At 35.3% G+C, this 144,179-nt stretch overlaps 1 pseudogene; it reads right to left on the bottom strand.

Moving 5' to 3' along the window:
- Positions 1-65,965: 65,965 nt before the first annotated feature.
- On the bottom strand, positions 65,966-125,734 carry LOC117028250 (hepatitis A virus cellular receptor 1 homolog; annotated as a pseudogene).
- Between the last annotated feature and the right edge of the window lie 18,445 nt (positions 125,735-144,179).

The raw sequence follows: 144,179 nt of genomic DNA, 5'->3' as shown, positions 1-144,179 counted from the left end.
ATTACTTACATTAATAACTACATACAGCGTCCGATGGGTAACAGATTTATTGGGGTTTTTACTTCGTGAGGTGTATAAATGCCTAATCACTGTGTTGTTTTGTACACCTGAAAATAGTAAAACAAAACAAAACAATTACAAATGTGGGGCTGGACTTAGTCCTAAAAATAGCAGGTGAGTTGAGTTGCCTGCAATACCTTGGAAGACTTCTCTGGGATGTCGACCTCCATACCAGTTGACCTAGTTCTTTTTTGACAGTTTGGACAATTTCTTTAGTAGAGAAGTTACTTTTTTTTTTTTTAATATGGGGATAACATGGAGTCAAGTGGGCATTTCTGTGAGCACCTCTGTTCCACCACCACCCCCCAACACACACACACACTTCTGCTCCTCCATAGAACCTAATATCTCCTACACTGAAGCTCTGATAGTGAAATCGGCTCCTTTTTCAGCTGCAGCCCTGTGTATTTATTTTCCAGCTTATGGCTGCTTCATCAGTCATTGCTCCTCCATCTGCTTTCCATCTTCCAGAAACTTGGTGAAATTGCTTGAGAACTGATAGTCTTCCTCTCTTATTCTTGAGTGTTTGGGTTTGTAACTTTTAAAATATGCTTTCACTCATTTCAGTGCAAGTTTGAGAAAGGAGAGGAATCAAATCAAATGACTATGTGTAGGTCTCTAGCATGCTGTAAAGACATATTCATTCATTCATTCATTCATTCATTCATTCAAAACATGTACTTGGCATGCCTGCCATGTGCCACATGGTTTCCAAAAATAAAATAGCCTTCAATTGATCTTACAAAAGTTCCTGTTTTCATGGAGCTTATAGATAGAGAATTAGAAAGCTCGCTCTGTAGTGAATTGAGTCGAAATGGAGTGGCCACACTCTTACTGAGAAAAATAAAGGAGACCCAGGCAGGATTGATCCCAGGCAATGAAGTCTTGACTCTGTTCCAAAGATGCAGCCTGAACAGACTCACCCTCTCTCTCTGTCACCATCTTAGAAAGCAGCATTCATCCTGTCCCAAGGGCCCAAATTACACCCCTACATAGACATGTGCTTCCTCTTCTTCCTTTTATCTCAAGCACTTCTTTTAGGTGCACCTCTTGTGGAAACGTAGTGCTGAATTTGTGTCTCCAGCCAACCTGAATTTTTTTTTCTCAAAGGGTAATTAACTTTTCATTTGTTGTTATAAATGATACATTAATCTTAGTTGTCACAACTTCTTTTAGAGCTACATTTTTCTATTTTTAGTACTTCTTTTTTTGTCCTTTGTGACACAGGGTATGTTTTCTTCAGTGATTTGGGAGTTACATGTTCTATTTATAATTCTATTAGTGGTTACCTTCAGATTTTAAATATGAGTTAAATATTATATTTGTAATTCTAGTAATGGTTATCTTTCAGTTTTTTAAACTTATATCTGATATAACATTTCTCTTGTTCAAAGTGAAAAAACACACCGCCAATGTCTGAATTGTAATTTTACAAAATTAATAGTTTACCATGTTTTTCTAGTCCCCTGACCTACTTCTAAGCCTTTGTCTATATAGAACCAGATGCCATATTCATTTTTAATTTCTTAGTTTGAGTCATGCTAAGCAACTAGATTGGAAGAGTAAGTGGTGAAAGTACTGTTTTATTGTAGTAAACTAATGTGACTTCCTTTGCACTATAAATCTTTTAGCATATAACATATCAGGACATGGCAATATCTGAGTTATCGCTTTCTTTTAAAAAGATAAGAGAAACCTTAAGGGTTAAGCATATGTCTTAGTCATATTTCCTCTTTGGAACTAAAATTTAATATCAGAAGAAATATTTTTGTACAATTTTTAAGCATGCCTCTGCAGTACTGCAGAGCCAAATATTGTTAGTGTTTGAAAAACATTCTATAAAGAAAATTAACTTGAAATTTTGGTTTCACATTTTAAACCAAGTGAAAGGGCTTTAAAGATAAGTAGTTGTATTAAAGCAACAGCAAAAAAGGTGAACAGCTTTAGGCAAAAATCTAATGATAATAATACAGGTAGTTTGCATCTCCCTCACCTTTGAAACTTGTTTTATTCATTGCTACTGTTTCTTTAAAATGAGTATTAATGAAGCTTTTGCCATATTCTGACAAGGGCGAAAGAGTTAAATAATTTTCCTTGCTACCCACTTTATGTGTATATCTGAGTAGCAGCTCCACTACAGGGAGATGTGTGGAGGTAGAGAAATATCAAACTAAGCTTTTGCTCTCTGTGGATAATAAAAATTACCCACTTTCTCACAGATGTCAAATCTGGCAGATTTCCATAGAAAATTTGGATTGAATGTCAACTACCCAAATTATTTTAGTGTCTGCTGAAGTGTGTGCTTGGCAGGGATTTCAGCAGGAAAATAGGAAGTGGGTTTGAAAACATTAATAATATCTGAATACAACTTTTTAAGCTGATTGTTCCGTAGATGAACCAAAGCATACATTGTCCCTGCAAATCAGAGCCCTCCAAGAAGTCCAGGTGGACACATTGTTAATGTTTCCAATATAGAAGTTGAGACAAGAGCTTATTTTAGGAGCAGGATTTGCTGTCATGGGTAGATCTTGGCCTCCGCCTTGAATAGTTTCGATTGGATAATTAACAACTAAACATAGCATACATGACATAAATACCATGTAGGCAATGAAGGTACTTAGGTTTTATTAGCTATAAATCATTTGTAGAAAGATAGATTTGTTCAAAAGTAGACTGAGGTTTGGTTAGAAGAGCCGAGTTCCAATACTGACACTGACATTCAGAAGGCTCCATCTTTGTAGCCCTTAGTTTCCTCATCTGTAAATCAAAGGAGATGGATTGTATCATCTTTAGGGATACTCTCAGCATATCTTTGAACTATGTTGATGAGGAAAAAATGAAATAACTCAATATTGGATAAATGTAGTTGGTTTGTTTCCCATTAGAAGAAACAAAGCTTCTTTGCTTGAGGAAGAAATTAAAACTGTATGTAGTATGTCAAATAACATAAAATGAATTCCGAGCCGATATGTAGTATCAAGAGGCTACCTTAATCATCACATACATTTAAATTACTGTAAATATATCTATCATTATTCATCACAAGTAGTCATCTTTCCTCTTCCAAATCCTACTCTGTTTCCCCGAAAATAAGACCTAGCCAGACAATCTGCTCTAAGGCATCTTTGGAGCAAAAATTAATATAAGACCTGGTATTATATTATATTATATTATATTATATTATATTATATTATATTATATTATATTATATTATAAAGACCGGATCTTATATTATAGTAAAATAAGACTGGGTCTTATATTAATTTTTGCTCCAAAACATGCATTAGAGCTGATTGTCTGACTAGGTCTTATTTTTGGGGAAACACAGTATGTCTTTGTGAAATTTATTCATTCATGCAATATTTGATTGGCTACCAACTATGTTTCAGACATTGTGTTAAATGCTAGGTAGTGAAGAAAAAAGACAAAAACCAACCTGCCTTCATGAAGTTAACAAATTACAGGGGCAGACAAATGATGACAAAACCAATACAAACAATGTATCCTATGTCAGATAATGATAGATGGAGGAAAAAGAGACTGTTAAGGGCACAGTGAGCCCTCAAGGAGGAAATAGTCCGTTCTACATGGGAGGTCAGGAAAGAATTCATGCCAAATCTGTTCATACTCCAAATTGCATCATAGCTTACTCTTAGTACTTTTCATCTTTGCTGATGCTCAGGTTAAAGAGAACTGTTGTATGGCTTTAAATAGGTAAGGAATGGCATAAATATACGATGGAGGATTCTTCTTCAGTTTTTGCGGGACAACGTAAGTAAAAGGAAGCAACTGTTTACTAGGTACACACTCTGTGCCAGGTGCTGTACTAGGCACTTTGTACAGGTGGTCTTATATTGTTCTCCCCAGAGTGCCACATGAGCCTCCCGGTCCTGGTTTTAGAGCTGATAAAGCTTTACACTCTAAGAGGTAAAAAGGTTGTCCTCACTTACAGAGTGAATAAACAGTTGAACCAAGATTCAAAGTCAAGACTTCTCCCTAACTGCCATGTGTACGTCCTTATTTTCACATGTCCATGGTTACATCATTAAATGGGTACTTGGAAATATTATGAGATAAAGGTAAAAGTGGAGGTAACACATAGGATTATAGACTCTCGGGACTGGAATTGCCTGTAATAAAGTTTCCACTTAACTTGGGAGGCTTGACTTAAAATTTTTCAGACAAGTCTTAATAATAACAATTAGCATATGCCAAGTACTGAGTACCTTACCCAACTCTCTCTCTCTTCCTCCCTCTCTCCCTCCCTCTATCCCTCCATTCCTCCCTCCATCCCTCCCTCCCTCCTAATTCTGGAGTGGATACTGTTATTACCCTTATATAAAGTGCCCTCCTATTTAATCCTCACAAGTCTGTGAAGAAGATTTTATTGCCTTCAGTTAGGAGATGGAGCTCTCATTTTTAGTAATCATGGGATTCATTTCAGTATCTAAAAACCCACGCAGTTGAAAAATGTCCTTTTTAGCATCGTATCTAAGATACATCTTCTCCACTATCATGAAAATGCATGCTCTTCTCCCTCTACTGACACAGGATAAAGTTATTCTTTTCTTTGTATATTATTATAGGATATACTTATAGATGGCTAAAGTCTTCATTGAGAGGAAGACATTGAGGTTTTTTTTTTTTTTTTTTTTTGGCATTGTCCTATTTTTTCCTAAATCAAGACTCATTACATATCCTGCCATCTGGGTCTTCCTGTTGCTTCCCTCAGTCATTCTTCTGTTTCTGATTTCTTTATATGATTATCGAAGATGTCTCTGAAATACCATATTTGAGATATGGTAGATACTGATTTTCTTAAAAATGTTGTAGATATTAATATCTGTCATAAATAAGGTATAAAAATTTTCAATTGTATTTTATATCTATGGATATATAACTTGAAAAATTTTCACAGTATAAGCTCAGCTGAAAGTCTACCGTTTTACCATCGCACAGTCAATAATTTTAGTGTGTATAACAATTTATTATGTTCAATCAATACTTTTATTTTAAGGGTTTATTTTTCTCAACTTCATTTTTACAAATAATTATGAAAAATTGTTATGTGATGAGATGAAGTAACTTTTCTAATCTAAGGTTATACAATCACATGACTTCTAGAACTGGGATTATCTTGTGTTTTAATCAGGGAAACAATATATCCAAATTCTACTATTTGCCCACATTGGTATCTTAGATGTTTATTAATTTGTGATTTGTATTTTAAGGAGAAAGGAAGAAATAAATATTTGCATTGTCAGATGTGAGAATATGAGGCTTTAGAAAGACTAAATAATTTTTCCAGGTATAAAAGGTACTAACTAAAATCAATAAGTAACCCTTATGGATTTTTTTCTGAGGAGGTAGGCATTGTATTAAGTCTTTTACGTGTATTAATTCATTGAGAGGTCACAATAGCCTTATAAGCTAGATTTTGTTAATATTACCATTGTATGCCCATGAAACTGAGGCACAGGGAAGTTAGGTAACATGCCTAAAGAAAGATAACTACTAAATGTAGATAAGATTATCTAGATAATTTGGCTTCACCATCTGGGCTTCTAACTCCTATGCAATATGTTTGTTAAAATAAGAGAAGATATAGAGTTTTTAAATGGTGATTTTAAAAACACGTAGAATTTAGGAACTGCTAATATATGTAATACAGTATTGCAAAAACTTCTCTTTGTTAAAAAATGAATAAATGTCACAACTACCTATATAATTACCCATGCAAAATAGTTCTTCCTTACACTTAGTTATGAATAGGAAAACTGACATACATAGTTGTTAAAGAAGAATTTCAAGGTCAAATAAGAGATAGAGATAGTTTGACAGAACTCTAATGACACAGAGGATAACTTATCTTGAAATCAATTTAATCTATTTATCCATCTCTCCTACCAGTCAATTTATGGAAATGTTGGAATCTTGATTTTACACACAGGAAAGTAGAGCACTATGAATGTGACTAGGATTTTTCTAAAGAAAAGATTTAATGAATTAATATCATGAATAATGCTTAATTAGTAATTGCTACGTTTCGAACCAATTTCAAGCAAAACATTTGAAGTAAAATGTGAGGAAATATACGACTCAAGTCCGCAAGTATTGTTTGCTTCCTACTTTAAGCGTAGATTCTGAGGAACTGACAGCATAGGACTGTCCTGTTCACTTCTGTTTTAACTAAGTGTTCTTCTAGTCTTAAGGTCCTCATCCTTCCTTTATAAGTAAAAATCCTTAATGCACTTATTTCATGGCAGCCATTATTTATACATAATTGTATATTACATTTATTTGATAACTGAGGCATTCTTCTGTCTGTTAATTGAACATTTTCCCCATAGTTATTTTGCACTCTTCATCAAAAAATTATCTCAAGTTATTCTCCAGGAACTTAGCTAAGGAAAGTAAAACTCCCTTTCTTTTTAATTTTTTTTTCACTTTTCCTCCCATCTGAAGTATAAATAAGCTTTATTTATCCCCCCTTCCCAAACAATCCCTTCCCTACTACCTCTCCTTACCAGGAACCAGCTATTATCTGAGCTCATGACCTTTTACCCTCTCTTTAACATTTCAAGAGACCATTTACATGTTTCCAGTATTTAAAACTGTAATGAAGCACCCCAAATTGAATAGCAACTAGAATGAGCATCTTTCTTTTCCTCATAAACATTTAAAATGTAGCAGTGATTTTTAATTATTTGGAACGTTCACTTTAATACGTATATTAACATTTAAAACATGATGTAAAATAAAGAGATTAATATTATGAAAAATCTGCATTATTTTAATTATGTTTTATGTTAAACGGTATGTTGAAGTTACAAATAAAGTTTTAGAGTGTTTATGCTAGAAAATGAATATGATTTGTGTCTGGAGTTTTGAATCTTCTATCACTACTTTGTCATTAACTAATTTACTTCTATCACTACTTTGTCATTAGCTAATTTAATAATATAGTATCTCCATCCTAAAAATAAATCCCTTTATCTGTTTGTTTTACATTACAATCTCTCTAAACCGTTTTGAGAATGAATGAAATAATTCACATTACAAAAAGTAACACATTTATTTGTTTTATACCGGGGAATTTGAACCTCTTATTCCCCTTTACTTCTCCCCGTTTTAATTTTTCAGTTACAGTCATAGGGATTTAATGTATAGCATGGGGAATATAGTCTAGTATTGTGATAGCATGCTATGGTGTAAGATGGTTGCTGGACTTGTGGTGATCACTTCTTTAGGTATATAAATGTTGAATAACTATAGTATACATCTGAAACTAATATATAGTATGTTGGCTATATTTCAATAAAAAATCTTTTAAAAAAAGTAACACATTTATTTTAATGGTGAATAATCATTTGGAGGGCTTATTAAAACAGTTTAATGGGCTGACACCCATTGTTTCTGAATCCGTAAGTTTGTGTGAGGCCTGTGACTGTGTGTATCTAACAAGTTTGCAGATGATACTGACGCTGCTGGGCCAGAGACCACTCTTTGAGAAGCACTTGCCTTATAAAAGTGAATGAGATTTAAGAGAAAAAAAAAATACCTCAGTGACAGTAGTAACACATGTTTTATGTTTGAATAGGGGAATGGGCTTGAGTTTGAATTTGTGTGACTCTTTGGAGGTAATGACTAGAAATTATAACAGAAACGACATTTGGAGGTTATGATATAAGCTACTGTTGTACACTGCCCCAATCCACACAGCCTCCTCATCCTTTTGTATGTGTTTGGTTTCTTCCCACAAGCAAAAAGTTTACTATGCAATGCAGAATTGCATTAACAGGGGTTTCTTTTTTGCAGGTAGGCTTTTTTTCCCCCTTCTTCCACTTTTAACTTGTTATCAAAGGTATAACACAAAGAAAATGTGAGACAATTCAGTATAATCTCTGTGAGAAACTTCAGCTCACTGAGACAACAACATAACAGTTTCAGACTCTTTACAGGAGAGAAAATTTAGGTCAGCCTTAAAGAAGAATCTGTACAAGAATGGATAATTGGACACACACATACATGTGCAAGCACATACACAATTTTTCTTTCAAAGATGCCATCATTTCCATTACCTCCATTCATACTACCTCTCATTAAAATAAACATTGTTCATTGGCAATAGTAGTTAGCACAGAGTTTACTATCTTGGTTAGTTCTTATGCTTTTCAAATGCCTGTCTCCATTATAACTTGTCATAAGTAACATCAAAAATAGCACCTTAAGCAAGTACTTAAGTATACTTCACTAATAAGGGTAATGCATGACAAGTAATGAGAAACAAACATATGTACACCTAATTTAAATTTACCACCAGTGTGGCATAGGTTACTATCTGGATATTTTCATCTTATGAATGGGATTCCTAAAAGGCCATGATCAAATATATAACTAATAAACAGCCTTAGAAATTGAATGATGAATTTGATCTCACTGCTGTTTAGTTGACAGATGGGAATCAAACAGACATAAACTCTGTACTTCCAATTTATTGCTGGGAAGGGAAATTGTGTGCCCAAAATGCCATAAGACAGGTTGTTCTTCCAGCATTTATAGTCTGGTGGGAAGGAGAAAATAAAGGTCCTGTAGTCTTTCAAAAAAGACAGTTTTAATCCATTTTCAACATAATATTTCAGACTTCCATTTTGGATGAGAATTAGAGTATATCAGGGCCAATTTCTGAATGTTTCGAAGTTCATTCACATACTATAACATTTTTTTTCAAATATGTTTTAATTCAAGTTTGAATTAAATGAAAGATTCTTTACCCAACCTACTGCAGGTACTCAGTAAATATTCTATTTACAGTAACCCTAAATATGCTTCCTTGAAATGTTAAAATTTGTTCATAAGTATGTATTTTGGTTTTCCTATAGTCTAGCTAGATGTCTCAAATAATTGTTTGTTCTATTATGTCAAGTCAACACTATAAAACTAAGATAATCTCTAGTATGATATAGATATGAAATGAGCATGAGATATTCATGGACTTGAAATTTTAAAAGTATGTATATAGAGGCTTATTATCCAGATTTACTGTATTATATTCTTTAGCTCTTACGTCGTAAGCCTTTAAACACTTTAATGTGAAAAAAGTTATAATTTTGTGAAGATAGCAATTTTTCATGTGTCTCTTTAATTGAAATTATTTAATGTTTAATCTTCAAATTGCGTGCAAGTATAATTAGTAAAAATTCTATTAATATGATTACCCACTTGAAATTTTTCTGCTCAAACATTGGAGTAGCAATATCTTCAGTATGTGGAATTTTATTAATTAACAAAGAAATGTATTGATTCACAAACATTGGTTCTGCATCTATCATGAATGGATATCAGATCTAAGTTTTTATACATTTTTTAATCCATGGATAAATTAGCTTTGCAAGAAGTGAATCTGTCTGACATTCTGGCTATCCCATTAACTCTGGCTAATATTCTCACATAAACAGGTCTGCTAACAAGGAGACAGAGAAAGGGAATATGATTGATTTAGTCCAACACAGATAGGGAAAAAAAAAGGCAAAACTCACATCTTATAGATGGTACAATGAACAGAAATTTTAGAATTTGAAGAATGTGGTATTAGATTGGTCATAGACAAAAGTTTCATGACTTCATAATGAATTTGGTTAGTTGTGCAGTTCAATTATGCCTAAGTTTGTGCAAGGGGAAATTGAATCTGTTGATGTTGTCCAGAGAAAGAGTTAAAACTAAGAGCAAGGATAATAGATTAAGACTTTGCTCTAAAGAATAGAAATAGATATTGGAGAAATCTGGTGAAGGAGAACAGCCAATTCAGTGTGAAATTATTGAAAGTATAAATAGATGAAGTTAACAAGAGTTCAAGATTAAAGATTTGAATATATGAACTATAAAGGAAAAATAATAAAGAGAAAAACTATTAAAGCTAGTTGTTTGGAAAAATTAGGTAGAAACCTTTTATAAAACAAATTTTAGCTTGATTGTATGGAAACCAAAAGAGCCAAAATGGGGATCAAGGGAAGGGGATCCTTGCCTATTGAAGTAATGATTGTTCTTCCTTTGGGGCTTTTGTGCAACTTGTGTAATTTTTTTCCAAGTATTTTCTATATAGTTACATGCTCATCTCAGAGTTTTATTATTATGATATGTACTGAGATTGCAAAGTAAAGGGAAGCCTATACCTGCATACAAGTTTAGCAGTCTAATCAAAAGGTAAACAAAACCACAGGAGTGATGTCAAGAACATGGCAGAATAAGACATTCCTTGTCATATCCCTCCCTCAACAACCGTTTGGCATTCACCATGGACCAAGTGCCTTTGTGGGAGCTGTGGGGTGCAATACCACACTCTAGGGGAACTGGGAGCAGTCTCATCTCTCCGTGCATCTGGTATTAGGCATATAGACCTCAGTCCCAGCTGTGGACCCTGTGGTGGCCCATGAACTATCTCCAGCCCCTCTCGGCTGTAGCCTGGGAATCCCTGGAGAACACTGTCTCATAGTCATCCACATGAGAGAGCTTTTGGTGTAGGTCCAGAAAAGGACTTCCAGCATATCACTGGAGCAAAAAATATACAAGTTTGAACACATTGGAGAGGAGCACTGTATCATGAGCTGCGTGACTCAGTGGTGGGAAGCGTCTGGGAGAGCAGCAGATAGAACTCTAGGTGGACATGAGAGGACACAAATCTTTAACTGTAATATGGACTACATCAGGAAACTTGTCCACAAACTACTGGAGACTCCTTGCCTGCAATCTCTCCAGATGTCCCATGGGGACCCCCAATGCTTTGTGTTCCTTACCCACAGCCCCTCCACCCAATGGCTGGGTCCTGTGTACACTATTGACTGGTGTCAAAAGTGAGTTTTGGCTGAAAGTTAGTGAACACACATGGAAAGTCATCCAAACCTTTGGGCCATGGAGAGACCACAAACTTGAGCTTTAGCACTACCCTTGAGAAAGTAAAAGGGAAGCCATCAGCACCTGGCCTAGTATGTTACAGGATCAAGAGAGGGCATACAAGTTTCAGAATTCTGCACAAGAGGGAGCAAGAAACATGGAGCAGACATATGCATAAAAGGCCTGAGAAAGGCTCAGAATCACTAGCGGTTTGATGGGAGGTATTTTTCTCCCAAAGTCATTCAGTAAAGACTGGAAGAGTTGACTGCTAGTTCAAATGAGAAGAAAGCAATGAAAAACTTCAGGGAACATGAAAAATCAAGGAAACATGACCTCACCAAAGGATCACAATAATCTTCCAGTAACTGATCCCAAAGACATGGAGATCTGCAATTTACCCAATAAAGAAATCAAAATAGCTGTTTTGAAGAAGCTCACTGAGCTACAAGAAAAAAAAGAAAGGCATTTCAATGAAATCAGGAAAACAATACATGGACAAAATGAGAAGTTTAACAAAGAGATAGAAATAATTTTTTAAAATTTTAGAAAGTCTGGATAAATGAAATGGAAAAAAAGTGCAATGGAGAGCATAAACAGCAGAATGGATAAAGCAAAAGAAAGAATCTCTGAATTAGAAGACAGGAACTTTGGAATTGTCCAGCCAGATGAGAACAAAATAAAAAGAATGAAAAGGCTTAAGAAAGCCTACATAATCTATAAAATACCATCAAAATAAACAATCTGTGAATTGTTGGTATTCCAAAAAGAGAACAGAGGTACAGATGGGGCAGAAAGCTTATTTAAAGAAGTAATCTGAGAACTCCCCAAATTTGGGAAGAGAGTCGGATACCCAACTTCTTGAAGCTCACAGGTCATTAAACTCAAAGAGGCTTTTTTTTCTAAGACATATACTAAAACTGTCAAAAATCAAAGACAGAGAGATTATCTTAAAAGCAACAAGAGACAAGAAACTTGTAACTTATAAGGGAACCTCCATAAAGGCTGTGAGCGGATTTCTCATAAAGGCCAGGAGAGAGTAGGATAGAATATTCAATGTACTGACAGTAAAGCACTGCCAATTAAGAGTACTTTATCCAGTAAAGTTGTTTTTCAGAAATAAAAAAGACATACAGATTTTTTCAGACAAACAAAAGCTGAAGAAGTTCATCACCAGTACACTTATCTTAGAAGAAATGCCAAAATAAAAGGACATGAAAACAAAAAAATATACAACACACTGGTAAAGATAAGCACATAGTCAAAATCAGATTACTTTTATACTGTAATATGCTGGTATGTTAATAACTCTAGTATGAAGACAAAGGACAAAAGTATTTAAAATAATTATACCTACAGTAATGTTATTGAATTCCCAATTTTAAAAAGAGGTAAATTGTAGAGGGGTAAAAGGGTACCATTTTTTTATGTGATCAAAGTTAAATTTTTATCAGCATAAATTAGACTATTATAGCTATCAGATGTTTTATGTAAGCTTCATGGTAACCACAAATTAAAACCCTACAGTAGATTGACAAAAAACAAAAGATAAGGGAATCAAAGCAATCAAAGCATACGGCTATGGGAAATCTCAGTCCACAAAGGAAGTCAGAACGAGAGAGAGAAAGGAGTAAAGGAAATAAAAAATGGCCAGAATACAATTAATAAGATGGCATTAGTAACTCCTCACCTATCATAATTACTCTTAATATAAATGGATTAAATTCTCCAATTAGAAGATATGGAGTAGCTGGAAGGATTAAAAAAACACAAAACCCAATTACATGCTGCCTACAGAGACTCATTTCCGCTTTAAGAACACATATAAGATCTAAAGGATGGGATGAAAAAGATATTCTATGAGAGTGGAAACCAAAAGAGAGCAGAAGTAACAATGCTTTTATCAGATGAAATAGAATTTTAGCCAAATATTTAACAAGAGGGCCATTTTATAATGATAAAGTGTCCATTCATCAAGAGAATATAACAATTGTCTCTCTCTCTCTCTCTCTCTCTCTCTCTCTCAATCAATCAATAAGGAAACATTGTACTTAAACTCTACCTTAGACCATATATATATATATGCATATATATAAAATATTTCATCTAACAGCAGCAAAATACACATCTTTCTCAAATATACACAGACAATACACGAAATCTTGTGATAGATTGCACCAAAAAAAAAATCTCAGCAAATTTAAATTGAAATCACATCAAGTATCTTATAGTCCCAGGGTTTTAAAACTAGAAATCAATAACAGGAGGAAAACTGCAAAATTCACAAATATGTGGAATTAAACAACATCTTTTAAAACAACTAATTGGTCAAAGAAAAAAATCAAACGGAAAATTAAAAAAAACTCTTGAAACAAATGAAAATGGAAACAAACATAACAAAAGTACTGGGATGTAGCAAAAACAGTTTGAAGAAGAAAGTTTATTGTGATAAATGCCTACATTAAGAAAAAAGAAAGATCTCAAATAAACAACCTAACTTTATACCTCAAGGAACTAGGAAAAAAACACAAAAAACAACCTAAGCCCAAAGTTAGCAGAAGGAAGAAAATTACAAAGATCAGGTTAGAAATAAATGAAATAAAGACCAGAAAAGAAATAGAAAGACCAACGAAACTACTAGTTAATTTTTTGAAAAGATAACAAAATTTACAAATCTTTAGCTAGACTAACCAAGAAAAAAAGGGAGAAGACTCAAATAAAATCAGAAAGAAAAAGAGACATTACAACTGATACCAAGAAACACAAAGCTTCCTAAAAGACTACTATAAACTATTATGTGCCAACAAATTGATTAACCCAGAAGAAATGGATAAATTCTTAGAAACATACAACTTACCAGACAATCATAATGAAATAGAAAAGGAGGGTGGAAGGACCCAAATGACTTGGTAAAGTCAAAGAGGTGTTGTCAGCATTACTAAATGCGAGACCTTCATGGATAGTTCCTTGAAATAGAGATTTTGTGAGAAGGAGAGCACAGGAGTTGAAGGTTTTGGAGGTGTAGAAGTCCGGCAGCAGTGGAATAAATGCTCTTGGTATTTTTCTGGTTTTAGGTGAAGATACTTCGGGGCCAGGTGGTTAAGGAATGGAAATGAAGATCTTAAATGATGAGACCAAGAAAGCTTTAATGTTTATTGTTCAATATATGTCGCAGTAGTGCTGACAAGGGTTTAGAAAACTGTTTCTTATTATTGAGATAATGATTATCCTGTTTCATTCTGGACACATAGTCAAAGTTCGTGTTTGTTTTATAGTGATAACATTTATGTTCAAAATTCCAAGTCTTCAAAATAAGTTTCAAATAACTGAAGCTTTTCATTCAATGCAAACCATTAGGATGGAAAAGTTCTTAAAATGTGTTACAAATTACTTCCTTAAAATAATATACAGAATATATTTTATTGTTGACACTCATTGTTAAATACAACTGTCAGTTAAGGGTATTTTCCTGGAGTGAGAGAAAAGATTCTCAGCTCTTTCTCCATCTCTTTTATTATTGGAGCTCCTCCATGATACATTGAAATTCTATGATTTTAGAGAGCTATGGTTTGCTCTTGGTCATTTTAACAGTTTGATTTCTCCCTGGTTCCCCAGAATTAGACGTTGGGAAGTGATGACCCCTGGGTTAAAGGTTACAGTAATTTTAAAAACAAAAACTTATAAAAAGTTTTCTGTTTGTTTTTTTGTCTTGTATTAGGACCAAATTATCCCATTTCCTACCAGTTTCTTGCTTATGCACTAGAAGGGATTTTTACAAGTGGACATCTTATTTTGCTTTCAGAAAAAAAAAAAAAAAGTGAAGACTATCCTACCTAATAAGGAATGCTTTTCAAAGCAAGCCTGTTTTTAATTTAAAATTTTAAAATTTCTCTTAAAAATATGTTTTGAAATGATACATATAATCTAAATATTGTTGACACAATTCTATTTACTTTTCCCCACATACATGCTAAAAGATATTGAAGCTTGTGAATTTCTGGGTACTAATTTGTATTTCTGCAGATTTTTTTCTTCTTTCCTCCTTGCATACCCAAAAGAGGGCCAGAATAGGGAATTCCACTTTTGATAAGTGAGTTGAAAGAGTGTTGAAACTTTTGCCCCTTGTATGGGAAATTGACAATCTTTGAAAAAAATTCGCTTATGGCAGATCATTAAGATTGATTGTGCCGATGTCAGAAAGGGGCAAATGCATGTATGCGTTTCATTAGGTAAAGTTTCATGTGGGTCCAGAGATGACAATTCCTCAGGACCTTTGGTTGGTAGGTATGACTGGGTGGCGCCAAGACAGATCCTCCACCCCTCCCACCCCACCCCACTCACTCCAAAGGTAGAGCAAAAGATTAAATCACTTTTAAATCATCTTGAGAGAATTTTGCTTCCTGGCACTTCCTTCACATGTTAGGACTCCAGTGATTTTCGTTCCCTAATTACCAACCTAGAGAATACCACAAGTTATACAGGTGACTGTCCCTGGCATAGCTGTGCCTGCAGAGGCTACAAAGCTTTCGAGGTGACGCAGGCGGCTGCACAGTTGTCTGAACACCAGTAGGCCTCGAGTGATGTGAGACAGAAGCCTGTGGCTAAAGATCCTGCGCTTTGAAGGCAGGTTCAAAAAGAGTCACATGCCTTCGTGTTCTGAAGGCTGAGTTAGATGAACAGATATTTGGCACTTTCAAGATTTCTTTGTGGGACTTAAAGTTGTAACTTTCATTAGTGCCCAAGGCCTTCAGAATAAAGAAGACCCCATGCTGGAAAGGTGCAGCAAGGATGGTTTTTATCTGAACTAGTTTCCCCTTTCTATTTGAAGCTAGAGGAAATTAGTGAAGCTGTCTCAATGATTTGCTGAACGATAATTATTAAAAAAGAAACTTTCACATTTTATTTTGATTTTTCTACTCTTGATTCTAATAATGAAAGTTATCATAAAGCCAGTAAAGGATGAGGGGGCATCCAGTTGGTCACAACCTATATGTATATTAATTTGAAACTTTGAAGAAGGGTGTCTTTACGCATGTATTTTTACATAGTAATGAAAATTATTAAGATATGACTTTCTAAAGATGGTAAACTCATGTTTTCTAAAACTACTAATACTCAAAATATTGAATGAAGAGCCTGTGTTTTTTCTTTTTTTTGCTTTTTTAGTAGCTTAATCTTTTTAATTTACATTCTTTTAACTAAATAACATGTACTAGATGTTAATTGCAAAGAGTTTTAAACTTTAGTAAAGGTGTATGAACAAGAAGAGAAAATAGAAAACACAGTCTTACCTCAATTCAGCTATTTTGTAGCTGTTTGTCTATAGAGAGCTAGAAATGCAAGTGTAATTTAACTAGATCTACTTAACACAAACGATGTGTTAAAATAAAAGGAAGATTGAAGAGATCCTTGTAGAAGTGAAGAAGGAAGACAAATGCAAGATAGCGGTTTGGGGCCATAAACAGGCAATTCATATTATGTGATTTCAAGGAGGTTACTTTATGTTAAAGTTTTGTTCCTTGCTAAAATGTTTTCTTAGATCATTATTAATCCACTAATTAATTTGTTAATTAATTAACGTTTATTGGATATTTATTGTGGACCAAGTACTGTTCTTGACACTGAGGATGCATTAACAAGCAAGACCAAGAGCTTAAAGCTAGTAGAGTGATGCAGTCATGTTAGCATCCAACAATAAAGAAAACTTACTATGTTCCGGGCACAGTTCTAGGTTCTGAGGTGAGCATATAGTAATGTACAAAGCAGATTAAAAAAAAAAAAAAAAGTCCCTGCCTTCATGGGGAATGACAGATAATGCCATTAATAAAACAAGAAACAGCAAACGGAAACATGTCTGGGGTGCTTAAGAAAGAGCAAGTAGACCCATGTGCCTGGAGCAGCGCGCATGAAGGAGTGAATAAATAGTAGGACATGAGGTCAGAGAGTAATTGAGTCTCATTGAGGCCTTCTGGGACATTCTAAGGACTTTGCCTTTGACTCTGAATGAGATGTGAAGCCTTGGTAGGGTTTGCAACAGAGAGAATTAAATAATGGTTTAAAAGGATTATTCTGTCTGCAGTGTGGAGAGACACAGTCTTTGGTAAAGGATGGAAGCAGAGAGGCCAGTTGGGAGGCTACTGCGGTAAGCCCGACAAGAGACTGTGATGGATTAGATCAGAATGGTAGCAGAGGAGGTGGTTAGAAGTGGTGAAAACCTTGATTTAGGATAGTTTAAAGATCCAGTCCACAAGATTTGTTGACCGGTTGAATATGGGGTAAGTGAAAAAGAGAAATTCCAGATGAGTTGAGGATTTTGACATGAGTAACTGGAAGCGGCCATGTTTACTTACTGAGATTTAGAGTAGAGCAGGTTTACGGATAAAGCATAGATCAGTTTTGAACATAAGTTTGCAATTCCTATTAATATCCAAGTAGAAATATTGAACAGAATTGTGGGGTGGAAACATAAATCTGAGAGTCATCAGCAAGAAAGTGAGCATGGACAAAAATGGAGTGTGAATATAGATACAAGGAGTAAATCCTAAAGCACAAATAAATGCAATAAATTGTCATATAATGGAAATGTATGCAGAGTAGTAGTTCTCTGGGACCTGCCAACCCAGGAAAAGAGATTTAGATTTTATTGCAAATATTATGGGAAACTCTTGAGCATTTTGGGGATGGAGGGATATATGATCATGAGCCTAAAGGACAAGTTGAGATTAAAAATTGAGCAGAAACCTCAGAAAGTGTTTGTACCTATTACTTACATCCTTTATGTTGTGATTTAAATCCAACTCCCATCCATATATTCCCATGTATCCAGCATCAGTGGGACTTGAAAAATAATTAGTTATAATCTCAATGTAAATAGAAAAGTTATTTTTCATTCTTTAAATAAACCAAAGTCCTTAATTTCTTTTCTCCAGTACCAATTTCTTTGAGCTTAATTTATATAGAATTTTTTAAACCACTTGTTTTGAAGGGAATTTCATAAAATTCTTTAAGTTCTACATACTTTTCTGTGAGTGGAACAGTGATAATTTATGACCTTCATACCCTGCTAAATATTTGCCTGGTAGCAAGCATGTAGTTTTGTTGTTTTATGTATGTTAAAAGGTCTTCTCAGACATCATAGTCCCAATCACAGTGTTAATCGTTATAAAAAAGGGAGGCAGGTAGTCACTTCAGGAACAAAGGAAGGCGCTGATTTGGGGATTCTATAAGAGGCCTAGGGTCTGAAAAGAACCTCCTCAGTCTTTAGACAGAATTAAATGATGTCAAGAATTAAAACCCTCTGGCTGCCCATCATCAACATTGTTACTAACAACCTGACCCTCAAAAAATTCCAATCAATTTACATAAAATGGTTAAAATTATTATTCTCTGGTGATAGTGGACTTAATTATGTTTATTTTGCCCAGATACATCAGGCTTGAGCTAAAACTGGAAATTTTGTGTGTGTAATACTGTGTTCCGTCCCGCAGCAGGGTCTAGTTACGACCCCCATAATAGAGGCCTCGCAATGTCCTGGGCCTCACCTTGCCTTGACCTATAGCTTAGCTATACGTCATCCCCCTGCCACTTGAGCTCAGAATGTCCCCTATCCCAGTTCTCTGCTTTACAAAATTACCCTGAAACTCATTAATAGGCTTAGAAAGATTGATTACAATCTTTATGGTCTAGCATTCTTTCCAGGCTACTCCCATCATTGTTCCTGGGGTGCCATGCCACTGGAGAGCCACGTTGCCAGAGGGAAGGCTCCATACAGACCCCTGGAACCGTCCTGTAGCCTCTGGAAGAATACTGAGGTTTTCCCTTAAGTATCCTAAGCCATTCTGGGAATGTTAAGGCAGCTTTTGGAGGTGTTAACACGCTGCCTTCTCAGACCACAGGTGCTCTGACAATAAGCGCTTATCCTATAGCCCAACTCCTGTGTCAGTCTATTGGCTGATTGGTGCAGGCAGCAGGAGCCCTGGAATAGATGGCCCTCCAGTTTCAGTCCCACGTGCAAACTTTGGTTATTTTTTTCGAAAATTAGCTCAATAAACTTGGCACATAGTAAGTGTTCGAGAAAAAGTTCATGAAACACAGTAGTGGATATCGGCTCTTCCAGAAACATTTTAAAATTTGGAAGTATGTTCTTTTCAAAGAAAAAATTAAAAAAAAAAAAACATAAAACGGAGGGAAGAAAAAGAAAACAAAACACTGAAAGTCCTTTATAGCTCAAATACTTAACTTAAGCTATTAATGAATGTTGTCTGTTTCCTTGGCATATTACTTGACAGGATTGAGTTACTTGCACATGGAATTAACTCCTTGCATTGTTAAAACTCTTTTTTACTCCTCTAATTCTCTGTATCCAATGGACTTCTCCTTCCGGTTACTATGTTATCATTTTCCCTCCAAATAGATTCAGTTTGACCAGTGTTATAGATGTCATTAAATGAAATGTATCACAGGGTTAAGAGGCATTATACAATGGGTTCGTGTAGAAAAGTGTGTGTGTGTGTATTTGTGTGTGCTGGACACAAATATCCTGGGGCTAGGAATTGCTTGAATTGAGGAAGTTGATTTACATGTTCAAGAAACATTTTTTTCAAGGTGTTAATACTTACAAGAAAGCTTTTAAATATAAATGTAAAAGTGTACGTATCACTGAGTGGATGCTTCTTGGAGTGATGACATGGTTTAGGAGCAAGCTCATAGACAGTAATAAATAACGCATGTAACGTTCATGTTTTACAAAGCCTTTTACCGATGATAACTATATTATCTTTGTTATTCATGGATAGATATTGTTTACCTATGATTTGCCCCTTGAGAAACCAAAGTAACACAAATAGAGATTACCCTTCTCAACCCTATTAGGAAAAAGGCAGAATATAAATAAATCTATTAAATTAAAACCACTTATGACATGTAAAGCCATTTTTTAGCAATATAAATGGCCTTTAAACATCCTCGCTTGGATCTAATGGAAAGTCATCACTTGATCTGTTTAAACACCACTTCCCTAAGCTCAAAAGCTTGAGAGTTATCATATAATATTTGACTTAGTATTTCATATCTAGTAATCAGATAGGGAAATGTTGCAGTGGATTAAAAATACCTGCTTTGACAAGCATATCAAAAAGATCATATCTTTCCAGCTCAAGCACTGGAACTAGTACTGATAGGGCATGTTAAAAACTTTTCGTTCTCTAAATTACTAGTTGTAAACATAAGTGTAAGGATTAATCTTTATCTTATTTGTATCGCTTTTCCTAATGTGTGTGTGTGCTTTTTTTTTTTACTACTTGTATTTATATCTTTTCTGCTACTTCGTAAAATAGACTTTTGTTTCTACTTGCTGTATTTTCTTATGCTGTATATTTACCAGAAGAAAGGAAAGGAAGGAATATTTTCAAATATCTATTCAAGGTAAAAATGAAAATTCTCCTTGTGAAATTTGGTCTTAATTTGTAACTGTTTTATGACTGTCAATAACTGGTATTTTAAACAGCATTTTGTCTAAAGTTTTTTGTGGTTTTTTTTTGAAGAAAGAGCAGTTTAAATAAGAGCTAACTAGTTTTGATAAAATCAACTTTAAAATCTAAGGTGTAATTAAGTAATGGAAAATAGAGAATAATAACATACTTTTTAGCAAACTACATTTCTGTGGAAAGTGTTTATATTATTTATTAACATAGAGAATTAGTCTTAACCTGCTAGAAAGAAGAGAAAATACAACACCTTTCAAAGATGCAAATTGACAATTAACGAAACAATAGAATTCTACGCCTTCCTTTGCCAGAGGTGCAAATTGATAATCAGACTCTGCTGAAAAAGCTGGTTGTTTCTATTTAAAAGTTATTTTGAGATGAAGGCTCCCCAAGGAAGAAGAAAATAAGAATTTGACCATTTTTGTTAAGTAGAACATACAATCTATAATGATATCATTATTCTACTGCTCTCTGTAGTTTATATTTGAAAAATCACAGCCAAAAGGGTGGGGAATGTGTGAATTCAGTTTCTCTATGTATTTAACAGCACCGCTTTCACATTGATTGCTGATTTCATTCCCTGTTCTAACCGTTTTCTTGTAGAGTATTAAATGTTATGGGAGCTGGACGTGAAGGATCTAATAATACCTGTGTCTCTGTAGGGCTATATTGTGCTATGTATATGTTTGTGAGTTTCTATAATGGTGGTTTCTCCATGTATTTGGCACTCAATTGTCCATAGGTAGATATTTCAGTTTCTCTGATTTTCGGTTTCATTTGTTTTATTGGCTTCTCTGTAGTTGTTGACCTGACCATCCATTTGTTTACTTTGCCATTGGAAGTTTCTGGCTGTATTGAAAATTTATTTATTTTTTGATTTCTTAATTCAGTAGTTACCCTGCAGTCAGTCTGCATTTATTGAGTGTTACTTGGTACCCAGTATTGTACTCAGTGTTGTAAAATCGAAGATGATAGAGAAATAGTCTAGTAGTGCTCTAAGCTCAAAAGAGAGTGATGTTTGAAGCAGCAGCTCCTCCCTCCCGCCCTCTCTTCTTCCGTCAAGAACAGTTATTGAGCATCTAGCTACACAGTAGTAAACAAGAAAGACACCTTCCCTGCCAGATTCTACTTCCTTTACTTGGTCTATTTATTACTCAATATTTATTGAGACACTTTCTGTGTACACAAGCATAAAAAATACATGCAAATATACAAATAAAAAAAATGCATGATCTGTGTCCTCAAGGAGTGTAATCTGTTGGCTAAATCCCTGAACCTTCCTAAGGTTCAGTTTCCTCACTAGTAAATAGGAAAAATAAAACCTCTGTCCAAGGACACTGGGGGATGATGGTGGAGATGATGTGTATGAAAGGTCTTGCAGTTTGTACTTAATTGAATTCTGTTCTAGGAGAGTAGTATACTTTGAATTATACAATTTTAGAAAAGAGAGCAGCTTAAGTCAAGGAAGAGGTCAGTTATGTCATACAATAAATATTCTATTTTATTAACATTCATAGTTTTGGCTTTTCCCATAGCCTCCGGAATACTGTGATGTAATAATATTTTACTCAGGGAAATACTTGAAATGTGCATTGAGTTTTGGAGGTAGTAACTAGTGGGGAGGTGGTGTAGTTTGGTGTTCTCAGATCTGGGCTTTGGAGTCAGAAAGACCTGGTTTGAGTCTTTCACTACATACTTGGGCGGTCTCTTTAAACTACGGCTTCTTCATGTGAAATGGAGATGATGAAACGTGTTTCAAAAAATTGGTTGTGAAGGTTGCTGTAGCATAAATAGAGGTGACATTAAGATAATTTATAAAGTGTCTGGTACCAGGTCAGCCCACAGTAAATGAAATCTACCGTTAGTATTATCAACTTAATTACCAGGTAGAGAAGAATCCTAACTGACTACCCAGCATTTGTATCCCAACGAACAAAGCTTCATTATTTTGCCCTTGCTCTCCTTCTGAAGTGTGGCCATCAAGTGAGAAATCAAACTTGAGTGAAAGCTAGAAAGGTCGTGACCTTGTGGTGTGGAATTAAACTGAGGCAATACAAGATTCTCAATAGAGCTGTGATTCATGAACAATTAGCTCTTGTACAAATACGAGTATAGCAATACCTGCACCATTTGGGAATTGTAGAACTCAGGACATCATCCCATAGGCTTACCAAAGGTCCAGTATACATTTACAAAATGAAGTTGGGAACAAAGAAGAAATGAAATTCCAATGTGTGATTAAGGTAATGAGAAAGTTGCTGTTTAGCTCTTTGTCATTCATTTGTTCATTCATTCATTCAGTTACTGTGGATTTGCAGAAAATTATACAGCCTTATATGAATGTCAGTAAACTATCACTTCAAAATTACTTTGAATAAATTGTTTTGATGCCTATCTTCTCATTGGTAAATATATGACTATATTTATGTTTGTCTTTCCAGACAAACACCACAAGTCTTTTGTTTCCTTTGTAAATATACGTAGCCAGTACTTGGTGAACTGAACGTAAGTTTCAATAAATATTGATCGCCATCCAAAATTATTTTGATGCAACACTACAGACTATTGCCCTGTGGTGTTTATGCCTATAAGAGGAGTACTTGCCAACCAAGAGCTTCCAAGTATGGCAGTTCCCTGAGGAGTGGTCTTATCAAGCTGAATCCCTGAGCAAATTGAACAGCATTTTGCAGTTACTGCCATCTTTAATCAGTCTTGAAATCTTTGGGAGCTGAGCTTTGGCCTTTGGCAGAAGATGAAGGACATAATATAATTTGGTGGAGGTAACACAGGCTGCCCAGTATACCTAGCTGTTTTCTCTTCTTAGAGTTGTTGTCTTTTTCTGAGTCTAGGAACTGGAATGAAAATAGGGCACCTTGCTGACATTTGTTCACATTAAAAGGTAAGAGTGGAAGATTGGCTACTGTCCCTCACCCACCTTCCCATTCAGGATCTGTCTCCAAAAAGTTTTTTTTTTTTTCCCTTTCCCTTCCCTTCCTTGGTCTCAGCTATCCTAAATGTGAGGAGAAAGTGGTCTACTCTTGGAGTCCCCTGAAGTTTCCAGAGTACTGCTCCTTTCAGCATTACTTAGCTTTTTCCCTGCTGGCAGTGAGTTCTCTTCATGGGCTCTATCTAGGTACAACAAACATTTGTCTTCTCCACAAGCAAAGCCATAAAAGTGATTGCACTTCCTTATGGTTGGTTATCAGGCAATCTAAAGAAATGTTTCTTCTGTGAGATTAGCCAAGACTCTCTCGGCTCAACTTGTGAGGTGTGATTTTATACTCCAAATAATAGTCTGTGCATAATCCCAAGCCACATCTTCAGTGGAAGAATCCTATGTTAAGGGGCAATGCCCCTTTATCCTTTCAGAGTCACTTTGCTACTGGGATTCTAAAATCACTACAAGCTTTAAACTGCTGGGCCAAGCCCCATCTTCTTATCTGTAGGATCTGAGGTGGTGGTGCAGACATCACCCAGTCTGTGCCTGGCTCCGTGGCTCCTCAGAGGTTAGCAGCAAATGCCAACTTCCCCCACCCTCCCGATCTTTTGCCAACCCTGAATTCCAGCTTCAGGAGACTTCTCCATGGGCGTGGGATTCAGTCAGGCAATGCCCTAAGTAGAGCACGGTACTCAGTGCTCACCTGCCAAAACCTGTTCTAATTAGGTCAGATCTATACTTTCTGATTCTAAAGTTCCTTGGGCAGAACCCATCCCTTTCCAAGAAGAGTTCTGGATTTTTGTTTTTATTTTGTCTTGTTTTACTTTTTTAAGAAATTTGGAATCTGAGGGAGAGATCTTAAAATAGATATTTCCTTACCTCTCCCTCTCCTAGGTTTTCTCCTGGGAATTGCAGAAAAGGTTAATCTCTTCAGCCAAATCTAACAAGGCTGCCTCATCCTCCCTCCCTTCAACCAGTCACCTTTTATCTGCATATGGAATTTTAAACAGAATTCATTTTCATCACAAGCTACTGATATTTCAGAAATGATATATGACCCCCTCATCTCTGCATACCAAGTGTCCAACAGAATCACAATCACTGTCACAAAACATACTGGGTTCAGTTCTAAGGATTGACATCTTTCTTTGTTACAGTTATGCATGCTCAAGGGTTTTTAGCAGTCCCTGAAGAGGCCACCATGCATACAGTGAATAAACATCAGAATACAATCTCATGTGTTTGAGTAATATCATTTCCTTTATTTTCTACTATGCAACCTAATTATCAACATCATTATCTTGTAATTACATAATTAGTCATAATAACGTAGTATTGACTCTCAGGCCACCATTTTACCAGACTGGTGGAAAAATCTAACATCATTTATTCTTACGTCTTCTGAACTCATCCCTTTGATTTTATTGTCAAAATTCTTCAATCATCTTCTTCAGGACCAACGTATTAATTAGGGTGGAAGATGACCCCAAGTTATTCAGTTATCTTTATGTGTAGTAGCAAGACTTCTGAGGACCTGACATAAGCCAGGGGTATTAGGAATGGAAGGTAAGAGGTTGACTAACAATCAATAATGATGGCTAGGCTGATTGCAAGGTGTGAGGCGGTTGACGGGGGAGGGAAGTGAGGGAGGATGAAGGTCTAGATTACCCAATTTCTGTCTTGGGGCACTGAATCAATAATGGTACTGATAATAAATAGAAGGGATATGAGAGCAGAGCAGATTTGAGAGGAGAGGTCATAAGTAAATTGGGAGACATGCTAAGTTTGCTGTTCTTATTAACATTTGAATAGACATATTGGAAACGTGGGTCAGGAGAGAGATTTGAGCCAAAACTAGACAGTATGTAGAGAGCCTGGCCAAAGAGACATGTCTACAAAAACCAGTGCTGTGGGATGTGCTCTCCTTTCTATCCCAGCAGCTACCATCCTCTTTCAGACCATGTTCCTGTTGAACTGCTCACCCTTCCTCTAGTAATCTAGCACTCAGCTCATCTTACGTCTGCCAAACATTTAAAGTTGAACAATGTGGGGGCGGGGGGCCGTGACCCCACGCAGTCAAAAATCCACATAATAACTTTTGACTCCCCAGAAACTTAACTTTCTATCTGTGGATTCCACTAACTGCAGATTGAAAACAGCTGATTTTCATCCCTGGGTCCATGGTTGGGAATGTGGGACCCCACCCTCCATACAAAGAGCTAACTGAATTTATTGAAGAAGAAAACCCACCTATGAGTGGACCTGTGCAGGTCGAACCCTTGTTGTTCAAGGGTCAACTAGATTTCTGAATCCTAACTCTGCAGATACTGTTCTTTTACTGAGAAATCTTCTGTGGCTCCTCTTCGTTTAATTTATTTCAAGCTCTTTGGTTTGGAATTCATGCTTCTCTCTGCTCAAACCCCATTTTCCACTTCAGCTTCATTTTTCAGGCTTCCTCTACCAGTCATATCCTTAGTCTAAAACCAAGACCATTTGCAGTTTCTTTAACAAGACTCTGTATATACTTGCCTATCTCCATGCTTTCCTTCTTTGTTCGTGCTGTCCCTTTCACATGGAGTTCTCTTTACTCCAAAATATACCTGTCAAAAACCTTATTTCTTTACTCTTCCCTATATGATATGTTACTTTTCTTCTCCGAGCTCCTGCACTTAGTAATGGCTTTTAAAAAGGCATATATTAAATTCTGACATTTTATTTTTTTGCTGGAATATGCCAGAGATTCATGGAGTCTCCATATATTAGAATTGGAAAGAACTGTAGAGCTCCATTAGTTCAGTAATCTCAACATTATGTTTTAGTAGAACACAATTGAATACTGACAGCCCCCAATTAAAAAAAAAAAGTTAATCCATAGATTTTTCTGAGTTTTAAGTTTACCTTTTGAGGTAGGCAGCCTTTAACATGACTCCTCCCATGATCTTCACTTCCTGCCATTCACGCCTTCCTGTAATTCCCCCTCCCACCCCTTGCCCTTGCTTATGGGCTGGAGTTATTGGCTTCCAAATAACAAATACAATACAGCAGAAGATGGGATATCCCTTATTTACTTACATGGGATATTAGCAGTGCTGAAAGCACAGTCATTTAATACAAATACTGAGGAACATTTCACATTTTCTTGGACTATCGGCATTACATCTGGAATTCCTATGTTATAGTATTTATAACTCAGGTACTCTTCCGTACATAAAGTTTTCAATATTTGAAGAAAAGCTAGCCTGAATATGACCTATTTTTTCAGACACTGTAGTATATAAATGGAGACCCTCACCCTGGTAATTAATAAGACTTTTGCTCATATCAGGAGCAGAATATTTTACTTGACATTCTTCTGTGGGCAAATAGATATGTGTTTTTTGACTTTCTATGAGAATCACATGTAACTTCCTATTTACCCCGTATACTCTATACTATTAATATAGCATACTGCAGTTAACATTAACTTGGGTAAGACATATCAGCCACTTCACAGAATATATGAATTATATTTGATGTGTATAGATTTCACATATTTGTGGTGATATTAAAAAAATTGCGTGTGGCTACAAAATTTGCATGGGAATTATACTTTATACCCTTTCTTTTCTTTGGTATATATTTATGTTGTGCTCTTTTTTTTTTTTTTTTTTTTGGTGCCTTTTGTCTAATAACATTGGGTATAAAAACTGCTTCTTTTGTAAGGCTTGTCTTATATTATGTATGCTCTTTCCTGAGGCCCTGTGGTTCATAATGAATCTTGGTATACTATGTATATTTGGTGCAATTTATGGAGTGTGTATTGTTTTTAGAAAATTAGGTTTTTGTTGTTATTACTGTTGTTGTTTTACCCCCCATAACTAATGTGAAGTCAGCAATTTTATTTTCCTTACTCTGAGTGCTGTTGTCATCAGCTGTCCCTATATAATGGCTTCTGATATGTCCCATTGTGACACATTGGACCCTGTCCCTAGTTAATCACTTATTTTAGGAGACTGATTCTGGGCAACAATGATTATATTCTCTCATCACTTTCAGTGTTAAAATCCTTGGCAGTTCATTTTTCTCTACCGTTTTCTGTGAGCTGCAACTTGAACACCCAGCCACATTACAACTCTCAGCAGAGTTAGCAATGCCTCTTTTCTGATTATCCTGAGGGAATTGTCTTAACCACGCCAAAGACTTGGGACTTTGTAATGCTTAGAAAAATTTTCAAGTCCTATATGACCCTCCCTATGTAAACTATTTTAGAACCTGCTTTTTCCAGGTTTTTTAAAGAAAAGAAGCAGCATCTTGAAGCTCTTTGAAAACATTTTCTAAGTCCTTACTTACAGAGTGCCTCTAGTACAAATTACAGTGAAAAGTGTTTGTATAAAACTGTTCCCTATGGGCCTTTGCAGATAGATTCAGTGGTCTAAGAAATCAAGATAATCATGAAAAATCTAAATGATGCTAAATTCGCATAAGCATACACATGTTATTTTTTTATATCTTCTTTTAATCAAAGAATACCTTATGGAGATACATATGTAGGAATGTGTGTGTATGTGTGTGTATGAGAGAGAGAGAGAGAGAGAGAGAGAGAGAGAGAGAGAGAGAGAGAGAGAGAGAGAGAAGAGGTGGGTGTGAATGAGAATATATACATACAATATAGAAATACCTTAGGGGATATTTTTTGACTTCTCTGAAACCTCTTGCATCTGGATGGAGAAAAGATGAGAACTTTCTACCTGTTAGGTTTTAATATTTTATTTTTGCATGAAATAACAAAGAGAAACTTAGAGAGAAAAATCTATTATGCTGAAGTTATTAAGACTTTATAAAGACCTTATGAATGTGTATTTATGTATGTAAATATGAATAACTGTATGTATATAATTGGTAGCAAAACTACTCTTGCTTCTTGTTTTATCAAAAGTGAGCCAGTTGATATATATTACCTAAAGAACAGCACTGAGGAAAACATTTTTCATGTGTTAAAATCAGCTTTGATCATAGTCATTTTATCCCTGATACCTGCATTGCTTATTGACTTCCTATAGCCAGAGACAGAAAAATACATCTTTCTTCATTTTTCACCCAGGACAGCACAAGTGTACATTTGTCCTCTCACACTGGTTTAAAAAAATGACAAGAAGAAAAACTTCTGAAATAAATGTGTTTTGGTCAGAACCATAGATTGTTAGAAACTCTAATAAGAGACTGAAGAGTTCAGAATGTTTTTCTTGCTTTGCTTTATATCATTATTTTATTAATTAGCTAATTGTTCTAGCTAGGGGGAAACTTTTTGCAAAGTTACATTTTGGTCCCTGCCCTTTTACTTAATCGTGGAGATGGGGAATGTGCATAATTAATGCTTATCATAAGATATCATAAGTTATTTTCATGGTTATATATAATATATCATAAGATACACTCATCATTATCATAAGGTATAACTACTAAGATTGAGGCTTTCCGTGAATAATCCAGGCACTCAAGACAAGGCATTTTGGGCAACTTTTTAAGGCAACTGTTATGGCATTTCAGTATGAAGTGGAATAGGTCTCAAAGAATTAAATTGACATTTGAAGTAGAATACTTTTTTCAATAACTAATATTGGCATTACAGTGTCAGGATCTGTAGTGACTTCATGTATTCAGTTGGGGGCAAATTGAGAAGCAGAGCTTGCAGACTCCTTGCCCCTGGGTCTCCACATGGCGGAAGGTGATGGCAGCTGCTGGCTCACTTCAGGAAGCACTAAGTCAGCCTTAGGGTACTTCATGCTAAGTTTTGTTACTCCTAAGATATTGTAGTGGCAGTGGTGGGAGAGAGACATTTTCTGCAGCACTATGCAAGGGTCATTTGAAAGACGGAATTCAGCATTCTAGATAAATGCAGGTTAAATTTCAATTAATGTACACATACATGAAATACGAGCTGAGCCAAGATGGTATAGCAGAAAGACGTTTTAAAATGTGCCTGATCCCCCAGCATTAAAACCCTAACGCTGGGTGCTCATAACTTGTGACATGCAGACTGTCAGTTACCCAGGGATTTGGGGCTATCAAAATAGACAAAAAGTATGAAAGTTGAAGAAAGATTATATAGTTTTGGAAGAACTATTACTGGATGGCTTCCTGGAAGAAAGAAGTTGTAAGGAGAGATTAACAGAAGGAATAAAAAGACTCTTGGTTCATAGACTGAAATCCTTTATGCTATAGGATCTTTACCACAATTTCAGTGGTCTGGTTTACTGCTCAGTGGATATGTTGCTTAGGGAATGTTGGTCTTGTTGCAAGGATAATGTCCTATTTGAGTCCAAAATAGCTCACACATCTCTCTTGTGTTTAGTAATAAATTGCCACTAACCATCAGGTAAAAGTTCATTTTACAAGATTCCAGATGGTGCATTTAACACCATTTTTAAGGCTTCCTGTAACTAGCTAACGTGTATAGTTAATGCAGATATATCTGAATTGCAGTATACTTTAATTCTTACATGTATGGTCTCCCCTCCATTTTTTCCTCAGGTTTTTTTCTCTTTCTGGCATTTTTTTTTCTTCTATTTTTCTGAACCCAAAAGTTACCACTGGCAGGATTTCAGTCTCAGATTTCTGTCAACCTTTAAAGATACAGCATTGTGTCTTTTGAAAAGTTATCTTAAAATAAGTTTTAAATTCTTGACAACAGCAGTGTTTTATTTGGTATCGGGTAGTCTCTAAATTCCAGCATTGTTTCTTTCTCATTGAAGTTCATAAGGAAACATTTGTATTTCTGTTTGTTCTTTTAGGGAAATGCCTCTAGAATTTTATTTACCTTTGAGATTTTCTTGGGAAAATGAAGGGTTGTTATTCCCTCTTTAGTCTTAGCAAAGTAAATACCATGTAGAAAGCAGGGTTAGGGGGTCCCAAAATCAAGGGTAGACAATGGTGGTATGCATCCAATCAGAGGAGACATTGTTGCCACTAAAAATAAACCTTTGCTTGATGCAGGCTTTGGAAGCACTTAGTTGACATACAGGGAAACAATGACATTCACTAGGGATAAATTAATTTTTTTCTTTCTGAAATTAATTTATTAAATGAATTCATATCCATGGGCCAGTGGGAAGGCATGTCAGGAAAATCAAAAGTGCTACCACATAAGCTGTCTAATATTTATTTATGTTGAATTTATATAGACCCTTTCTCTGGAGATTTGAAGATACTGTGCAGAAAATTCTAAAAATTTAAAACAATACACAATAAATTGTAAACTGTGAACTCCTGCCTGGATAGGTTATAATCTGTAAGGCTTTTTAATGTACCCAGGTATGAGCACTTACAGTTACAAAGGAAAATACTTAATATAAGAGATTCTCACCTGTCTGGATGCCAAGAATGAGAGATACTTTGTATAAACCTTCTTTCTTTCAGACTTAGGTCTATTTGTTTCTATTTATTCTGACATTTGAGGTTAGGGGTTTAACCTCACATAAGAAGCAGGTTGTAAATTACTAAACACTCTTTCATATTATAGAAGAATTGAGAGTCAAAGCTACTTAGGGCAATCATTGAAATGTGATTTACTCCAGGACCAGTGGTAGGAGAATATTGGCCATAGCACAAGACGGTAAAGACTCACCAGAAACACACAAGTTAACATTGTAGCTCTTTGTGTGGGGTAATAAAAAGTGGGTGAATCAAAATACAAATTCCCTCATAGTATGTTTCTGAGCTTTAAGTGCAAAAAGTACATGTTAAATATGAGAAATAATGTTCCTACAGATAGTAACTGCTCTACTAGTATTCTTGACACTATTGCTACGAGTGCAACTACAGAATATTTTAATATAAAATTTCTATGTAGCTAATTTGTTTTTTACTTTTTTACTCACTTGCATGGAGTATCTTGCCATGTTCTTAAATATTAGAAATACATGTACTTTTTAATAGAGTTGAAAGTGGACATAATTTTAATAATATTTTGCAAGGTCTTTAGAAACCCATTTCTTTTAACTTAAAAATGCACTGCCACTGAAGAAAAAGTTGTCATTTTGAAAACAGCAGCAATTGGGGAGGAGGGCGAGTTAATGGCTTTTAGAGAGGGTGCCAAAAAAAGTATACACATTTTAAGAAAGCAAAAAAACTATGAAAATTGTAATACTCAATATATACCCATCACAAAAGATGAACACAAGTCACATTTGACTTCTGCAATTACCAGAGGTGCTCAAAGTGGTTACCATCAGCGTCCAGACGCTTTTTATTACCACGAATTACTGCTTGAGCAGCGTTGACCCAGGTGTCTACTTGTATACATTTTTTTTTGGCAACCCCAGTGTACTCGAATCTGTCATCCAAAATCCACGTGGAAGTGAAAATTTGAAGGAAATAGGGAGTGGAAGGGGAGAGGGAAGCCAGCGTCTTAGGAGCACCTCTACCTCTGTGCAGCTGTCAGAAGCAGCGCTGTTACTCCCGCCCAGCAGACAATGCCCATTATGAGCTAGCAGCTGGTACACTACGCTCTTGTACAATGTTTTTCCTTAGGAATATGTTCTGAGCAGTCACGCACAGTTCCAGATCCACAGACTGTATTTCTACAATGCGTAGTTCCTGAAGTTCTTGCCCTGACCTGAAGCACTGAGAATGCAGTAAGAATACAAAAGCCCATCTTAAGAGGAATCACAGCTTTTTGGCTGGTTGAGTCATTTGCCTGCTATGATGGATCTGTTCATTATTTTAAGCAATACTGTAGCTTTAGCAATATTTAAGGGAGAGCACAGAGATTTTACCTGTTTTGGTTAATGGATTTAGCCTGTGGGTCACTCACAGTAGTTAATGAAATCCCATTTCCAGATACCCTTGCTGCAGTCTTGGGCTGCTTTTTAGCTAGTGATATGTGGAGAAAGGAAAGAACAGCTTGTTTTATTGGAAAGAAAGATAAAAGCCTTTTGAGAATGGGAAAACTGCAGAAGAGGAAGCTCAGTACTGATTATTTTGCACAGAAAGACCCACTGATTTAAAAACCATAAATGCTGTCCTCTGAAATGTACATCATGTTAAATAAGCCTCCTCGGTAATAAACATCAGTCAGTGTTCAAGATTTTGACCGAATTACAGGCTGGAGCCCCAATTTTAATTACAAGGAAGAAACGTAAGCACATGAATAAGAAAGAATCTGTATTTTAGTCTTGTCTAAGTTAAAACTGTAAACCACTTTGCATAATTACCTTTATGTCTGTGACTGCTAAATATTTACGAAATCATTAATTCAATTAATTGGCAGTTGGGGTGAGGAGTAGATTAAGGATTCACAGAAGAGCTGTGTGTGTGTCTGTGTGTGTGTGTGTGTGTGTGTGTGTGTCTGTCTCTGTAGGCCCATGTGGAGTAGATGGGTATCCATGTCGAAGAAATTATACCGTCTGAGAAATAAACAGGTTTTAGCATTTATCCAAGTGCTCCTTACAGTCTCAGTATTTGATAAGTACAGATTTGCCTTTTATAACTGTGAGGTGATACTGCCTTAGGAAAAGAAATCCAGAGAACATGTTGGTTGCAGAGGAGAGCGATTTCATGTGGCTTTTACTGCCCTGTCATTTTATATGGTTCCTCCTGTCCAAAAAGTTGGATTATCAAAAATCACAGTGAGAATGCCACAACTGTTGCTTTTCAAGTCTTCAAAAGATATTTTCCTTACTCATTCATGAGTGTGATGTTATATGTAAATATCAGGTCATGCTTATTACTGACAGCTGTGTCAAAGTTGAAGGGAGAAACTTGCATGGAAAGCCCCGGACGCCTCATTGTTGTAACCGGTGATGAGGTCTATCAAGGTTCCTCTTGTCCTGATCAAGGTCAAAAAGCTTTGGGGAAGGGCATTGTGGCTTCAGGGTAAAATAGTCTTAAATGCTTGTGACTTTCCTAATATATCCGAGAGGAAATCTCACAATAATGCGATGACAGAGTTACTTTTCCCATTAAGTTATTTTACAGTATTGCTGCTGAAAAATGTATTTGGTAAGATGAGGCAAGTGAATTTTGTTGATCACATCTTTAAAAAATAAAATCAGCTGATAAGGAGACATTTCTGCTAATTCAGAAACTAAATATCCTGTGATGGAGTCTCAGACTAACTTTTGTTTGGTGTTCTAGTAAAAGAAATCATGAAGTTTTTCCAGCACCATCTTAGGATTTGTTATTTCTCAGATTTAATTGTCCTTTATTCTTTTCATGAATGGCTCAGATTTCAAAGAAGAGACATATTCCCAAATTATACGCTGGGTAAAATAAGGTTTATAGTTACTGTTCATTAACAAAATAAGTCCACTTGATACCACGCACAAGTCTGGATTGATATAGTAAAGGCAGCATATTAGATGCACCAAATGAAAAGTACCATGTGAAAAACAGTATTAGTTTCATAGAACAAATTATCCTTTAGTGAGCACAAATGATACAGAGCAAGGAGTTTGGTGTTCACACATTTCCCTTCAAATTTCTTCTAGCTGGATACACTATGCATACAGTTTTGAATTTCAGGATGAAAGTCTTTTCAGGTGTCTGAACTAGCCAATACATGCATTATTCCTGTACTTAATTGTCTATGTTGCAACCAACATTTTGAATGGATAAATGAGGGAATTGGAGGAAAAGTGTTAGTTTGTTGTAGAAGAAAATACTGAGGTCCTCCAGAAACAATGAGAGTAATTAGTTAAGGAAAATAATTTTCTGGTAATAAAAGAAACTAAATAATGTATATATAAAGTCTTTTACTTACAATTTCATACCTATATGTATGTGTACACATACGTGTGATGAAATATATCTCTGCTAAGCCTTTGGAGATTTATCATTGCTAAATGTAAAATCCTGCAAACTTGGGAATGCTAGGCTGTTTCACATCTACATTGTGTCAGGGGAGTTCCATATTTTACCTTTCATGGATATTAAGGCCTGATGTGTTTTCTTGAAGAGGAACGAGGACAGAACATGCAGCCATAGGCCCGCTGCAAGCCCAGCTGCAACACAGCCCTCGGTTTCCATAGTTTAGGTTTCCCTCACTTGACTGTTGCCTGCTTCATCCCTCTGTCGGGTCAGAGTTACTTTGTGTGCAGCGGGTTCACTGTATTTTCGGGGGAACTCAGTCGCCCTCACTAAGAGGCAGCCTTCAACACAATTGAATCCATCCACAGAGAAGAGTTAAAGAGTCCTGTTGTTTCCCTTGGAGAGATTTTGTTAGCGGCGTCAATCGTGTAAACTGTTCAAGACCGTGGATACTGTGCGTTTGGATGAGTCCAGTTCGTGTGCCACATGTGAGAGGTAAAAAGTGTGAGAGGAACTCTGCTTCTCACAATGTAAGCACATGCTTGGAGGTGTTCACATTTGCTTATGAAATAGTCCCTTGGGGTTCAAGAAGCAGAAATGAGAAACCAAAGGGCTTTCTTAAAGCGTTTCCATGCTTCCATGAAGAGTGCATGACAATGGCTATCAGTATTAGTTACTGAGGCAGAAATCAGGTAGAAAGAGGAGAAGTATCGAAATGACTTTTTCTTGGTGCTTTTTTCTCAGGATGCTGTTTTTGAGTGTTTCGGAAGAAAATCCCATGAGTTACTGATGAGGCAGCTGTAAACAGGGGAAGTGACAGATGTACTGAAAGTCTCAGGGCCTGTCCTAGAAGAGGTCCCAGCACTGATTGTGTGAGCATTACTTACACGGCGGTGAACAGATGGATACATTTGATCAAATTCTGTGGGGTCCCTACATCAGGATTCTGTTTAGCATTTTGAATCTGCTATTACAATATTACAAATGCATGTATTTCTGATACTTTTACACACGCCACTGCCATATCTTTTTTTTTTTTTTTGAGGGATGTCAGATTGTCAGAATAATATTAAAAAATGGCCTTTTACCATTGAATGTAGCTATTCTATTATGTTACTATTTATTGTTGTGTCATGGTGATTTATTTCACTAGGCAAACTATAGGATGCTCAAAAAAGATAAACTAGAGATGATAATTTATGCCATTTGGGGAGGAGACAGGTTAAATAACCTACATAAACAACCCAGTCCTAATAGTAAAGTAGAAAAGTATGATTCCATTTTCAATGTGCTATGTCAGCAGGGGGGTAGGACTACTTTCCTTGGCTTCAAAACATTAGAATAAAGTGGAAAATCAGTAAAGTGTCATAATTTGTCAGTTCTGATGTTGGTTTACAAATGTGCACCTTCTCGAATATGAATGTATATCTCTAAATTATATAATCCATGAAGTTTCTTTTCCCCCAATTATTACTTTTTCTTTGTTCATAATTATCCTAATTTCTTTTTTTTTGCCACTTAGCAGTTCTTGGTGTGTTCATACCCTTCTTCCGTTTCTGATGTTGTGTCTGGGGGTATTTATACAATATGCTGAAGATTCTTATGTAGGTACAGCATAGCCATGTAAGTGTTAAAATAATTATTATAATAAATTTACTGGATATAATAATAGTTCATGTTAACTGATGTAATTGATGGTCACTGCAACTGCCTGAAGTTTAAGGTCGCAAAACTTAAAAATGTAAAGCTTAAGTCCATTCACGACCCTGGTTGAGTTCTAGTAATGTGGCCACTTGGGAATATGCTTTTGTTAAGTTTGCAAAATGGTTAATATCACTATTTTTATTTCAACGTGCCGTTCATCACTTTCACCTTATACTTATGGTGCTGGAATGATGCAGGCATTTGTAGGATCATGTAAAGGAAAACTGATATGGGGGTCCACTGAGTTTAGGTCGAGTGGAATGTATTCATATCATCCACAGTCACTTTCATCTATGGTTGTATTATCAGTAGCTGTCCCCAAATTGGAATGGCTTCTAAGAATAATACGATTGCTGGCTCACCTGTCAGTCTAACTGCAAGTTTTAGGGCCAGAGGTCATACCATGCTATGAACATGTCCTGTGTCACCAGACACTGGAACTGTGTAAGTTGTGGCAGAGAAACTGGGTTTGAACAGATGGAGCTAGAAGCTAGTTTATGGAAAAGTTTTCTAAATCTTATAACTCATAAGAAATTTGATAAAGGTTTTCTCAAATTTGATGCAGTCTGGAAATTTTACATGGCCTTACCAAAAACAACTTATAAAGATGAATCTTTTTTCAGCTGTGCATAACAATAAGGACAACAAAATTCTATCGATTATGCCATTAGAAAGATTAAATTATCTTTTTGTTATATTTATAAGTGTCTCTATGAAATTCTCTCTGTAAATTACTATTCTGTACATAAAATTCTCTCTGTGAAATTATGGCTGATATGAAAAGGTCACAATTTTATATTGCTTTAAAGAGGACATCCCAAGTCATGTAATTTTCTGGCCTCCCAAAACTCTATCCTCCCTAACAAGGACACATTTTGCAACATTTGCATAAATGCTAAGTCTCTAATGATCCTATCACTAGTTTAAAACTGTGATGAATAAACAATATCAGCAGATATTCTTCAAATACTGAAAAGTATTTGCTACATGACTAGGGATTTGTTTGAATTTAATAGAGTATCCTAAGTGTGAGTATCAGTTTTTTTTTTGTTGTTTTTTTTTTAAATCCCAGTCAAAATTTTACTTCTGCAACTGTAGGTAGTTTTTCAAGTAATTAAACCTCAAGTATCAGTTTCCTTTTTAGTCAAATTCTGTTGAATAATGTTCAGTGTTTTTCACCCCCAAAATAATTCCTCAATTTGATGAGATTGAATAATAATAATATTGGTGTCAGCAATTCTGATCCTGGCTGTCATTGATCTTGGTACACTGTCCCCATTGTTTACTTCTGGCTCAGGTAAGAAGTGGAAATGACTGTGCTTGAAATGTCAGAAACTCTTAGCACCTTTTGTTCCCTGTAGCTCTAATGCTCACGTGTACCTCTCTTGGATTTCTTTTGTTGTCAACATATCATAGTGTCTTGCTCAGACAGGCACTCCCTAAATGTTTTTTTTGACTCACAGTAGTTATTTTATTTAGTGCTGTGTTATTGCTTCCTCCACTTTCATTGGCAACTATAGGTCATATTCATAGCATATTCATCTCCATTTTTCCTAGCAATCGTTATAGCGTCTTTTGTGACGGTGGTAGTGGTGGTGATGAAGGTGATACTGTTCTAAAAACATCAATCTGGCCAACCAGGAATATTGTGGTAATATTTTACCTTTTTGATAAATATACTCCTTGTTACCTCACTTCCCAAATCTGATATTGTCTACAAAAACATACTGAATCTCTATTAAAATCTATATGAACATACTGTACTCGTAACTTTACACCTGGACTCAAATGTTTTTATTGGGCATGATTTCCTTGAAGTTCTTGCTTCTGTTTTCTGTTCTTTATGCACATTTTCTGTGAGTGAGATGAACATTAACAGATTCATGTACATCTCTTCATTTCTATTCTACAGCAATAGCTCCTTAGAGTAATAACTGAAGTTATAGTAATTTTCTTCATATCAGAGAGTTTCTAACTATGTTAATGGAAGTTAGACTGGTTGCAGAAACATGCGTGAGAACTACCTATGCTGTAACATTTAAACAATTTATTTGATCTCTCTTTAGCTTACCTGCTCATGCCTTTGGAACATTGATGTTGACCTTGTTGGAACTTTGTCTATAATCATGATCAGCCCTCCAATAAAATCTAACAGAAAATGACATTTAAATTTCCAAGTGACTTATTAACGCTTTGAATACTTTGTGATGTTCTGTGCCCATCTTAGCAAAGAGATACTCTTATGACACTGTATTCATATATTATTTCCTTGAATGTCCAATGCCTAATGACTTCCTATGTAAAACAATAACAAAAGGAACAATAACTGTACAAACACTAGATAATTCTGAGCCTTGCCTACTACCTAATAAAAAGTGAGGAATATTTTTTTGAGGGCAGTAAAGGATAGTAAAAGTTCATCAACTATCAAACTTTAACCCTGTTTCTCAAAGCACCTATGTGACTTTGGCCTTGTGTCTGTCTGGGCTTTCATTTCCTCATGTGTAAAATAAGGAAATACATTACCCCTCCTTTTTCACCTGGTCTACTCCTAATCATCCGTTGAGTTTCATTTCATTCATCCTTTTGTTTGGGAAGCTTGCTGCTGCCTCCCAGGGGAGGCTGGGTCCCTTCCCTGTGTGTACGCCATCAAAGCCCTTATGGCATTCTGTTGAAGCTATCTATTAATTTCTCTCCCTCTTTATTTAGAGCATGAGCCTCTCAGGGGCAGAGACCATGCTTTTGTACCACCAGTGTGTTGCTCAGAGTGGGAGGCAGAAAAGAAAGGTGATTAAGGACATAAGCTGAGTTCACATCAAATCTCTGAACCTAAATCTCTTTGGCTCCAACATTGATCATTTGTATAGCCTTGGCCAAGTTAGTTAACTTACATAGGTCTCTGTGTCCTTCTGTGGAATGATGACAATAATGGCTGCCTCATCAGCATTATTGTCAAAATAAACTTAAATAATATTTGGTCAGCTCTTAACAAAGGGCCTGGCATGTAGAAAGCACTCAGTCACTGCTATTACTACAATTATTGTTAGCCAAATACATTTTTGTTGAAATAAGCTTAACATAGTATTGTGTGAATTTTTTTAAGGTACTTTAATATATTTCAGTATATGGTCATTCCATTCCATTTACTAACTAAGAAATAAAAATAGATACTTTTAGCCTTCTGAATTCTGATATGGGGACAAAATGGCTATCTATTAAAACGGTATGCTTAGTGTTGTTTGTTAGCATTGTGAAGAACTGTGAAGGCTGTGGAAAGCTAATACATCACCCTACCAGTTTCATGGATGCTGGCAGAAGACACTGGAATTCTGGATCAGAGACAAAGAACACCTTATCATTCACAGTAATAGTAGTAGCCAGGATATCAGCATTTATACCAGTTCGCTGGGCCCTGATTCCCACATGGTGATTCAAAGAGAGCCTCGTGATGCCTATACTTCAGGGGCAGAAAACATGAGCCTAGGGAACCCGACTATTTTATATCAGCCAGTAAGCATGGGACTCCTTATTACACGGGACAGTAAACAAACCTGTCCTTTGCTCTGGAGGGGGACACCGTATCTTCTAAAGCTTTCTCTGTACAAATACGCTTGAAAAAGTAGTCCTGAAGAAAGGCAGCTAGTGCCTTTACTCACAAGAAGTATAAAAACACAAGAGACCCATAGAAAAGGGTCTCTTGACGTGGACATTTCTATTTCTATAGAGTGGGTTTGTAGTTTTAATCAGATTCTTAAAGGGATATGTGTACTAAAAAAATTTGTTTCTAAACCCTTAATTCATTATTTAGGTGCTAACATATCTGAGGACACCACAAGTTACAGACTAAGGAAGCAAGATAGCCTCATAGTAGATACATGAGGCATCTGTATCACCGAGGCAATTTTCTGTCTCAGAGCCAGGGCTTTTATTTGGTTAATTTTAAAATTGGAACAAAGTTCAGAGATGGTACCGTGGTCCCTGTGTATGGGAAACAGAGTTGAGAGCCCTGGCTTCAGAGAAGAATGTGAACAAGGTAAGGGAAAAGACTAACAGCTTTCTCTCTGAAGAGGATATTATTAATTATTATAATGCTTTTTGAAATGACTTAGTGCGTAAAAATAAAACCAAATTTATTTTGTTAGATTAGATGAGCATTGTGAATTTTTTGATGTATGCTATACATAATGGAAAGGTCAGAGGTTATTCCCTTAATTCAAATAAATTTCCATTTTCATTTCATATTATTGAAAGGTAAGCTGCTGACTTTCCCCATTTGCATTGCTTTATGGTCAACATTCTTATAAGCAAAGTGTTACAAATACCATGACAAATTATTTTATGAGCCATTTATCTCAGTAATGGTGACCTCTGTCACTTGAACCACTGTTCAATGTATTGTCAAACAGCAAAGATTAAGGCATGGGGCATTTTGTGGAATTAGTGACTACCCAAGAGCTGATAGCCTTGTGCCAAACCAGTCATTAGCACTGAGCAAATGTTACATTCAGAAGGAATTATTATGATTATGTAACAAAAATAAGAGACAAAAACAGATGGCTTAAATAAAAACACTGCTAATCCAGGGTTTTTCAACTTTAGTACTATTTATATTTGGACCAGATAATTCTTTTTGGGGGGGGAACTTTCCTGTGAACTGTAGGAAGTTTAGAAGCATCCCTGGCCTCCAGATGCCAGTAGTATTTACCCACATCCTTAGTCACAATCAAAAATATCTGTAGGCATTGCCAAATGTTCCGCAGGGGGCAAAGGCATCCTTGGTGCTATTCCCATTTTAAAAATTGGGAACATTCGGAACATGCTATCCATGAATGTGAACATAAATAGTGTAGCATAATCCTGAGAAACATGCATAGCTCCAGCAATAAATGAATGCTTCCATAGTTTGAGGGATTTGAAAATGATCTCTCTGCCGGTTCATCAAGTAGTGCATGAGACCTGTGACAGAGTATGGTAGACAGGAAAGAAGACTGGACTTGGGTTCTTGCATTTTTTCCTGCTGCTTTGCAGTTTTGTGATTTAGGGTCAAGTCATCACTTCCTGAGTTTTTTATTAATCTGCAAGAGAGGGATCATCCCTTGTCATACCTACCTTCGATAATTGCCGTGTGGATCAAATCAAATAGTTTAAGTGAAAACGCCTTGAAAAGTCTCAAGAGCTTTATAATTGTTAGGATGAGGAAAAAGTAAAATGATTTTGTTTTAAGAATTTCTTGAAAATTTTGGAGCATTTCTTGAAATAACTAAAGGAACCCCTGGGGCATTGCAAAAAAGGATTTGAGACTCACTTCTTTTGAAGATGCCCTTTAGCCCTGCTGGGCTCACTTTTCTGTGTTCTTGGTTGCGGTGTGCTGAGTGGCTGTGACAGAAGGCGCCATTGAAGGAGTAGTGGAAAGGCTTGGCTGACAGCAGCAAGGAAGCAGCTCTTGGTGTTCAAAAAGCATAAGTACTTTGTTCATGTTTCCTCAGTATCCAAGAAGTACCTATCAATTGAGTCACTAGAGACTTTAAAAAAGAGGAAATAATATTGTAAATATATTAAAAATAGATATTTAAGTCATCATACATCTGACTTATGTGTTTTTTATTAACAAAAAAACACTTTGTGTTTTATTTAATAGCTTCATCTTTGGTCAAAAACGAATATCCTTTCTCTACGTGATGCTAAAACCTTTTTAATAATGCAGCATTGCCGCAAACTTTTCTCCCTTTTAAATATTTAGTGCTAGCCTTCGTTGCCTGAAATTGTATGAAAATATATGCCTGAACTTTGAGCAATAGAATAATTTAGTCTAAGATTAGAATGGATCTTAAAAGCTAGATGATCCAGTATACCATTCAGTTCAGAAATCCTATTCTTGGACCTCTGACAGATGGTCCTGAAGTCTTTGCTTGATCTTCTACCTTCCCTCAGTATAAAGTATATTTGGGAGATTTTGCAGATGAGAACACTGAGGCATAGATAGGTTAGGTGACTGTATCCAAGATCACCTAGATAGTAATTAGCAAAGCCAAAAAGTGACTCATTATGTCTGAATCCAGAGCCCTTGCTTAAACCTTAAATCATTTGGCTTTGCTACAACCAATCCTATTGCTGGATAATTTATTTTTTTGACGTTATTTTTTTACAATGCATTGAAAACTACCTCCCCATAACCCTGATATCAAAACAAAAACAAAACACCATCTTGTTCTTTCTGCATAAGACAATATAGACAAACATTTATACTTTTGAAAATGGCAACCCTTAAAATATCTGATTCTACTTAATGATGGACCCCCGCCCCTATTCTTTGTGTTGCCCTTTTTTCAGGCCTGATTTAGCACAGTTGTCATACCTGCTATGTTTTAGGTTGACTTTTTCTGGGTGTTGAATAGTTATCCAGTTTCCTACCTATTGGATAGAAACCAGTTCTGGAGCCAGTATTTGAAATATCGTCATACCATTGGGCATTGGTTTTACCTAACTTTAGTTTGGACACTCTACAATTATTAACTGTATTCCCTGTTTCCATTGCTACCTCTCATTCTTTGTTTGCATTATGGTTGCTGCCATTAAACATTACAAAATCTTGTGAATTTTCCTGAAAGCACATCTTTTTGTCTTGATATTTTTATAGCATGACTTTATATTAAACTGGATTAAAGTTTCAGCTTGTCAGTTTAAGTCTATTATGTCAATTTTAAGATCTTTTTATATTTTAAATTTTTCTCACAGAATAGAGTTAAAAATTTGGTAAGTATATCTTCATCTAGTTATATGATTACTGCATAATTATTCAAGTGTTTTGGGTAAAATAAAATCATAAATATTATTTGTATCCTTTCCAATTAATTATTAAGCACATGTCTGTTTCAGGGAAATTTAATCTATATGGCTGATTCATAGTTCCATAATTTTTCAAAATGTAATTTCGTAAGAGCTATCTAGCATCAGTCATTTTTATGGTGTGTGTGTGTGTGTGTGTGTGTGTGTGTGTGTGTGTTCATTCCTAATATCAGAAGGTTATATTTTGTTATGAATAAACTAATGCCTACATGTTAAACATGTCTTATCTAAGATATAAACTTGGTTCACTAGTCTCTGTTATCTACCATTGGAAAAATGTATTTTCATTACAGATTGAGCTCCTTAAGAAAGCCTGGCAGATTCCTATGATATTAGGAACTGGGTATAATTTCCAGGAGCAGTAGTAGGTCTCTGTTGCTCATTCATTGGCCCATAGATTAAGACAAGTAAATAATAATCATAAAAAAGCAGGATGTCAATAAACAATTGACAAAATATATGAATAAGAATAGATTTTCCGGTCCATGAATGCATTATGATTATTATATATAGGGAACAGTACGTCAGGCGTGGCAAGTATTGGACCAGCATTCTTAGCTCCATGCTATTGAAAGGGTCCTTACGGTTATTTGGAAAATGGGCATATGATATTGGAAAACTGTTACACATTGACAATAAAAAATTATAAGAGAGAAACCTAGAGTTTAGGAACAGCAAGAAGTTACTACCACCCATATACTGAGGACAAAAGGTTTCCAGGGTCATAGGATGGAAGCTGGAACAATGGGGTTCTGTGTGGCAGGAGGTGGGACCAGGTAGAAAGGGATCTGCTTGTCCAAGACACCTGGAAAAGTCGAGAAAGAGGAGGAGAAATTCAAATAGCAGGTTGATAGATGTTGATCCTTGGAGATGGTTGGTGGGGGTGTGTTTTGCTAGTGTCTTTATTTTCAAAATGTATTATCTCTAATAAAATTTTTAAAAAGTAAATGAAAGAGAGAGAGATAGCTTGAGACGCATGAGTACATGCATGAGCACACGCACATGAATCCATGCACACATGCATGCACACCCTGGCGCTTCCTTACACCGCACTCTAATCTCCTCCCTGCAACTGATCTCACCTGGAAGCCAAATGCCAGGTGAGCCTGGGAAACTTGGCCCACAGGGGACAGCCCATGTCAGGAGTCAGCAGAGCAGCAGGGCAAAGAAAGGATCTAAGGCAGAGAAGCTGGCAAACCCTCTCCCAGGACAAAAGAGGCAGTGACTCCCCTCCTGACCTCAGCACAAAATCCTCGCTAGACATTCCTGTTGCTCTCCGACTTTCTGAACCCTCAAAGGTATCCTTTTTGTAAACCTACTTTTGTTGCTGTAAGAGTGGGATTGAGCATGCAAAATGAGATTATTTGATGATTACATGCATTCTACGTAGTAGACTATAGAAGTACTTACAAATTTTGGACAAACTCCAGATCATACTTTTAGTTTGAAATCATTATGTTGCACAGATAGTGAGGCATTGGACAAGGAATGCTGATACTTAAAACTTTGGCTTCCTGCATAGTAGTGGTCTTCAGCACACTTTATTGCACTTAGTTGATAATAAGAAAAACCGTGCGTAAGTTTTTATATGTTCAGCTATGAATACTAAAAATTAAAACAAAACATAGCAAAATAGGTGTATGCTAGATGTGTTTTTTTCTTATTTATGTTATTTGAATTTTGTTATGTTATATATGTTATTTTAAATTAACATATAAAATATTAGTATCATATTGGAATCCATCTTTACTGATTTTGTATTAATAAGCAGGACTTGGTTCTCAAAAATCTTTAACTCTAAAGAAGATGGGGTCTAATACTAGAAATAACACTTCTCTAGCCAAGAAAATTAACGTCTCTTCTGGGGCCATACTGTATAGCTGTGTAAGTAACACATTTCCTGAGTGGTCCACCTAAGGGCATGTCCTTCTCTTATTTACACGCAGGTATTTTATGTGCTAGCAACCCGTTTTCCAACACTGATATTATCAGGGGGAAAATATTGCCAAGAGAAGTTTCATGGCTTTCTCGAAAGAAGTTTGACTTTTGGTGTCCACGTCAGGATTCTAAGAGGCCCCTGTGAAGAATATCTTGGCTCTGAGAAGGACAGAGCTATATGCAAGTTTTAGATTTTTAGGTTTGCCTATTTGCATCTAGGCCAAGAGTACTTTATTTATCTTTACTACTTTCTTGTTAATCCTCATTAATCCTTTGTGTAATAGTAAAACTTTTCATTATATTAAGATCAGGAAAGGGATCACAAAGGGGTTTTGTGTTCTCAAATGATTATTAAGACTGTGGCATGTTCTCAGTGTACATGTACTAATGTACCTTCGGGCTAATATGCAATTTAGTATTGGTATATTTTACAGAAGCTCAAGTACTGTAATAACTTCTTTAAAGAAACTTGCGTAAGGCCTGATAATTTAAAAAAAATTTAATGCAATTGGACTTCTTTATTCAAAGGCAAAATCATCTACACATTGAGGAAGAGATTTTTTCAATCGGGTCAAATGGATGCATTTTAAGGAACAAATGGCAGTATCAGGCAGTAGTGAAGCTTTCAGGTGCTGCTATCAGACTGTCAAACCCCAGATCTAGCATAGCACTGCCTTAAATAACTGATCAAGTTCCCTGACCTCCATGGGCCTCTATGCTATGAAATATACCAACCTGTACAGGTTCCTGTGAAGATCAAGTGTAATGTATCTAAGTTTAAAGCACTTAGGCAAATGGTAGAGAACACACACACACACAAACAAAACGAAACAAAACAAAACAAAACACAACTCATATTAAATTTCATTTTTGATTTAAAAATACCAACTTTTTTATTGAGTTATCAATTGTTTTCATGTTCAAATTAGGTAATACTTTTTGTTCCCCTACTCGTTCTTACCGCTGCTGCCTCTTTCCTTATTAGCCTCTTTCTCTCTATCCTTGTGCCCTGATACTAGTCTTGAATTCATCTGCGATAAGGGTTTTTGGTCACAAACACCTAGTCATGTAGGTGTTTTGTGAGATGCTCTTTATTTCTTATTGTGTATTCCTCATTTACTGCACGTTCCTGAAAATACCCTGCTTATTGATTGTATATATCCCCTTTGAGGAAGATGGTACTGGAAAACGACAGCGTGGAAAAGTATGGTGGAATTAAGATTTGGCTGTGTATCTTTGTAACTCCTCCCAGTTTTAAAATTACTTGAATCTATGAAATTGAAAAATTAGAAGTTTGTAGTGATGCATTTGAAATCACATAGGAACACAATTTTTCCCAAACCTTCTTTGTGTGTGTGTGTGTGTGTGTGTGTGTGTGTGTGCGCTTGTGTGCACTCAACATGTGTATGTTGTCTACTTACCCCATCTGGCATCTGCTTGAGCATCAGTCTAGCTAGCTGTTCTGTGTCAAGAGTACTTTAGCCTTTTCATTATGAAAGAGAAAGAAAGGAAACAATATAAAAAAGAAAATACTTTCGCCATCCTCCCCCACCTCAGTTTTTGTTTAGTTGTTTCTAAGCAAGTTTCTTGCCATTTACCTTTGCATTTGCATTGCTTATTGATTGGCAATTTTAAAATTGTTTATTGTGCTCTTTTGTTTCACTGTTCAGGAGCTAAAACAAAAGCTACCAGGCCCTGCGAGGTATACATTTGCATGCGGTGAGCGTTGCCCGAGGAAAAAGTAATTGCTAATGCATATTTATGTGGCACAAATTTGCCATTTGTTTATGCATAAAATTATCAATAGTGCAGGGCGGCCCAGCCGTAGAAAATGGTGACCTTTTTAGCTTAATAAATAGAAATCAGCTGTTATTGTGAAGAGATCAGCCATTTATTCTCTGTTGAGGGACATTGCCGGGAAAATGCAGATTGGGGCTGGCAATATCATTAAATGGAAGGCCAGTGACCCTTTCGGTAGAGTCTATTATACTTTATCTAATAGGGGATAAATGGCTCTGGTTGGCAAATGGAATAAAGAACAACAGTTCTTTTTTTTTTTCTTTTCTCTTTTGAAATTGTATAACTGAATGGATTTTCAGCCAGTAAAACTGAACAGAAACTCTCATGCTGACCTGTTGCTAGTATTCTCTCAAAAAGTATCTTGTAAAGTTGCTTTTTCTATTCCTTGTGCTCTGACGACTTCTATTTGTATCTATAGAAACAAAGTAAATCAAATCAAATTTTTCCTGAAAAATAGCGGTTCCTTTAGTTTTTAGCTTTCTTTTTTCTTTTTTAACAATACTTTTATCTTTGCATTGCAGGTATCTTTGCAATCATTTTACAGGGTGGCTCTATATTCGATGTCTTAAAAATAATAAAGGTAGAAGAAGATATTCTCAAAAGAAAGTATCCAATAGATTGTAAACTGAGTTTGTGTTTGTTTTTGTCTACGCATAATAATACTTTCTAAGAATAAGAATCTGTGTTCTTTGGGTTAAAGAATATTCTGTAAATAAAATACCTTCTCATCAGCATATTTTCCTAATCTGTAAAAAATCAACAGATAGTCGTTGTATCATTTTATCTTTTCTGGTTGTTTCACTGCTGCCTCTGATAGATGAGACACCTCCAATCTCCCCAGAGCTGATCTGTAACTGTGGTGTGACCTCACCCTATGTTAGTTTGATGAATATCTCTTTGGTATGTTAGTGAGCATTTTTACTTTTTGCAATTTTTTATCTGCTTTTTCAATCATTATAGAATTAAATGGAAGTTGTGTTTGTTTTTTTCATCATTATTATGTAATATTTCATGCAATCTAAATTTTGTGTAAGTTATGAAACAAAATAAGGAAACAGAGACCTGTAAACCCACCTCAGAACATAGCAAAGCTCTTTGACGCTACCTGCACGTTCCTCCCTGAATGTGTTTCTTTCTTTCTGTTTTTTTTTTTTTAATTAACGTTTATTGGGGTGACAATGGTTAGTAAAGTTATATAGGTTTCAGGTGTACAATTCTGTAATACATCGTCTATATATCACATTGTGTGTTCACCACTCCTTCCATCACCATATATTTGATCCCGTTTGCCTTGACTGTGTTTCTTAACACAAGCACGAGGCACCAGGTTTAAAATTTCAACAATGGTGGGTTTGCAGCCCCCGATCTTTCTCTCGTGCTGCATTTTGGTATGACAGTGCATTCTGCAGCATGTCACCAGAGTGACTGAGTAGCCCTTTAATGGCAGAAATGGGTCTGTTGTTCCTTTGTAAAGTAGAGGGTGTAAATAGGATTCAGACACTGGGGTACATTAGTCCATAAAATGAATATATATTCTATGTCATTTATAAAGTATTGATATTAGGTCCATTAGATTCATAGTCCCTAGTGGGAGAAAAAACAATGATTTAATGGGTAGGTTGGCATTCCAGAAGGAAGAGCAACAGTGATTAACCCCTTCTTCCTCGACTCCCTGCCCCCATTATTGTCAAGTAGCTGAGAAGAGGACTCTTGGGAAAAGGGACAGTTTATCATCAATCTTCCGTGCACTATACAAGGGATCACAAAACAAATTTCAACTGGATTATTATGATGTCTCTGTGATAGAACTCATTATTTTGGGTTGATAAGAGTTGCCAAGATTGTTTTGCATAAGGTAGTTGTATAGTTGATGAATGCATTTTACTTTTATTAAATCAAGAGTGTATTTATTTAGAGGGTCGTATTAATTTAAGATATTGTTTAGGGAGATTATAGGATATGAAGGAATCAAGCTTATATTATTCTTTCTTTCTTTCTTTCTTTCTTTTCTTTTTCTTTCTTCCTTTCTTTTTTTTTAAAGAAAACTCCAAGAGAGTTTTCAACTCCAAGGAAAGTTTATCATGGTATCATCATGTCAGCTATATCCTTTCTTAGGCAAGTTTTAAGTGATAGTGAGAATGGCCAATTATGGCCAATACCATAATTTTTTTTAAAAGAGTGTTTCCCATTTTTTAAATACATAGAAAATTATTGTTTTATATGAACCTCTTTTCTGATAAGAGGATGACTGAAATATCATTTCACTTCTCTATAATTAAATTCAGATTCAGAGTATTCATAATAATTCTAGTCAATTTTACCCAACTAATGTTACTACCACCTAAAAAGAATTTTCTCTTAGGCTGCTTTGGCAGTTACATCTTTATTCTTATGTCTGAAAAAAACTAATTATAATATAGGTAAGAAAATTTTTAAATTTTCTAATTATATTTCCAATCTTCTGACATACTGCTATGTTACGGTTGAAGAAAAATATGCCAGCTGAAAGCTGACTATCTCAAAACTAGACCTGACATTATGGTATCAACAAACATTTTAGAATTTCATATTTTAATTCACATTTTTTGAGTTCTGTGACAAAAATATAAAAATACAGGCTCCCTCTTGTGGGTAAATTTGCCACCTGTGTATTTCTGTGTTGCCCACATAATAAGATATGGCACAATTTCTCTGTTTCACTTTTAAGTAAATTCTGTAGTAGTCAGATGTGACATTTCACTTAACTAAAAAGAAGTTGAGTTTAGGGTACATTTTTAAGCAAAAAGTTTAGTGAAAATACACAAGATTATTTTTTTTTAATTGGCAGACTGTATTGACAACCTTTATTTTACTTGAACAGCATAATTTCTGATGTTCAAAAATTTTAATAACTTTTTTTCACTTTAGAATATTCTCCAATGGAGTAGTTAGTGAACAAATGAAATAATGTACAGTCTTCTTTTTGTCAACATGGTTACTTTTGGATTTCTATGCTTATTAACAAAAGTTCTGATACTGGGATGAAATAAAATTCCTTCGTACCAATCATGCTCCAGGTAGAAACAGTATGGTAATAAAACGCCTCAAATACCATAAACCATGTAATCAAAACTGAATAATCGGTGGCATAATAAGAGCAAACACTGAAGCATTACTCTGTTCTCCATGAATTGAACAGATAGTGAAGAAAGTGAGCTGGAACCAATGTCGTGGCTGACGCCACAAACACTTCCCTGCTTTCAGAAGTGAGATTGTTGGGGAATTTCAACTGATTGCCAGAGGTAATTTCTGTCCAGCCTGGGGAAACTGGTAACAAAACCAGAGTTTTATTCACTCATGAAAGTGGCAAGAGCAGTATTTCTGAAGTTTGGCTGGGCAGTGCAATCACGGAGATATATGAGTAGCTAGAGCAAGGGTGGCAAATGTAGAGGTAGCTGAATGTCTCCCACTAAACATTATGTGCTGGTCATCGCTGCCATACCGTTGAATGGAATCCAGTAAGGGACCTATGAGGACACCTGAGGATCTCTCAGAAATCATTCCAAGCAATAAGAATTTTCCTTAATGTCTCCTGTCCTAAAGCATCTGCAGGTTGTTTACATGAAAATTAGACAAAATTAACTTCTGAGGGTATTAACATATATGTATATATGCATATCACATAACTTATATGCATATAAGTTTTTAGATTAACTGATGGCTCAACCATGTCAAATGAATGCCTCTTTTTCCATAAATAATGAGTTTATTATGTTGATATATTCATATAAATTTACACACATGTAAATTTATTTTGGAAACCTTAGATATCTCCTGCTTCCAAAAGTCACATGTTGATATATTTACTAAAAAGGAAATAGGCACTGTTAATTGTCTAATTTTATTTTTTCTAGCATTCCTTTTGCTGATGACACGATTCCTGTTTGAATCTGTGTACAAGAATCTGAAAGCTGAACAGAGAATTTTAACACTGTACTGGGCAGGAAAAAGGTATGTTGAGAAATAAAACATAATACACACCTTTGAAAAATTATTACATTTGCTACTTCACAAAATGGCTGTTTATTTGCCTTCTCTGATTTTTAATTTATAAGTAAAATATATAACAGACACAGAAAATACTTAGCCTTTTCTATTCAGATGGCATTGGATATGTAATTATAATTTTGAAACTCATTACAATGGTAAAATATTTAAACTGGGAAATGATAGCAACATTTCTTTTAATTTTTCTTAATGAGATATACTTTTCTCGAAGTTGCAAAAGCTTTTTATCTCCATTGAAAATTGCTTTTTAAAACAGTTATTGCTGTATTTTTGTTGTTGCTACAAAAGAAATATCTTGGGTCACAACGGGTAGGTCACCAGTTTTACAAAACATTCAATAGGCTATTCAATATCCCTAGGTATATTTTTATAAACACATCACAAAATGTAATTTTTCTGATGCCAAATAAATACATTCCAATTTGTTTGACAGAAAAAATTAGTGGGCATCTCTCTGAGTATGCATTTATGAAATGCTTGTTTGTTCTCTAAAAAAAGTTATACTCTTGGGAAAAGGAACTGAAAGTTTGACTATAGACATAGAGTTGAAAATCCTTTTGTAATCCTATGACTAATTATCATGAATTATCATGTGGTGGCAGCAGGAAAGTTTGGAGTTAGGGGATTCTATTGTTCAACAGGATGTACAATGTCTCTAGTAAGATGGAAAAGGAATTCTTTTTCAATTTGTAAAAAGAAGAATGAAAAAGTTTCCTTCTTGCAGAGTGAACTAAAACATTCATTGATCCACTCTTAAGTCTTATGACTAATGACTTTAGAATTTCAAGATGCACACCCTTAGAATCAATGGCGGCTTCTACCTTCTTTAAAAGCTAAATTGTTATAACGCTGAGTAATATTTATAAAATGTTTATAAAAATACTTAATATCTTCCCAGACAAATGAAATATAATATGCAGGAAAGCACAGTGAGTAATGGATTTTATGCTAACAGATGTAGAATAAGTCACAAATGAATATTGCAAATATGAAATGTCTATAGTTTGACAAGTAAAAATACCAGTAGAAGTAAAAGTAGAAGGCAAATTAAAAACTGGGGCTATTTCTCATAAATATTCAAACATCAAAAGAACTATCATTAGAAAGACACTAATATCTTAATTTAAAAGTTAAGATATAAGAACAAATAAAGAGAAATGTAATTCCATTAATAATATAAAAAGCTAATAAAAAATGCAAAGTTACTATCTAACTATCTAGTAAAAAATTACTGTCACTTATTGTCTAGTTAGTAATAAGTTGTTTGGAATGATGATATTGTAACAAGAATGTGGGGAGATGGGTGCCTTCAGTAAAGCTGGAAAAAGGTTCTATTTGCTCAACTTTCCAGGAAGTGATTTGGCCATGTCTCTTAAGAGCCTTAACTGTTTCCAAGTATTCTATGCAACATTTCCACTCTGTTAGTTTGGAAAACATTTGACTGCAAGTAATCCAAAATAGTTTTAAAAAGAGAACTTGATATTTCTTTTATGTGAGGTCTGCATAGGCAGTTAGGAGCTGGTTGGATGGTTCCACAGTCATGAGCGACCCAGATCCTTCATCTGTTGCTGTGTTACTTTGAACACATGAATTTTACCTAGTATTTTGGAATATCCAGTATTGGTATAACAGTAATGATGTCCATATTCCAGTAAGAGAAAGGAATTATTACTAGGAGAAGATCATACTCTCTCCCTTTTCATTTACATTCCATTGGCTAGAACACAGTCACATGACCATGCCACACTGAAAAAGAGCCTGGAAAATGTAGTTTTTATTCTGGAAGGTAAATGTGGGGAGTTATTACAACGGAATAATAAGAGAGTGGATATTAGGACCTAACTAACAGAATCTGGCTATTTCACTTCCAAAATTCTAACTTCATGAAACAATTAAAGAAGGAGACAAATTGTATTATGTAAATAGGTTAATTTTCACATATTTATAATGAGAAGAATTTGAGATTGACTGAACTGTCCAACAATAGTATAGTGGTTAGATAAATTTGGGTACATTCATATGATAGTATATTGTACAGCCAATAAAATATTTTTAAAGAATTTTTAAAGACCCATGGAGTTATGTGTGATTCAATGTTAAACAAGTAAGAATCCAAACTAAAGCTACAGTGTATCTTCAAGTTTGTGTGTGTGCATACATACCCACATGCACACACACTTATAAATTCACATATACATATGTATTACAAACAAAAATTAACAGGAAAAAAGCTGAAAATTCATGCATCAAATATTATTAGCTCTGGATCATGGAATCATAAGCAATTTAAATTTTGTTCATAGTTCACAGTTTTCTTTTACAATAAGTATGATTTTATTAAAATCTGACATATATAAAAAACATGGGATTACAAAAGATTTACATAAATTATTTAGTACCCCTGTTTGTTAAAATACTCTGTATGTGTCTATCCAAGGAGAGATGAAACAGCTTAGCACCCATCCTGTTTGGCTGTTTTTCCTGAAATCTGGTTGGAATGAGCTTTCCTTGTCAGTAGAGCTCCACGACCACTTAGAAATCTCAATCATATTGCATCATGGCTGCCTGCCTATTTTAGGTCAGCGTTGATTAAGATACCCTGCTGCAGGTCTGGGGCAGTGGACAGCATGTGAAAGTTGCCGGTAACCTTGCCTGTTTCAAAGGCAAAGAACAAAACGTTCAAGACTTCTCTTTCTTGGGTATAAGTGAAAGAGGTTGAGTACTGCAGTTCTGGATTAAGAATTTTTTAAAGTGTTTTTTACAGTATTATGTTACTTTAGAATATTAGAGGGGTGAAAAATTTAACTCAAATCTGAGTGAAAAATCACAAATTGATAGCAATCTGTGAGAAATTCTTTGCAGAAATTGGAGTGAGAGCATTGCCCCACCCACCCAAACCTAAGCTGACTTCACTCTTTGAAACTTGTAAGAGAAGGTAATGTTTAGGAACATAGATGTTGGAGACGTACTGGCTTCAGCTCCTGACTGTACCACTTATGCCTGTCTACTGTTGGGTCCATTCCTTAACCTCTGATTCCTCATCTGTAAAACCTAAATAATAATGGTATATGCAAATACTATGTGGACACTAGTGTAACTACACCGAAATTAAGCAAAATAGACTTTAACATCCCAACCATTATTGAAGATAGTCACTTTATAAATGACTGAAGTTTAAATTGAATAGGAAGATTGAATAATTTTAAATCTAAATGCCCCTAATAACATAAACTTTAAAAATTACTGAGGAAACATTGACAGAATATTAAAGAAAAGTAAACGAATCCACAATAGCAGTAGATATTATCTCATTTCTCTCAGCAATTGAGGGAATAAAATAGACAGGAAAAAAATATCAGTACGAATGTAGAGTTGAAAGGCAAGATTAAGAAATTGGACCTGATAGACGTATATAGAACCTTGCATACAGTTGCAAAATTCACATTATTTTGAAGAACGCATGGGAACTGTTATAAAAATTGTACGCTGAATCATAAGTTAGTTGTTCAACCATTTTCTTTTTTAAAAAATTTATTGGGGTGACAATGATTAGTAAAATTACATAGGTTGAAATTAAGCTGCAAATGAATAACACAAATATAGCTAGAAAAAAGTTTCAAAAGTAAAAATAAATCACAATAGAAATTATAAATATTATAGACTAAACAAAAGTGAATATTGTATATAAACAATTGTGTATTGCTTCTAAGATGTAGTTACTGGCAAATTTATAAATGCATTAGAATGTACATTTGTACATTCTTAAATAAATGTATTAGAAAAAAACAAAGTGTAAACTTAATAGGCCAAGAATTAATCTCAAAATGAACAACAAAATAAACTCAAAGTAGTAGAAGGAAGAAATTGAAGTCAGAGCAAAATTAACGAAGTGGGAAACAATCATATGAAAGACAAAGGACGTGAAAAGTTGATTGTTGCAAATGATGAATAAATTTTCAAAACTTCTGATGAGACCGAACAAGAGAACAAGTGACAAGCAGCAAATGACCATTACCAGGAATGACAAAAGCAAGATCACAACAGCCAATGTAATAAATCAAGATAAGGAAATAAAGTTATTAGAATTGAAAAATAAACAACCAGTCATCATTATTGACAGATGACATGAGTTAATAAGAGCATAGAACATGCATATAATGTAATACGCTGATATCAACTGTATTTCTATATAACACTATCAATTTTTATCTAGCATACCATAGTAAGAGATGTATAGTACCTTGAAGAGGACATTTGAGAAATTTTATTAGGAAATATTTTCAAGGTTGGAATAAATGATGAGCTATACCATGTTTATGGAGTGAAAGATCCAATATTGTAGAGCTATCCCTTACTCCCAGATTGATTTGTAAGTACGAGGGGTAACCACAATCAAAATGCCAGCTGGTTGTTTTGTGTTTGTTTCTTTGTTATTTGTTTGCATAGTCGTGTGTGTGTGTGTGTGTGTGTGTGTGTGTGTGTGTGTGTGTGAGTGATGTGACAAGTTGATTCTAAAATGCAAATGGCGAAGAATAATCAGAACACTCTTGAAAAAAGAAGGAATGGGTAGGAGTACTTGCCCTACCGATATTATAAAGCTCTATTAATTCAGAAAGTCAGGCATGACTCCAGGGGTAGACAAGTAGTCAAATGAGACCGATCAGAGAATTTATCAACTCTTGGATATGTGGCCATTTTATTTATAATAAGGGTGGCATTTCAAAGCAGTAAAGAAATAACAGACTTTTTACTATATGGAACTGGCAAATTTGATTAATAATTGAAAAAAATCAATTTCAGTCGGTCAGAGATTTAAGTGTAAGAGGCACAAAATAAGAGAATCTCCCACAAGAGATTTTCTTAGATTCTCCTATAAGAGATCTAACAAAATAACTTCATGACCTGGGAGTAGAGAAGAATTTTTTAGACAAAAATAGTGCACATCCTACATTACTTTTTAATAGACTTCATTTTTCAGGTCAGTTTTAGGTTCACAGCAGTATTAGCAAAAGGTACAGAGATTTCCAATAAACTACCCGTTACCTTCACATGTCTTCCCCCTTATCATATCCCTACCAGAGTGGTGCATTTATTATAATTCATAATTGACACCTTTACCACCCAGAGTGCATCATTTATATTAGGGGTACATTATTTTTTTTTGTTTATAAGAAAGCACTATAACAAGAGTGAAAAGACAGGCCATCAAGTGGTATTAATAGAAAAAAATTTGCAAAACATCATTGACAAAAGTAGTATCCGGAGTAGATTTGTTAAAAACCACAAGTCCTTGTAATAATTTAGACAATCCAATAGAAAAATAGGCAAAAGACGAAATCCAGATGTCCAGACATATTTTGAAAAATGCTTCATCTCAGTTGTCATCAATGAAATGCAAATGAATCCCTAATGGGATCCCACCACTCATGCTGCAGAATGGGGAAAACAAAAATGGCTAGTAGGTCAGAGCATTGACAAGGATGCCGACCAACAGCAACATTCAGGGAGTGCTTGTCGGGATATAAATTGCAACAACCACTTTCGGATATCGTACCTAGTAAAGTTGAAATTTATACCCCTGCACAAGCATAGCAATCCTAGATATCCATCCTCAAGAAACATGTGCCTATGTGGATCAGGAGACATGCAAAGGAATGGCCACAGGAGAAATAATGGTATTTGCCAAAAATTAGAAACAATTCACTTGCCATTGGCAGGATGGAAAATTGTAGAATAGTCATTTAATGAACTATGAAGTGATAGAAGTGGACGCAGTTTAGTGATCTAATTAATATTACGTGGAAAAAAGCAGAGACATAAGAATACACACAGGGTGCTTCCAGGCAAACAATTATGTTGTTTAGAGATGCATTGTAGATGGTAAAACTGTAGAGAAAAGCAAGGAAATACCACTAGAAGAGCCAGGGAGTGCTGATCTCTAAGAATGAAGAAAGAGGCTGAGCTGAGGGAGGGAGATTTCATCAGATCACTTCTGACCCACAGGAGAGTGTCAGTGATGTCCTGTGTGGTGGTTATGTGAGTGTGTGTTTTCTTCCCATTTGTTAAACCGTACATATTGTACACAGATGTGTCATAAAAAGCAAGTGTTAAAATAATACAGCAAGTAGTTATGACAAGTTTCATTTATTTCTTTAGTGGTTGTGTTATGTTTTATGAAAGAGAAAAATGGTTGCAAATAATATAAATTAAATTGATACATCTTTCAAAATTAGGTAAAATAATATAAGAAGTTTGTAAAGAATTTCCCACATTGGAAATGAAGAATAATAGGGTATTAAAATAAGCATTTATTGTTTCCAGGATTCTTTTTCTAAGAAATCTAATACAAGATATCAAGCATTGCCAAAATGTTTTGAGAACTATAAAACTATCAATATTTTGTTTACGTATATATTGAAGTGCATCTCCATGTTAAAATATCCTTTGCATACATCAACAACATGCACAAAAAGCCTTAGTTGAATATCAGATTTTATACTGCATTGAACAAAAATAACACACCAAACATAAGTACTTCACATAGGTGTTGTAAATCTAAGATTTTGCATGCAGAGGTAAATTGAGGATATTAGTTATTTATACCATCGGTGGCAGTTATTTTTATTTTGCTTATCTCCTTCTGTGTTAACATTCTTTTAAAATGTCACTGCATTTATAGTTATTTGCTCTAACCATTTAGCCAGTTAATAATTTGTGATCCTAAGTGGTTGTTTTTTTTATACACACCTTTTGGTCACCTTTCCTTTTTACTTGCAAATAAGAAGGCTCTTTGCTTTAAATGTTTATCAAATCCAATCACTTTTTCCCCCTCAGTCCCCTTAATCTAGCAAGTAAAACTCTGTATTGCTTGAAAAGGAAAAATAAACCCAATATATTACCAATTGTCAAGTGAGTTCTTTATAATTAAAGATTACTCTGCAATATACAATTTTTAAGGCATTTATCCCGACAGGGTTCACTGGCCTTTGAGAATGAGCCACTTTGTTGACAAATCTATCATCTAAATTGTGCAACATTAATGAGAACTCTGAGCAGCACACTCTTACATCTTAATGTGGGTGGCAGTTTAAGGGAAAAATAAAAAACAAAAAAACACCACCACCAAAACAAAATACTGACTATGATTGAAACTGATTTTAAAAAGGTCTGCCACCTGTGGATAAAAATGTGCATTGCTCCAAACACATAATAATTAACAAGACTTGAAAGACCTTAGGAAAATCCAATGACCCTCTGAAATCAAAACTCTGGTTATTATTAAACACGAACAAAACACACACAAAAAACAAAACAAGAAAACAGGAAAAAGAAGGCACTGATTTGCAGTTATACAGATGCAGCGCTTGTGATGCTACATACTCGTGTGGCTGTCTATGCTCTATAACTGAATCCAGTGTTTAAGTATCATATGGTAGAATTCATTCCTGAAGTACGGTCTCTGATTTAAATCCCTTGTTTGTTCATTAATAACTCATTATGCAATCATGTATTTCCTGAACAGTATAAAATTCTATGTCTTTTTCTTAACCCTTTGTAAATCACTATAGATCGTCTTTTATTGCTACACTTCAATCTCTTAATAAGCCTCCTTTTTCATCTACTTTCAGCTTAGTTTTTTCAAGGTAATTCAACATTATAGGTAAAAACACCATGAAAAACATACTCAAGGAATATTTAAATCTAATCTTATAATTTTTTCTTAACTCAAAATTATTTGTTTGCATGCCTGACTATACTTGATAGTCTTCTGTTCGACCTACAAATATCTAATACCCATCTGAATAAAGTTTAGCATAAAATTATAAGCTTGTTTTTCTGGGTACTTCAAGTGTATATACATATTCAGACGGGGTGGGGGGAGAATTGTATTAGCACAATTTGAATTGCAGAGTTCATTTCAAAATGTAACATAAGTAACATAATGCACTTAAGTAGAGATGCTCCACTGTACTGGTCTTGGAAGAAGATACTGTTACTTGAGTAGCCAATGCTAATCCATTTGAAGCAGCCCTAAAACAAGCCTGGCAGAAAATAATGGTCTATGTAGAATTCCTTTGGCTGTCAGCTTCTTGACTGATAAGGAATAATGAGTGAGAATCATTCAAAAGTTATAAGAAAATTAGAGTTCCATTACTTTATAAAAATCAGATGATCATATTTGAGTCTTAATAATTTAATAACAACTGCTTGAGCATTGTTTTCTTATTCAGCAATTGTTTGTATTGAAGAGGATTTTTTTCCTTCCAAATATAATAATACATGAACTGTTGACCAAAAGTCTTTAAAATAATGTATGAGAGCAAGCAATTGCTTAATTTTGTGTCTTTCTTTAGAATACTAAGCAACAAAGAAGCAGTTCTAGCAATAATAATTTAATTTGAGAAAAAAAAACCTTGAACTCTAACGGTCTCCATAAAACTTTTTGCATAATTAGGTTATACATATTCTCAATGGAAGAAGTCTTGCCCACAGTCATATTCTGTAAATGAACATACATTTTGCATAAATTAGTGAAGTTGACCTGCTAAGATTCATTGTACAATGTAATAAATATTTACTAATTTTAAAAGAGCTTATGAACTGTGATATTTTTTATATTCTTAGATAATGCATATGTATGCATCTTTTAGAGAATTTTTAAAACAACTTATATTGTATAATGAGCAATTTGTGTTGTATAATATAATATGGCATGACATAATATAATGTAACATAGTAATTAGGAAACTTCATTCACTCTTAACAAGGGAAAACTTTTTGATTCAAGTGTCAGTTTAGGCATTTCAAATATGTGTGAAATAAACGGTTTTAGGACAATTTTCTAAGTATTTAGTAAAAAAGTTAAGTTTCTATACCAATTGCCAATGTAAATTCTAGAAGGATTAAAGATTTAAATTCTTAGTAAAAGAATCCATAAGAGTATTAAGAGATAGTGCTGGTGAATATTTGTATAAGTTGAGGAGAGGGTTGGAAGTTATTTTTAAGTATTACACCAAAGGCAGACATCACAAAAGAAAAAATTTACTAAGTTTGATCAGGTAAATGAAGCTTCTTTGTCTTAAATGATGACAGACAAATGAGGAACTGAGAAATACATTTGAAATACATTAGGTATAACAATATAAATTGCTATTTTTGTGAAAGCTGCCAGATTATTAGCAATTTCATATGTATAACAAAAGTAATTAAAATGTAAACTGCTTACAGAAATAATTGGAATATTCAATTAATAGGAGGAAATCAAATGGGGAATAAACATATAACATGTTTGATTTTTATAAGAATTCAAGAAATGCAAATTAGTCATGAGATTCTAGTTCACTTAGCAAGTTCCCAAAGATTTAAAATGTTACAATAACCAATGCTGAAGAGACTGCAGTGAGATGAGGCCTCTTATTTCCTGAGGCTGGTAGTGTCAATTGTATTATATTACTGCACCAGAGTACAATTTATTTCACACGACACCCATTAAAATCTGTTAATGTTCATTTGGTGCTTTTCGGGAGTAACCTAGCATTGTATATATGTGTTTGTAGTAAAAAAAAAAAAAAAAAAAAAAAAATTGAAAACAAACTATATGTTGGAAAATGGGCTCAGTTAAAAAAATATGTTTCTTATGTATTATGTAATATTAATTTCATTTAAAATGATGGTGCATTGACAAGAGAAACCGGAACCTGGGTCATCGTAAACATTCAAGAAATATTTGTTGAATGAATACATATGTGCACAAGCACATGCATGTATCATGCATAGAACAAAAATACTGGAAGAATATACACAAAATGTTAAAAGGCTATACCTAGACTGCAGGATTAATGCTAATTTAATTTTTTTGGCATTTTTTTTATTTTATGCATTAACTACCTTTCTTTAATAAACATATAACACTTTCATTTTAAGGAAAAAATACACATTAATTTTTTTGTTTTTGTTTTTAAGATTTTATTGGGGAAAGGGAATAGGACTTTATTGAGGAACAGTGTGTGCTTCTAGGATTTTTTCCAAGTCAAGTTGTTGTCCTTTCAATCATAGTTGTGAAGGGCGCAGTTCAGCTCCAGGTCCAGTTGCTGTTGTTAGTTGCAGGGGGCACAGCCCACCATCCCTTGCAGGAGTTGAAGACTTCAACTGGCAACCTTGTGGTTGAGAGCCCACTAGCCCATGTGGGAATCGCACCGGCAGCCTTCGGCATTAGGAGCACAGAGTTCCAACCACCTGAGCCAGCGGGCCGGCCTCCACACATTAGTTTTTAAACTTTGGACATCAGTGTAGTAATCCATAGATCAAGGAGCTTCTTCCACATGTTTTATTCTAGGAGTTTTTGGTTTCAGGTCTTATGCTTAAGTCTTTCATCCACTTTGAGTTAACTTTTGTGAGTGGTATAAAATAGGGGTCCAATTTAATTCTCCTGTGTGTGGTTATCTAGTTTTCTCAGCACCACTTGTTGAAGAGATTGTCCTTTGTGCATTGAGTAGCCTTGTCAATTATTAATTGACCATATGTTGAAGAGTTTATTTCTGGACTCTCAATTCTGTTCCATTGGTCAATGTGTCTGTTTTTGTTCCACTTGCATAGTGTTTTGTTTATTACAGCTTTGTAGTATAGTTTGATACCAGGAAGTGTGATGTCTTCCGCTTTGTTCTTATTTCTCAGGGTTGCTTTGGCCATCTGTGGTCTTTTGAGTTTCCATACGAATTTTAGAATTGTTCTTTTCTATTTCTGTCTGAAATGCCAATAGAATTTTGATAGGGAATGCAGTAATAATCCATACATAGTTTTTCTAAGGATAGCATTTTCTATACACATAGATTGCTTTGTAAACATATGTAAGTTCTTGGTTCTAATTTTGTAATTAAGAAAAAAAAACAAGAGGAACAAAATATTTTGGGGCATTTTCAACATATTAAACTAAAGTGTACATGGCTAGGATAATATGCTGTGATACTGCCAGTACGTTTATCCAGAGTATATCAGAAAGTCCCAGTGATAGAGTTGGGTATGTACTGCTTCACAGTTGATCAATGTCACGTCATTGGGTAGTTCTTCATGTCATGCCAACTTTGCCTTCACTTGAATACAACTTGGTCCATTGTCACTGAGAACAATGACCCAGAAATCAGAATTTTAGAATACTTTGAAAGCAAATTCTGGATCTTGTACAATAGGCAATAGGTAATCATTCCTTATTAAGATATTCACCTTTGGAAACCATCATTAAATTCTCCTACTCCTCTTCCAGTGTTTCTTTAAACACTGTTTTTTAATGATTTGTTTATTTCATTCTTGTCAGCATAAGTCATGTCCATAAATTCACAGATATCTACAGTTGGATTTTTAAAATGTTCTACTACATTTCCCCCTTTTTTCTCACTTTCATATCCAACCACCTCAATAGAAAATTATTATTCCAATAAAATGATCCAGAGGATGAAGTAATTTATTAAAATAAAGCGAAATTTATTTGATAGATTTTTCAAATGAACTTATATTTCTAGATTTAAAAAAAAAAAAAACTCTTTTACAAAATGAGTTTTATGTTTTTTCATTGCCCATCAGACCTCAGATGGATACTTAAATAAGTGAATTTTGGTGCATGATCATTTATTCTATTTTTAAATCTTATCTGCACTGATATTAAAAAGCGTAGACAAATATTTTAATTTTAGGAATGGGAATAATCTTTCAACAGTAAATAATGTGTTTTTTTTAAAAAAATGTTATACATTAAGACTAGCAATTTTAGAAAGGAGTAACACTTACAGAGACTCAATAGAACTCAAGATGTTGATAGAACTTTAAATAGCAAATATCAAAGCATCTATCTAAAACCATTGAATACAGAAAAATAGGGTAAACTGAGCAGAAAAGGAAGGTCAAAGCTAATTTTAACCTTTGTATTTATTAACAAACCATTCTATTTATTATATTTATTTATCCCTTCACCTCTTTCTTTTTTGTTTTAAGAGTATTGTTATTCAAAAGCAAGAAATACTTGTCAGAATACCCAAATTACATTAAAAATTAGACCTCAATGGGGGTGGCCAGTTAGTTCAGTCGGCTAGAGCGCGGTTAGATCCCAACATGGGCCACTATGAGCTGCACCCTCCACAACTAGATTGACTTGGAGCTGATGGGTCCTGGAAAAACAACTACTTGACTTGGAGCTGATGGGTGCTGGAAAAACACACTTAAAAAACAAATAAAAGTTAAAAAAAAAAATTAGACCTCAAGACTATCTGTGAGACATAAATAATCCAACTATTATATCTGGTATAAAAAGTTTTTTGAATAACATTATTTGCCCAGAGGCTGTTTTCCAAACTAATAATTCTTGGAATTATGATCTAAAATTTCAAGAGTATTAGGCTGCATAACTACTAGAAAGCGCAAGTGTGCAGGGATGTGACTAAAGGTGAAATCTCATTTAAAATTTCTTTAAGGAAGCTCTAGTTTGAAACAGTAGTCCTGAGAAAGTTGAAATGCTACCATGTAAATATTTCTCAGCAAGCTTGTCTTACTTAGTTCAATATATACTAAATACTTCACAGGAATCTTCAAGATGTTCATTAACTAGGGTTTTAATCAATTTCCTTCATTTTAACCATCTGCTCCACTGCTCCATGAACAAAATTACTCAAAATGGTTAGAAACAAAGTCAACGCTTTCTATATTGGTTCATCTTTTCAGTAATTTCTTTATGAGACGTTTTAGAGGCAATGTATTTTGTGTACCTCATCCTTTGATGGCAACCCCATTTTGGGTGTGCCCACCACCTGCCTGCTCCAGTATTTTTTCAGAGTTGTGTCTAGAGTTGGATAGAAAAGAAGGAAGTAGGAGGCATTTCAGTATAGCAGAGTTATATCAAAACTTGCCAAGCATGACGCTGGTTGGTGCAGGAGAAACAACAATAAGTAAAATGGGATCCTAGGCCTTAAAAATGTTAGAAAACCGTGAGGTATTAGTGGGAATATGGATGGCAAAAGCACATCCATCCCTCTGGTGAGAGGCAGAATGCAGAGGTTAACAGCTCAATTCTGAATCTTTTGCATCCAGCTGCTGACTTCGCTAGCATGCCCGTTTTCTCAAGATGGGGTTAGCTTGCCACTTATCATATGCATTTTTTTTAATATTTGCCTACATAGAATACTGTAACTCCACTTGTTTCAGAGACAACAATCACAAATTTTTTCCCTAACAATGTCTGGGAGAAACCCAATAATGACAGACAATCTTAAGGGAACATCGTTTGGGGGATATGCAGTTTTTTTGAGATGCTCTGAAATCTACATCCGAACTAAGCCAGAGATGCATAGAGGTGTGTCCTTGAATGCCTTCTAATGATCCCAAGTAAGTGGCTTTTGTGATCTGTTCTTTAGTGTGGTGTCATTGGCCCTGATTGAGGACTGCTGTAAGGCAAAGCCCCCTAAAGCTCATTACACCTACCAAAAATGTGTTGTAAAAACATTTCATTGCAAGCTGCAGTATGCACTCTCTGAGATTACTTGGGAGACATTTCTGACTCCTCTTACTAGTTATGCTGCCCCTGAGTAGTTGGTCTATTTTTATCTAATGATGCCTCTGACTTGTACAACTGACCATTGCCCCTTTTGTCACTACTAAAAAGCTTAGTGCCAAATTCAGAGTCTCCATAGTCAAAGGTATGACATTTATGGAATATACTTGTATTTACCATAATTATACTCCCTTTGTTTTTATTTCCACTGTCTCATGTACTTTTAATTGATGTCCTCTGGTATATTTCATGTATCAGAGAAGAAAGACGTTTCACTGGTAGGGAATGGAGGAGGGGAAGTCTGGAATAGATGTGGAAGTTCAGAAAGGCATAGCAAAGACAGTTGTATTTGAGTTGGTTGGACCTTGAGTGGTGGAATTGAGGAGAGAATTGAGACAGCGTAAGCAAAGGTGCAAAGACTGAAAAATTGGGCACTTACATTTTCTCAGAAATATTAAGGCAGCTCAGTCTGTAAATTTCAGGTTGTTAAGTTAAACCTAAACAGCTTATGCATAATCTTATCTAATTTCATAGTTAGATGGCATTGACATTTTATTTTCCTAGAGGGAAAATGTCAATATTTAGCATGTTTTGTCCACTGCCACAAAGGTTTCTCTAGTTTGTGGTGTGGTATGGATTTGGTTGATGGGTATTGGAATTCAAGAGACCCAAAATAAAATGTAATACGCATAAATTTCCCAGTAGAAACTGTTTAAATGCATTTAATAAGACTGGGTGCTGGTAATCATGGTAAATCCAAGTAATTCAAATTCAATTGAATGATACTTCATTATACAATTTTTTTATAGCTTATGTACTCTGAAAGTGTTCAGACTGAGTCTATTACCTAATTTTTCTGCTACACATTTGAGTCACATTGATTTAAGGATTATAAAGGGTAAATAGTAAAAATAGAAAAAGAGAGTATAAAATATGTTCTTGCCTTAGATATACAGCAGTTAATTTTTTTCTCCAAAATTTAGTATTTCCTATTCTTTCACATTCTACATTTTAATCTCAGTGACAAGGGTAAAATTAGCATATATTGAACACTCATAAGTACTTTATAAATACTTTTGTGCTTAAACTCATTCGGCCCTCAGAATAATTCTGAGATAAGTTCAATTATCTCAATTTTATATTTGGGGAAACTGAGGCATGGGAAACTAAGCAGCCTTACTCAAGGTTACACTGGAGAATTAAATGACTTTGCCTGGATTTGAATCTAGACAGTCTTGTTCTAGAGCTTACACTCTTGATGCTGCACTACTTCATCAAGCCGAGGGAAATAATTACCTAAGTTTTATTTTCTCAAAAGGCTAAAAACTTGCATTCCTTATTAACTTGCTAAGTTTACTGTTAATCAATTAGAACTCCAGCATTTTAGAATGAGAAGCGAGCTAAGAGGCATGTGATTCAACTTCCCAATCATTGTGTAAAACCTCTTCACAACATTATGATCATTTCCCCTCTTCGTCATCAATTGTTTAGTAAAAATAATAAAAAATTTACTCCTTCTCAAGGAAATTCATTCCATTTTGGAGCAGCTCTGTTAGAAAAGTATACCACCCTACATCATCTCTCTCCTTTACCATCAATGTATACCAGCTAGACATGAATCAAAATATATTGATTAGCAATAAGTATATTGAAACAGTAATAATTGCTAACATTTTTTGAGTGCTCATTATGTGTTGGCACTTTTCTAAATGCTTTCCATGGATTAACTCTTTTTTTCGTATAAAAATTTGGGGCTATGTTACCATTAAGGTTGACTAAATACAAAAGAGCTAGAGATACTACCCAACGTCACTTACATGTTGGAATGCAGTGGGAAATTGACAGAAAAATCATCCTGGAGTTTAAAAAGACTGTGGCATGGTGATCTGGTCATTGTCTTCTGCAGTCAAGGGCATAAACCCTTTAAAGGGCCCCTGGGTCTTAATGCATGCCGTAAAGATTGGTTTCAAAGATTTTGTCATTTGCTTGGTAGTACACTGCAGCTGCAGTTTGTGAAGTTCCAGTCTGAGGGTCATTAGATGAAAATTTCCTTATTTTTACCAGCTTTCTTCTCATGTACAAATATTTTTTTGGTAACTATGACAGCCAAAATAGTAAGCAATATCATGGCATTAATGGAGATTCCAATATAGGTGCTTTCTTGGTGAGCATCCGTGGGTTTTGTTACAGGCACATGTGAGTTTCCTTGTGAGTTTCACCTGAAGGCTGTGCCACAGTGCCATTCCCATCTGTTTGGCAAGAATTTAATAGTAAGTTGGTCACATTTGTCTCCTCTGGTGTGATATGTTGAGTCTCTGTTGTCTGCATTGGAGAAGATGAAGTAGTTTCTGTCTTGAAGTTCTGTGTGGAAGTTGGCATTGTAGGAGCAGCGGTGAAGACCCTAGGTGATGTTGCAGCACTGGTGACCTTAGGTGGAGCTGGCTTAATGTTTAATAATATGTTAATTTTCAAACCATTAAACCACCCTGTCTGCTCAACACAGCAACAAAACACGCGACTACCAGACTGGACTGCATTCTTTATGTTTAAAGACACAGTCCCTTTTGATATGATTCTATTTAGCTCATAATACTTGTTCCTCTGAAAGGTGACATGGTATCCAAATCATTCATTCGATGAGATGATTTGATCATCTATACCATGAACACATCCCCTTGGCCCCAGCACATGGTTGTGACTTCACTAGTTGTTGAGTAGGTGCCGGGTAGCTTGCCAGGCTGACCCACCATTCCGCGTATGCCTGAGAAACTACAGCATCTATCCAAAGTAGTATGAGGCTTGTGAAGGCTATCCAAAGATACGTGATGGTATCAGCCTGTCTCCAAGTGGCTTCCTCTTTGTATCCTTGGTTATAGGAATTCTGTTCAGCTAGTCTTCAGGTGGTTTTCCGTGACAGTTGTTTTACAATTAAGTTGGAATTCTGATCTGTTGGATTAACTTTTTTACCCTCATTCACAATTCTATGATATAGATATTGAGATAGAGGGAGGTCAAGTTATTTGCCTAAGGTCACAGTTAGCAGTGAAAAACCGGATTTCTGTCCCCACAGAACTCAGTACCAAACTCTAGCTGTCTCCTAATTCACCTTTCATCCATGATGCTCTTTCACCCCAATCAACCCCAGAGAATCAACGAAAGAACCTCTTGGTCATTCCTTTTGGGAGTTTGCCTCCTTTTTGCTAAGACAGCCCTTATACTGTTACTTTCTACCCACGCCCCCTCACACCATCCCCACCATACCTGCTCCCCCAGTTCAAGTTACTTTTTATTTCATGTCTTTTTAACTTATCTTTCCACTAAGTATTTATTATTTCGACTTCTCTATCTTTGCACTTGTAATTCTATTTTTTTCCTCTCACCACTTTTTCATCTACAGTTGATCTTGCAAAATCAAATTCAATACCAAATTTCTTCAAAATTTCTCTGTAAAGAACAAGCGAAATAAAGTTTCTCTTCCTTGCTAATAATTTCTTTTATGGAATTATAGGATCTAACACATGCAAGATGACACTAGACAGTGTTTAGGCTGGCTTAACCAGACAACCATTGCAAAAATTACTTTATATCGTTCTTTATAGGTCATCACCCAACTTAAATGTTTTTAGTGATAGGTGTTCATAACTTATCATACCAGCTTGGTTCATTGTTGGATACCTCTGATACTTAGTTTTTCCTTTAAATAAGCCACATTTTCTCTCCCTGTAACAGCTTGTCATTGATCTTAGCTCTTTCATTTAATCTATTTTATTGATTGTATTCCATTTAGCACTTTGTAGTGTGTTAATTGTATAGTTCTCAAAATTCTGTCCCCTCCATAAGTCTAAAAAACCCGTTTTAGTTAGGAGTCATAATTTATACTTCTCTAGCTAGTTCCCTCAGTGCTTTACATACTTCTTAGCACAGACTAGGTATGTAGTAAATTATTTAATAGTTCAATATATATGTGTACATGTGTGTATAAATCAAAATGCATTTTTCTAATATTAATTGTGGGGGCTAAAATAGTATTTTCCCTCTCACTTTCTAAGTTCTTCCATCAGGGCTAATAATCAAATTAACAGGAGAAAATCAAAGTTTCAATATGTGCACATGGGGAATTCACATAAGCATGAAAACTCCAAAGACAGTGAGGCAACACTGGGTATATAAGCCATTTTTGGACAAAGGAGAAAGGAGGGTACAGGATATTAGATTTCAGAAGTGAGAATGGGCGATTCACAGCTAGTTGAGGGAGAGGAGAACATATATGACAGGAAAATTCTTGCTGGGCAACTCAGAAACAATGGGACACAGGTGGTATCTAGCTGACAGACGTGGGGTCTTCCTGACTAAAGCTAGAGCGAAGCTCCTTAAGATGGTTAAGCCAAGCCTCCCTTCATAAAGCAGGTTTTTCTGTCTGAATCTCTGGGGCAGGAAAAGAAGAGAGTCAAAGATTTCTTTCTGAGTCCTGTTTCTTAATAAAAAGCTTAAAACCAATATTCCGAAAGGCAGCTTCAGGGTGGCACAATTTTGGTTCCCTCATAACCTAGTAATTACACACAAGAATAATAGTGTCCAAGGGTAACTGGAATAATCCTCAACATTTGTGAAACTCATTTTCTCTCTTTCTACACATACACATACACACACGCACGTGCGCACACACACGGTTCCACTTTGAACGTACCAAATGCCAAGTTCCTAAGATGTTCAGCACATTTTGTGTCATATTTTTATGACAAGTATTTCAGATATATTAAACTATTTCGTTCTTTAGGAAACACTGCCAGAAACCTAAATCTGTGACCTATTATTGAATGGAAACCTAAATTAGGATAGTAGCTTGGTCCCTAGAGAGGTGGTCTAGAAGAGTGGTTAAGAGTGGAAATTTGGGGCTCACCAGTCCTTGGCTGCCATTGACTAGCTGTGCAATCCTGGAAAACTTCAACTACTCGTTGCTCAGTTTTCCCATCTCTGAAATTGAGATAATAGTACCTATTTCATAGCGATTTGAGCATAAAATGGATTGATGTATATAAAGTACACAGAGAACATATCTAGACCTCAGTAAATGCTATTATTGCTGAAAAGTACTCAGCCAGTATCTGAAAAAAAAAATCTTGTAGCTAGATAAAATAGGAAATAGCTCTGATACCAAATTAGTTTAGTTTATTTTCCAAAAGTCCATAGACTTTAATTTTGTTAAAGAGAAATTTGTACGATTTTTCTTTTCAGTGGAACAGCTAGTTCAAGAAAATTTACTATATGACTGGTTTAGGTATTTTGATATTATTAACAGTGTTATTACAAAATGGCTAAATAGTCCTCATTCTTAGCTTATTTCTAATTACTGAAGAATTTAAAGCTACAAATAAATAGAAAAGTATCAAAGGAGTTTAGTTTTATGTGTCAATAATGACAAAATACTTATATGACATATTATAGCACTTTACAGTTTTAAGGTGCTTTTTATGTATTGTTATTCAACATTTTGGCATAGTAACTCTCATTTAGAGTTACTAGTCAAATATAAACCATATTGCCCGTTTTTCCTTTTGTCAGCTGAGAGTGGCTAAATTCAGGGAAATTTTAGAAGCCATGGACCAAATGCCAAATATGGCTCAGGTTTTAGGGTAGGGGTTTTAAAATAAAATTTTAAAATGTGTTGAGAGCCACTAATTGTACAATTAAAAGTATTGTCAACTGATTCCTTATGTGGGAGTTTGGTAAAAGGACTAAGTAAAAACTGAAATTTGGAATCTAAATTATACTTAATGAAATCAATGGTCACCTGGAAAAACTTGATGCATAAATCATATGTGTGTGTGTGTGTGTGTGTGTGTGTGTGTAGTATATGTAAATGTATATACGAGTAATAAATCTGGGAAAATATTATTTTGGGAAAATGTGGCTTCTCCAAAATACAAAGCATATAATCAAATGAGAAAATGATGAAAAATTCAGTGATGCTAATTTGGAAATTCTGTTTTTTCTAAGCACTTTCTCTGACTTTTCAATAATCTTAAATCGCCCTTCTCTGCAGGAAAGAAATATGTAAAATATGCTTCCATGTATCAGGTAGCTGACCATGACTTTAAGGACCTACAAAGCAAAGCAGGCCACACAAACCTGTGAAAGCAGTTTCCCTTCTATTCACACTTCAAAGGGTTAACTGAGAAGTACTCCATTGTATTCCTGATGGTTTTCTCAGCAGAAAGCCCAGTGGGCTCTTTCAAGGGACTCTAAACAATGAGCTCAGTGAAGCTGTTCTGTCTAATTACTCAAAGACAGGGAAGCTAAAGAGGAATTAATGACAGTTGACAAGTGCAATTAATAATTATAGCAAAGCCAGGAGTCATGCAGCAGGCAGATGACAATAATGGGGTAACGGGACATGGCAGCTTTCATCGGTTTGTGCTGTGTTTGTGTGTTTAAAGTGAGAGGCTTTGTGCAAGATGGGCCACACTTCATCTTGACACGGTAGAAACTATAATTCAGCAACTCTAATGGATAGTGGGTCATATTCTCCTATTCTCTTTCTCTCTCTTTTCTTTTTTTTTTTTTCCTCTCTCTCCTCCTTCTCCCCCCACACCCTCCTTGCTTTTAGTAATTCCAATTTGGTGAAAGAAACATAGTATAAAACAAAACTTAACAGGAAAGAGCTACAGTTAGCTTTCAGGATCAGCTGGTGACAAAGCTACTTAAAATTCCTGTTGGGTGCTGGAAGAAGGGGCCAGGGAAAAGGCTGTCGCAAAAGTGGGATTTCCATATCAAAGGGCAATCCTTTGGCTCTGAATGGTAATTAAAGTACCCTGATTTCATCTTCAGTGGTCAAGTCATGAAAGGGGGAGAAATTAGAGAGAATTTTTCACTCCCTTCAAACTACAGAAAGGAAAGCTGTAAATTAAATGAAAGTTGACCTAAAAGGTGTATAACACTTTAGTCCTTACATCTAATAGATGCTATGATAGTTCTCGAGTATTTGTTCAGTTTACATCTTCATTTTGTCCTGATTGTGAAGGATATAATGTCTGCTTACATTTATTGGCCATACATCTCCCGCTTCATGAGTTTGCAAAGATATCAGTTTTCATTACACTGCCTTGGCAGCCCAGTCATTGGGGAAGGGTTTTGAGCAAAACCAACCTCTTTTAAAAATTACTTCTTCAGGTAACCGAAAGCATAAACGGACTTGTTCAATTTTAGACGTATGTTGGTATGACTTAACAAGAACTTGTATTTCAAAATGCTGAAATTTGACTTTTATTTGCTAAAAATTGTGCCTTTTCGTTCATTGATTGCTGGAGCTGTTTTACTGTCTCTTCTCCAATATTCCCGTTTCCAAGCTCATTGCTTTATGAAATAATTGTTTCAAATCGAAGTATGGGACTTATAAGCAGTTTCAAATTCGTTACAGAAGAATGCCACTTATATTCCGGGAAAGAAGAACTTAAAAGTCTTATTCCATTATTTTGGATGAGATGTTAAACTTGGACCTACCTCTCTATTCATTAAAGATCACAGAGCCTTTTTTTTTTTTCAAAGAGCCCAGAAGCCTGGCCTAACTCCAATGTAGATAATTACATTCCACCTACCTAATTCCCTAGCTGCCTTAATTGGAAACAATTCCACTTTACTCTCCATTCCCCTTATTCCTTGTCCTTAAACTGTTTTGTAGCTTCTTAGGCATCTCTCACAAACTACCACATATCTTCCACCCTCAAAGTACTGTTTTGGATTTGGGGAAAGATGAATTACACAGCAAAGAATTAGTACTTAAAAGTTTGCTCAATACAAAACACGAACTACATATAGCTGAATTTCAACTCAACTTTTTCAGGTTTGTTGGACCCAATGTGCTAGGTGGAAAGCTGCTTTCATAATAAGAATTAGTCCATGCATTTTAAAAAACATGTTATTGCTGCTTAGGCTCTCAGGAGGCAAAAAAGGCCTATCCTTTATATGCAAAAACCACAGATACCTATATAGTATATACAGTATGTCTAGTATATTAAAATTTCATGGGGGCGGATATTAGGGAAGATTTTACTAAAAAGTTTCATTTGGCAAGACGCTCCTGGATAAAAATATTGAGTGACTCTGATTTAGTCTTATCTCCACCCTTATTTATTGATGATACAAGGGAGAAAGAATGGCAGAGGCCAGGAGGATCCACCACCATTCTTTTTGCCTTGCTTTCTTTTCTTGTTTCTCTTCATGTATTATCAAAGCCTGTGGAACAGGTGAATAACCAGTATGATCTATTCTTCTATTTCTTACTTTCTCTTAAGCAGTAGCATGGATGGGCCAATGGAATACAATAATGAATGACGGAGCAGTCATAAACACACACTAATCCAAAGCACTTAAAAGAACGAAGGGTAATCGAAGTAAAGCCTAAAGGAGAAAGATCCTAAATCACGTTAAGAATATGTTAAACACTGACTTAGAATTCTCATGGGAAAGATGGTAGGAGACATTAGTGTAATATATATTTATACAGGGAAAAGGATATACTATCTTCTAGACTTTAGAAGCTAAATAAAAAAATGAAAAGAATACTAATGGATTTGATATAGTGATACATTTTCTGACTTGCTCTTTCAAGAGAGTATACTGACTTTGGGATATCACCAAGCAGTTAAGAATACTTAAAAACTGTGCCTCGATCAGACCCTTAGTCCCTCTAGTCTTGTACTGTGTACGGACACCAAGAATGTGAGTACATTGTTACCTTGTAGGGCAAACAGAAAATGTTGACAACACCCAAACAACTCACTATAGCTTGGGAAGCAGCAGGTGATGGTTTTGATGATGATGGTGATGATGAGGATTCCATTTATGTAACACTAACTCTGAGTTCTAAGCCCTTGACTTATACTAACTAATTTAATTCTCTCGAAAGCCCTGGCGTAGTTACTATTACCATGATCCCTGTTTTTATAGATGAGGAAATTAAGGCCACAGGTAGTTGAATAACTTGCCCAAGAATTAATTTTGAGCTTAAGGATTACAATAGCATATCATCTATATAGCCTTCCTAAGACTTTATAATTCTTTCGTGTTTACTTTCATTGCCTTCAGAAGAGTGAAATACCATGGTAAATAACAGAAAATGGGATACTACCCCTTCATAGGCAATGTGGGGTTTTCAAGTTTTTATGAAATAATCCTTTCTATTTTCCTTCCCAAGACAAAACATCTTAAATTTTCACTTTAAAACACGTGCCACCTTTCTTTTACATGGTGATCCATTCATTTATGTGGGGACTTATAAAATCAATCTTAAAAAGATATCTTCGTGGGAATTTCCCATCCTTCTTATGAATAGTCACTGTGTTGTGCTTGGTTCTCTTTTGTTTTGCCTTTTCCATCTTTCCTTCAAGGCAATGAAATCATAAATGACTTGAGGGGACTTCCAGAGATGAATAAATACAGATAGTGTGTCTTCTACTATTTCTAGTTCTGGGTTTTTTAGCTAAGTTTTCCTGTGTGGATCCTATGTTGATATAAGCAATCGATCATAAAAAAAAAAAAAAGTAAGATCTTAGATCCTTTTCAAATTACTGCAGCCTTACAGAATAGAGAAGTAAAAGAGTAGGTACATATGCTTCTCCTATCATATCTATGAGGAGAGTGAAGGCTAACCTCACTTTCAAACAAAAGTTTGTGTCTGAACTGCGTGGTAGGGAACAGCACTTGCTTCCTGCTTCTTGGCCTTCTCTTTGTTCCCATTTCTGTCTTTTTTTTTTTTTTCCTTTTTTGTCTTTCTTTTCTTATCTCAATGTCTCTATGTATCTCTCTTGTTTCCTACCTCAAGTGCATCATTTTCTGCTATTGTGCTTAAGAAACTTGGCTGCAGGGGCTCTGAAATGAATAAAAATGTAATCCTCACTGTGCCCATTGTGCCTTCTCATTTGTTTTTGCTGTATCGATTTATCAGCAGAGGGAAATTACTTGCTGGAAGAGAGGATGCCAGTCAGAATGACATTTATTTCATAGTACAAGGAGGCTCTCCAGCGTGTTTCCATGTAACCCAGATATTGGAGCTGTAAAAGGGCTTGTAACAAGGTTTAGTGCTATGATTAGATCGTGTGGAGCACCTTGCTTTCATAACAACAGGCACTCTGCAGGAGCTGAGGCCTCGGGTTATGGTCAGGCTTTTTTTTTTTTTTTTTTTAAGCATAGATACAGAATTCAACAATTCCCTCCCACCTAAACTATTTCTATTCCAAAAGCCAAATCTTACAGACTTACAAGAATAAAAGAGGTATATTTTTAGATGCCTAAAGCCTTTACAACTTCAAAATAAATGCAAAAATAGATGAAACACTTGCCTATTAATCCCCTTAACATTTTTTTTTTTGCCCTTTTCCCTTTATTTTGGAGAAATTGTTCCATTTTAATTCACCAAAGCAAATCTTTTCATTCAGTGATTGTAAGTTACATGTGCTCAAGGCTACCAATTACCTGTGAAACCAAACACATTCTCTATGTAAAAACTAAGGCAAGTGTAGCGAATAGTAACAGCTACTGTTTTGGCTTTGATACTAGAGGTAAAATTTTCATAAGTCTTTGCCAGTATTCTTATAAGCCTGGCATTTAGGAAATTAACTTGTTTCATTGTCTTCTTAATTTTACATAGAGCAAATAGAATTGCAATGTTTGTCATAGCCAGTTTTTCCTCTATGGAACGAGAGCAATTAGATGATTTTCTAGGAAATATGTTCATTTTTATCAGAGTATATAGGAGATATTTCTTTCCCTCTTTCCTCACTGCTGAGATGTGTTCTTGTAATGCTGGCAAAGGCACAAATGTCTGAGATTTGTAGAACAAAAAACAAATACTAAACTTGTTAGTAAATTAAACAAAAATCTGCACTTTTTTTTTAGCAGTATTTCCTTTATTAACTGAGTTTGCGATGTTGAGGTATATTGGGCTGTGATAGCATAGATGCCTTGTTAATTCCTTTTTTGAATATTTGACCATCCCACTTCAGTAAAGACTGGGATGTGTATTAAAGTAGACTGGTACTTTCTCTCAAATTTAGTATTACAGTATAATAGAGACTGTCAGACCAGAAGATACAAGGAAATAAGTGGTAGCTATTTTATTATATTTTGTTAAATGTAGAAAGCGTTTCGTTTTTGGAATTCAAGGAGGTCATCTAAATATTGAGTGAGAGAATAACACGCCCTTCCATTCTAAGTCACTTCTTTGATACATATTTTAAGACTACCGTTGTTCAATGTTAGCATGCTTTTGGCAGATCATCAGACAAACATGAAAATTTTATCGGCTCCATAAAAACTATAGGATAAGAATGAACCGCATTGACTTCCTAAATACCAGGTTTATAAGACTAGTAGCTAAGATTTCTTATTTCTCTTGAAGAAGTTCAGTATGTTTAATTATATAAATTTTAGTAGAAGTAAGTTTTTGTGTTGGTAACAGCTGGCTCATACAGGCTGTTGCTGTGTCCCCAACACTGTATAGTATTCCAATACAGAATAATATAGCTGCCAACTCGAGGAAATTTAGTCCTGGATGTTGATCTTTACTGTAATACTTAGATGATAAGTTTAACTAGGAAAAAACTACAGGAATTATAAAGGACAGATGATCAGGAATCTGATTTTTTTTTCACATTCTGAATGGAAAAGGTCTTCAGTACAAGAGCCAATGTACAATACTCAGAACTGTGGGCCTGCCTCTACTAAATGCCTTTCAATTAAAATTATTGGGAATGCCCAAGGGAAAGGCAGGGTGTTTCAATTAAACTTAAGAGATCTTGGCATACATCCTCTGAATTGGAAATCTATTTGGGTACCTTCTGTGATAATTCTTAATGATATTATTTTGTACCTTTGAATGAATTGACACCCTAAACGACTAGCCATAATACTTTAAAAGCTAAATTAAAATGGAGTTCTGAAAAATCCAGTTGTCCATGTTATTCTTTGTTGAGCTTTTTGAATTCCAAGATGCTTCAGCACTTCAGAGAGAAATGCTGCTGCCGTTAGATTTTTCACAAAACCCTACAATGGCTGAACCTTTCAGCAAATCTGTCAGTTTCTCTGTTTCAGGGACAACTGCAGTGTCATTTTCTACTCCTGCTGGTATTAATGGAAAACCAACGTTTTGACGTGTTTAATCTGTGTCTCCAAAGTTCTCTATCTCTTGCTCAGGTAATAAAGGTTAGTAATCGCTGGCTGCAGGTGATTTGTGACTTGGCTAAAATCCTTTCCATAATACCTGCTTAGAATAGGTTGGCATAAATACCTATGATGTAAAATATGCTAAGTGAATACATTATGTTGAGGAAGATGCTCTTCATAAATCTTGACATACTTACCATCACAGCCTTTCAACTTCCATTCATGGTACTGGCAGCAATTTTATTCTACTGTACTTCAAACTAGAGGTGGTTTTGAAAATAGGCAGTTCAGATAGATTTCTGAAGTCTTATACTTTGTGATTTATTGTTTCCTAACTCCTGTGATCTTTCATTCATTGAATTTAAAGGCAATGTTTGGTCATGTTCAAAGTGGAGATATGCCTACTTCTCTATCTTAAGGAGCAGGGTTTCCTTGTGGTCTAAATATCACAGCACCATTTCCCATTCCTCCATAGGAAATCAACTTGAGTAGAAAGGGAAGTACAGCACTCGTGTCAGAAGTAAGTACCAGAACAAAAGTGCTCTCAGAGTATTGAGTGAAATAAAAGACCATTTAATTTGAATTTTTAAGGCTGAGATACTGAGGTTAAATGTACAAGTGTGGGATGTGTTTTAAGTGTGGGATGTGTTTTACTTCAGTGAGGTGGTTTCCAGCTGCGGTGGTTCAGTCTAGGCTGATCCAGGGCCTGTTGGCCTGGTATCTCACCCTACTCTCTGCAATGCCATGTGATTCTGAAGCAACGTATGTGAACGTGCCTGGTTGACAGCTGTCAACTGTAAATGGCCATATGTAATGAGGAGTAAAGTTGTTGTCAACTGTCAATAGGCCATATGTAATGATGAGTAAAGTTACAGGCTGCTGTCTGATTAGATGTAAGATTAGAAAAAAGACACAACACTGAAACCTGTCCCTGAAAGGTCTAACGTAGGTATGATTGGGTGTGGGGGGCTCGTATTAGCCATCATTTATGTGCCTGTATTCCTGTTTTGACTCTGTTTCTCTATAGATATAGAAAATGAATCCTGTTCATCAATACTGACTCTCATTTGAATGGGAAAAATCTTATCAACCCTCCACATCGAAGGCTAGAACCTGTGAGTGCACAGGGGAATATTCAAATGGGAGGGACTTTACTTTGTAGGGCAACTACAAGCCTATGAAAGACCTCTTTGTATTCACGCTCCCCTCCCCAGCATACAGAAAAAAATTCATTCAAGGCTAAGCATGTGCTAAGCACTATTCTGTCCAGGGTAATGTGATGGGCAAGTATGAAGTTATTTGTGTGGGATAAATACTATTGTCAGTCCGGAGACATGATGGACCAATACAGCCATGCAGCCATTCTCTGACCTCTTTCCTACTGAAGGAACATGCTTTTAACCACCAGTGCCACGAATGCTCGCTATTGTATGTCTTCTCAGCTTTTCTCTGGGCACTGCCTTTCTTCAGTCATTTTAACAAAAAAGATTCTCTTAATAATTTCCTTTTGTGACTATCATACATTCAACAAAACAAAATATTCTTTAAAACATAAACAAGCTAGAAAGAAAGGCACTGTCGAGAGAGAGAGAGAGAGAGAGAGAGAGAGAGAGAGAGAGAGAGAGAGAGACAACAAAGAAACTACAGTCAAAAGATGACCATGAAGGAGAGAGGATTAGAATGTAGTCCTAGCAAGGGTAAACAAAAGAAAATAGAAGACAAAAAAGGAACTTCCTATTTCTTCTAACAGAACAAAACAGTAGGTTCCAACTTTTTGTTTCCATGTCCCTGAAGGCTACAATCTATTTACCTCAGAAATATTGGCTCTCTGATCATGGTGTTTGGAAAAGCTTCTCTTAAGAATTTTCTCTCTAAAGGCAAATCACTACATGCCAAATTCAAGCTCTCCTCTACAATCCTCCCATTCAAGTCCCTCAAAATGTGCTTCCAGAAAATTCTGTTCTTGCTATTTCTCCTTCCTTGAAAAGAGAGGCTCAACACAATTCCTTCTCAATCACTGGTTTTCTGACGAGCTCAGTAAAACTTCCAGAACAGTAAGCCCTAGAAACACTTCTCCCAGACTCTAAACATGAAGAGACAGTAGGAGAAATGGTTTTATAGAAAATGTCTCCGGCTTTTTTGTTTGTTTGTTGAACTGCCATCAGGAGCTCCTTATTGCTTCAGCGTAAAGTCTTAATGTGCCTGCTTCTCTGGCTCTGCTTCTCTGGCCCCTGTGGAACTTCCTCAGCCTTGTCTAACGCTGTGCTTCAACCATTCTGATCTATCCTTCTATTCCTCAAAAGCCTCCAGCTGTCTCCTACCACTGGGCCTTAGCACAAACTCTTTTCTTGCTTTCTAGGATGTTCTGGTCCAACCTCACCCTTTCTGAGTAAAGTCTTAGTCATTGAACAGATTCCGTTTCCAGCTTAACTTCTTCAAGGAGCTTTGCCTCCGTCTGCAGTCTAGATCCTGTGCCTTATTATCCTTCCTCACATTACCTTCCTTTCCACCAGAACTACCTCGGTCTGAAATTACATACTCATCTTTTTGTGAATGGTTGATTAATGCTTAGCTCCCTTCCTCAGTGATGAATTTCAAGCAGAGACTAGGCTTTTTGTCCCCCTCTTTGGTGTTCCCATCTCCCCACACAGTATCTGGCACATAGGAAACACACAGTAAATATTTTTTGTATGAAATGAATGCCCCTCTGTGATATCTCCAAAAATAAATCACTCATGTAGTTGCGGGCTGGTGCATTTCTCTTTTTTTGAGGAATAGGCATGCTTTTGATTATTATTCCTTAAATGTGATCTTCATAGGCCATCATATTTTTCCTTTGAAAAGGATTGGTATAAACCTTGTATTTTTTTGTTCCCAGTTGCTAGAGCTTCTCTTAGTTATTTATTTATTTTTTTTGATAACTATTTCATAAATCTTTTTACCTATGTGTGGTCTTTTTACTTTGTGTTTCATTATAAACTGTCTCAAAGCTTTTTGGAAGTATTGGAGGTATACAATAATAAATAAGATGCATCAACCTCAGGCAAGTCCGTTTCCCTAGAATTATAGTAATGTTGGAATGCTTAATCTTTGTGTAAACAGGGCTCAAGAAGAATTTAGTGATTTTTTTTCTCGATTTGTGGAAAACATTTAAAAAAATTTCTCTTACTTTGCACCTGTACTCTATTTCTCTTCCAAGAATATTTAAGCTTTAAGCACTTTCCAATCATTACTTGATTAGCTGCCAACATGTTAGTGTTTATAGTATGGAGGAACTGAGGCAAAAAGAGCCAAAATTTCAGAATTAAAAAAAGAAAGTTGATAACATGAGAATGTGTTCCTGGCTCTTAGTCTCTTGCAGTTTCACTCAGGTGGTGTAATGGTAGGTTCATAATCACTGGTGTGGAATTATTATTTTAATTTCTTTTTTTTTTTAGTTTGAAACATTGAGTTTCATATGATTGACAATGACCGATATGACCGTCGTGAAATATTATATTTCAAACATTCTGTTAAAAATAATCAGTGTCTCTAAATAATTTGAGAAAATCAATGGAAAAAGTAATATCAAAAAAAAAACTGAAATAAGCAATTTTTTAAATAGTCAAGCTAATGTGGCACCTAAGTAGACATTTTATGAAAGAATATTATTAAAATGTTAGGTTCAACAAAACTAAAACCAAAACTTTAAATGCATGAACACCAGTTGTATAATATTGAAAGCACCAATTTCATGGCCAGAGACTGAACTTGGCCCAAATCTGAAATGGTCATTCGATGCTAGACAATGATGTTAGTATTTAACACGTAAGCTAATAAACACAAAATAGTTGATGTTTATACAATTCTCCAGTGAAGCCATTTTTTTCTTTCATATAAGTAGAATGTATTATTTTCTTACAGATTAAGAAAAAAATGCCTAAAATGTGCATTTGCCTCTCTCTTTTGCTAAGGAGTTTTCTTCTATTTACCTCTTTATTTATCAAATTTTTATTTTGTAGTCACGTAGATCTTTTCTTTAGGTGCTCTGTATTCTACTTGTGTTATAGCTCCATTTATATTATTACTTAGCCAAATTTTATTGTTATTTTTCCTGTTTAGCTTTCAAATCTTGTTAAATATTAGCTAAGTTTCACATCAACCAATACTAGATGTAGGCCATATAACACACATACAAGTTCTGACAATTACGTTTGCAAACTTGTTGCAACAATGTTGCTAAACTTTTTGATATCAGAGGGATTATTCATTATGAATTTGTATCAACTGGACAAACAGTTAACCAAGTTGACTATTTGGAAGTGTTGAAAAGGCTGAATGAAAAAGTTAGACAACTTGAACTTTTCGCCAACAATTCATGGCTCTTGCATCACAACAGTGCGTCAGCTCACACGGCACTGTCTGTGAGGAAATTTTTAGCCAGTAAACAAATAACTGTGTTGGAACACCCTCCCTACTCACCTGATCTGGCCCCCAATGACTTCTTTCTTTACCTGAAGATAAAGGAAATACTGAAAGGAAGACATTTTGATGACATTCAGGACATCAAGGATAATGTGATGACAGCTCTGATGGCCATTCCAGAAAGAGTTCCAAAATTGCTTTGAAGGGTGGACTAGGTACTGGCATCAGTGCATAGCTTCCCAAGGGGAGTACTTTGAAGGTGACTGTAGTGATATTCAGCAATGAGGTATGTGGCACTTTTTCTAGGATGAGTTCCCGAATTGTCTGAACTCGTATGTGCATGTACAGACGTGCACTCACAGTTCTTTCCTCACAACCCCAAGCTGGTTAAGTCCTCATCTCAAAATTTTAATTAAACAGTGTGTTACTCTATGTGCCCATTTGTGTTAAGATATCCAGGATATAGAACAAAACCTAAGACCAAGTGATAGGCAGATGAAATGAACTTTTCCAGCTTAATCTCGTGCAAATCAAGTTGTCTTATTTGCAAAATCCTTAAGTGTGTTGCCTTTGTTTCTTCCTTTTAAAAAACTATTTCCTATTTCCTAGATTCTGTATTCATTAACTAATGTATCAACTCATCCATTAATATTTATTGGAGTCCTATTTTTGCTAGGTACTCATTTTGGGATTACAATGGTAAGGAGAAAGCAACAAAACAAGACCAAAAAACTCTCCCTAATACAAATCATGTTCTTAGTCATCACGGAACTCACAGTCTAGCGATAATAAAAATTAGTGCTAATTAAGCAATTACATAAAGCAGTGTAAAATTGTGACTGTAATGGATGTTACAAAAGAAGAATAAACATTGATGAGCCCTTTAACAGGAGGATTTGACCTAATCAGGACATTTAGGGAAGGCATCCTTGCAACATCAGTTAGACAACCAGGTGAATAATATACATGATAGTAGTAATGGTAATAGCTAACCTTTACTCTGCCCCAGGCACTGTGATAGGTGTTTTACCAGTGTCAATTTACCTAATCCTCACAAATATAATGAGAGGATGGCACTATTATTCACCCGTTTGCAGAGAGAAACTAAGCACTGAGAGGATTCCAATCTAGGGATCTGCTCCAGCGTCCAAATGTTTAACCTATCTCTTCTATCTTGCCTACTCAAAGAGTAGTGGTGGGGAGGTGTGGGGGGGGTGGATATTCAAGGCACTAGATCTTGCACAGCTATGCATGCGCTCTGGGGTAAAGAGAGGGAGCACAGTATTGGGGGGGGGGGGCGCTGAAAGAAGGTCAGCAGGAATATAACGATAAAGGCAGAGGAAGCCAGCAGGGTCCAGAGTTGCCTCCATTTGCTTTATGGGCATCTCCAGAGTCTATTACTTGTCATATGTTTCAGACCAACCCATGGGTGGCCACCTTGTTCAGGGTGTAGCAGATCACTCCTGGACTTGATTTAAGGTCTTCCAGCCAAATCTACTCTAAATTATGTGAACAACCACATAGACTCCAGGTGAGAGAAGTTCAATACAAGCAGAGTGGGAAAGCTTTCTTCTTCACCCTTCCGCTTCAAATATGGAAAATGATGACTTGGTATAAAACCATGAACCTTTACACCAATCTACCTGCATTTAGGATTTAAATCTTTCTAACAGGATAGGTGGTCACCTTGATCAGTTTGCAAATTGATAAATGGCTTGAGCTCGGATTAAGTTCGGAGCCATTACATGAGGGATACATAGAATATGTCTGGGAAGAACCATGGTTGGTTTCCTTGGCCGTTTCAAAGTTAAGAATATTTCTAGTCAGGTTGAAGCTCCAAGTATAGTTAGAGAAACTATTATTAGATTAATACAGGGACTTCACTTTCTGGAGTTGTGTAATGGGACTTTCAGTATACTTAGTTATAATAATAATTACAGATATAATTTAAAAGAACATAATAGCCATATATACAGTTAATGAAAAAAATCCTGTTGCTCTTTTGGTAATCACTTAAATCATTCTATAATACTGTTGTTCTACGAGGTAACTTAGGGTTTTTTTAGAATGACTTTATTGAAATATTATATCCAAAAAAATACATAAAGAGTAATACTTACATGGATTGGTTGTATGAAAGGAAGGAGCACTCATAGAATATGAAAAATTAAATTTAACAAATATCAGACAAGTGACAATAATAAAATATAATTTATAGTTCTTTGGAATAACAGCTTTAATTTTAATTCTTTTTCTCTTTGAATAACTAAAAAACGTGTTATTGAACATTTCCTACTTTTAATGCCTTGGTTATAGTTGAAAGAAATATAACATAGAAATTACTGTTATTACCTTAAATTGGAATATTATTTATGTATTCATAATATTCATAAATATATATTTGACATAAAAACATTAACTATGAAACAAAGGAAATATTAGAGATTATTTATAAGATGAAATAGAGAAATATAGCTTTGGTTGTTAAAACCTTTATAATCTGTCTCTGGTAAATCATATATTTATCTAAATAATATATGTTTTATGATAGGAAACTGAATGAGTCTAGAGTTCCAAGTTCGCAGGGCTATGCGTACATTTTCTTAAATATTTATTGCTTTTTTCTGATCATAAAAGCAAAACTTGTAAAAAATGTTCAAAGTAATTCAAAGTAATAGAATTACAAGGGAGAAAGCAAAAGCTTCCACATTCGCATTTTCCCAAAGATAACCCCGTTAATGTTTGTTTTATATGCTCTTACTATATATAAAACACTTTTTCCCCGCTTAAAATGGTGTCATAATCTTAATTCCCTGTTGATGGACATTACTCTTGTTTTCCATTATTTACTTTGGCAAATGATGCTACAAATGACTATTTTTTAATGCCTATATCTTAACACACTGAAGGTATTATTTCGGTAGGATAAATTACAAGAAGTGGAATTGCTGGGCTAAAAAATCATGCACATGTAGAATTTTCACACATATTTCCAAATTATCCTCAGAAAGTGTACAAATTTCCACTCTCACTACCTGTATGTGAGGCTCTGTTTTCCCCCAGCTATTAGCACTGGCTATGATCTTTTAAAATTGAATCAGTGAGATAGAAAAGTGATATCTCATTGCAGTTTTAATTTGTATTACTCTAATTATTACTATGTTTGGAATAGGATCGTAAAAGAAGAGGAAAGAAACTGTATTTGTATTGCTCAGTGGGAATTAAGATCAGGTTGGTATAGAAAGTTGAAAACGGATCTTTCACGTTAGTCTTATGTAACTTCCAGGGTTTTCAAAATGCCCTCATTTGTATAAGAACAGCGTGCATTTCATGACACATACATTGAACCTTTTGCTTCAGTGGAGGAATGAGCAGAACTGTAGCAAAACCTTCTTTATAATGAAATTATTTTAATACTTTTCAGGCAAGAAATTAGTTTCATCAAGAAAATTGATTTAATTTGGAAGAGGCGCAGTATTTATAGCCATAACCAGGTTAAACATTTTTCTCCACTCCTATATCAGAAAATAGCTTCTAACCAGTATATAGCTCCAAATCAATTTGTTCAGTTTAAGGTTTTCAAATTGTATTAATACTCCTCCCATCTTTATGACATTTACTTTTTTGTGCAAATTTTTGAAGTTCTTCACATAACTTTACAAAATAGACAAAATAACTTTTGAGGGTCAGCTGAATGGCCCAAAGAAAAATGTGCAGTTGACAATAATTATTTTGGTTCAGAGAGCTGGATAATGACAAATGATTTTAACAAACGCTTTTAGTCTTCTTAATATTATTATTATTATTATTATTTTTGGTTTCCAAGTGCCTAAATTCACTAAAAAATTAAAACTATACAGTAAGAAAATTTATTTCCAATGGCTATAATAACAGTCAGAAATTTTAGTAGCTAATTAATTCTCATGAATCATCCAATACTTACTGTATTTTAGCAACACAAATTGAAGGGAAATCCAGAATATTGATACCCTACAAATGGTAAATTTGCTGTTTATCAGGCTTGCATGCTGTAGATCTCAACTGCACAGTTTTTGAATGGCAGCCTAATGAGCTTGAATATTTCATTGAGACTGAAAGAGAAGAAAAGTTTCCCCAGTTTCTTCTCCAGAGGTACTTTTGGTCATTTGAATGCTGCAAAGTAGAAATGAAATTTTGATCCACAGAGCATACCTTGTGTAGCAATAATGAAAATAGAGGATAGTTTTTATTTTTCGTTGAGTTTTATTTTAGATAATCTCTGGATATGAACCTTAGTTTTTACTTAAGAGACTCTCCTGCCATAATCAAGGCCAATAACAGAGAGGTAGATTGTCTTAATTGTTCTGGATTTTGTTCTTATTTTGAAAAAGTAGTCTGTGTTTTAAATTTTCATTGAAAGAAATTTTAAATCATAAAATAGAAACAAAGAGGCTTTGTAATCAAATCAGGCAAAGCCACTCACATATTTAAAATCTAACTGTCTACATTAAAATTATTTTAAGTTGTGCCCAAATCTGCATTAATTTCAATAGTAGGGCATACCTTGTTGTTTTAGACGTATTGACATATACTGGTATTACACTTTAATTGCAAAATAATATGGCCTAGTTATAAATAAGGGAAATCTTGACTATGATCCTTATGGTCTTTCCAATAATGGCCAGGTGTGCTTAGGCCTTCTCTACTGTTCTAGATTTATTAAAAACTGAAGGAGGGAATTCAGAGGACATCTAATCGATCTTTCTATTTTGTGGCACCTCATATAAACCATTACACTTAAGTGAAAGTCTAGCCATAGAAAAGCGATTTAGTAACCTATTCTCAGTGAATGCTTGAATTATACATTGTTTTAAAATCATGGCATTCAGAAAAATCTGTGTAGTGATAAGTATCTCAACTTGAAAATTTATATTGCATGTTAATTTTCAAGGAAAAAATCGAATGACTATATGAAAAGTGATGCAGTCATTATAGATGTTGGTGAATAATAACACCTACTGGGTGGAATCACGTCATTTGACATGTGAATTTCCTCTGCTTGCCACCAAGGGGAAGGTTTTCTGGAGTGAAATTCTGCTGCCAGTCTTGACAGTCTTGTAATGTATAGACAGACATTAGCTTGGGATGGAAAGTGACTTTTTTTTTCTACTGAGATTTTATTGGAGGGGGGAAGGAAAACTAACTTATTACCTAAATAGGAATTTGGCCAATAAAACAGTAAATTGTCAGGTAAAGAATTTGAATATTTGCACATGTTTAAGGATTTAATTTTATCATCTGGAGATCTTGGCATTTGACTTTGAGATACAGCACAGCCAAATCACCATACAGTGCATCTTTTTGCACAAAACTGGTCGTTCTTTTGGGAAATATGGTTTCATAGAATATGTTGCAACCTGACAAAATGAATTTTTAGCAATATTGACAAATGAAGAACAGGAAGAACACGGGGGCAAGTAAGGTATCACAGCAGACACACTAGTGAGACACCCCCACCCCCAATTTGGAGCCTAATATCAGCTTCTTTGATCTGCCATTAAATAATTGTGACCTTATACTAAAATCAGAATTTTAATTTTAGGCTTATGATTTGGCTATATCTTACAAATTAAAGAAAAAGCAAACACTTTAAATAAACTAGAATGAATTTCTGAGACAGTTTAATATGAATACAACCACTACTTGGAGTTTTTATTTTTAAAAAATGGGTAGTCAAGCAGTAAATAGGATTTCAGTATGTCACATTTAAGGATCTCTTTATATAGTGCCATAACTTTATGGATATAAAAAGATACATACATTTTGCTAAAATTAGCATAAGGCCTCATATCTGGGGCTACGTATTCCCTCTGTGGCAATACAGTTTTATTCATTATGTCTTCTACTCCCTTATCAACCATATATACTTAGGACATTGGCAGTTTTATTCTTTATTTCTTCGATACCCTTATCAAACATATATACTTAGGAAATTGGCTTGAAAAGGGATTGTCAAGTTAAATCTCCTTTTTAAATAAAAGTTTTAAAATGGCATCAAAATAATTGCAGAAATATCTTTAGACACTTAGAACCATTTACTGGCTCACAAATGAGACTTTTCCTTGTAGAAAACTTTGTTTTCTTTAACCACTGAATCCCATTTTCTCTTCCGAGTGTAAACTGGCAGATTAGACATTTCCAAGGGCTTGTTCAGTGTGAAGTTTTTCAGGTGATTTCAGTTTAATGCAAGCAGATAATTGTAGCTCCAGGGCTTAGTGAGGCTGTAAAGCTGCTAATCCAGACAATATTACCTGGTCACATGTTGTGCTTATAGGAGACACCTCTGCCTTTAATGGTCTCTCGCCATGCTGGCGATTTCTAGTTTTAGAAGTCCTATAAAAATGAGGCACACCAGACCAAGATTAAATCTGGAAAAATATCAGAATATGCAGTTTGGGGCAACAATATAATAAAACCTTACATCTTTTGCCAAAGATAAAATTTGATATTTTTGTGGCATGAGTTTCTGTTTTATCATCTTATCATCTCTAAGAAAATGGAGCAGTGAATTTGAAAACGATGTCTTTTGTTGTTGTTTAAATGAGCCACTGCCAAAGCAGCCAGCCATACTCTAGGCATTTATAAATAGTTTAACCAATTAGTGCAGTTATTATTTGGTAGGTTTCTCTCTTTTAGTGGAGTGCAATAATTCACTTTCCATATTTATTCCACTCAAAACCTCTTCGGAACAGCAATTGTAATGCAATATTGAATAATGATAATGTTTGGATTCTGAAGGTTGTTACCTTTTTCTCTCACCCTGACCAAAATTTGGTAGTTCTATTGTAGTTGGCATATAAACAGATGCTTATAAATAAAAGGCAAATCTATTCATTTGTCAAACCTTTGTGAGCTCCTGTGGCCCACACACTAATGAACAATTGGGAAATGAAACATCATCGGGGAGAGGCAGTTAATATGTGATTAAGCCTTTTTATTCTAACGTTGAATGTTAGATGGGCAGAAGTCCTGCTGTAGAGTACTTTCATATGGGATGTACAACTGGGAATTAGACTTCTATTGTATCTAAGCCTAGGTTCAGGATTTAGACAATGAGAGATGTAGGATGGAAGAGGCCAAAAAAGAAGATAGAATTTGAGAGCTCAGGCATGGGGGTTTGTGTAGCATAGCAAGTCACCTCCTAGCAGTAAGACTACTCTGTAAAGTTCCCAGCACAGAGCATAGCTCCCTGTAGATGCATCTTTTATTTTGGCCATTGTCTCTTTCTTTGCCCTATGTCTCCCTTTGATCTCTTCCTCCCTGTCTCCTTCTGACTCTGTACTGTGTATCATGGGAGTGAAGGTTGTATATTTCACTCTTGTAGGGTTCTCATCTGTAATCCCTTCTTCCCATAACTTTATGTTGTCCCCCCAAAATAATGTGTTGGTGTCATGACTATTAATTATACTTAATCTGTTATCCTAGAAGGAGTCTAACCATAAGAAAATGGACCGTTTCCACTTATGTTTATTCCTGGTGCCTTGGATTACATACAGGGAGAGTCGTTCCTCTTCAGCTGAGGCAGTCAACTCAACACAAGGAGAGTTGTTTTGCTTCTTAGTTATTATGACCCAACGGATCCTCTCTAGGCTGTGGAGAGGAAGGGCCATGGATACCTAGAAGCTGTGCTGGCCATTCCATTCTTTTTCCTACCTTGGTCATTTTTCTTCACAGTCTCAAAAGCTGCCACTGTCCTCAGTGGTGAATACATGTGCATACATGGCAGCACTATCCCGAAAGAGGGAACTCCCAGAGGTGGGCGTAGTGGTGGGAGAGGGGACGTAAAGAGGGAAAAGAAAGTAAGAAAGTAGAGGGAAACCCTCCTTCATTTTAAACATGTAGGGATATCCCATATGTTTCATTTAAAAATGTATAATTACATTGACATTTTTATCCTACATGACAATTAAGATGAAGTTATTTTGGATATACTCTGGTAACCATTAGAATCTGAACTGATTCTTTTAATAAAATACGAACAATTTTAAATTTACCTAAAACATATAATTTCACTTTGACATATTGATAACTTATGAGACGATCATCCTCTACGCTTGATGCTCTGCAGAATTGGTTGAAAATATCAGGCATACTTACCCCAAACTGACTTTTGTAAGCCAGCTGTGTGAAGAAGATTTTTACACACGAAATAGGAAATTTAATGAGATAATAAATGAGTTTTAAATACATTATTCGTGTTTCCAAAAAATCAACTTGATTATTTCAAATATTTAATAATTGTTACTTGTTACTTTTTTTCTTAATTGTTGGTTTGCCTTTTTTTTTTAATGTTTAAGAAAGATTTCCAGATTTAGAGTTTAAATTATTCAAATTTTAGGTTAGTTTGAAGGAAATTACAAAATGAACTTAGACTTGAAATTGTTAGAATGTTTGCTTTCAGTGTCCAATATTCTACATACATGGGTTAACCTTTCTTTATCGATGACTTTGGTATTCACCAAATAAAGTTCAGTTAATCAATTAAGGTTCGTTTGTTTCCACATCGTAGTAACTTGGCTAACTTCTTTTTTTAAATTGTGAAATATTGGAGTATCACAGTGCCCCAAATGTTGGATAGGTAGGACCCAGAGCAGCTCTGGGAACCCTGTCTCAGGTAGGGTTAATAGACACTCCCCCTTTCCTCTTCCCCAGGGCTTCCACTGAAGTGGTTCGCTACCCTAACTTCCACTGGCACTGGAGGCCTGAAATTAAAACATTTATTCAGACTCAAGAACATGCTAAATTCAGGCTACACAAAAGCCACCAGGAGTTATATACTCTGAAGTTACTGCACCATTTTTCTGCAGAAAATCAACAATTCTTGGCAGCCATCTCATTTTGCAATAGACATTTTCATCTCTAATGAATCAGAGACTTTGGCAAAGTTCCTTGATCCTCTTCCCAAGTGATGCCCAGTTGTAAGCTTCGAAGGACTCACTGAGCATTCCAGATCTGCATTATATTTCTGAGTTGTAGATACTGACCTGTTTTTTGGCGGAGGTTGACCTTCCCAATGAACTCCCCAATGTGTTGATCACTTTCACCTGCTTTAACGCCTTCATGGCACTCTACCTGAATACTTACAAAAATACCAGCTTCAATCCTTATGGTTAGAGTCTGAACACTTACAAACAAGAAATGGTGTCTGGTCAAATGTCTCTTATTGCCCATCCGCTGCTTTGCAAACTTATTTGACTCTCCCTCTTTGCTTATATTCCTCCCCTGATTTCCACTACTGCCTGTCAGATCCTTCTAATTAGAAGACAAAGGAAACTATAACCAAATAGCCCTGTGCCCATAGATCAGGAAAAGACTCACTGAGGTGGTGGCCGCAGCAGTGAATGAGCTCGGAGGTCTCTGTGCCGGCGCCCCGGGCCCCATTCATCCCTGCTAGCCTGCAGCAGTCTGCAGCTTTAAATATTTTCCTACGGACATTCTAAATTTTATCTTGATTTCTCAAATTCATAGATGGTAATGCTTTTATCACGAAGTTAATAAATTTTATGTGTACGCCGATTGAGTCACATAGTGGCTTATAACACCCAACAGTGTTCCTGAGCACTAAGTATACAGATCAACAGAGCACGAGAGGAAAGGCACAGATCCTATCTCATTCCAGTTATTTCTTTATTACTCCTAGAATGGATCGTGCCAAGTCATCTGTTAGTTACAGTTTCATCATTTTTGACTAATTGAAGGACAATCTTTTGTATAGGTACTCTTACTTAAAAATTCAATTGTATTAATCTTGAATACCTTAAATAGCAAAATTTGTCTATTGAAACTTAGATAGAGATGAAAATTATGCATCATATATGTTTAAAATTACGAGTCTAAATCTCAAGTTATAATTAAATCCATAAAAAATGAAACATGTATAATTAAAGGTACTCTCTTAAACAATCTGCTCTTGCTCATCCAGGTCTTGTTTATCAGATTCATTTGGCTACAATAACTCTTTTACTCAGGGTAGCCGGCACATTTTAACTCAGTTTTTTTCCAAGATATTATCAATCTTCTATTAATAAAGTATAAATTAATACAGGGTTTCTGTTATTTTGTTTTATGTGTTTTTCATTTGTTTGTTGGTTCTTTAGTTTTGAATAAACCATCTATGGTTGTATGGTCCTAAGCTTGAAAAAAAATGTTTACCAATTCCACGGCAGAATAATACTCCTATAGCAAATCAGAGTGATGAAGAGCCATTCTGAAGGCCTCAGAGACTGAGACAATGTCGTGGAGGAAAAAAAATAAATAAGAGAAAACAAAAAAATAAAACATACAAAAAATAGTGCAAGTACTGCAATCATAATAGATTGATCCCATGTAGTGTAGTGCAGGGTTTCTTATCTTCAGCACTGTTGACATTTTGGGCTGGACAATTCCTTTTTATATGGGAAAGGGGTTGTTCTGTGCATTTTAGGATGTTTGGAAGCAATCTTGGCTTCTATCCACTAGATGCCAGTAGCACCTCCCCCACTTTCTCCAGAACTGACACAAACAAAGGTTCCTTGGGGGACAATATCAACCCCTACTGAGGTCCACTGATGTAACATTTAACAACTGTATAAACCTTGATAATCCTTCAAAGTATAATTGTAATATTTCTTATTATAGCTCTAGGCTATCAAAACATTTATCTTTAGCCCTCTGTCTTTAAGATGACAGGTAAATATGTGATATATTTTTAAAAACTCTATATTCTAATGATTATAAGTTTTAAAAAATTGGTATTGCTTATCTGGTAAACATCAGTGATTCAGGAATCCAGATAAAGGAATCCTTTATATTTCTGTGACGCTGGAAAAATAAATTATTGAATATCATTATTTTGTGAAATATTTGCCTGCTTAGTTATGCAGTCGAATATTGTAGGTCCTCTTGCATGACCCCTTAAACTGTTACTAAAATTATCCTCTGTTTCCTGAGCACACATTATAGGACAGTAGGTGGAAATAGCCCTGGCACAATAGGAAGTATGACGAAGTTGCCCTCGGAGTCCATGTTTAGATTTGGACAGCCAAAATTGGATATGAATCAAGAGCCCATGAAACAAAGAAAGTTTCCCTAAGGGTTATTCTTGATCATGTGGAAAGCAAGTTGTATCTTCCTTTTATTCTTTTGAGTGTATTTCCCTAAATAAAAATCCCGACAGAAACTCTAATCTTTGATCTGTTCATAATTGAACATATTGAAAAAGATTCCTTATATTCTCCAGCTTGTTTTCCTAGGTATCTATTTTAAAAATCTATCTGGTTATTTAATCCCAAATATGGGCCTTTCTGTACTGGCTACACCTATATCCAAATGGGATCAAATATTAGGTTGCTGCAAAAGTAATTGCGGTTTTTGCAGTTATTTTTAACCTTTTAAATCGCAATTACCTTGGCACCAACTAATAGCATGGTTGATAATTCCATCTACTGCATTCTTATTTTTATTATCTCAAATTCCCCAACTAGGTGATCCCTTCAGGAAAACCAGCTGTAGAAGGATAACTTTGTGGGGCATTGGTTGCCTGTCCACAGCTACCTCAGATTAAAGTTACTGTATGCAATGGGAAACAAACGAGTAAACAAAAACTTTGGATTTTGCATTGCCAACTTAAATTTAACTTTTTCCCTTTACCACATTTTCGCTTTTATTCTTTGATCCCCTAGTTTCGTAATTTGTACCTGCATTCTCTTAACCCAATTTTAATATGTGATATTAGTCTCTATTTCTGTGGTGCACCTTTTGTATATTAATTTTCATCATATTTTTTATTTTCATAATTGTATACAATTTTTAAATGTTATCAGTTTTACTTTTGATTAAAATCTTTGCTGTATTTTAGGTATTTTCATTGTGTTTCACATATAGGTTAGAATATTCTATAATTTTTTTTTATTCTTATCCCATGTTCTTTGCATTTATTTTAAATGTTACTCATTTACTCATTTCTTTTGTGTGAATATTAGCTTGTGTTTTTCTATTGGTTTTCACATTTTTGTCCTTATTAAATAAGCCTATGCATAAGAGGAACAACTATAAAATCTATGTTCGGAGAAAAAAGTTTCTGAATATTTTTCTCCTCCAACTCCCTACAGCCTACTCGAAAGTCTCAAGTGTCAAAAACTCAACTACAGGAACCAGACAGAACTTGTGAAAACTGTGGTGAACCCAAGAGTATGTGTCACTATCATGTGGGCAGCTTCCACGTAGTAGGTTGCTATCATGTGCAAGATGGACATAGCTTTGCCAGATGTCCAAGTTTTTGAAAGGTGTCAGAAGTATGGATTCTCTCAACTTCTAAATACTGGAAAAATACTTTTTAAAAAAATGTTAATACCACATAGGTCAAACAGAACACAAAACAGTGGTATTCAGCTACTTTTCAAAGCTATTGCAGGGGCCATTAATGCCAGGTGATATTGCTGGCCAACGAATAATTCATTAAATCCCTCTTATCACGTCATTCTTAGTGTCAGAAATTAGTGATATTTAGCCTGCCTTTCCATCCTAGAGCACTTCTGTAGCAACTGTAATCTTAATGGTCAGGATTTTTCCCTCTTTTGTAACAGATTTGTATTCTAGTTGTCATTGCTTGAACCTTGAAGATACTATGTAAATATTATTTGATTTCTCTTTGTGTTAAGATATTGCTTTTATATCTTTACTGCCAATGTGTGTGGGTCCTATTGTTTTTATTTTGGTTTTAATACTATCTATAGAATTCTTGGTAAATGTAAAGGACATTTCTAGAATAATCCTCAAATTATTATAAGGACAGGAAGATTAGAAAAAGGTATTGAAATTTAGAGATTATTACATAAACAGGATATTGCATGAATAGAAAGGTGAGAATTATTAAGTGAAGTAGAAGTTAGGTTAGTTATTGCTCTCTTTGGAGAAATAAAGTTATTTTGCTTATATCATGGTCAATAGGAAAAAAAAAACATAAGATGAATGGAAGGCAAGATGAAATTAACTAGAATGGATTATAGAAAGTGATTATTTTGGACACAGCCCTCTTCCAGAAACATAGAGGACAGTCAAATTGAAAATAAATTGATGGTTTTTTGAAAACTTTGACATGTGGTATATCATTCGACACTTTAAACAACACTGTGGAAGTAATCAGGAGAATTATTATCCCCATGGAAACTGATACCAAAGAGAATTAAATAATGTGTCCTAAGACATCAGTTAGTTCTTAGATGTTAGAAATCTAACTTTAGATTCTCAATAACTGACAATGTGTCTTTTACTTTAAGGTTGAAATTTTTTTTTTCCAATTACTGGTTAGAATGTACAAACAGCTAATGCTACACCTCTAACATGCACTACCTTTTGATTATATAGTTTTTTCAGTTGGCTGAACTATATGCTTAAGAATTTTTTCCCTAGAGTTGAGTTTGTGGTTGAGCTTCTCAATGCTAAATGCTTCATATTTTAAAAAGTGAGAAGCAAGTGAAGCAGTCACAGAACAATCCTGGGGGATATTCTTGTTTCATCCATTTACAGAGTTCCCACTGACTGTCTTAAACATGTGATTTGAAAACAGAGGAGTAAGCCTTGTCACTGAGCTTTAAAAAGAAAATAATACTCGTGTGGCCATTTCAACTGAAATTTGAAGAGAGGGAGCAGAACCATCAGCCCTTCTAAGTAACAGCTCCCTTTATCCTCTTAGTCCATCTCAAAGTAAGAACTTCAGCCTGAAGCTGAGAGAGCCAAGGCTTCCTCTATGTGATTCTTCCTGGTGTTCTTGTTTGTTCTCTTAATCCCATAGAAGCCTTGCACCTTAGGTATATGCAAAAGCTCCGGATATGAAATCCGCAGAAATACAGAATGCAAAATGAAGATGAGGTCCTTTAGTAGTCAGGTTTTGTCACTCAATGATTTACTGAATTTTCAGTATCATTTTTTTTTTTAAATTTAGATCTTGTAAAGAAATGGGAAAACACAACAAGTCAATACGGCTGTGTGGTTTTGCTATTGACAAAATATATTTGTATAGATATATGGAAGTTATCAGGAGAGCTCTGAAAATTGCAAAAGTTAAGCTCTGTGTCAAGGCACAGTTCCTGTTTGTTTGTTGTTTTTTTTTTTACTGTGATTGAGCACTGATCTAAGTGGATGTATTAGTCCTGGGTCAGTATTGCTTTGTTTTCTTTTCTTTTCATCATCATCCAATTTGAACCCTGATTTTAAGAGTGAAAATTCAGTCTAACAATTTGTCCTTTTTCACTGATTCCATCCTGGTCTCTCCTTCCTTATGTCCCTCTCTCCCCAGTGTGACGCACTTTTCGTGGGAGTAAACAGTAGGTGTTACATATTTTAACTCTGGGCTCTGGTACAGTGTGTTTGGGTGTGCTCTCTGTGCCATTCCCTGGCAGTCATAAATTAATTAAAAGTAGACAGGATCCACAGGAAAAAAAAGTTGTCCCTTATTCTCCCCCTCTCCTCTTTCTTTCTTTTTCTGCGGGTAAATAGCTAGTTCCTTTGTCCCTGGCTGCACTATTTCATTTCTACCATCATTGTCCTCATTGTTCTCTGAAACAGGAGGGGTCTGGGCCAGGAGCAGCAAGGTCTCCGCTAATGACGGGAAGTCTTTAAAGTTTGCGCTGCATTTCATCTTCTCTGTGGGAGTTTTAGGACGTATCCAGTGTTTGATCCCCACCGTGCAACTTTGCTTCTAGTTAATTAACAGATCCCCCATTACACACTCTCATCTAGAAGCACATGGGAGGCCTATTGGGAGGTAATTCAAGGCCAATCTGAGTGATGGCAGGAATTAGAGAAATCGGTTGTTTCAGGGCTAATGTTCAGCAAATAAAGATGTCCCATTTTAGAGATCTCATTTGAAATTTTTGATTTTTTTTTTTATAATAAAAAAATAAGATAAGGAAATTATTTTGTCCTTATAACCTTACCCTGACTATTCAGGGCAGTTTGAACTTAGAACTCTTTATAACTGCCTGGAACTAAAATAAAAAGGAATAAAAGAAAGACAGGCAATATTATGAGATGTAGCCATACTAACAAGAATTTTGGTCTCCCTTTTATAGCTAGCAGTCTCTTTCCTGCCCAGCCTATTAGCCAGGTCACAACTGTCCATAGCAACTTTTCCAGGGCCCATGAGGCAGAAAGCTGGCAGGGGCATCTCAGTAGTCATTCATTTTATAGCCAAGGCTAAATCATACTCTGTTCTTATGTTGTTGCTTTTGTTCCAAGGGTGTCAAAGTGATTTACAAATAATAAATACTAGCTTCAGTATTAGGATCCTTTCCCCTTCTAGCCTCTTTCCAAATGAATGTTGCAAAATAAAAACAAACTTGCCTAAAGTTAGACATTGGCATAGGAGGGCCAGAAACAGAGCCCTGGTGTTTGAATGACTCTGCTGTCCCAGACCACAGGTAGCCCAGGTTTGGATGGCATTTGAGAGGTGCATGCTTTGTTCAATTTCTTATCCTTCTACAGTTTCTCCAGCCCTATAAGCAATGACCCCCTTTATCTAATGAATTAGGAGCTACCCCTGCCTTGCAATTCTCAGTTCGACACTTGGCAATGAGAATCAAACCGGGGCTATTTAGTGCAGCAGTAAATGGCCCGCCACATTAGCCCCCTGGCATGCTAAGCTATTAGGTTGTTTTACTGTTGTTAAAGTTACATTTGTTAGGTGGAGTTGCTGCCCTTCCACACAAACTCAGCGGTGCCTGATACTGGTGGGCTAAACGTGGGCCATCCAGCACATGGAGGAAACGCAGGCCATCCAGGACCCCAATGGTTGGGCAGTGTGGCTGTGCTCCAGATAAGAAGCATTCTTCTGTCTGAAAAAGCAGGAGCATGGATTATTATGATTAAAAGAGAAAGAAAGAAAAGGAGATCACTGGACAATCATGGTTTTCATACTTTGCTGTGACTAAACTAATTATGTGGGCTCAATTAACCATTAATTTATAGCAGTTCTTAAATGACTAATTGTCATTTGACTAACTGTCACAGTGCCATACAGAAGGAAGGCCAGGGGTGAGAGGCACTGAATGTGCTGCTGTGGCCCTCCGCAGACCAGCCACCAGCGCTGCACACACAAGGGAAGCGGGGCAGAATCCTCGGAAATGGAAAGATTAACATGGAAATGAAGGAGAGATATTCAGTGGTGTGTGTGAGTGTGTGTGTGTGTGTGTGAGTGTGTGTGAGAGAGAGAGAGAGAGAGAGAGAGAGAGAGAGAGAGAGAGAGAGAATATTTCTGCAAAGAAAGGAAAATGCCAGTACTATATAGCTTCATGCAGCCAGCTTGCAGGGTTGAATTGGCATTTGGTAACTTGGTAGCGGCTGCCAGTGTGTGTGGTGGGAGAAGAGGGAATAGACAACAAGAAAAACACATAGAGCTTAAAAAAAGATGTAAAATGATTCACTTCATGCCATATGGACAAAAATGTTGTCACAAAAATAAGGCCAAAAAATAGTGCCAGGTTAGACTTTTAGTTCAAAAACATATGTATAATCATCCCCATGAACATGAATTTTAATTAGTATTTTGATAGAGAGAAACCAGATATTTTTTTAACCTGCTCTGTTCTTGTTTTCTGTTCCTCTCCCAGTTTTAGCCTCCATTAAACATTCATATACTGTATGTTTTGTGTCTGTATGAGGAAAATGCCTTATCCCTGGATTGGTGGGAATGCAAACATCTTGGTTTTCTGTGGCATACAAAATATCTTCCCAGTGGAGCTTGCAAGCAGAATCATTATCACTGGGAAATCTAGATCTCACTCTGAGCCCCAGGCACACCAGGAAGGAAGGAAGCCATATGCCTTTTTCCTTTGTCAATGGAGGCATCTGCACCCATTTGGTTCCCCAGATCTACCCTTCACACCCATCCACATCTCATCTCTCTGGGATGCCTTTTAAAAATTAAATACTTTTATATATATATATATATATACACATATATATATACATACATATATATACTTTTATATATATATGTATATTTATATATATATACACACACACACACACATATATATACATATACATATATATCATATATTTATATTAAATATATGACATATTTATATTAACTATATAATATATTGTATATAATATATTTATATTAAATATATATGTATTTATATTAAATATATATTAAATATATTATATATACATATACACACCACACACACACACACACACACACACACACACACACACAATACTTTGTGACAGCGCAGTTTTAGAGAAAATTTGATAATACTGCGACTCCAGAAACTTTGGAAAATGGAACTTGTAACTCATTGATAAATAAACGTAATAAATGCTCACATTTTGTTAGTTACACTCCACCTGCTTCTAGAAAGATTTGAGATGACAGTCCTCACCCGAAGGTACTGTGCTAAATCATCTTCCCTTAGCAAAGCCCTTTCCCACCTTAAATGAGGTGCTTCGGTTAATGCCCTCCATGTGATAATGAGATGATGATACAACAAAATGCATACATTAGCAATGATTTTGCTGCTTAGCGGGGCATCCGCACCCTGGTTTCTTTTTCATCTCTAAAGTAATACTGGTGAATCATATGTGAATTAAAAATGATCCTAGTGAATGAAAAACCTGGTATTTAAAATCAATCAAATCTTGGTGAAAAAGTATTAACTTGCTTTATATTCTTTATTGGAATTCCCGAGCTTTCCTCGCAGCATTAGCTGTGCTTCAGTCTATTCCAAGAGCAAAGGTAAAATCAACAATAGTCTTAGCAAAGGTAAATTTTACATCCCTCTTGGAGGTTCTCAGGGATTTCTCAGACTTTTATTTTTTGGCAAGCACTAACAGAACCATTCCTTTTTTTCTTGCCTCAGACCTTTCTCCCCCGAGGGACCTCTGGTCCATTCAGTGAGAGTAGGATGCCACATGGGCACTTGTTCAGTACATCCTCTTGGTCCTGGCAGTTTTCTCTGGGCTTGTTGTCTAACGTCTACTCTTCCATAAAGACACAGTCAATCATAACAGCTAGGACAACAGAAGGGAACATGTTATTGGAGTGACCTCACGCCACAAAATGAAATCCATGTCCATCCATTACATTGGGACTGCAATAGAAATGGTCTTGGCGTTATCTATAGGTTGCCTCATTTTTGGAAGAGTGGAAAAAGCTAAATACATCTGCCTGCCTTCAGATCTCTAACTCAGGCTTATATTTCCTGGAAACTATTCCCAAGCTTTTGTGTCAGGTTTCTGTTGGATCCAGTAGATCTATTCATTCATTTACTCAATCCATCACTATTACCAAGCTCCTAATATGAGTTCTAAATTTAAGGAAAGAGTTGCTCCTTGCTACAAAGATGTTTGTGTATAGGAGAATATTTTCTGGCTTTTATGTTATTAGGACTTCTAATGGGTTTAGATTACTTTAGGGTTTCAAAGTCCTGCGAAATGAAGAAAAATTTAGAAACGTTCTAAAATACATTTTCTTTCCCTTTATATCTACCAAGACTGTTTCAATTACTTTATTCACAGAGATCTATATTCAAGACTAAGAGTCAAACTGAGCTCTGATGAAAGCATCAAAGGTAATTCAGGTTCCCCAGTCTTATTCTTCTCTCCTATTAGAAATGTGGAGGCAGGTGACACCAGCTAAAGTAGACTAAGGCAAACTCCATACCCACTAGGGGTTTTCTGAGAAAACTATGAAGATTATTTTAAAAAATCCATGTAGGTCATTAATTGTAACATTATTTACAATCATCAAATATTAGTAATAACCTAAATTTCCATCCATAAAAGACCTATTGCATAAATTGAAGTATGCCCATACTCTGAAATATCATGTAGTTATAAAAAAATAATGAGGAGATCTCTAGGCACTAATATAGAGACATTTTCAGGGTAACTTTTATATTAAAATTTTAAAAATCTTGAAAGAGTATAGACAGTATGCTATTTTTTACCAAAGAAAGAAGCGTAAATAAGAATAAATACATATATTTGCTTATTTTATCCTGAAGGATAAGCTAGAATTAATGAAAATAATTACATGTAATATGTAGATGGAACTGAATAGAAGGGATATGGATGGAAGTAAGCTTCTTCAGAGTGACCTTTATATATAGTTTTGACTTTTGGACCATACAATTATCATATTTAAAAATAAAATGTAATCAATACGGATAGACATATACCTGTGATATTAGATACTAACATTGATGGAAAGCTGAATGGTAATCATCATTGATGATACTTCAGACAAATATTCTACTAAAGAATAAAGAGGAAGTGAAGGGGGATGCTTTTAACAGTTTTATGCCTACTGAATTGTATATATTACTGGAAATTTCACATTAAATTTAATCCTTAAATTTTACTTTTATTTAATTCCTACAGCTAACAAGTATCCCTTCTCCCTGTCTCATGTTACTCCTTTGACAAGAGAGGAGAATAAACAAAATTCTTAATAGTTTTCTCTACTTTGGCAGTAATTTGAGTCAATAATGTAATTTCATACCATATATTTGGGGGACAGGAGGGATACAGAATCAGTGCATATTTTTTGCCAGTTTCTAAAGTCATTATAATTATCAAAAAACCATAACACGTTATAGGAAGTATTACTTGCATCCTGAGCCATATTGTTGTTGTTTTTTATTTACCACACAAACAATGTTAATAATGTACCATTTTCTACTAATATGTAATAAGCTCCCAGAGAGTATAACATACTTTTGGAATTAACTCTTTTGGAGGCACGAAAGTGGTAATTATTAAAATTATTTTAAGAAAATGAAATATGACTATGGAAAGCAAAATTTAAAAAGGTCTGATAATTGTTATTAAATGAATGGGATTTCCAGTGGCCCAAAGTATTAAAAGTTGTAACCATTTTCCTAGCTTCTGCCCTGAATGAGTCTGAGTCAGCACATTCATATAACTCTTTTATAAAACAAAAATGTGAAGATGTGTATTATTTAAAAATTGATTTGCATTGGGCCTACTTTAGGCATTTTTTTTTTTTTTTAATTTTTAGCAAAGAAACCCTGATTTTGGTGATGGTACGGTACAGGCATAGATTCATGTTCTCAACTTTTGGTCCGGGATGTTGCCCTTCACCTGAAGGAAGCAGAGGAAGGGGGCGTATGTGTGTAATTATGAAGTTCACTTTCCATATCTGTCTAGAGTTTGTGTTCAATTTAACAAAAATGTATTGGCACTTTAGTAATTCCTTTTACCCAATGACCTTCTAATTAAATAGGCAAAATTTCATAAAATTTCACACCATGAAAGCAGTTTGAGAACTAAACACACAGAGTAGATAGAAAGTAAGAGTGAGGTATGGAGTGAGCTAAGCTCCCTGTAAGGCGAATGAAGGGAATTTACTAAGCCTAAATAGCCTGTGTTAGGGTACGTTTTTAGTTATGAGGTAAGTCAATGATCACAATATTAAAGAAAGTTGTACCATTGCACATGTCAGTGCTTTTCATCATGCAGTGACATAGTGAAAAAAATAATGAAGTGGAAACGTCAGTTCCCCATATCAAAAGCTGTGAAATATATGTCCTCCCAGCCAAAGAAGGCAAGATCTGGAATTTTTTTTTTTAAATGTGGATATATAGAATAAATATGCAACCCTCTTGATAATGTTGGCTGATGAAATGAAATTCACCAACTGTAATTCTGGCACAGAGAGACACACATAGTGCCTGCATACACACACACACACAGAGAGACCCTCAGCACATCCTTAATCATTTGCTATCTTATTTACATTTCATTTGCTACAGCAAATTCTATCATTTGAACTTTAAAAAAATATATTTCAATATTACTTAGGGAAAAAATAGGAAATAATGTGATTGGCTTTCAAATAGCTTATTACCATTCAAATACTTTCAAGATAAATTATATTAAAAGAACCCCACCCTGTTTTAGCTTCTGAAACATTCTAAATGGAGACTTAGCTCTAAGTAATCCAAATTGCTTTAGTTGTGCAGAGCAGCATTAAAAGCCTTGTCCACTAATTGAGTGAAGCGGCACTCCTAAAGCACCCGTGTCCCCTCATTAGATGATCTTGCAGGCACTGTTTGACATCCTGGGTTTCCGGGCTCAATCTAACAGTACTGCTGGCTCAAATTAATGGTAATTCATTATGACACACTCTGTCCTTCCAGGGAAACAGCAATGTGGAACCCATGGGGCCTCTGCCACTGGTCCCTCTTGATCACATTCCTTCCCACTTTAGTTCAAATGACCACCTTTGTATGAACCTTCTAACTTCTTCAGCTAACTGGTGATTGAAGGTATGCCTTGACTGAAGAATTGCATTCAATCCCTTTTCACTAATGTTTATAGAAAGAAAGAGGTTTATCTAACAATAGGCCGAGACAGCCTGGAGAATGATGCCATGTTCTAAAGGAAATAAAGTGCATTCATGTGTACGTGGACGTGCAAAGGCTTCTTTTGGAGTGCAGACACCTCACCTGTATCTATTCACAGATACTCATAGAATTCTATATTCAGAGAATATAAATAGAAAACATCGAGATCAAATTTTCATAAAAGTAATAGAAATTCAAAGAGAATGAAAGTTTTCTGTCTCTATGAGTTTGGTTATTCAACACATTTTGGGGGAAACATCGTGTTTATATGATGAGCATTGCTGTCCAAATGTTTTCCAACTCTCACTAGCAGGCAGAATGCTATCACTGGGGAAAAGGTTCCAGCGGTGATGCAACTCTAAATTATATGTTTGTAGCAATCAGTTCACTGTGTTGATTCAGATAATTTCTTCCGTGCACGGAAAAATGACTCAGGTCTACCCATAAAAGGTGTCTACTAATGTCCAGATGCAGCATTTCCTCTGAAATCCTTACACTGATCATGAATGTAGAAAAGGTTGTGTATATTAACCATTGCTTCCATAGTGTTGGAAACAGTGTTGTTTAGTCAGTATGAGGTACAGGACAGTTGTGGCACCCACTGTTTTCCCAAAACTGAGCCTAATCTCACTCTAAGACATCTACACCAAGCAATATGGACCTGGGGGAATTTTTAACAGCATTTAAAACCTGCCTACTCACACACAATTTATGAATTGAAAATCCACTCTTAGATTCATTCCTTTGGGTTATATTAAAACAAACAAACAAAGAAACTTTTCATGACATAATCTAATTGCTTAAAATAGCTAATAGATTACTATTGGTTATTAGTAGTCATTTATTCATTTATTTATCTAATGTCTATTTCTTTTAACCCTATCCCTCCATACAATGCACTCTAACAAATCCATCGGTTCAAAACTAATGTTCATTACCTCATTTTACCAAATTCTTAGATGAAATATGATATGGATATCTACTTTTACATTGTAGTTCTTAACGTGTCTTGACTAAATGACTGCTTTTTTTACCAAATTTGCTCCATCCATATTTAGTCTTCCCAGTTTCAGTGAATTGAAACTCCATCCTTCTATTTGCTCATTCCAAACACCTGGGAGTTTTCTTTGGCTTCTAGTTTTCACTCACACACACTTCTAATCCATTGACAAATCCCATCTGCGAAACATACACGTGAATTCCGAATTCACCGCTGCCACTCTGCATAACATACACTATGCCTGGAATACTAAAATAGACTTTTCCTTTATACCTACCTCAGTCTATTCTGAACATAGTTCTGGAAATATATGGGGGCATTTTGGTTATCAAAAGTTCTGAGGTTTACTACTGGTAGTTAGTGGCCTGAGTTCAGAGATGTTAAATGGCCTACCATGTACTTGATGTTCAGGTCACAGAGGAGTTGCTCACCCAAAATGCTAGTAGCAACCCTACTGAGAAATACTGACCTGTTAAAAATCTGAGACACATCATATACCACTTCTGTGTAAGCCCTCCCAATGGTTCCTAATTTTTTCTGAGAACCAACACTAGTATTCTACAACAGTTATAACAATAGATGGGCCTACAGAGTCTGTCTTTGCCCCTGTGTCACTTATCTGATTATATTTCCTGTTAGTCTGTCATTCACTCATTGCATTCCAGCCACTCTGAAAATACAATCATGCCAGCATGCTATTACCACTGCCTGAAAAATTCTTTATCCAATACATAGATATATATGTTTCAATAGTCCACCTACTTTTTTAAGTGTCCTCTTTCTCTGTTACTCTGCTTAAAATTGTAGATCCTCTTTTTAGATTCTGATCCATAAGCTGTTTTGTCTCCAAAATAGTTATCATTATCTAACATATTGTTATATTCTTGTGTTTCTTCACTCACCAGACTGTAAACTTAATGAGAGGTATTTGTCTGTTTTGTTCCCTGCCTTATCACGTTGCTTAGAACTGTATCTGGCATATATTATGTGCTTAATAAATCGTTTTTGAATGAATGAAGTTAAACTCATTAATCAATATTGCACTAAAGAAATGGAGATTTAAAAGCTGAGAGGGTAGTAGATTTTTCAAGACATATAGCTAGTAAAGAGAAGAATTTGCATATGTCCTCATGAATGTATTTATTCATTCATCTACTAAGTATTTATTAAAATCCAATCTATAGTAGGCACTGTTCTAGGTGCCACAGGTAAAGCAATCAACAAAATAGGCAAGGTCGTGAAACAAATTAGTTGTATAGATGGTAAGCACTATGCTTGAAATAAAAAAAAAAAGGGATAGTGGCAAATGATTGGAGAATTTTTGTGTTTTTCCCACTGTAATCTGACTAGGTCATTTCCATATTAGTAACAATCATATCTGATACATCAGCCAACACTTTAAAAAATGGGGACTTGATGCATAGATAGGTATATTTTGAAGAGGTCTGTGTGGTCTGTTGAACAGAAAACAGATTTTGAAGTCAGGCAGTCTTGGGTTCAAATCCCAGCTCTGCCACATGTTGCACATGTGACCATAGGAAACTAAGTTCACTTAGTAACCTCATTTATTAAGTGTTAATAATGCACACTTGTAGGGTGATTATGAAGTAAAGAGCTGGTGTAGATAAGATGTCTAATGCTTAAAAATTATTTTTTTAATCAAAATTTATTGGGGTGACAATGCACAACAAAACTACATAGGTTTCAAGTATACAATTCTGTAATACGTCATCTATGTATTGCATTATGTGTTCACCACCAAGAGTCAGTTCTCCTTTCATCACCATATATATGACCCCCTTTACCCTCATCTACCACCCCTTCCACCCTTACGCTCTGGTAACCATGAAACTTGTCTGTGTCTATGAGTTTTCGTTTCTTTGCTTGTCTTGTTCCTTTGTTGCCTTCAGTTTTGTATCCCACATATGAGTGAAATCACATGGTTCTCGACTTTTTCTGTCTGACTTATTTCACTTAGCATGATAATCTCAAGATCCATCCGTGTTGTCACAAATGGCACTATTTCATCTTTTCTTATGGCAGAGTAGTATTCCATTATGTATATATACCACATCTGCTTTATCCAATCACTTAGCATGTAATTAAATAAGTCAATAAAAGGTTTTTAAAAATACTTGTTTATTACACAGGACACGGACCTGAATGGTGTGCCCAGTGGGCATCTATATGCTAAGGAGGAACAATGAACTATTAACCATGTACTGGGTGCCACCTCAGAACTTTTGTAAAGCCATTTTACCCCACTTAAATAGTGATATAAAATTTGTATGACAATTTTGTTATTCTATTTAATAACCTTTTTGTTATTACAGAAGTTATATAATTTATTGGAGAAACATTTAGAAAATGTAGATAAAAAAGAAGAAAATAAATTCCTACAATTCTAAAAGTAGCATTGTAACACTTTGACATTTATCCTGTCATTTTTATATCGTGTGTGTGTGTGTGTGTGTTTGTGTGTGTGTTTGTCATTGGTTATATAAACTACAGATCCTCTGCCTATTAACCGTGATTAATATGTTAGAACATTAACACTTTGGAACAAAATCAATGTTAAGGAACTTTTGGGCACTGGAGTCACGGGACTGTTGTTCGGATTGGGGCTCTGCTAATTACTAGGTCTCATTTTCCTTGGCAGATTAGTAGGAAGATGGTCTGTAGTTAACCAGTGCCCTATTGTTAGCCGTTTGGACTTACTCCTTTTTTTATATTACCAATAATTTTTAGATCAATATATTTGTGCAAAAATTTTTCTTGGTTTTAGAATTATTTCCTCAGATACATAGTCTCAGAAATAAAATTACATATGAGCATGTGTAATTTCAAAATATTTGAACAACTTCCAACTTTCACTAGCCGCATATGAAAGGGCTGCCTTTTACCATATCTTTCCAGCATAGAATATAATAATAATAACGTGTGGTACTTCCATGTATGTACTAACCTACCATTCATAGGTCCTGTGAAATGAGACGTTCCACAGTATCCCTTGGAGAATTAGGAAAGACTTCGCTGAGAAGGTAGAATAGTTGGGTTACATCTTGAGGGAAGTGTATGCAAAGAAGAATGTCAGAATATGCTCAAGTTGTCTCATATGTAGAGTTTGAGACTGGAGCAAGGAGAACAGCTAAGGAAGGTAAGGTGAGAGAAACACATGAGTGTAGGAAGGGCAAAGCTATGGAAATGGAGAGGAAGGGACAGATTTTATAGATATTTAAGAGATGAGAAGAGCATGATTCAGTGGCCAATTAGATACAGAAGGCGAGGGAAAGGAGTCTCCCTCCAGGCTCAGCCTAAGGACTTTTTAATTGAAGAATTTTAAATTTATATAAATCACCTCTTTGTTTAATATCTTGTGAGTTCAGTTAAATTAGAAAACCTGAATTACAGCAAAGACTATCCCTATTCACATAGCAGATGTGGTTAGAGAACTGCTGTTTTGTCTTCCTGCATTCCTCACCACCCCTCTCCCCTTCTTCTAGAAAGAGAACCATTCCACCCCATAAGTGCATGCACATCCTTTCCCTTGGAAAACCACAAAGGCACATAGTATAGTACTAACCAGTCATAGAACTATGGGTGATATAAGAGAAAAGGCCCCTACTTTTCTCAATATGAATACAAAAATAAATCCTTATGACATTTCACCTTTCCATTGAATGGTAATTTCAAATTAATTAAAATTCCTGTACAGGTTCTTGCTCTGGCATGAAACATTATATTAAGAGCAATAAGATGATCTAACGCTGAGTACTTACAGTGTTACTCAGTGGTACTCAATGGACCAGGCACTCTTACATGACAGCAATTAACACATTTAATTCTATTAACCACTCTGTAAGGCATGCGTTATTATAATTCCTGTATAATGATGAGGAAATGGAGGAACCAAGACATTAAGTAACTTTCCAGTGGTCATGTATAATAAGCACAGGAGCTGGGATAGCCAGAATTAACAAATTCTCAATAGAGGAAATGTGGCATTTTCATTCATTATTTTAAGGAACAATACCAACAAGTAAATTTCTCTTCCATAAGGTTAAACTATACTTGCAATTACTCAGAATTTTCAGGCACAAAACTATTGTTTTTTACTTGATAATTATTTAATTATCTTACTGATCAACTATATAAATGCTATGTCTATTTGGTGATAATGATGACACTGTGTTATGTTTACCTGGGATGGATTATCTCACTTCTTATATTATCACTGGAAATTTCTACTTTGTAATTTTCACCTTATTTAATCTGTTTAAACACATTGTAATGTCCCCTGTACTGTTAATTCCTAAAATGCAGAATCCATGTCTGATTAAACTTCTTAGCCTTTAAAGTCAGCTGAAAAAAAGAGAAATTGACATTTATTATTGAGTTCTGTAAGTACATTCAATTAATCCTCACTTTAAAGATGAGGAAACTAAGCTTCAGAAATGTTTTGTCAACTATAATAAGTTGAGGCCTGCACTTAAACTGAATTCTAGATAATCTCAAAACATGTCTTCTTTTCATTTCTGCATTTTACCTTACTACATATGCAATATCTTACGGTAAGTGCTCAGTAACTTTCTGTTGAGTAAATGAATAGATCAATGGAGAGATGGTTGCTCAACAAATCCCCAACTTAACTCAAGGCAATGTGCATGCACTCTGTGGGGAAGAGAATGGAGCCTAATTTAATTTCCACAGCAGAAAATACACTTGAATAGTCAAACATGGATGAAATAAAGAGGTTAGGCACTCTAGATTGTATGACTAGAATTGATCAGGCTGTTTAATCATATAACACTTATCATCATAAAATTGAGTAATGTGGCCTCTGAGTATTTCTTTAAAATAATTCATATTAAAATTAAAAATTAAATAGATAGAATTGGGAAACTTTAACTTTATCACTGAAATTTGATATTTGTAAAGTGTATGTTTTCTTAGGTACTTATCTGAGTAGTTTTGTTTGGTAGCTAAAAATTTTTTTCACAACAGTTATTCTTAAATAGAAAATTCTAAAATCACTACAGTAAATTATTTCCCATTTTTAACAAATTGTATTCTGAACTATCACCATACTTTGGATTAATTTTTTTTCCTACATTATCAGCCCTGATAAATTGACAATTATAGTTGGATTGTATTATAATACATAAGCTCTGTCCGAAGACTAGTTTAAAAGTAGAACGTCTTCTTATTATTTTACTATTGGTATTTAATCTTAACGCACCATTAATATTATCTGCCAGGGAGTAATCAATTGAAATATAAAATTTCTTTCATATTATCTTAACATGGTTATATTTTTCAAGACAGATGTGGGTAGTTTTCCTTTTAAAAATGGGAATAAGATTGTGTTAATGTATCTGTGTTTTATACTATGTAATTAAAAAAAAACTGCTTTATTGAGTTATAATTTATATAGTGTACAATCCCCTCATTTAAAGTATGAAATTCAACATTTTTAGTAAATTCAAGGAATTGTACAATAACAGCACCATCTTATTTTAGAACATTTTCATCTGACAAAAAGAAATTCCACATTCACTACCTGTCACTCCCCAGAACCTTACAAGTCTCCTTTCCCTATAACTCTAGGTAACAACTAATCTGCTTATATCTCTATAGATTTACCCATTCTGGACATTTTTTATAAATGGAATCATACAATATATGGTCTTTTGTTACTGGCTTTCATTTGGTATAACATCTTCAAGGTTTATCCATGTTGTAACGTGTACTTCATTCCTTCCATGGTATGGATATACCTAATTTTGTTTATCCACTCATCCACTGATGGACATTTAGGTTGCTACCACATGTTGGCCATTATAAATAATGCCCCTATGAACATTCATGTACAAGTGTTTCCATGGACATAGGTTTCATTTCTCTCGTGTATGTACATCGGGGTAGAATTGCTGGGTCACATGGTGACTTTCTATGTAACCTTTTAGGAACACCAAGCTATTTTTCAAAGCTCCTGCAGAACTTCACATTCCTATTAGTGATGTATGAGGATTTCAGTATCTCCACATACTCACTAGCACTTGTTGTTATCTATTTTTTTAAAAATAGCTATCCAGGTGTATATCCAGTGGTTTATCTTTGTGGTTTTGGCTTACCTTTGCCTAATGGCTAATGATGTTAAACATCTTTCATGTACTAAGTGGTCATTTATGTATTTCTCTAGTGAAATGTCTATTCAGATTCTTTGCCCATTTTTAAATTGAGTTGTTCTTTCACCTTTTGTTATATAGCTGTAAGAGTTCTTTATATATTCTGGATACAAGTCTCTTATCGTATGTAGAATTTCCATATATTTTCTTGCATTCTGTAGGTTGTCTTTTCACTTTCTTGATGTTGTACTTTGAAGTAAAATCTTTCATATTTTGATGTACAGTTTATCAATTTTTTTCTTTTGTTACTTGTCTTATCAGCTGGTGTTAAATCTGAAACACCATTGCCAAATTCAAGGTGATGAACATTTATGCTTTCTTCTAAAAGTTTTATAGTTTTAGCTCTTACTTTTAGTTATATGATCTGTTTTGAGTTAATTCTTTTGTATGGTGTTGAAGTAGGAGTCCAGTTGCATTCTTTTGCATGTGGATATCCAGTTGTCCCAGAACCATTTGTTGAAAAAACTAGTATGTTCCAATACTAATTCTCTGACGTCTACCATTCAGTTCAATCTGACACTATCTGGAATTAGCATCAGAACTAACAAATTAAAGGTTAAGGTCTTCAACCAGACTGATCTTAATTCTGAAGCCAGCTGCAAGTGACGTCTATAGGAAATGAGCACTTCTGAATGGCTGAATTGGTTACAAATTTGGGAGTTTTCAAGACACTCCTTCAGTGTCATTACTATTTTCCCCCAAAATAAGACCTACCCTGAAAATAAGCCCCAATTAAGATTGTCAGCCAGACGGATGCATTTAGTGCATTATGACGATGTTCCAGAAGAAAATGACATGACTGTTTTTGAATAAATTTAGATTGTTGTACATGAAAAAGTAAGACATCCCCTGAAATTACGCCCTAATGCGTCTTTTGGAACAAAAATTAATATAAGACCCAATCTTATTTTCGGGGAAATACGGTATAATACCTGGGCTCATTTTTGGGGAAATACAGTAATTCATTAGAATGATTCACGTAACTCATGAAAGTGCTATACTTAGGATTACATTTTATAACAAAGGATTCAAATGGACAGCCAGATGAAGAGGTATACTTGTATAGGACAAGTCTGGGAGAATCTTGAGCACAGAAGTTTCTTTTTTTGTGGATTCAGGGTATGCCACCATCTGGGTACATCAACATGTGTACCAGCGAGCAAGCTCTCTTACCCTCATTGTTTAGAGTTTTGATTGAGGTTTCATTACATAGCATAGCTGATTAAATCACTGACCATGTGATTAAACTCAATTCCATCTCCTATTCTCTTTCCCCAGAGGTGGGTGGTAGTGGAGTTCAGAAAGCTCCAGCTTTCAAATCACATGGTTGCTTTTTCTGACAACCTCTCCCATCCTGAAACTATCTTGGGGCTCTTCCATGGGTCACCTCATCGCACAACAAAGGCATACCTATCATTGAAGGAATTCCAAGGGTTTTGGAAGCTCTGTGCCAGCAACCAGGGCAAAGACCAGATTTATTATTATTATTTTTGTCATACCGCAACTGTTCTTTGCTTCATGAAATGGTTTTGGCAAGTGTGTCAAAATCAGTTGACTGTAAAAGTCTAGGTTTATTTCTGTACACTCAATTCTATGCCATTGATCTATATTTGAATCCTTATGCCAGTATCACACTGTCTGGATTACTGTAGATTTGTCTTAAACTTTGAAGTTGGGAAGGATGCATTGCCAACTCTTTTCTCCTTTTTCAGGATTTTTTAGCTATACTGGATCCCTAGCATTTTCATATGAATTTTAGGATTAGCTTGTCAGTTTTCACCAAAAAAGTCAGCTGAAATTTTCATAGGGATTGTATTGAATCTGTAGATCAATTTGGGGAGTATTGTCATTTTAAGAATAATAAATTTTCTGCCCATCAATGTGGGATGTCTTTACATCTTTTTGGATATTCTTTCGTTTCTTTCAATGGTGTTGTAATTTTTAATGTACAACTCTTCCAACTCTATTATTAAATTTATACTTAAGTATTTTATTCTTTTCCATGGTATTGTGAGAGGGATTGTTTTCTTGAAGTTATTTGCGAAACATTCATTACTAGTATATAGAAATTCAATTTTTTTGTATATTAATTGAGTATCCTGTAATCTTACTGAACTTGCTTATTAATTCAAATAGTTTTTTTAGTGAATTCCTTAGGATTAAAAAATATAGTATATACAAAGAGAAACAGTGTTACTTTTTCCTTTTGAATATGGATGTGATTTATTTCTTTTTCTTTCCCAATGAACCTGGCTAAAATCTCTAGTACAATTTAAGTAGAAGTGGTATGAGTGAATACCCTTCTTTTATTACTGGTTTTAGAGGGAAAATAGTCAGTCTTTCACCATCAAGTGTGATAGTTACAAGTTTTTTTGTAGATATTTTTTATTAGGTTGAGAAAATTGTCTTCTGTTACATTTGTTGAGTATTTGTATCATAAAAGGGTATTAGATTTTTGTCAAACATTTATTGAGATGATTATATGATTGTCTTTTATTTTATTACTATGGTATGTTATGTTATTTGATATTTAAATGTTAAACCAACTTTGCATTCCTAGGATAAATCCTGCTTGGTTTTGATGTATGATTTTTTACGATCTTGTAGAATTTAAAATAATTTAGCTACTTTAGAAATCTTCCAAAATTACTGAGGCTTTTAAAAATCACAAGTCTTATATAAGCTAATAATCAAAAGTTATAAAAGTAGCCTGGTCCTAGATCATCTCCAACTCTCTGCCTCTAATATATCAGAACAATTTCCCAGATGTTGAATTACATTATCATAACAGTATCATTTTGAAGTCTTACTTAAAATAATGACTATATAATCAGGTTGATGATACAGGTAACTCTACCATCCCATGGCAGAAAAGTTATATAATTTATATTTATACACTTTTAATAATCATGTTGCAAGATCACAAAAATCATTAATAAGTGTTTACACATTTTCAAACCATACAACTTAATCATTCGGGGGGGGTGTGGCAAAGCGTAAAAAGATGAGAATAGCTAATGAAATTCTTCTTATAAAAATTATTCTACATGCACATAATAAAATCATAATAAAATAGTTCCATGTATTCACATTTTTAAAAATTTTTTGATTCATGACAAGCCTGTGAAACCATTTATAGATCAAGAAAATAAGACGTTAAGAGATTAGATAAATTCCCAAAGACATATAGTTCTTCTGTGATAGGACCAGTGATTAAACCTGTGTCTTTATGACGCTTGAGTCTGGCTTTGATAAAGCAACTGAGTATTTTGCTGTTTTTGTTGTTGTTGTTGTTTTTAACCTAGAAATTATCCAGTGACTTTGTAAACCTTATATTCTTATACAGCATAGCACTGTGCTTTGATAAGTGTTAGTCTGTATTTAATAAATTTCAGTGCCCAATAGCATGTTTTCCATAAAATGCTGTAGCTGTAAGTAATGTTGCATTATAAGTATATTTTAAGTTAATAATCATGGACTATAAAGGTGGTTAAAATTGTCTCTCTCAGTAAAACTAGGCCCAGGGCTACATACGCAGACAGGTGCTTACATGACTGAATTAATAATATAAAGATTTGTTAAAGTGGTTTAATTGATACAGCTCTAAAATAACGGGCTCATATTTTAACATTTAAACTGTCATGATTTCTTAACTATTATTTATAAACATTTGGTTTTCAATTTTTCATTCATTCTTCATTCATCAACCATTAACAGGCACAGTCCTATGAGTCTGACGTTGTGTGGCTATGAATCTAGTCTAGAAGAAAATGATTACCATGAAATTACTTAATATTTTTTCTACAGTTTTGTAGTAAGAATCTTGTATAAGTCTCTTTATGATGTTTAATTTTTTTTCACTTGAGTAGTTTGGAATTACTTTGATTTCTAGCTGAATACTTTTTTTTTTTTTTGTAGCACTGCAAGATATAGATAATATCAAGGACATCAGGAGTGGGAGAGATTGGACTGGGAGACTAAGCAGGTCAGGACATTTGCATTATCATTTGTTGATCATCCATTCTTTTGCTATCAGTTCTAGAGTTATCAAGTCTCTTGTCACCTGTTTATTTCTTGTATGTGCTTACTTGGTATGTTCTCAGTTTTGCAAATCATGACTAACACCTTTGTATAAAAAATCTAGCATTCAAGTATCCTCATTTTAGGATCTGAAGATGAAAAAATAATTTAAAGAAAATTTCAAGACTAGAACAAAATTTCTTACTTATGATATATAGAGAGGTACTCTGATTTCTATTATTCTTTATAGTGTACAAACTGTTTTGAAATGAAGGCTTCTTGATAACTTTTCCAAATGAAAACTTTAAAACATATAAAATGTTATTAGTTATGTAATTGTAATAGGCTACCACTTGGCTCATGAAAGTCAAGTTTCCTTCTTCCCTGCTATATTCTCTGGGCTTGGGTACACCTCTAAAAGCTCTTGAACACTCTTCAGAATCAATCTGTTTGCTGAAACTAATTTTAATTTTAAGTACTGAATGTTGACTACCATGTGTAAAATGAAGGTTAATTAAAACAGACAATTTCTATGTAAATAGAAAGAGCCCAACAGTCAAAGGGTCTCCTACAAGCATTTGCCAGCCAGTGTGGAAGGTTTAGTGCTAGTCACACTCCTCAGTGAGCTGGAACCGTGCTGGCATTTGCGTCCCCATTGCCCTGGGTGCTCCCGTGACTGACTGATGGCATTGTGCTCATCTCCTACTTCCGAAAAGTTTCCCAGTTGTCTTTAACAGTGATTACAGCTCTCACTACTATTGCTTAGTTATTGATAGAAGCTTGGGGATCCTTTCCCTCTCTGTTACCCCTCCAGTGTAACCACTCCCACAATTCTTCTGGAGTTTGACTTGGCTCCTCTACATCCAGGTCTCCTACCCAATGGGTTTTTCAGTTTTCGTCACACAGAGATAAATGCCTTTGTCCTACAGTCTGATCACATTTCTTCAGGTAAAATGGCTTACCCTGGAAGGAGTTAAGCTTAAAATTCTCCCTGGATGTTTTAGGGCCTTAGAGATTTCTTAGCATTAGCCTTAGGGACTAGACAGATTATTATTGTCATGTATCTTGAGAGAATACGACTGTCCATCTTAAAGGAAAATAATTTCAAGTAGATCTTGATGCAAGGTGTATACTCAAGTCTCTTAGCTAAATATGGTAAGAATCCTGAATCTTCTTTTAGCTAAATATGGTAAGAATAATATGCCCAAGTAAGAGTTGAAACCACTTTGGGGTGATACTTTATGAAGTATATGGTAGCAAATATCCCAAAATTTTCAATTTACAAATATCATTGAACTAAACATTAAAAAGAACAGAATGGAAGCCCAAAGTGGTGGGTTTTCTTGGCGTCCAGCTGTTATGTAAATATTGACCTTAAATTGAATACAGTTGTTGTTTGAGTTTTTTTATGTTGGGAAGTAAAATCAAGAAGAAAGAGACAAACATCTTGTAGATTCCTAGTCTTGAGAGATAGAAAGAACCTCAATCCAATCCACCTATTTTACAAATCTAAATTGCCATCCAATGTCACATGAAATATTAGTAACAGAGGTAAATCTGTGTTTCTTGGTATGATGCAGGTCTACTGCATTATGCTGCCTTTCAGGTTATGTAATACAATAATTCTGCAGATAACATTGTGCACACATATTAAAAATACCGTATCATTTGCCACCTTCACCAATTTATAATTTGATAAAAAATACAATCGATACTAAATACTTTGCATTTTACTTATAGTTAATGAAATCAAGAATTTTAAGATTTTTAGATTTACTCTTGTTTCTCTGGAGAAGTTTGTTGTGAACTTTTCAGCTGGATGAAATGAAAGATGATTATCGATCCATACATACATCCATACATACATACGTACAACAGAAACTCCTACTCTTCTGGAGTTTTCATTCTAGTGGAGGAAAACACAACGTGAAGATTTTGATATATATTCTTTGTGGATAAGTACTAAGAAGAAAATAAAATGATAAAGAGAGAGCAGTGGGAGACTGTGTCTAAGGAAAGCCTTTATTATAAGGAGAGAATGGAGCACAAACCTGAGTGGTGTGAGAGAGGGAACCATTTAGATACATGGGTGAAGAGAGATACATTTAGTGGCAAGAACAAGTATAAGGCGTGTGCTTGGTATGTTGAAGGAAGGTCAAGAAGGGTAGTGTGTCAGGAATAACGTAAGGAGTGGACAAGTAAGAGATAAGAATGGGGAGGGTGATGTGGACTCCGTCATATAGAGCCTGGTAGACCATGGAAGGACCTTGCCTACTATTCTAGTGACATGGGAATCACTAAAGGAATTTTAGCCAATGAGGAGATATGTTATGGCTCACATGTTTTAAGGATCACTCAGACTTATAGGTTGAGTGAAGCATTTAAAAATAATTTGTACACAGATTATAAATTATGACTGAAAATAAACTTAAATGAACAATGACCCGGGTAACGTTATCTGATCAGGATAGTGACTGATGATTGTGCTCAAGGAACTAATGTTAGATAGTTATCTTTTTTCTTTTTTTATGTCCTTAAATTGCAGAATTCTTTTGAATTTGAATCATGTTCTTTGACTTCATATAATAACTTACTGTTTTATAATAGGAATGTTAATGCCAGTGACATAGTATTTTTAAATTGTGTGCATTTGATTAGCAAATTTTCCATTTGTTTGTCATTTATAATTTCCAATGAAACTGCATAGCCTTATATAAGTCCAGAAATAAGTGGTGAATTTTGTCTTCTATTTGCGAGGGAAGATGCTTGAAAATTTGTTACGGTTTTATTATAATTATCACATGACCCGTAAGAATACTTATTAAGAGAAACATGAAATAGTTTCAAAAAATAACAGCTTAGTAGGAATTAGAGGGCATAAATTCTGGAACCAGCTCTGAAACTTACCAGCCTAATAACTTGGGGGCTTTAACTTGTGTTTGCCTACCAGATGACCAACACGGCTTCTCCCCTAAGAGAAGCACACTGTTATGGTTATCTTTGCAGTTACTTTATATGGGTTAAGCCTATTTGCGTATGTTAGGTGGTCAATAAAAATTGGTTGAATTAAAAGTCACCTACATTAGAAGTGACCATTTTTAATATAAATGAGAAATAGGGGATATTATTGTATGTAAATTGCAGAGAAACGTCCATATTTTCAGAGAAATTATCAGGTTAGAGAGGATATTATTGATCTTTGGAAGGAAGGATTGTTTTAAATTTATCATTACTATCATGTAAAAGAATCAAAGTGACTATTAAAAATGAAAATTTAGGGGGCAGAGGTGAGATACTTTCTACTAGCGGTTCTTGTGACAGAACATTCTAATTGCCAAATAACTGTGTACTTTACCAAAAAAATTTCAAACTAAATTGATACATTAAAAATGATTTTAATATTATAATTAGGTATTTAAGCTTAGATTTCCATTATTTGGCTATCAGAATTTTCATGCAACAAATTTGTATAGATTTGTTTTCAAAAACATATATAAAAAGCCTATTTGTTTATTAGTATTTAATATAATTTTCCTGAAAAGTCTTGTTTATTTTCAATTCTTTTTTTATCATAAGTTTTATGATTAAACAGAGAAATAAGAAAATTAATCTTTCACATTATTTTTTGAAAGAGAGGGCATGCATACCTCAACTTAACATACCCACCTAAAATTGTTCTTGAATCGGGTGACTCATGTCCATTTCTACCACACAGAGTGAAGGTAGTTCTCCTTCTCCAAGAAAGTCGTGTCACTCCACTTTCTAAAAGAGAAAGTTTCATAGACAAGATGGTTATTTTAGCTGGCTATTAAAGGATGCATATGATTTTCCTAGCAAAGATTTTAGCCACTGGGGGTGAGGGAGGATGACTAGTACATATTTTAGGTCCTGGTGTCTTAAGTGTCTTTTTGGGCTTGGGTAAATTTGGATGCCGCACAAAGTATACAAAAGGGAAATAGTAACTATAAAGATATGTTGCACTCTTTACAACATATAAAGACTTTGCAATTCAAAGTGTGTTAAAGAGGACTTTGTATCTGCGGTAGTGATTTGACTTAATTCAACAGAACTTGGGGAGCCATTGAAAATTTTTGTTTGTTTAGGGGGCAGTGATTAGGACTGTGCCTTGGATTAATTAATTACTATGGTAACAGTAGGAGGTTGATTGAAAGGGGAGAGGATACAAGGGAAAAAAGGCAACTAATGCAGCTATCAAGCATCAAGATCCAGGAACTCAAGACCAAGGTGGTAACACCTCGGAACAGATACAAGCAGAAATTCAAAGATGGAGTCAATAAGGCTTGACTCCCTAGGACAATAAGGGATGAATTTCCACCTTGAGTAACTGAAGTAAAGTACACTCAATTCATGGATGTAGGAAATCAGAAAAAAGTAGTTTTTATTTTATTTTATTTATTTACTTATGTTTTTATTGGTGGGGGAGCATCGATTGCTTTGAAAGTCTTTACAATAGAGATACCAGTGTTGATATATTGAAGAAGTATGCCATACAGAAATTCTGGAACCTGGTATGGGAGTGGAGGATGAAACTGTATAAATTGAAGCTAGATAGCAGAAGTTGCCTCCTTAGTATAAGAAAGGCAATCCAGGCTGAGGGAATACCCTGAAAGACAGATTCTGACTGCCACGTGGAACTCTGAAGAAGACCAAATGGGACATTTGAAATACAAGAAGAATCTGAAATTTAAATTGTATTTTGTTGCTTGATAAGCTGTGTTGTCCAGAAGTAGGCTTTGGTTTAGTTATTCGTTTATTTATTTTTAAACCTACACAGGTCCTGCCTGAGCTGTCTGCAAATAGTAAACACTAAATGCAGATTTTATTGGCTCACTAGAGTATAATCATTTCTGGATTTGGGGACTTTTTTTTGAAGTATTGAACATTGTTTAGGTGTTTTTTCATTTGTTTGTTCATCGATTCATATATTCTTACTGAGTCTTAACCTGTAGCAGGTATTCCTTTAATTATATTGCCTGCCTTTCCTTCAGCCCATTCTAGAATTTTCACTGGTTCAACTTGGCTTATTTTTCTCAGTTAGTTATAGGAAAAAGACTGATTGATTTAGATCTTTTCCATCTATGGAATCATGTTTTCCACATCTCAGAGTAAGTCTCCTCCTCCTCAATTGGTTGGGGTAAAAGGAAAGGGATAGAGATAGTTGTTTTTACATTTACAATAACAGGAAAGACATTCATTATGCTGATGCCTTTAGACACTTACAGTAAAATATTTAACTCATGGATTATTTCAGTCATACCCTTTAACAGTAGTTAAACATACTGAGGTTATAGAGATCTGACAAACATAACTATTATCATATGACTACTGAGAAGTTTTTTGGACACAAGTGCCAGTGAGAAGAGGGGAGCCCCCTCTCTGAATGCTGACTGAGTGCTTGCCTGGGGTGTCCCCAGGAACAAGAGCTGACACAGGTGTTCGGCACAGTTGCTTACTGCTTCCCATCAAGAAGGATGGAGGGCTCTTAGCGCTGCTGGTTTGTGGCACTCAGCATATTTGGCAAGCAGTCAGCCCTGGCTGTGGATTTCCCTGGGGAAAATAAAAGCCACAGGAAAGTCATCAGTGTGACCTTCTGCTGGGTAGTTGGCACACAGTTGCTCCACAGGAAAGCTTTCAGTTGTCATTTTCTGAACGGATAGATATCAGGTGCTGATGGAGGCTCCCCATTCAAGGTGGGGAGAGAAGGAAAAAAAATATATTGAGCAGAAGCTTACCGAGTAATTCCCAGTCATGAAGCTTAACACTAGCTGATCTCCTGATAAAAGGGTTTTTGTTTTTTGTTTGTTTGTTTGTTTTTTGGTTTTGGTGGGGGGGAGGGGAGTTTCTTTGGTTCTGTAAGCACAATTATAAGCTTTCCTATTTAAGTCTGACCCATCATATTGAAATGCTGTCACTAGTATCATTAGCAAGTAAAGTGTTGATAACATAGTCAAATGCACAGCAGAGTTCTGGCTCTTAAGTGTCTGGACTAACTCCCAATATTAGGAATAGGAGTCAAACTGCCATCACTTTTCCTGTGCTAACAGACGCCCTGCCATTAGCAGTCTGAAGGCAATTTTAATAAAATCCATAGCCCTGCTGAGCTGGTCTCAAAAGATAAATAAGCAATGGAGAAAAGAAGCTTTTGTTTAAAAGTAATTATTTAAACTATGCATTACAGGTAATTTTCTTTTACCAGTAAGGCAAATGCTATCAGAATTTCAATAATGATTTGGTGGCAGTTATCTAAATAATGTGATATTGTCATTTCTAAGAGTTAAAGCATTGCTTTATTTTCACTTATATTCAAAATGAGGGTAAATTGGATCCAGGTATCATGTGCATGTATTTTACAGTTTATGTTACATTGGGGTTTATTTCATTGTTGTTGTTGTTCTTTTGGGTGAGCAATGTTGTGTTCTTGGACAGATTTATGGAAAAGTAACAAGCTGGTGATAGAATTCTGGGAATTGCAGACTTGACTCCCAAACACAGATTAGAACAGGAGGGCAAAGAACATCCTTTTATTTTTCCTTTGCTGTCAGAAAGGAAATCACATTTCAGTCTTTTAAAAACTCTTTTAATAGGATGCTTGTACATAAACCACAGTCACAAGGGTATGATAAATGTGTGCGTGTATCAGACGAGCCAAAGCTTTGTTTGCCAAAAGGTAAAAATCTCAGAAAGCTTTTTAAGAGTCTATTTGGAAACCATTAAAATCACCACTTTCCTTTTATTCTTATCAGGGACACCGTGGCCTGAAATCCTTAATATAGAATTAGCTCTGGCATTACAGTAGGCAGAGTAAGAACTTGCCTACATAATTATGACGTAAGAGGCATCAGGAATCAGAAAGTGAAGCCGCATGTGCTTTAAATGAGACAGACCTGAGTTCAAATTCGTCTCAAATCCCAACTCTTTTTTTCATAATGTAGCACCTTAAGCAAGTTATTTGTCTTCCCCAAGTCTTTGTTTTCTCACTTATAAAATGGGTGTAACAATAAAACCAACCTTGAATGATTGTAACGAAGATTAAATAGGACAGTACGTGTAAAACATTTGGGGTGGCATCTGGGACAGAGTGAACACTCGGGAAATGTTTGTTTTCATCTTAATGAGCTTTTAAAAAATTTTATCAGGAATTTATATTGAACATTGTACTAGGAGTTGGGATGAATATGTTGATCAATAGATAGTCTCCACTTCAAAACTAAAAAGTATAATGCACAACAGGTATTTAAGCCGATAACTCAAGTACTGTGTGCCACTGATAATATTGGTATGGGTCTTGGGGACATAAAGGAGGAAGAGCTTACCCTTGGCCATGGAAAAGAATACTGTAAAGTCTTCTTGGTTTGTTAAGCTTTCAAAGGGAAGACTCTACGCTATATATTTCCATCTTGAGCTGTTGTGATCCAAGCCAACTATTTTCCTTTTTTCCAAGAGTGATTTTTCCCAGCTCTTGTTCTTTCTGTTCCTTTTCCTTTACATTTATGTAAACTTTTTCTTTGATTGTCAGCACCATACTTAGATGATATCTATAGTCAGAGAGAAGAGGTCAATATAAATCAAGCACTCAAATGCTGCTCAGCATCTCTGCTAAAATGATTAAGGGAAAGAGTTGAAAACATGGGCTTTCTTCTCATAGGTTGCTGATGGTGAGGAATGTTGGTATAAGCCTTTTGCACAGGAATTAGGCAATATCAGCAAATCTACATATATACACCATTTGACCCCATAATCCCATTTCTAGGAATTTACCCTGAAGCATGAAAATCACATGCATATGATTATTCATTGTGGCATTGTTTATAATTGTAAAATATTTAAAACTATCTAAATAACAATGCAGAGGAGAATAGTTGAATTTACTATGGGATCTCCACACAACGAAATACCATTCAACTATAAAAGGACTGAATGGACATAGAGTGGACATTCACTTTCAGGCAATACTGCTACTAAGTGAACATAGTACAGAGAGGGCCTAGAGACAATAATACTTCAATAAGGATGAGGACACCAAGTACACAGATCTTGGTTTCTGAATACCATTCTCCAATAAAAGAAACCAAGAACTCTTGTAGAAATGGTTGGTTCTAGGGCTAGAAAAGGAAAATAATGTATATAATAAGAAACTGGAACATCTTGCGGTACAAGAAAGTAAGGAAGAACTGAAAAAATGATGGAAACATGTTGAAAGGACACAGCAGCCAACCTGAAGTAACTCGCAGTGGCCACATCAGGGACAGTTGAGCAAGAAAATAATGATGGTAATGTATTATACTTACTATAGTTTATTATATTCTAAAAAATATTGGAGAAATAAATGGAGGGAAGGGAAGCTTTTTTATAACAGTATAATGACAATTAATAACTGTAGAAGTAATGATAGAAATAAAAAAATCACCATTTGGTAAACACCACAGTGATAAGTTTTTTTCAGGCAAGACTCATCACTGGATGCTAAATTAGTGGTGAAAATATAATCATAAATAGGATACTTACATAGTGTCAAATATGTTCTCTCAAAATGCTTATTAATTACAAAAGGGGAAAGCAGTAACCTAGAGTGGAAAAACCTGGCAGACACCACCTAAAACAAGTGATCGAAGTTAACATGACCAGTAATGAGAATATATGGGCATCATGAGCCACTCCTATGATTCACTGTTCACTGAGAAAGGGCACAAAAAACTTTTCTGTCATGTTCTTGCCAATACTGCGTAACATGAATTTTATTATGAGGAAACATCTGACAACTCAAATTGAGGGACATACCACAAAATAGCAGGCTAGTATTCTTAAAAAGTGTAAAGGTCATAAAAAACAAGAAGCTACCAAGGAATTGTCCCAAGTGGAAAGAGACTAAGGAGACAAGACTACTACATATTGGTTCATAAGAAAAGGACATTCCTGGGACAGTTGTTGAAATTTGAATAAGGTCTATAGATCAGTCAATTATATTGTATCAATGTTAATTTCTTGGTTTTGATCATTGTGGTATTATAAGATGTTAATATGCAAGGAAGCTAGGAACTCAGTATTATTTTTGCCATTTTTGTAGGTCTGAAATTATTTCCAAATGAAATGTTAAATTGAAAAATAAAGAATTAAAATGTATGGCTAAAGTAAGATGTATGCGTGTATTATCTATCCTCCTTTATTATCATAAATAAATTAGTTTGCTATGTAAGAGGTTAATATCACAAGGCTCTAGGAAGGAAAAATTGTCATAGAGTGATAAGTATGTAGCTTTGTGAATTGGGAGTGATTCTTGTAACTGGCTCTGTCACACACTGTGTAAGCCTTGAGGATACTTACTATATACCTCTGCATCTCCTAGTATGTTTGCCAATGAAATCGGGATAATGATCTTAGCAATGTTTTCTAATTATTCACACCAATGGAGAGAGCAGAGATTTCAAGTATGGAGCCCAACAACAATAACTGTAAGAAACACTCATATGAAGATCAAGATTTAATTCCAGTGAACAGCCAAGTGCATTTGGTAGGTGTAAAATTCCAGGTTATAAAAATATTTCTGAGAGAGAATACAGAGCTAGTGTAGTATTCAGTTCAATGAATATGTGTAAAGAGATCAGAAATCAGAGAGAAGCTGGAAAGACAGTACGGACATAATACACAGTGCCTTTGGTCGGTCAGTCTCTGAGAGTCCAGAGTCTTAAGTTAGAACCAGGGCCTGGTGACTCACAACCCCCAAGCTTGATGGTGCCTGTGGGGCTGGGGTAGCACTCATTAATGCATTGTCACAACATTAAAGGACTAGGGTAAAGGAGCAATAGTGACTTAGAGTTGTAGAGCGTTCTATGTGCCACCAGCTGGTTTTCATATACACTCATATTAAAACTTTTCATGTTGAACGTAGTTATAAGATGTAGGCAGAGAGGTTGATTTCATTATCGATGTTTTTATAGATGAGGCAACTCAGATTCAGCAGTTCCAAAATCATCTAGCTCATAAGTACAGAAAGGATTTGCACTCTAGACCAAGGGTGTTCACTTGAGTTTATGAATCTCCTTTTAGCATCAGAGAACCCCTCAAATTTACATGAAATTTTTGTGTATAAGGTTATTTGGGTGTTTTTTTCTTTTTCCAAAGAAAAGATACAGATCCATTGATTCTATCAGATTTTCCAAAGGGGTCTGTGACTTAAACGAGGATAAAAGTACAGATTTTCTTTCTACACCAATACCCAATATAGAGTGGAAGTATTTTAGCCAAACTTGGGAGTACAGAACTCTTAGAGTGCATGTACTCAAGAAGCATCATTATCAATAGCATTTAATAGCAAGTTTGTAGGACTTGCCCAGAATCCCAAGACTCAGTGCCAGAAAAAAAACAGAACTCCAGGTGCCGACAGCCAAGGAAGTGGTTATCCTATTGACCATGTTATTAATTATTTTCAGTGCAGATAGTTCATTGATCATCTAGCATCAACCAGCAAGATGGAAGTCTGCTTCTCAGGCCAGATGCCACTCACTGGAGAAGGTTGGATCCAAAAGAACCTTGAGCAGCAGCCGAGTTCCAATGCTCTGTTGAGTCATTAATTAGCATTTTGAAAATTATGATGATTTGGATAAAATTCTGTAGATTACTTGTGAATCAATCCTACGAGTAGAGTGAGAGGTAATAGTACAATCCTCTTACTTACCTATGTGGAGTAAAAAGCAGTTTAAAACTGGCAGAGGTTGAATATTCTGAGTGTGTTGTCACGTCTAGCACTTGAAACTTTCCCCAGAGTTTTAGCTTCCCGAATCACTCTGGGGCATTGGAGAAGTTCCTTCTGTCCAGTGGTATAATACTCTTTCCTTCAAAGAATACTTTGAATGATGTCAGAGACTTTGTATGGTTTTGACATTTGCCAGAAAAGGTTATAGTATCTACTAGGAAACACAAATATTGTCCCTATCTGTGTGTGTATTTCCATGACAGAGTAGATTAAAACAAACAAAAAACAAACAAACAAAAATCCTACTATTTAATTATTTACCCTTAGAGTCAGAGTTCCTTGTCTATTGTATATATTTGACTTCCAAACCCTGGATCTATGAAAGAGTTAATATCAAGATGTGTTATAAAGACCATACAACATTTAAAATTTAATCTGATGACTACTGATTTAGGGAGTAATACAGAATCTAGGATCTATCTGAATAATGCTTATCTACGTTACTGATTTTGTAGGCAAGGCACTGAGACTCAGAGAGGTTAAATTTTACCTCATTTTACACAGTTAATAAGCGACAGAGCCAGAAAAAGAACCCAGATTTCCTGATTCCTGGCCCATTTTTCTTTCCACTATGGCATGGTGCCTCATGACATGTATGAGATTAGAGAAAAATTGTATTTGTTGAAATGCATGAAAAGTGTTATAAGTCTTTTGATGATGTTTTGTGGAGAGAGTGAGGTCATTCTATCCTTGATTTTTTTTTTTTGGTTTACACTAAAATTAATAAACGAATAATATCCTTTATGTACCTCAAGTTAATACGATTCTACTAATTCTTTTCTTTCAACAATCTGCCTATAGTTTTGGAAAACACCTTTTTGTCTCAGAATGGATGCAGACATACCTTGAAGTTGCTAGCACTTGAGTTGCTAACCCATCAAATGACTAAGAAATCACCTCTCTTGTTAGGTGCACTGGATTACAAATGTCTTTCGGTAGGACTGCAGTGGTAGTGGAGGGATTTGCAACTGGCAGGCAGGAATTGAATTGCCATCGTTTGGCTTTAGCAGGAGTTAGAGTCTTGTCTCCAACATAAGCATGAGCCAAGGTACTGTCTCCTTTTTTCTAATTTTAGTTGGAACCATTGGCACTGATCTTACCTAGACAGACTAGTGTTATTTCTACCCAGCGCAATCTGCTGGCATGGGCTCTCTTCCAAGCCATGTAGTTGAACTTCTCCCCCTGGTTTACCAAACAGAGATATGATTGGATGCAAAGGACGAGGACTTTCACCTTTTTCATTAGAAGGCATCCTTTCAGGCATAGAGAGTCTAAGTTTAATTGGTTCAATGAATGACTCAGAGAGAATTGGCTGTTATGACTGAAAATTGCAGCGTGATTTCATTGTGGGTCATGAAATAATTACTCCAACGTTTTGGGTCTGGAACATGCCCATTGCTATGTTTAAAGCTCCAGGGTGAGGGGAAAGGTAAGCAGTGATGTCTGCGTTCCAGCCCTCACCTCTTCTCTCCTGGAGCAGATGAGTTGTGCAGTGGTCCTGTCGTCATCTTTAGTCACAGGCATATCCCTGCTGTCTCTCTCACGACCCTGGTCACACTGGCCATGCAAAGGCTCCCACCCGGGTCCCTTTATCACAACCCTCACAGAGACCCCTTCAGACTGTCAGCGCTCCCCCTCAGCTAACTCCTGTACCTTAGAGAGTCAAGAGGGGACTGCAAGGCCTGTTGAACTTTGACTTTTTATGCAGCCTTACCTGAACCCTTTTTGCAGTTTGACTCGGGATGTCTGCAAGGCCGCTGCCTCACAGATAGCCATTCGGGAAGCCGGTCACAAGTCCTGTGTTTGCTCACAGCCTAAACTACAAGGGATTTCCACTGTTTCCCGTCTCATCCCAACCTCTCTGCTCTGGACTCGCCCTGTGGGAATGGGAGTGCAGGGCCGTCACATTAGCATTGGGGGTCTCTTCTCCCAGGTAACTCTTCCTTCTCCATAAATTAAAAGTGCCCAAGACAGTCAAAATCTTTTGCTATTACACATACACAGTGATTTTCATATGGAAGAGGAGAGGTTTTTCCCACCCCCCCTCTGGTTCCTTGTGACCGAAATGAGAAAGACTATACATGGAATGGAACGGGGGGTGGGGGGCTTTAACATATCAGATTATTATTTCATGTATCATCATGCAGGGGACTCAATGTTAAGTAGAAAAGACAGATCTGTCCTCATTGGTGAGGGTGAGGGTGGGTGGTCACAGTGAGCTGATATGGAGATTATTAGTTTTTATTATTCTTCAAAATAATAGATATAAACATGTCCACAAAGAGAACTTCTGATAAACAACTAGAGAATATGTTTAAATTTTTTGAAAAGGAGGGCTTTGCAGTATATATCACATCCTGAAATTTGGTTGAAAAATAGCAAATCATTATCCAAGTGGTAAAGAATGCCATATATTAAACCACTACTTTTTTCTTTCTCTCTCCCTCTTCCCTAACATTTTTCTGTCCCCTTTTAGGGTAGTGGTTTTGGTAAAAGTTCTGTATTCGCTTCATGCCACATCCTGGTGCTAACTTTTGCCTAGTTTTGAATCATGCTGAACTACTCTCTTATAGTGTGAGTGGCCCAATAAGATTAATAATAATAAATAATAATCATTCAACACTTAGACCTTTATGTGTTAGGTGGATTACGTTTAATTTTCAGAGCAGCCCTTTGGGGAAAGTATCACTATTATCCTAATTTTGCAGATAAACAAGTCGATGCAAAGAGAGAGCAGGCAATCGAAGAGCACGTGATAAGTGGACAGACCAGGATTTCATCTGACACCTAATTCTGAGTCCCTATCACTTAGGAATTGTAAGTGATTCCTAAGTAATGGAAACCCTAGTGACAGTGGTTTGAACAAGATAGGTGTTTTTCTCCCAGAATGCAAGCAGATCAGATGCAGTCCACGCCCACTGTTCCACCACCCTATGAGGGACCCAGACTCCTTCCAGCTTTCTCTTCAACCACACTTAAGGCACATCCTTGTTGTAATAGTACAAGTGGGCTGGTAGGGTTCTATCAGGCTAACTCTAGCTCATGTCAAGGCAGGAAGCAGGAGATGCTCAAAATGCAAAGAGCAGAAAGGCCAAAGCAGTCAGAGCTATCCCTTTCTAAAGGGTTTCTTCTGAATCTCCCCCTCCCTCTACAGCTTCCATTTATCTCTCAGTGCTATTAGCAGGGTTCTATTTACATATTTAATTGCTTTATTATAGTGAAGGGATGTTACATAGCCAGTTAGTATTCTCTGCCACGCTCTTAATCCCCCTACCATACCACCTTTTCCAGTCTTGTTGCAAGAGTAGAAACAGGGAATTTTAAAAATTACTTAAAATAAGCCATACATTTTCCTTTGTCTAGGGTCTCCTCTGCAGTTATGCTTATTAAAATACACACACACACACACACACACACACACACACACACACACACGTGTGTCTCTTGAATGAAAAGACATCCATCTTCTGATGGAATATTTTCTATAGAATCTTCAGCAAATATTTAGCACAGACCTGCTCATAAGGGGTTATTAAATTAATCAGGAAGTGAGGAACTGAGGTAACATTACCCAAGTTTAGAGAAACTGTCAACTGATTAAGCCCTGTCTTCCCCTCCAAAACGCTAATTGACAAATGGGTAGTTATTGGGATAGAAATGTTTTCCTGTAGTATAGACCATTCCGAGTCACATGTTTTTCCTCCACAAGCCTCATGAAACAAAAAATGCTAACCAGAATATTATCTGCAGGAAGCACTGGGCTTTCAACTTGAAGAGACTAAAATTCCATGAACTTATTTGTTCCTTTGCATCCTAATGTGTGAATAAAAACAAGAAGTTTACATTTAAGCTGTGAGATAGTGTTGGTTGAAGATTGCAGTAAATATAGTGTTTGGGTTCTTTACCCTGTCAACCTTTCTTTGACAAAAGCTTATCTTTGTCTTCTCTGTTACCTCAGTTTCTCCATTTAGAAACAGTCACATGTACAGGAGTTGTTCACGGATTTTATTTCAGTAAAATATATTACAATAGAATGATAATTCACAGGAATTTTGACTAATTCAATGCTATTCTCTTTTAACCCATGTCTGTAGTATGCATTGTTTTATGATGCCGTTGTGAATGTGCTGAATATATAATATTGTTTTGATAACAAATTGACCTTCAACTTCTTTATATATAAGAACCATGTGCTTCAAAGTAGATAGTACAACCTGCACCAAACCAAGTAAATATTTTTTAATGTCAATAGGACGTATGAAAGTAATTAGGTAGACTATACTCACTCCAAGATATTTATTAGGAGTTTTAAGTTTGTTCTCAACCAATCCCTAAGATCAGTGTGTTTTCCAATTGATTGACGGTGTTCATTAGTTGAATTATTTTTAAGCAAGGATTTGTAAACTTTTAACATTGAAAGCAATTCTACATTTTTGTCATATTTGGCTTACCTCCATGAGAGGAAATTAGGGCAATCAGTGAATATAGACTGGAGAGATAAGCAGTTTGGATCATCTAGGTTCATAACTTCGTCTTTTATTCAGTAACTTTTTAATTTTAATTAGGGAGATATATTGAGTTCTCTTCCTTCCCATTTAAATATTAAAGTTGTCAAAGATTGTTATATGCACAAAGTAAATATGTATGAAAAGGATAATTAATATAATGATCTTTTGCTCTATTTTTTGACTACTTCATGTGACAGTATTAAATGGGTCTAGATTAGCTGAATAATTGTCTCATTTCCCTCTTAGTTTGTATGTTGAAATCATGGCTTAGACCGTTACTAAGAATTTTTCAGCAACAGGAAGTGAACTGAATTTATTTTAAATTAGTGACTATGAACAACTTGGTGGCTTCCAGAAATGTGAATTTGTTTTTAAAAAGATGACTAGTTTAATATAAAATTTCATGTGATAATGTTTTTCATCAATATTCCTGATGTGATCATATAAAAAAATTTGGGTTGCTTTCCATAAAACAATTTATATTAGACTGCAACTAGAAGATAATTGCTTTGAGTTTTAGAGCTAAGGATCACTTAATTTTTGTAATCCCCCAAAACACCTATAGAGCCTATATCATGCCCATTTCCAGTGCCAGTCCTTCCATATAGCTGAATCTTGCCACCAAACCTACTATCTAAGAAATCTCAACCTTCTTTTCTATTCTATGAACTACTATACTTGACGAAAGGGATTTCTAAAATAGGTGATTGTATTGATTAATTCAATTTCTGGGTTGAGCATAAGGTTGCAAACTGGAGATCACTCATAGAAACTGAGTACAAAGGAAAAATCATTTAAATCTTTTTTTTTTTTTTTTTTTTTTTTTTTTGGTGTATTGAATGATTTATGCTGAACTCCTAAAAGCTTTCCAACCTCACAGAGCTTCAATAAACTTCTAATGGAGTCTTGAATGCCAGCTCTATTTTTGTTGCTTGCACAGTAGGTGGGAAACCTTTAGTTAGTAGGATGAGTCCTTGTTTTTATTTCTGTTGAAAAACTCATGGACTAACATTTAGAGATTTCTAATATTTTAGCGAAAAGTTTTCTGGTGTAACCTAATATCCATATAGTTATACAAGTTTAAATACAGAGGGTGCCAAAAAATGTATACACATTTTAAGAAAGGAAAAAAAATTGTTATAAAATTGTAATATTCAATATATACAGATAACAAAAGATGAATCCAAGTTATGTGTATACATTTTTTTGGCACCCCTGGTATATATTGATCTGTTGTTCCTGAAGTATAAGTATGTGGTATTATGCCAATATATTTAACAAAACCCAACGTTTATGCATACTTATATACAAGCGAATACCTCCACATGTACATGTGTAGTGTCCATATTTATTATATGTTAGCTGGTTGTGTGTTTCATTAGACAGTAGGGTCTCTAAGGCAGAAACTGTTTGACCCACATTCCATCACCTCACAGAGTATAATATGGTGTCTTTTACACAATAGATGCTAAATTAATAGTTGTAGTGAATTGTGACCAAAAGAATACACATTTATTCAGAGAAAAACATGCCGTTTGATTTTGATAGAGGTACATGGGAAAGATGTCACTTAAAGAAAGTCCCCTTTATTGTCAATTAGAACTGTTTTATTCTTATCTACTGAGATGGAAGCTAAGCTCTGCCACTTTTATATAGTTTTATTTATAATTGTGAACATCTAGAACCACATGAGGCCATCAATCAGTAGAGAGATGAGGGCCCAACAGAATTATTTCTGTAGGTGGCCAATTTTTTTTCAGTCAAGGACAGCTGAAAGGTCATGATTAAAACAGCTATTTTCCTGAAATTGTAAGTAACTGTTAGTGATTGTTTTGCACAAAGATGTCAAAACTACTTTTTCCTCTAAAAAAGAAAATTATAAGCTCTAAAATATTGGCAGTTTTCCAAATTTCACTTGCACTCCTATAATGTATTTTAATTATTGCTCTTTAGTCAGTTCCTTAAAAAATATGAGGCAAAAATAAGTAAATATGATAGTAAGCATACACAGATTAAACAACAGACATCTAATGCCTTATTGATAGGTGCATCCTCATTATTCAATATTAGCCAAGCAGTAGGATTTAACATTTTTTTGACCCAAGGAATGTGCATAGCATTCATTCATAATTCTATACAGAGATGAGGAATGATTTCACTATGTATTTCTATTAAAATGTGGCAGTGACAGTTGAGATAGGTAATTTACTTCATGTAGACCAGTTAGCAAAGGCAGTCAAGGATAGCAAATGTTGTAACAGAAGTCTGTATGTAGGTGGCCCTTTATTCTCTGAGTCAGAATTGACTCCGATCCCTGGGTAGTGGCACGGAGGACTAACTGCTGGTTGTCATCTTTCAGATAAGGTGTGAACATGAAGTCCTGACCATTTGTTGTCAAAGTTTCTGATTCCTCAGAAACTTTGTAGCAAAAAGTGTCCTGGTCAGTTTCCAAATCGGGTAATTACATTCTGCCTCCTAATGTTTTCCTGCAGGTTCTGTTTTTGTTTATTTGTTTGTTTGGGGTTTTTATTCTTGTCATTGTTTGGCTATATGGAAGCTGTAGTTTTTTAGGTGCAATTGTCCTTGGTTTTAAGCTGTTGTGTGCTTTTCAAAATGTTATTTAGGTTATACTAGAAGAGAACTGAAGAGTTTTGTTAGCTGCATATTGTTTTAGCCTGTGTTAATAATTTGTTTTCCATACTTTACATTTTTTTAGTTTAATTTTTTTAAGTACACACATAAAGGGACAGATGAAAAGAAATAATGGCAGGAGGAGCAGAGATATGTTGGCAGACATGGGCTGCTATTGGAAATATGTAAGGTGCAAATGAACCTGCTCCCCTTTATCTTGAAGAAAGACACTGGAAGGCAGAGAAGATAAGTGACACTTGCTGGGGACGGGGAGGAATCACAAGAGAATATGCAATGTGAGTTCATTTAGAATTGAAAACTGGTAAAGTTCCATTCGAGCTCAAGAATGAAATGGTTCATTTCCATGTTATATGTCAATCTTTTTTTCCCATTGATAAGCATTTTAAATTTGGATTTCTGAGGCAGAAGGATCTGTATCTAATTTTAAGAGCAATATTTTGATATGTCATAATTTTGATGGCCATGTTTTGAATTAGGTACTTCACTCATGATTATTTTTTATAATCTACATGAAGATAAAATTCTATCAGATCAACATTTTTTGAATGCCAATCATATTAAAAGAACTGCATTTGATGTATTACTCTTAAAGATACTTTATTTGGTTCAAAAAGAACCCTTTATCAAGTATTTATCCTATTGTATTTCCACTGGATTGAAAGTGATTTTTTTTAGCTTTGTTAATATTTTATTTCTTAAACAAGAAAGATAGTAAAACAAAATTCAAAATAATTTAGACCTAACCCAAGCATAAATTTCATCCATTAATCTTAAAACCTACCCTGCCAAAAGTGTTATTTAGTAGGAAAAGCATAAGCCCACGTGTCAAAAGAGCCGTTTTTTGTTTTGTTTTTTGTTTTCTTTTTAATGCTGGCTCTTACAAACTCTGTTATTTCCAAATGGGAAGTTGCTTAGCTTCCCTATCCTAGTTTTTTCATTGTGAATAGGAATGATTCTAATATTTTTTACCTGCCCACCTAAAGAGTTTTAATCAAATGGTAGAAAAGTTCCTTTTAAAGTAAACTCTAAGCTGTAGCATAGTACTTTTATCACCAATAATCACTAATAATTTATCTTTAATCAGATTGGTTTTACATATAATCCTTAATTATAAGTTACTTGTCATAGGTTTTCCAAAGTCTTAGCTTGAGATTAAACCTGTTCAGGGTTCTGTGTGATGGAGCTTTTCTCTTCCCAAATATCACAGCCTCTGAAATGTTTTCTTCCCAATACTGGATAGTTTTGCTTTTCTGTAATTCTTCTTTATACCATCACTAGAACACATAGCATAAACAAATGAAATACTTTAATCTTTCTCTGTCATGCCTAGTTTATATCTATAGCTGACAGAATCAGGACCGAGTTGTCATTAGGACTACAAAAGGCTGAAAACTGAGTATTGGAGAAAATGACCAACAAGGAGTAGGCTACAGGAGCAGATATTAGCAATATGATGAAGCTCCTACACACTAAGTGTCAGATGATCTCACAGTAGGAAAATATCTTATCAGACAGGTGTTGAAGGTCTAGCTGTGGACAGTGGAGGTTTTTCAAGGAATAAGGATGGAGTGTCATGACTGGAAACTCCATTAACAGATACCAAGAAGTAGTCAAACTGATAACTGGCCTTGAGCAACGGAGAGACTTGGCAGAAGTAGCAGAGATTAAATTTTCAAGCAAGATATTAAAAACCTGATGATAGAGACCTGAGGTAAAAATTATGGAAAGTAAGTGTGGACTCAATAAGGGAGCAAAACACAAAAATTAAGTTACTGAAACTTACTGAAGTTTTCCTAGCTTTGCGGCCGGACAGTGAAGTAACTCATATCAGCATCATCCTCTTTGATTTTCCTGCTCTAAGGGCCTCCCCTATCTCCCTCTCAAATTCAGACAAGGCAGAAGAAGGGAGACTTTATATACATTTGGAGAACATGATCCTCATTCTTTCCTGTCTTTTCTTCATTTTTATGTCAATCAAAGGAAGGTTATTTCCTGCCTTATATGGTTCTGTTTTCTCTCAACCATCAGCTTTCTCTACTTGGAGGTTGTGTAATTTGTGTACGAAAGTTACACCAAAATTTATTGTTTTAAGCCACATTTTAGCACATTTTAACACATGAGATTGGGATGCATCTTAAATCAATGGTGTGTCATAATTTATTTGCCAGGTTATTTTTTTCTTGATGATACATAAAATATTGGGTTGTCCCCAAATAAATGGCATCTTGGATGAAATACAAAGCTTATCTAACTAAGCGTCTATTGGTGCCAACAATAGCTTCATACGTTGTCTGAATCATAAAGACCCAAGAATGTGTATAGTGTCACATGATATCATGGCCATTGACTGTTGCTGGGTTTTGGTTGAGCCCTAGTAGTTAGTGCAGTCACTGAGTGTCTAAACCATCTTTTTCCCATCTTGCCACATTCTCATTATAGAGGAAAAGGGCAATCACAGATTGCTCTCCAAAAGAGCAGATTACTATAAAAGTTTCTCAGAACTATTTTGTGTCTTCATAGTACGGGGTGCATTTATTGCATCTAATGTCTCCTTTCCTCTAATCGTTTTTTTGAATAAGTGTTTAGATAATCCATGTCTTCTGCTTTTATATACATTTATGCATGTGTCCAAAAGTGACATCCTTTTTATTTTAGACATCAATACAGGATTTCCTTTCTTTGGTGGATCTTATTCCAGTCAGTTACTTCTGGGGTAACCTTCATGAGTTTTCACAATGCTTCTCGGTGTCCTGTAACTGAGACTTATATTTGCATTTTCAATATTGACTTCTTGGTCACAATATCCTCAAAAAATTCTTATCTTTGTCTAAAATGAGCATAGATTTGTGACTGGGACGTTTTCATGACACATGAAACTTTTTTATTTTTCTAATTACTTATCTGAAAGAAATAGATACCTGTAAGGTAATTTACATCATTGCTTAAATTTCTCTTTTGAATGAACGTACCTTTGTTCTGTCATAAATAGAAGCCCTTCTTCTCCTAATGTAAGAGTTATAGACTATCTCCCATTGGTAAGCTTGATATTTGGAATGTGTCCCAATATTGGACCTTCATATTTGGGCAAAGTCTTGATTTGATGGTTTTATAAAGCATGAATACATACAATTTTCACATAAAGTTTTCATAGGAAAAGAAATAGTGTATAGGGCCAATGAGAAAGAAAATTTAATATTACTTTACTTGAAAAATGATATTCGATTGTGGGTAAGAATTAGAACCTATAGAGTAACAGAGAGCAGCTATTTACAATAAGGGATTGTGGGCTTGGGTAGGCTACCTTCTGCAGAGACAAAGACCTCATTTGCAGGTGATATCAAACTTCCATTGCGAGAGAATTGGATGTTAGGATGAGACCTCATTGGTGAGAAGTGAGAACATTCTTACTTGCTTAGGGTCCTTGCTTGGAAACTATCCGCTCATTTAGCACTGCATTTCTAGTTGTAGTTGGTGCAGTGTTAGAGATGATATTTGAAATAACTCATCAACAGCACCCCAAGGAAGAGTATGTATCCTCAATATCTCTGATGACACGAGTGTGAGGAAGAGCTCTCTTATAAAAAAGAATTTCAGTTTCAAACTTATGAATTTAAAAGACAAATAAAAGGTTTTGTTTGGCTTCGTTATTTAATGTGGATGGATCTTTGTCTGTTAGGCATTTGAAATATTAGAGAACAGGCAGGTTCCTGTTTGTTATACTTTCATGATACATTTCAGCAATTAGAAATCAGGGAGAGACTTTGGATGCTGAATGTCTGTACTATCATGGGAGTTCAAGTTCTAACAGCCACCTTAAAGCCCTGACTATTGAAGAGGTTTCCAATAATTGGTAATGAATGAGTAGAAGCTTTGAGACATATAAGGGGAAAAGTTAGTGTAGGAAAAGTGAGATGTTCTGTTATTATGTATGGTACTTGACTTCAAGTAGGCATTCTGTTTAGGATTTCTATCCTTAAGATAATGTTTTCTGGTAGACTCTGAGGTCGAACAATTAAGTTCACAAACTCATCCTAGAGAAAGTGCTACATACCTCATTGCTGAGTATCACTATGGTCACCTTCAAAGTACTCCCCTTAGAAAGAAGCTATGCAACGACGCCAGTGCCTAGTCCACCCTTCAAAGCAATTTTGGAACTCTTTTTCTGGAATGGCCATCAGAGCTGTCGTGGTATTACCCTTGATGTCCTGAATGTCATCAAAATGTCTTCCTTTCAATATTTCCTTTATCTTCAGGTAAAGAAAGAGGTCACTGGTGTCCAGATCAAGTGAGTAGGGAGGGTGTTCCAATACAGTTCTTTGTTTACTGGCTAAAAACTCCCTCACAGACAGTGCTGTGTGAGCTGGTGTATTGTTGTGATACAAGGGCCATGAATTGCTGGCGAAAAGTTCAGGTCGTCTAACTTTTTCACTCAGCCTTTTCAACACTTCCAAATAGTCAACTTGGTTAAGTGTTTATCCAGTTGGTACAAATTCATAATGAATAATCACTCTGATATCAAAAAAAAAGGTTAGCAACATCATTACAAGTTCGCAAACTTAATTGTCAGACTTCATATATCTTAAACACTATAATTGAAACTAATGGAATATAATTTTCAACAAATCATTCATGGAAATGGCTTTCCTGTAACTGCACACCTCCTTCATCAAAGAGAATGTGTGTGTCATTGTCACCTCTTACTTGTAGTATTTTGTTAACCACTTGGCTGGTTTCTCTACCTCCAGGCTCTTCCTGTGATAACCTGTCTTACACACTACAAATGGATTACTCTTCCGAAATCACAGCTCAGGTCCTGTTACACCCCCACTTAGAAATGGTAATGGATCCCTGAGTGACAAGCTGACTGACTTCTAAGCTTGTTAGTCTGGTGATAGTCAAGACCCAATGTGCTCGGCCCCATTCTTGATGCTGTAGCCAACTATTAGCCACCCTTTAATGCCCAGTTCAGATGTCTTCCTCTTTGCAAAATCTTCACACATTGTTTTGAAAACAATATTTTCTTTTTTACTTTTAAGTGTTAAATCAATATTTATTGGTTGACTCCTCTTGTTTCTCCACGCAGCCTATATACCAATAGATGTATTTGCTATTACAAAGAATAGAAATACATTGGATAAATTGTTAACAATTGTTCCTATATAAACATCTCAATCTACTGATTATTCAGGCAGTCTTGTCACTTGTGAATTTTCCAAAACTTTGCTTTTCTTGCTTCATCCTCATGCTGCCTAACTCAAGCTTTTTGCCTTATTCATTTAAATTCCAACTTAGGAAGTACACAGGAAGAAATGAAGCATTCAAATCACTTGAAAAGGGAAGAGAGGCATTCAGCTTTTGTTCTCTCCTGGCTTTTGATCATAACTATAATTCTCTGTAAGCAATCCAATAAAACTTCCTATTGAGTTGCATTCGTGTTTCCTTTGAGCTTGAATTTACAGTCTACCATCAGTAGATTAAAAATCCATTAAAATCTATAAGAACAGCAGAAGTTACATATTCCTTTTGCTGTAGTAAAGATTTTCTAAAAGATTTTACATTAAAACTCTGTTGCTAAGTAGTGATATTAATAGGCCATTTTAAAGTGAAACTTGGCTTGTCCCTAAGGCATGGGAAACTGTGCAAGGGGTAGCTTCCCATATTCCCTGAGTTTGCATTGTGGACAGATGACTGAGACACAGTTGATTTTTTTCCTCATGTCAAAAAGACAATGCTAGACTCCATTAACAAACAGCAGACAGCCTCAAGGATAAGTGGTAATGAGGAAAATAGTTGGCAAAGAACATGCTAGGAAAGGGTGATAATAGATTCAGAGAAAGAGTGCCTGAGTAATTGTCCTGTACATAGAAAAAAACATGAAACTAGAGAAAGGGTGAAAGGTCAAGGATAGAGATGTAAATTTAAACTAATATATAGATAAACAGTAACCAAAAATCACAATGCCCAATTTTGTCAAAACACTCAGATAAAGTACAGTTATGAAGAAAATGTCATTGTCTGCATCTTTTCAATTTGATGTTTTTCTTTGAATGTGATGCTTTATATTCTTTGCTATAAAATAACATGCTCATAGCCTTTTACTATCTCTGCAGATATTTAAAAATTAAATCTAATGTTGAAATGTCACATTTGTAGCTCAGAAGGGACCAAGTCTTCAATGGGTTAAATTGTTATATTTCCCTGTTTTCCCAGGTGATTTGCCATCACCATGTCTTCAGTCAATCAATTACACTAATAAAATATGATACTATTAAATATTTCCTCTGGAGTTATCTTTCTACTGGATGTGATACCCAAACTTTTCTTAACTACTTGAAGTAAAACTCCCGAATATAATATCCTTGGATGGGATTGATTTTTTTTTTATTTTTTATTTTTTAGCCAGCATTTATTCCTATTTAAAAATGCTTGAGTCGTTACAATGTCCAAAGCCTCAGGGCTATGTGAGTTAAATATCAGACTACAGTCAGGTTGTAACTGTTGGCTCCTCATTGCAAAAGCCTGAGAAGGACCCTGCGCAATTCTACAATTTGAAGTTTTTTCTTGTATGAAAGCTGATACCTGGTTTGCTTCATACAAGTACATCAGTCCAGTGGTGCAGAAAAACACAGAGCTGGTAACAGTCATTGTCTTTGTGAGGGAGAAAGGTGTATGATCAGAGAACAAAGCCAGTGAAACATTGCGAAGTAACAATATTATTATTGCAGAACAGAACAAATTGATCATGCTCCTGTGTTTTCACTGTCTCAATGGCGTGGCCTCCTCCTGATCATGTTTAGATCGATTTAGAATCCTCCTCCTTTCTTTTCTTCAGGGTGGTCCTATATAATTGTTTCCAGGTTTTGATGATTCTACTTCCCAGAATTTCTGTTAGAATTTTCCCTTACTGTTACTTGTTTTCAGTATGTTTTATTATGTTTTCTTTTCTACAACAGCATTCCATGTTCCTTGGAGAAATGGTAGAGCGAAAAAAAAAAAAAGCAAAAAAAAGAATATTAAAAAACACAACTATATTTCTGCTACCCAAAAGAGATAACTAGTAACATTTCTGGCAAACAGTCTTCCATTTAAAAGAGTACATTTGTGTAATTGTCAAGATATAATTATATTAACAATATATATGTCTTTTATAGAAATTGATTCATACAGTAATATTTTTAGAGCCTACTTTTTAATTTAATGATATGAGCATATTTTCTAGTTAAATATTCTTCAAATCTCATTTTAATGACAGCATAGTAATTAATATTCTATTATGTGAATATGCCAGAGTTAATGCATCAAATCTCTTGTTTGGGGGCAATTAGTTTTGCTTTCTCTTTCCTACTTTTATTCCCCCCTACTTTTTATTACTGGAGCCAAAGCTCTTGTCATACCTTGCTTCGACTATTTTAATGTTAGTTCAACTGATTGCTTGTGTCCCGTAAACTATCTAATCTTTCCAGTGAACTATCTCATCTTGCCAGAATACGTTAATAAACAAACAAACAAACAATAAACAAGCAACTCATAATTTTCTGGCTTAAACAAAGGCTTTGATGAATTTCAATTTTCTTCAGAATGCAGTTCACATTTCTTAGCATTTATGTAGATTCTTCTTTAATTTAGTCATCACCTACCTTTTTTTATTTAATCTATATTCACTCACCTCATACTATTCATGATTCCCTAAATATTTTGCTACTTCAATGCCCTTGCTATCTTTGCCTGTATTGTTTCTTTTCCCCAAGCATGGCCTTTACTTTTGTTTGTCTCTTGTAATAGCCTACCCATTCTTTAAAGGTAAGCTCAAATTCACCCCCCTCATTCTCTCAGTCTAATTAATTGCTCCCTCCTTTATTATCCTTTAGCATTTTGTTGTTGCCCCAGCTATGTAATCTGGTGGGAGGACATGATATAATAGGAAATACATAGTCTTTGGGCTCTGAGAGTCCTGGATGTGAAGGCAAGATCTCTCTCTTAGAATTTATACAGCTCAGTTTCACCACTCATTAATTCATTTATCAAATATTATTAAGTGTCTCCTGTCTGCCAGGCCCTGTGCGAAACTCTGCAATACAACAAGAAAAATGATACTAATCACGGGTAATATTTATTATGGAATGCCTATGTGCCAGGCGGTGTTCCAAAGCTTTACATGCGCGAGCTCATTTAATCCTCACAACAGCTTCTATTAGTAACCCACTTTATGAATGAGGAAATTATGGTACCGAGAAGTTAAACACTTGTGATGGTCACACAGTTAGTAAGTAGCAAAACAGGTATTCAAACCCAGGTGGTCTGGTTCCAGAATCTGTTTGCATAATCAATAAGCTTTACTGCCTCTCCAAACAAACAAAATTAGACACAGACTCCACCTTTCTGGGACTTTCAAGTTAGTGGGGGAGACTTACATCAAATAAATAGCAACACAAACAAATATAAAATTAAAGTATGGCAAATGCTATCAAGATGACATTCACAGTCCTCTGAGAAACAGTAATAGATTTTGCATACTTATGGGAGTTATGTTTCCTAACTGTCTTCCTAACAATGTGCCATTGGAGCTTAGATCTGAAGTGAAAACAGGAGTGAACCACGTAAGGACAACAGGGAAGTCTGCCCCATATGCGGGAAACAGTCTGTGAAAAAACCCTGTGGTTGGAGCAGGTACGGCATGTGGAAGGGCCTAAGAACCAGCAGCCTGACTAGAGAGAAACTGTGGTGGCAGATGGTTGGGACCCAGAATCCTTTCAAGCAATGGGAAATGATTCAGTGTTTTCAAGAAAGGGATTTCATGAGCATATTTTTATTTTGTAAATCTCCCTCTGGTTGCAGTACAGAGGAGTTTGCAGTGCAGATGATGATGTAATAATTGTAAGTGTCTAGCACAGTGTCAAGCTCGCAGGGACCACTTAATAAATGCTGGTGTCCTTCTTCATTTGTGATTTTATTTACCGGATCTCATACACTGCTCTGCAAAATGTAGCAAAACAATAAGTGCTTGTTGATTGACTTAAAGAGTTAAAAAATCATTACAATGACTTCTTGAAAATGTTCAGAAACAAGGAGTTCTGTGCCTCAAAAGCAGTCCATTAAACAATGTTATGTGTGAGAATGTATGTTCTCATTTTTAAGCCAAAAAGATAACTTCCTATAATTCTACTTAATTTTGCCTTTTGAACCTGTACAGAATAAACAAAAATCCTTTTCTATGATAATCCTTTAAATATGAAGGCAGTTGTTTGAAACATTTTTATTCCATATCCTTTAGCCACATCATGTATCAACCAGACTCTACTTCATGATGGTTGCCATCCTGAAGACTTTTATTCTTTAGCTGGGGCACTCAGAATCAAAGCAGTCCATGTATTTTACCTAAAAATAGTGAGGCTATTAGCAGTTTATTTGGGATGACTAATGCTAATTAACCCAGCTCAAAATTACATTAACTATTTTGAAAGGAATACAATATATATGTTAACTCATGTTGAACTCCCAGTCTGCTAACTTCCCCTTGCTTGAAATCATTTCTCATCTACGCCATGGTTGTGCCATGGATTGTTTGATCTTATCTTGGCAGATTTACATCTATCAATATTAAATTAAATTTAATCATTTGGTTGAAATCTTTTTGACTAGTGATTGCATCATCTAGTATAATAGTTATTTCTTCAGTATTTTTGTTTTGTACATATTTGCACATATATGTACAAATATGTGCATATTATATATTTATACATTTTTTTCACAACTTTACTTTTGTTGTTGGTAATACTGTCAAATAAGGTAAGGCCCTGCTGAAAATCAGAATCAGATCATTTTGCTGATTCCCTGGTTTAATTAAACCTTTTGAACAAAGGCAGTGCTGATGGTATGAAATTTTATGTTGTGAATAAATAATCTCAACAGCCACCTAAAGAGTGGTCACTCTGTGACAGGAACTCTTCTGAGCCCTTGAACACATTAACTCAATTAATTCTTATGCAAAAAAGAATGAAATAAGTACCATCGTTATCTACACTTTACAGATGAGAAAACTGAGCCACTGAAGTTAGATCACTTGGCATAGTCAGGAAGTGGTGGAGTTAGGAGTCAGACCCTTGCAGTTTGGCTCCAGAAACTGTACTCAAACCATGATGACTCAGGAATCATCACGTCTTCTGTGCTGTAGAAAAACAAAGCCAAAACAGTGAAACAATGCAGCATTTTCCGTAAGAATTATTTAGAGATATTTGAGATTTTTTTCTAATATTCCATATATTTAGGACTTTACAATATATTGCTTCAAGCCTGAAATAGTTCATACACTATATATTTAAAATGACTTACTGGGTATCTACTGTCTAGTGAGAACATAGATGAGGAAACTCTGACTCAGAGAAATGACATGCAGGGACAGCCTAGTTCTGTTCCTTATGGTGCACTGGCAACATTGTAGCAAATGCAAAATAAATTTAGTTGTGGAGAAATACAGGGAGACCTTTGCAGTCATTCATTGAGTGCAAGAAAACACATGCATACTGTTTTCAATATGTTTTTTTAAATTGTGGCAATATCAGCTGTTTGTGAAATGGAAAGAAAATTAGGATTCAAAATATTTTTCCAGTAGTTCAGTAGTATACCGTTTTATCGGAACATTAGAAAAAGAGCCTAAGTATGGCCCAAAAGGAATATGTAATCACCTAGTAAATGAACATCGCAAATATTTATGCAATTGTCTTGTATTTTAGTACTAGAATATGGTCTTAATTTCTTTGTGGGAGAAATCTCATAATTGATGCAAATTATGATACTGGTAAACGTAGCACCATCTCCATAAGAATTAACCATTCAGAATTTCGGAGATTTTCTTTTTTTTTTTTAATCATGTTTAGAACTTTTCCAATGAATTATATCTATATCCATAATCTATCATTAAGATATGTTGGAGAAAGTTTTACTTTCACTGAAAGTATCCTGTAAATTAGAAGAAAAAAATCTCACCAACCTATTTTCCTTTTTGGCTCCATCAACAATAACAAAATCTTAATTTGGACAACTAATATGCTTAAGTATTCTCTGAAAAGAGCTATAATATATTCGAACTGTTTGGTTGCTCTCACAAATCATTTTGCTTTACAGCTTTGATCTTGAAATATGTGCACTGATGTCTGATTTATACTCTTGGTCCTTGTAGATAGTTAAGTATTCTTGCTTAATGTTATTAAATAAGACCAAAGCTGCAAATGGGCCTCCTTGACTCAGGGCATTTGAAAAGGACCTTTCCGTTTAAATTATATACCTTGCCCTTTTGGATAATTTTGCTGTGGTCCACTAATGCCATTTTGTCCTTTAGGAAAGTATTTGTTCACTGTTATTTTCACTTGTCATCTCCTAAAATCTCTTTATCTTGATGTATTAGGTTGGTGCAAAAGTAATTGCGGTTTTTATTTTTAACCTTTTAAACTGCAATTATCTTTTGCACCAATCTAATATAACTATTATCTCTAAATATGTGGTGGACAATGTCCAAAGAAGGTTATTTGACTGCAAAATCTATTGTGCTTTATAACATATGAGTTATCTTCTAATTTAATTCTTAATAGAAGGTATTTCACAGAAAACAAATTCGGTACCACAAAAAAATCAAAAGTAAGATTTGTTTACATTGTACGTACATGAGCTGAAAACTAAGGAGGTTGTAAACATAGCCATTTGGAAACTATAGACCAAATTCTAAGGAGGCATTATACATAGAAGGCTATTTTTGAATTCTGATTACTTTTTTGATTTTTCTTTCCCACTGAACTTCTAGCTGTCTAAGGGTAAAATCTTATCTTATTCATTGTTGCCTCCCAGGACCTAGAACAATATTCAGTACATTTTAAAAATAGAACTAAAACAACAACAATAATGTCTAATGTTTTTTTAATTGCTTACTATGTGCCAGGCACTAGTCTAGATTCTTCCCATGTGTTATGTCGTCCAATTGTCACAGCAGATCCACAAGGCAAGCCATATTTTGATCCTCATTTACATAAGAGGAAATTGAAGCACAAAGAGTTTTTGATTCTTACTCATGCTCACATAGTAAGTAGAGATGTACACACTAAAACAATGTATACATCTCTAGCTTACTTTATCGTAAGTATAGAGATTATGATAAATATAATATAAACTATGTTAATCGAATATGTTATAGGTAAGGATTCCAGTCACCAATAGGTTATTAGTAAAGTTTTTACAGAGTCAAAAGTTATATGTTCGAAATAAGTCAGACAGAAAAAGTCGAGAATGATGTGATTTCACTGATATGTGGTATATAAAACTGAAAACAACAAACAAACAAGACGAACAAATGAATAAGCAAAATCTCATAAACACAGACAATAGTTTAGTGGTTACCAGAGGGTAAGGGGTAGGGGGGTAAAAGATGAGGGTAAATGGGATCAAATATATGGTGATGGAAGGAGAACTGACTCTGGGTGGTGAACACACAGTGTGATATATAGATAAAGTATTACAGAATTGTACACCTGAAACCTATGTAACTTTACTAACAATTGCCACCCCAATAAACTTTAATTAAAAAAAGAAAAAAGTTATATGAGGATTTTCGACTGCAGGAGGGATTGACATCCCTAACCCCTGTGTTGTTCAAGGGTCAACTGTATACAGTTAAGCTAACATTTAATTACTAAGATAACTAGAAATCTCCTCAGTACAAAAGTTTCCTTGGCCACTTGTAAATACAATTTTGAAGATTGTTTCATCAACATCAAGGGAAGATGGAGACCATAAGATGGTTTTAATTGAAGTCTCTGGGCTCTGTGCTTAATATGCCCTTCTTTTCTCCTAGAAGAGTTGCTGCGTTAAATCACTCAATAGACCAAATATACACCTACCTGTCAAGGTAACTTATCAGAGCAAATTTTCCATGGAAAATGCTAAAAAAATTAACAATTCTTTTCCTTTGGCTCTTTTGCTTTTGGGTTTTCTAGATACCATTCAGTTCCATAAAGAGTGCTATATGATGTTAAATGTTTATTTAACGCACAGCTTAAATGACTTGCATTAGTTTT

The sequence above is a fragment of the Rhinolophus ferrumequinum genome, chromosome 10, assembly GCF_004115265.2.
Source record: "Rhinolophus ferrumequinum isolate MPI-CBG mRhiFer1 chromosome 10, mRhiFer1_v1.p, whole genome shotgun sequence".
Lineage (NCBI taxonomy): Eukaryota > Metazoa > Chordata > Mammalia > Chiroptera > Rhinolophidae > Rhinolophus > Rhinolophus ferrumequinum.
The sequence above is the reverse complement of the archived record's forward strand: the minus strand, read 5'-3'. Positions and strand labels throughout refer to the sequence as shown.